This window comes from Notothenia rossii, assembly GCF_949606895.1.
Source record: "Notothenia rossii genome assembly, chromosome: 7".
Classification (NCBI taxonomy): domain Eukaryota; kingdom Metazoa; phylum Chordata; class Actinopteri; order Perciformes; family Nototheniidae; genus Notothenia; species Notothenia rossii.
The window spans coordinates 31,474,716-31,618,894 of NC_136905.1; the positions used below are offsets into that span (position 1 = coordinate 31,474,716).

The 144,179-nt window shown below is 40.2% G+C and overlaps 1 protein-coding gene across 2 annotated transcripts; it reads left to right on the forward strand.

Moving 5' to 3' along the window:
- Positions 1–909: 909 nt before the first annotated feature.
- me1 (malic enzyme 1, NADP(+)-dependent, cytosolic) lies at positions 910–98,770 on the forward strand. 2 transcript variants are annotated; one of them, XM_079693964.1, is made up of 15 exons: positions 1,038–1,174; positions 34,796–34,970; positions 36,096–36,229; positions 40,340–40,489; positions 66,750–66,825; positions 68,546–68,707; positions 84,376–84,479; positions 93,405–93,514; positions 94,045–94,142; positions 94,310–94,423; positions 95,484–95,589; positions 95,941–96,083; positions 96,735–96,908; positions 97,944–98,042; positions 98,162–98,770. In XM_079693964.1, exons 2-15 carry the CDS (start codon positions 34,941–34,943, stop codon positions 98,327–98,329), a joined length of 1,668 nt encoding a protein of 555 aa, XP_079550090.1. In that variant the 5' UTR covers positions 1,038–1,174; positions 34,796–34,940; the 3' UTR covers positions 98,330–98,770. The 2 variants fall into 2 exon arrangements, with proteins under 2 accessions (XP_079550089.1, XP_079550090.1); XM_079693963.1 differs by lacking the exon at positions 34,796–34,970 and having other exon boundaries at positions 910–1,174.
- Positions 98,771–144,179: the final 45,409 nt, after the last annotated feature.

Sequence of the window (144,179 nt, forward strand, 5' to 3'; positions counted from 1 at the left end):
CTTTATCTTAGTGCTGCAAATTAACAGGGAGTCCTTTGCAATGAAGACAACTATATAATAAAGAAAATAATTAGGAAAATATTAAACTAATATGTCTCCGTAGACGGCTGTGATTCTGCAAGGACAATCATTTGCAAATCAGCTGGTTTTCTAGAAAGACTGTAGTAAATGTAGAGGAGTAACCTCATTAACATCAGGTTTGTGGACTGATGGTTGAACTGACTGTCAAACACGCCCAATATTACGTAACTCTCCTCCTATAACAGTGTAAAGGCTGAAAGTTGACCTTGGCTTCAAATATCCTCCCTCCTGTCACAACCATCAGAAAAGATCTACATTCAATCATGACTCATCAGAAAAAACCTTTGGGAAAACCGGGGCACAATCTAAATATTGTGATACAATATGTAAAGTGTTTATTTAAGGCCTAACAAATGCAGCCTACTCTCATTTCTGGGAATGTTGCTATCTCAGTGAGAAACAGCAAAGTTACTGTAGTTGAAGGATTATATTATGATTTTTACAGCTACCTCTTGGTGCTACTATTACTTTTGGATCTAGCTGCTATAGTGTATCTATAATTTAGATCTGGTTAAAAAACATTGTTGTCAGTATAGATTCATAATCAAGAAATAATGTGAATGAACTGAAGTAAATATAATGGTATGTAAGGTTATTTAAACTCAGTTTAATAAGCAGTTTTTTTAAATAACTATGCTAAACAACTCCACTAAAATGAGTACTAATTTAAAAAAAGGGAGGTAAAGTCACGATAAATTGAGGTTTTACATTATTGACCAATAGCCCAATCAACGTGTATCTGTTTCTTTGCCCATGCACCTGTTGCATGTTCTACTGCTGATGCAGGGACTTTGCACAGACCTTGGGAGAATTATTGGAAACAATAAAACAAAGGCTCATTGATAAGGAGCTTGGGGTACTTCTTGTATGAAGTGTTGCACAGCAGAGCACCGCGGTCAGACCTGCACATCCACTTGTTGAGTTCACAACAGTTTACCGTCGCTCTATTTAAAGAGGCAACACAATGGCTCGCGGGCTGGTCAGACGGGAGTCTGTGGAAACGGAGATGCATAAGTCCGAGGACAGCACAAAAACCTTCGTTTACACCAAGAAGAAGGGCTACGATGTGACCCGGAACCCCCCATTGAACAAGGTCAGTGGAGACACTTGTGAGAGTTTTCAGCGTGTTTCTGTGACAAGGTTGACATTATGTTTGACATGCGAGCTGCTGCTTTCAAGCGCTGTAGGAAATATCATAACTCTTAACAGCGCAGACGACCTTAAGTGTCAATATGACTGCGAAAAGATGCTATGTTCTGTAATATCACAATTCAGTTAGTTTAAGTGACTTTTTATGGGGTGTAGATATTGAAGGAGTGATGGGTTATACGCCTACAGCAACGTGTTGTTAATAAGGAACTTCAATGCTAGGCTAATGTTAAAGTTTGAAACCTAGCTTACATACAGTATTTTTGGCCGCTGTTTTGGTGACATTCTTCCTTTTGTAACTTCAAGAGCAGCAACCATGAATCATATGTTAAGAATGGCATGTGTTCAATATTTTGTTGTATACATGTACACGTCTTCAGTGGACAGATGGTCGAAGCCCTCCAGAAGCAAGTGAACGCCACATTAGCCTGGAGGTTTAGTTATCAGCTTTAGCCGTGGTTATATTTAGATTTAAAGTGTTGTCACACAGAGGCTAATGTTGCACTGTCACCTATTGCTTTACAAAGACAGTAGCCCTTTGTTAGTTGGTAGGTTCATGCATTATGTACATAATTAATGGAGATTCTGGCCTGTTTCCCCAGCAAGGACTAAAGTAGTCAGTGTAGCTACGGTGGAACGTATACGGTGGAAGCTGATATCTTGTTAAATAATTAATTACTGCCCCAATACATGTAATATTAAAGCTTGTTTTCACATTCTCCTCTTATGAAATGAGGAACACAGTTGGAAGTTGCCTCCTCATGCAACAATTAATGCTGAGCAGTTTCCTAGTAAATCATGGGAAAGAGGAAGAGGTTCTTGTTTTAGGTGAACGCCTGTCATCGTCATCTATTGACATTTTAAATACAATTTAATTAGACTGACTCTTGCTGTTGAATAAGCCTGATGTATTTTTCCCATGCTTTAAACACACCCATCACAAAAGAAGAGTCTCTGGCAGCCCTTGGGCCTTTCCAGTGTTTTCTCTTGGTTTGTGTGGTGGGACGGGGCCCCAGGGGTCAAGCTGTGGTGACAGCCTGGTCTCTGTCCATGGTGCTGACTGACCATCCACAACTGGCTTAATCCACAGCCACTCTTATATGTCAAGTGTTTCCTACAAACAGTGCGTGGTCTAAATCAGCTCTTTGTCAAAGTCAAGCTAATTTTAGAGCTCTTGCAGGGTCTATTTCTTCCCTCTGAGCTGTATTCTCTCAGCACTCTCACTGGTGAAATATGTTCCCCTTATTAAAGCAATGGGAAAACATTAACAGCTGTAGGCCTGTCTATTATGGTTAGGGCGGCAGCTATAGGTTCATATCATTGTCAATTCATCTGCATCAACATTCTTTCAGTAATTGATGATATTTAGTCAATTAAACGTCAAAATATTGGTCAGAAGTGGTCGAAAAATTGCCATAAAAAAGTTTCAGAGCCAATTTTGACAAACATTTGACAAGCTACAATCAGAGTGTTGGAATTATTTTACTTTCTGCTTTAGAAAATAATGAACTTTTTTCTTTTTTTTCTTCTATTGATTGATTAATTGGCTTACTGTTAAGTTTATTTGACTACAAATTGGTACGCATTCACTAGTGTTTGGTTTAAAAGCTGTTTCACCCTGATAAAGCTTGCAGTCAGTTTAGCACAGCTGGCTTGTGTAAACAGTGATCTGATAAGTGGGACAGTGGAGTTCACACAGGCCAGTGTCAGAGCTGGTGGCTGCACAGAGAGCAGTCTGTGAGGCCAGTTAACGACTCCACTGCTGAGGCGGCCCTGTGTGTTTGTTTTCACATGTGTACGTTTGCATGGGGTGGCAGGTAGTGCACAGTTGCATTATGAGTATTAAGTACAAATGACAGCAGGAGGTGTGTTCAACTAGAGGCACACATGTCACTTTATGTGAGAGATTGCACAAAAGAACGAATCAGGTTGGTTGAATCCATCATAGGAACATGCTGTGTGTAGAAATGTTGCATTACAGATGTATGTATGTATACAAACATAGATATTCAGTTTTGGAATACATTTAACAAACCAGGCTGTGAATGATACATTAGGCTCTTTATGTGGTGTGACACTTTGAAGGATGGCTGTTTGATTCCATATCAGCAAAAAACCTAAGAGTCTTTGTTCGTAGCATAAATAGAGCGATGCCCTTTTTTGAGACAAACAAGGTTTATGCAGATAAGGATTTCACAATTTATTAAACAATCAAAAATGCTGAACCTGCACAACCTAGTGATGGATTAACTTTAGAAAGATTATGATATCCTCTAATACTGCCAGTATTACATAACATGGTTGTATTACCCATGACATTTACTTTCTGTCAAAGTAGACTCTTCAACTTGTATCTACTTTGTGAAGGTTTAACTGATCTTTATCTGCTTTGCAAAGCTCTTTTAGTGTATTTAAATGTTATACTGTACTAACCTTATTTACATAAGTGCAGACATATTTCATCTCGACAAAATGATCCGTCTATTTTCTAAAGAGGACATATGTTTATTTTCAAGTTTCATATTTGTATTTTGTGCCTCTACTGTGACTTGTTCACATGTTTTAATGTTAAACTGAAAAGAGAGAACCTCTTTCCACCCTCCGTCTGAAACCAGAGCCCAGTCTGCTCTGATTGGTTAGCTATGAATCTGTTGTAATTGGTCAACCGCGTAGAGATGTCCTGCCCCTTAGCCTATCACATACAATGTTTTGGAAGGCTAGCCAATAGAAGTGTAAGTCAATATGTTGCGGAAGTAAACAAAGAAGTTCAATGGAGGTGTTTCAGGCCGGGGGGGAGGGGATTTTAGGCTTTGCAGACTATTTACATGCATACAAACATATATAACACACTACAGGAAAGGGAAAACCCCAAAAAGCATAATAGGGCCCCTTTAATTATCATGTTCTGTCTCTCTCTGACATCCCAGGCATTTACTGTACATAGAGAAACAAAGTGGAGACTCATAAAAGCAGGTATTAGTCTTTAAAATGACTGATATACTCCTGAAGAGTAAACCATGTGACTTGAAAATGCTATATTTACGTCAGGAAACTCACAACAAAAGAGGGAAAGCCAAGTCCATTCCCTAAACTGTTTTTGTAATGATATGTTTTGTGAATGTCAAAGAAAATAGGCAGACATTTTCATATAATAAGGGCACTGTTTAACTTGTTGTGGCTTCAGGTCATCTTGGAAAGCCTCTTGGACTTTCTGTTACACACTTTGATTTTGTTCTCAGAGCATTATTTTTCTGCACCTGCTGATCTAATTTAAAATAGTTTATTTTAATAAATGTCTTCAAACTGATGTGATGGTTGTTTGTAATAAAGGTCAATCTGGGACCTACTGTATAGCTTCAGTGCTTAGACCTAAATTGTTTGTTTACGTCTCAATTTACACCTAGGGACCTTGAATGAGCCCAGTGTACAAGAGGGCTTTTAAAGAGGGCCAGATAGGTTGACCTGAATATATGTGAAACCATGACCAGTCTAGCACTTGGATGTTACACTATATTTTGTCCGTTGTAACAAAGGTCTCTTGAGAACCTGGCCTCAGAAATGTAAATCTTAAGCCTTTAATAGAAGTTATAGATACTTTTAAATGGCACAGAAAGATCACATGACTCACAGTTTTAAGACTTACACTCCCTCATGTATTTTGTCCCGTCTTGTTTCTTACTCTTCTTTTCCTGTCTCCATTGAGTAATGTTAAGAGTGATTATTATTATTAGAGCCTCACTTCTTTGTTCCACTCTTTACAAGAGTGCTTTTCTTATCTCTTTTAAAGTTGGCCATTCTCAGTAAGCTCACAATTTGTTTTGTAACATTGTTTTGGGGAAAAAAAGCGTCATTAAGAAGAAAACTGTATCTTAGGACTTTTGAGAGATTTTACCAAACTTTTGAGAGATCTGTGGCCGAAGAGTTTTTTTATTTAGATCAATTAAAAACAAAATTAGTCATATTAGGGTCAATTAACTTCTGTGTCAGTTAAATAATTAACATTCAACATGGGAGGGATTCACATAATAACATTTTCGGGTTGGCTTTCAAATAAGTTATCTAGCTTATTCACAAATTAGCTAGATAGTGTAACTCCCTCCCCCTCAGTTCAAGCTGCTATACATCTACTTTGCTGGACGGAGGATGGGCAAAAGCTTCGGAGACAAACCTTCTACTGTATAAGCAGGTACAGTACAGGAAATTGAAACAGCAGGAAAAAATAAAGAATGCTGATTTTGGTTGCTAACCCTTCAGGTTATCTAACTTTCTGTTCCTGTGTTTAAAGGGGGCTACACTTTAGGGTTTTGCTGAATGTTGGTCGGTTGTGTGTGTGTGTTGGGGTTGCACTAGCTTGCTAATATTTGTCAGATTTGTGGTCCGATTAACAGTTTAGTTATCAAATATGCTGCCCCATATTGCCTTTTTCCAGGCTACTGGGGGCTTATTTCACAAAAGATTGATAATATTATTTTGTTTTTATTTTATATCAACAAGCCTGCATACCATCCAATAAGCTTGATAGCCTTGGCCACTTTTTTACATGATTATAAACTGACTTATTCTTAGGTAGAGATACCAAAACACAAATATTGTATAGTTCTGCTTCAAAGGAGGCATTCAGCCAATCTCAGTTGTTGGTTGATCTGATCAATCTAAAGCCCCTCATCCCTTCTGCTAAAGTGAACCAAAACACAGGCTCCCTCAAACGCAAACAGGTTTGAGTCAGAGCAGAAAAAAAGGTTTCTTATGCAGCCAGGTGAACCCACCACTGTCAGCCCTGTGCATGAACTGAGGCGAGGAAATTGGAGGAGAAGGTAGGAAATGACTGCTAAAGAGTGTTAGTGGGCCGGCACAGGCAGGCTTCTGTGGCTCAGCCAGTGGCACATTGTTTCCCTCCTTCTGATTTCAGCAAGCCCTGGGGAAGAGGTATGTTTACCTCCCTCAGCTGGTCCACTTCACCTCTAACACGAGCCAGTCACAGCACAACATGCTAATTGATGCTGAGGGACGCTGCGCTGAAAGCAGCCTGTCCTCACATCAGCAGGCTTTGATTTCCTTTTAATCTCTCCCCTCTCACACTTATACCTGAGTGTTCACCTCTCTCTCTGGCTAACACTCCCTCCTCCCTCTGCAGAGGTGGAACCGGATATTATAGGTGTGTGCAATAAAGATATGAAGTGGGGTGCGAGGTGTAGAAAGGGTTCTCTGTGGGGAGGAAGAGAGCGCTGGCCACGCTCCACAGACGTCCTCTGTCTCTCCGCTTGATCACACATTAATGAGGCATCTGTGTGAATCCCGGCCCTCAGTACGTCTCTCTGACGCTTGTTCCGACTGCCGCGGCCTTGAAAAACAACAACAACAACATACTCCTTTTAAAAATGCTCTCACATGTAGCACCCAATCAGGGATGCTGTTTCACCTCAAACACTAAACTGAGCTGTCGGTGTGTCGGCGGCCAACAGATGCCCATTCACTGACTCTGTACAGTAGTAACAAGTGCAGTCAGTCATAAAGGCTGGAGAGAATAAGAAATGCAGGTCCTGTGGGATTATTCACCACTTTTTACAGTTTCAAAGCAACTGTCTGATATGTGTGGAAGCCCATTTCTGCCAGTAAAATAATAAATAAAATAAAAGCTTGTGATGGAAAAAAGATTCTGTCAGTCATGACACTGAGACACTTTCTCAAAATAGTGAGTTAGTATCTCAATATAACAACTCAATGTCTCAAAAGAATGACTTAGTATCTGAAATAATGACTTACCTTTGCAAAATATGTTGAAAAATACTGTATTTTTTTTTTATGACGAACATCTATTCCATAGAGAAAGCATATTCTAGTTCCACAAAATCATCAAACCTGTATATATAATAAATACAACAATGAATAGACTCATAATGTTAAACTCAAAAACGTAAAGCTCCCGAGTTAGAGATGGCGCTGTCATTCAAGCTTTTAGCACTAAAGCCCGCAAACTCTGTAAATCCCCTCAACTAAACAGTAATGTTTTGTTTATTGAGGTTTGTAAAATCGCTAACATTATGGGCCCTATGAGCCTGCGATTGCTGAGAAAATGGAGAGCCCATGCCCAGACAGCACTGCAATTGGATGCCCCATTTGTAACCACAGGCTCAACTTATGACATTGCAAGATAGCCCATCAGATGGAAGACTTAAAGTTTAAATCTCTATTCTTGGCGAGTGCTGAACAACTGTGTATCTGATCGGGCATTGGGGATGTGCTGGTATGCCAAATGGTGACGATCCTGATAACTTGATGTAGCAACTGGAAACAATTACGCTCTCATGTTAGATTTGCTCTGGTTTTGCTCCCAGATTTTCTTGCATCTTTTCTTTTAACCAAGACTGACATCAGTACATTTAGCAACAAACAAACAAATAGCGACAATTGTGCCTTGCTTTTAAAATGTTAACATAGAAGTATTTATGTATATGTGTGGCTCTTTGATCCTTTTTTTTTGTAATGTGTCTTGCTTTGTTGTTTGCCAGCAACTGATTTTCTGAGTTGTCCATGTGAAACATAATGCACTCCAGCCGGTATGTGTTTCTAGCAAAGCCTAATAAGGGCTTTTATAAGAGGGCATGCACTCTTAACAGAATTATGTCACAATTGGTAAAAGGTGCCAGTGAGAAAACAGCTGGATGACCTGGCGCTGACTTTAGTCGACCCAGTCTGGAGCTTTGATTCCCACTGAGTCACCGTGTCAGCATGACTCAACGATAGAGTTTGTTTTCCGCACAGTCAACCCTTATAAAAGCTTAGAGCTGACAGTTTGTGTTGGTGAGGAATCACAGCAATGCGTTGTTTGTGCTGCTAGCCAAAGTTCCCATGGACCTCAGTGATCTTTCTGCATTTATTAATTTCTCAGCTTTCTGGCCTCAATCCATCGTACAATCAACATAGGGGAAATCCTCTGATGGATATCTGTTATGATAAAGCAGTGCTTTTAAAGTTAATAGTGCCACTATTATTTATTGATTTCCAAAATATAAGGAGTAAACAAAGAGCCCCTAATTATTCAAAGCCTGACAAATGTCAAGTTAATTGCCATAAGACCCCACCAAGTCTCCAAAATTAGATGTGAAGCTAGAGCCAGTGTGTTATCAATCAATCAATGTTTATTTATATAGCCCAATATCACAAATGTTACATTTGTCTCAGTGGACTTCACAGTTTGTACAGAATATCAGTATGACAATACGACACCCTCTGTCCTTAGACCCTCACATCGTACAAGGAAAAACTTCCAGAGAAAACCCACAGTTTAAAGGGAAAAATGGGAGAAACCTCAGGGAGAGCAACAGAGGAGGGATCCCTCTCCCGGGACGGACAGACGTGCAATAGATGCCGTGTGTAAATTGAAAAGATAATACATTTGCAACATAGGTAGTCCAAATGTTTGGAAAAGCATGTGTGTATAATAGGAAGATGAATCCACGAGGATATCCATCCAGGACTTATGATCCAGGACCACAGCCAAGACTCAAGATCCAGGACTCGCGATCCATGACACAGGACCGCAGGATCATCCATGACTCCAGATCCCGGCGTATATAGACACCAAAAAGAAAGAAATTTGAGGAAGCTGGGTTAATCGGAACATGAGAGTATACAGGTATAGACAGAGAGAAGGAAGAAGTAAGATGTCCCCCGACAAACTAAGCCTATATCAGCAAAACTAGGGGCTGAATGTAATCAGCCCTAACTATAAGCTTTATCAAAAAGGAAGGTCTTAAGCGCACTCTTAAAAACGGATAGGGTGTCTGCCGCCCGAACACAAACTGGAAGCTGATTCCACAAAAGTGGAGCTTGATAAGAAAAGGCTCTGGCTCCCATTGTACTTTTAGAGACTCTAGGAACAACCAACAACCCTGCATTCTTGGAACGCAATGCCCTAGTAGGACAGTAGGGTATAATGAGTTCTTTAAGGTAAGATGGCGCCTGCCCATTAAGGGCTTTGTAGGCGAGAAGAAGAATTTTAAATTCTATCCTGTGTTCTATAGGGAGCCAGTGTAAGGCAGCCAGAACAGGAGTAATGTGGTCCCTTTTCCTAACTCTGGTTAGTACACGAGCTGCAGCATTTTTGAATCAACTGAAGCGACTTGACTGACTTTTTTGTACACCCTGATAATAAGGAGTTACAATAATCCAGCCTTGAAGTAACAAATGCATGGACTAGTTTCTCTGCATCGTTTTGAGGCAAGATATGCCTGATTTTTGCAATGTTACGTAGATGGAAGTAGGCGGTCCTTGACATTGATTTTATGTGGGTGTTAAAGGATAAATCCTGATCAAATATAACACCAAGATTCCTGACAGTCTCACTGGAGGCCAAATTAATGCCATCCATAGTTAGTATATCTTTAGATAATTTGTTTCGTAGATTCTTCGGGCCAAGTACAATAACTTCAGTTTTGGTCGTGTTTAACATCAAAAAATGTAAGGTCATCCAGGTTTTTAAGTCGTTGAGGCAGTCTTGAATTTTATTTCGATTATTAATTTCATCAGGCTTGATTGATAAATATAGTTGAGTATCATCCGCATAACAATAAAAGTTTACAGAATGATTCCTTATAATATTGCCTAACGGAAGCATATATAGTGTGAACAAAATAGGTCCAACCACTGAGCCCTGTGGCACTCCATGGCTAACTTTGGTTTGCATGGAAGATTCATCGTTGACACGAACAAACTGAGAGCGTTCAGATAGATAGGACCTAAACCAGCCTAAAGCAGTTCCCTGTATGCCAACTAAGTGCTCTAGTCTTTGCAATAGGATATCATGGTCGATAGTATCAAATGCAGCACTAAGATCGAGCAAGACAAGAATAGAGACAAGTCCCTTGTCTGAGGCTATTAGAATGTCATTTGTGACTTTAAGCAGAGCTGTCTCTCTGCTATGTTGTGTTCTAAAGCCAGACTGAAAATCTTCAAATAAATCATAGTTTTTTAAGTAATCACACAGCTGTTTTGCGACTGCTTTCTCAAGAATCTTTGAGAGGAACGGAAGATTAGAAATAGGTCTATAGTTGGCTAAAACCTCTGGATCGAGGTTGTGCTTTTTAAGAAGCGGTTTTATCACTGCTACTTTGAATGATTGTGGAACATAGCCTGATAATAAAGACATATTCATAATATTTAATAAAGAAGTGCTAATTAATGGAAAAACTTCTTTTAACAGCTTAGTTGGAATCGGGTCTAAGATACATGTTGATGGTTTAGAAGAGAGAATCATTGAATTTAATTGTTCAAGGTTTATGGCTGAAAAGCATTCTAGTTTACTATCTAGTGTAATATTAGAACTTATGTTTCCGGGAGCTGTTGATAACACTATACTGGTCATAGCTGTTATAGCTTATAAAGACTGAAACAACAACACCTGGAATATTATTGCCCATCACTCCCTCTTAGAGAGCCACTTAAAATGTATGGGATGGATATCTATTAAGGATTGTACAGATATGTATGACACTCAAAATATGTGTTCTGACTGACTTTGGTGATCTCTTGACTTTTCCTCATGCACCATCATAAAGTTGACATTATTAATTTGAGAGAAATCCCTTGACATCCGTCCAACAACCTGTCCAATAACCTACAGTATAACAACTTCGAAAATCCCCTGACTTTTCATCAAGCGGCATGATCGGGTAAAAAATGTCGAATACCTTTTTATGATAAAAGTTCTGCAGAACTAATGACATTCCCATCAGCTGTACTTTGTGTTAGAACTAATAACTTTTGTCAAGGAAGTTATATATTTTGATTTGATTCTCTGTAGTATTACGTTAAAAACAGCACTACTATCGTTATAGAAGTTGTTGAAGGTTGTAGCACGAAAGAACACATCCAATGTTGGAGTGGCTGCCAATCACGTTGCAGACACACACATCATTTGTTATACTTTTGTTAGAATTGCTCACTCCCAATGCCCTTCTAGTTATCAAATGTTAAGCTAAAATGGTTGACAGAGTAAAAACTACAGCCTCACAGAGCCTCTAGCAAGGAATTTGCGCTCAAAAACATCGACTATGCATTGCTACTAAGTTTTAGATTTTCATCATGTGAATTTGAGTGACTTTACAAAAGACCATTGAACAGTGTTTTAAAACATCACTGCACTGTCTCTAGGTGGGGCAGAAATTATGTGAAGATATCCTTGAATGTTCATATTACAGGTTGTTTAGAGGTGGATGGCGACCATGTTCGTTTAACTGAGCGGTAAAAATGGAACAAGCCTTTCTCTATCCGGACTTTATGCAGAGCAGCTGCACTTGTCAAACCCCCTCAATAGGTGGACTGCCGCGCTCAATAGGTGGACTGCGTGTGTGTGTGTGTGTGTGTGTGTGTGTGTGTGTGTGTGTGTGTGTGTGTGTGTGTGTGTGTGTGTGTGTGTGTGTGTGTGTGTGTGTGTGTGTGTGTGTGTGTGTGTGTGTGTGTGTGTGTGTGTGTGTGTGTGTGTGTGTGTGTGTGTGTGTGTGTGTGTGTGTGTGTGTGTGTGTGTGTGTGTGTGTGTGTGTGTGTGTGTGTGTGTGTGTGTGTGTGTGTGTGTGTGTGTGTGTGTGTGTGTGTGTGTGTGTGGTCCCAGGCGGACCGCAAGCATTGCTGGGGACCAGACATTCCTCTGATGGACTGGAGTGGATCGGCCAGACAGAACGAAAGTGCACCCTTGTTCCCCTCCAGTAACCAACCCCAACTTGAGACACACACACACACACTCAGGAACACAAGTTTTCATAATCCATTTAAGAAAGGTTTTAACCTGAAGCTCCATAAGTGCTTTCATCAGTCTTTAGAGCGTGCTCACATAAGTGTAACATGATCACACTAAATGTAACTGTCTCTTCACACACAATTGTGATGCTGTGTTTATTCACCACCAGGTCCTTCTAAATAGCCCCCTCCCATCTTTCTCAGCTCACTTTGTGTTTTTTGTAAGATGGTTCTCATTCATGTGAGGACAAGGGAGAATCCATTAGCTTGTTCCAGACAGATAGGGAGACAGTCGGAGTCTCATCACCTCCCTATGAAGCTCATCGCAAGCACCCCTCCTCTTTACTTCAATGCTGCTTTTGTGTTTTGTGCCAGAGCGGTGGAGGTCTTGCCATGTCTTCACAAAGATACAGCAGCAAGAATTTTAACATAGTGTTTTGTTTCAGCATTCTGAAACCTAGTGGTTATGTATGCAAATGGTTTTCAAAGTACACTGAGTTTGTTTGTAACCTTTATTTATCCAGATTGGTCTCATTGAGATCATAGATCTCTTTTTCAAGGGAGACCTGAGTTCATTGAAACTAATATTGTGTGGATTGACATATTTTGTGGGGGTGCAGAGACGTTTTTTATTGAGCATCAACCACACATTTACAAGCATATCGACGAAAGATAATAGTCTTTCAGGAGAGTTTCAGGCCACGCTTAAACCTGTGAGATGCAGCTGGGACGCAAGCCTGCATGAAGCCACTGCAGCAAAATGCATAGATTAGAATAGTGAATCTGTTGCCTAAAAGGTTCTGGACATGAGAGCAATCCATCTGGGTACTTTTCCTCTTATGGCCACACCCTTTTTCGGGAGAAAATATAGTTTGTCAATAAATACATATTCGGAGGTCTTTGCCAATCAGTAGGGAAAATGAACAATAACTTGCATTTTTTTATATACAAGGGCTCTAATACGATAACACTTAAATTGGGGTTTTCTTGGTTTGTCAGTGTTATATTTTAATGCAGTATCTAAATGTACTACTTTGACTTTTTACATTACAAGGGTTTACTTTGACGATTGATGTCAACCTCATTAGCATCATATTTTTTGCTGTGATGGAGTGTTTCCCACGAATGTACACTCATTGACTGACCGGGTCCCATTGTTTTATTTCTTCCTATCTGTCTGCAAAACACGACACAGCAGTTTTTAGGATAACACTTTTTTCCTTTGGCACAGATTCTTTGTTTTTAACAGAAATGGGGCGGGCCGTCATAATGCCAGGCAGTTAGAGATGGCTCTGCTCTCATCTATGACATATGTCAATAACATGAGCAGTCGGGTGTGGTTGCACTGTAGTCACTTAACTTATTAAGTCCTTACCGTGAGAAGAGTATTATAGTTATTTTGAGACATCCTCTACAATTGGATAAACCTCAGGATTTATTGGAGATATCCTATGCTAATGGTTTCAGTTCAGTCTGTGGACACTTCACTGCAAGTGAAGACAACTTGTTCTAGGTACTTGTAAAATTCACAAGGATTTTAATTCGAGTTATGTTATTGATAAACAAACTATTCCTTGGTTGTTCCTCCAGAAAAAGAGCACAAGTGTGATTTTCAGGAGAGACATACACATTTGTAAAGACACTGCTGATGAGGCTGATACTCTCACCTGAACATGGCCAGAAGTGAATTGGTCTGGAAGGCTTCAGCACTTTCCCGGCACCACTCAGGCTCCTGAGGGACCTGCATTGTGGAGCATGAAAAGGCTGCCTCAGGGGGATTGGCTGTGTTTGAAGAAGCCTACATGTCCGCTGCCTCCACCCACTGGGGCTGCCCTCCCTAAGTCAATAGAGGTTCGGTTTTCAAGGCTGTTTGACCAACAAGCATGTCTGTACATTCACAAGTTGACACCTCTTGATTTAAGGAGCCATGCGCTTTCATATTTGCTCAGGATGAGGAATTGAAGACGCTCGTTTTGGACGGTCTCAGAGTTCAGTGTTGCTAGGTGGGGATCATGACTCATGAAAGTGAGGAGTAATTAATTCGCTGTCTGCTTCTAATGGCAGACAAGAAAAGAGATGTGTGGCTCCTGAAAGATGTACATTAGATTGACGTAAAGCCAGGAGAATTGAAACACAACACTGTTTATTTCTACGAATTAATAAATAACATTATTTTAAAAATAAATAATAAAAATAATATTTAAAACATGTATTAATCTAAATCAAAACATGTATTAATATATTTTTACAAATATGTTACAATAAATATAACAACTATAAATGAATAAATATGTTTTTTTGTTGACATTTTCAATCTACTTATTTACTTTTATACTCCAATATTTGTATTTTCATACTTTTAATGTTTTCACAAATATGTATTTATTTGCCTACTTATTCTTTAAAGGTCACCTATCATACTATTTGTAGGCAATAGCATAGTTCTCAGATATATAAAAATATAAAAAACATGTCTATGAAGTGTTTTGGTCAAAATACCAAACAGATCACCCATTCTAGCCATGCCTCATATCCCTCTATTTCACTTCCTGTTATAAAAGTGCTGATTCTGGGTATAAAGCTTCTTTTTTTTTTTTTTTACTGAATAATAAATAAATAAGCAGCAGGGGGGGGGGGGGGGGGGAGCTTATGCTGGCTCATGCTAAAAATGAAATGAATAAAATGCTATACAGTAGATTGGCGAAGTCCCTCCCCTTCCGGTGGACCTCCATGGGACCTTATTTCGAAAAATTATGTATTGAAGTCAATGGAGAGAGAAAGATTATCTTTCGATCCCGTTTGAATTGTGCCACGAATTACACATATGATGTTTGTCAATTTAAAAGATAATTTTGCAAGTCAAAACAAAAAAAAATTGTCGTAAAACTGTGAAGTAACACATTTGTTTGTGTGAAACGCTCAATGAACTACATCTCTGGTCTCGCAGAACAACACACGTCACCAAGATGGCCGTCACTACTGTCTTGTCAACAAAACGATTGACTACCCTCACTATCACCACAATGAAACACGTCCAGAAGAATGTCATGCAAAGCTGCCTGCCTGCCTTCCTTTGATTCTCTCTGAACTGCCTGGTCTTTTTAATGTTTATTGTCAACCATTTGTGCAGATAGCATGAAGTAGAAAAGATCGGCGATGCTAGCGTTAGTGTTAACATTTCTCCCCCGGGCTTAAATTGTGTATTATAGAATGATCACACCGGTGACAGTTCACGAAATATGACTACCGTACTACTCTTACTGTTTAACATTGTGGGTTACTTAAAGTTACTTCATATTAAGGCTTATACAAATGACAAGGCTGTAATGCTAACTAACGTGCTAGCTACTAGCTAGGTAGCTAAATTGATCCAGCCACTCCTGGTCCTTTCATCAGACGGGAAGAGAAAGAACGAGCAAGACCCATTGCTGGTATGATAACAACCTGGTACTAAGCACACAGGCATCTTGTTAAAGTTATCTTAGCCAGCGCCATATAGATAGCTAAGATCAGCGCAATATAGATATAATCTATCTCTTAATGGAGGAAAAAAATTATGACATCACTTACGCGACTCTGGGATTTGTAGTCTTTCTAGTTGCGTATTTTTCATAGTCTTATATTTCAACAGTTTTACGACAAACTGACTTTTTTGACATGGAAATTATTTTGTAAGATTGACAAACATCTTATGTGTAATTCATGGCACAATTCAAACGGGATCGAAAGATACGTTTTCTCTTTCCATTGACTTCAATACATTAGTTTTCCGAAATAAGGTCCCATGGACCGGAAGTAGATGGGCGTGACTTTGCCACTCAGTATGGAGCTCAAAGGCTTTCTCTCTTGCGGGTTTACCACAAGGTGAGTTCCTTTTTTATATCCTGCTTCTTACACATGCTCTCTCTCCAGTACAGCTTAGCTCTGAGTGTTAGCCATGCTTGCTAATGTAAACAAAGACTATTATGTCCAAAACACGTCAGGAATTGTTTCTGATACAGCGACGTTTCTGATAGTGCCGTGGGTCCACCATCAGATATGACGTATCGGATGGCAAATATGGATCAACTCCGTTGTACCCCCATTTTAGAGATTTGCACACGGAGGAAGAGAGAGGGTTTTATTTTCTGACATGAGTTCCCTAACACACCGGGGACATAATACATTTATGTATAAAATACATCAAAAAGCGCATTTTGCATGATAGGTCCCCTTTAATGAAAGATTAACTCTCTTTATGGGACTCCCATGTTTTCACAAGGGGTCTATTCTTCCTGTTTTACCAATAAAACGTCTGTAGTCAAATTGCCTTGTTAAGTAAAACAAATATAAAATACAGCTTTTTATTGTCTAAATAAATCCCAAATTCCATGCTCAAAAGTCTAAAGCACAATAAATTACAAGAATACAAGAGAAAATAACATTGACAATGGCAAGGAAGCAAGCTTTAAGCCGATTCATTGCAGTTCTGGCCATATATGTTTTCATGCTGCACCAAAATAGACCTTTAGTCATTTTCTGTTGCTCCATGAGCTCTCAATAACCACATAGTAGTACTGCTGTAACATAAACCCATTTGTCTTTCCTGTTACTTGTTGTTTTTCACATGGTTATACTAGCTTAAGTGCAACTCATCATACAGTTAGGAATCCTACATTAGCCAAAAAGCTAACCTTCTTTACACAGAGACGTCATTGTAAGCATTTCTATTGAGTGCTGTGGCACACTGCATTGTTTCATTAAGACCTATAATCAAGAAAACTCAGATTATTCAAGCTCTTTTTCCAAAATTAACATGAAAATCGTTCTTGAAAAGCTGGCACAAAAGCTCTGTTTCTGCATTGATTGCTCCTTGTTTTGTTGTCACCACACTTTTTCTCAGTGCTCCTTTAACAGCATTATTAGCGCAGTTCAGAAATGTTGGTAGAGAAAACACTAGCTATCTTTCTGATTAATGCGTTTGGCCTCATGAACAAAGTTTGAGTGTTGTGCTCCTAATGACTGAAATTGTTGGGTGGACATGCACGCTTTACACGGCTCATTGGGAAAAGCTTAGTCAGGCAGCGAGATCCTGAGAAGAGACTCATCGGAGCTGATGTGTGCTCTTTCCCTTTCCTCCTGAGAGGAAGGGATGGATTGATAAGGCTTTATTTTGAAGCCATTTCTCTTCAAACCTGCTACGGCTGCCAATTTAGCAGGAGAGGGGGCATCTGACCTTTAGCTGAGAAAATCTACGGGAGTTGGACAAAATGGGCCAACATGTTACTCAGTAGCTTGAATACAAACGTATTCGGCAGAGTGCTTACATGGCCAAAAATGGACACTGATCAAACATTTTGCTTCATATCCAACAATGACTCCTAGTGAACTTTTGTTGAATCAACCCATACATTTTCTACAGTAGAATAGATTAGCCATTGTTAAATATCATGTGTATGAATGTGTTAACCTGGTCTTGATCTGAATTGGAGATAAATATTTTTTGAACTCATTGGCCCATTTTCAGCGGCATTGTACATAAAGCGTGGTTTCCGTTCTGTTCTACAAATGATTAACAGTCTCTTTGTGTGTTTCATGTAAGTGTGACATCTATGCCCCATACATTCTTGCACTTTTCCCTGTGCCTTTTAAAAAAGATGGACCGATTGCAAACGTAAAGATAAGACGTGGACTATAAATTCTAACATTTCCTGTATCAAACTGCTTCAGATCCAGCTAACATGCACTAATCGTAAATTGACTGTGGATGAAAAGGATGCTTTTGAACAGTCCCATGTTACAGACCTTTCAAACATGTGGCATACCGTATCATGCATTTATTTTTGTAAAATGTCTAACTAAATGTCATTTTATAGTTCATTATTTACTCTGTCTTCAATTGGGTTGTCTCTGGTGATGATCAGGCTCAGTGCTGTTGTAAGTAAGTAAAACTTTATTTATATAGCACCCTTCTCAACACGAATGTACAAAGTACTTTACAGTACAGTACACAATCCAAAGTACAACTATAAAATGTAGAATAAAAGGCATAAAACAACAGCAGGTAATACATAGGATAAAACATAGGATAAAACACCAATTAAAAAGACAGCTACTAACTCACCTCCTCCGGCGACCCAAAGGCCTGTCGGAAAAGGTGGGTCTTTAACTGCCCCTTTTTGTTTGTTCCAAAGCCTTGGGGCCACCGGCTCAAAGGCACGGTCACCCTTGGTCTTTAGCGTGGTTCGGGGCACCCTTAGGAGGCCTAGCTCAGAGGACCTCAGGGCCCGGGTTGTGCTATGAGGGTGGATCAGGTCATTAATGTAGGCTGGGGCTTGGCCATGGACAGCTCTATATGTGAAGACCAATACTTTGAATTGGGTTCTGAGATGGACATCAGGTTGTCTCCTGTGTTGCACTCAATGACCCATTTGTCTGGTTCTTCGTACAGGTGCTCTGGTGTTTCTCACTGTGGCAGGTTTATTGGGCTCAGTGTGCAGTCCTGTCGTTCACTGACACTGATGTCTTCTCGAGGGGGCAAGAGAAAAGGAGATAATGAGCTGTCTTTGGAAGCCTCAAAGCAACTACAGTATACGGGCCATCACAGTACGTCATTGTGGAAGAAATGGGAAAACTAGAACTGGATTTATACAGAAGGAATACTGCAGTAGGAGTAGAATATACCGGTACTTATTCCTTATCACAAAACATGTAATCCCAGTAAATCAAATTGATGTAAACAAGTCAAGTTTCATTAAATAGGGCTTGTAGGGATTTGAAACTTGGACCTCTTAAACCTGAAGCAAGAATCATCACCTAATTCACACTAACAAGTTCCCACTTAAAATGAAGTTGTGTGCTTTTTCATATAGAGGAAATGCTTCCAATGTTAGCATCCTGGCTCTCAATTATCTTCTTCTTCTTCTTCTTCTTCTTCTTCTTCTTCTTCTTCTTCTTCTTCTTCTTCTTCTTGTAACTCATAATGCATGTACACAATGTCACAAGTTTTAGGATCGTAAGCCTTTTCGGTTTCAGTAGTCCTACCAATCATATTTGAGTAGGCTTTCGTGATTCAAGGGGAGAGCAAAAGAGGCGGAATGAAATGCAATCCTTGATTATCTGACATTGATTTAAGTTTAAATATGCTTAGAATTTGCTTGTAAACTGGCTATATGTGAAATAATCCGGTTGTAGTTATGGCCTGTAGAGTACAAATCCATTCTTGTGTCTCAAGTTGGTAAAAAGCTTGTAAACAATAGGCATGCGCACATGTAAAGAAGTCTTGGCCTGGATATCCGCTGGCTACACTGGAACACCGGGAATATTGTGCCTTGTTCAAGATTGTCTTTCTTGTTGTAGTAGTTGTCAACTGAAATTGGTTAAAAATACTTGTCATGTGCTTATCGTGCGGCAAATTGAAACCAGGGGATAATAAGCCTTTTTCATGGAAGACCTTTTGACAAGTCATTGTAGCAATAGCACATTAATGCTGAAAGGATTACGATTGAATTCCATTAAGCTTCTCTAGTTTCAAGTTTTATTGTGCACACTGGCTCGCAATGATTATCAAGACAGTTGGTTAGAGCTATTTTTATTGTTTTAGTGCTTTTACTAATAAGACCATGCCACACTATAGAAAATGGCAGGATATGGGCATGACTCATACCGCTCGACCAATGAGTCCAACATTAGTGAGGAATTTGCACCCTTGCCATTCAAGAAATGCTGCTCTGGTTAGAAACACACCTCCCTAAAGGAAAGTGGTAAGCCCCATTATCATTGGTTTTTATTATGGAAAGATGTTGCTGCATTTTTTTTTAACCCTTGCTGAACGAGATGGGAATCACAACAGAGCAGGCCAGCTTACCAATCAGAGCGGACTGGGCTCTGGTTTCAGACAGAGGGTGAACAGAGGTGCTGCAGCACAGGCAGTATGAGAAATATAAAGATCTTTTTGAACATTAAGGCATGGAAACAGGTCACAGTAGAGACAACAAATACAAACCTGAAAATTAGCATCTTAGGGTCCCTTTTAAAGCAGCAGTTATTACAATTTCGTCTTGGGGAAGAAATGATTTGATACATGGAATTTCATGGCAATCTATCCAATGTTCTTTGATATAATTCAGTCAGAGCCACAAATGTCTGTAGGAAAATTAGGGGATTACCAAAGTCATTATGATTCTTCATCTGAGAACCGTGAATGTCAGTACCAAAGCTAATGCCAATCGTTAAGATGTTAAAGATATTTCACTGGATATGTGAAAACTTGTACAGGCTGCTGGCGCTTGAGAAATAGTCTTGGCTAAGGCATTAGGATACATCTAAACAATGAATGTTGGGGCCATCCAAACCAATATTTCAGTCTGGACCATTGAAAGACACTGAGAACCTAAAGCTCATTGTGAGCATTGTTAAACATTTGAATGTTGCCATTAAGTATACCTTTCATTGAGTCACTCATTGGTTTGTCCCTTTTTATGATCCTGTCCTCTTTGCTTCAATACAAGCTACATTACAGTAATGTAAAAATCAAATAATTGACCTCAGAGAGTTGCCAAAAATACCACAAGTTACATTAGTGTAATGATTTCCATATGCAAAAACATCAAACACACAGGCTACATATCTGAGCTTTCTTGTATGACCATACAAATAAGCTTTTGAACGTAGGATAAAGATGTTAAATGAATGGCGGAAACCAAAATGTCATCTCTCTCCCCATGTTGTGGTCTTTATTATACCACAAAGTCCTTACAGGAGATTCATTGTAGCCATTTGTAATGGAATTTCCACTGAAGAGGGAACTCATTTAGATCGACCTGACAGGGGCTCTTGAGTGTCTCAAGGTTCCCCTCAGGACAGCAAATGGACAAACTTTCTTTTTCTTAGTCTCGCCAAATACATACACGTGCAGTCATGCATACAGGCGTACACATACAAATTAATGTTCACCAGGCCGTGCTGGGTTTTCCATTCTTCAATGCTACACCTGGAGGCAGGGGCCATAAATAACCCCCTTGTTCACCCTCTGTGGACAATTAAGATCATTTAAGAAAAGCCTCACTCTTACTTTCCAATGACAGAAAAACTTAAAGGCCCCTCAAGTTGGCTTTTATGAAATGGTTCAAACCTCTTCATGGAGCTTGTTACAATAAAGATTGATTGGTTAGGTGCTTCATTGAGGTTTTTTAAGTGAAATGCTGTTACACCTGCCATGTGTTGAACAGAAAAAGCAGTCATATGCGTCAGAGGTCAGAGGCCAGCAAGCATATGATTCTCTGGCATGTGGAGCTCTGAAAACAAGGAGTGTGTCAGGAAGAAAAGGGTCATTTGAAGTTCTTTATTTTTTCTTTGATGGTGTATGTCAGCACTTCATCTCCATGGGAAATGAGCAAAGAAATCTCTGACCGGCTTCCGACTTTTTTAACTCCTTCGAGTATCGTTCAGATTTGCTTCGACTGGAATATATCCAACCAAATGTATTACCCAATTGAGTTGTCACAAACTTTGTACATTCTCTGGAATCAACAAGCATTTCCGTAACCATTTGTTTTGGACTTCCATTGAATATGTGCCGGTTTTGCCTGGGCCACTGAATAATTTCATGTGATTCCTTGGCTTTACTTCCAGAGGATCATTGAGTTATTTCCAAAGAAAAGATGATTCTATGTTTCATGCTTGCCTCAGTCTTGAGCATAAACAGATATATGAGCCAAGGACATTCATTTGTAGGTAAGTGGGTCAGAAGTGCTTCTGCATGAGGAGGGGGTACACACGGCTTTAAAGCTGTTGGACAACACTTTGATGTAAATAGTGTCAAGTACATTGGCAGTGGAATTGGTTAGTGAGGTCAGGTCGCAGCTGAAGGGCTTAGGTTACTGTTCCGCTGAAATAACCTCAGGAAATTACTTAACCTCTAGTCACTGCAGGGGCACTGCAACCTGAAGTAGAAGGCCAACAGTTTGAACATGTTGGATTATACTACCATCACTCATTATATGGAATGTAACCCATTCTCTGAGAGCTTCTTTTCCACATTTGTGGCAGTTGGTTACATTACATTCTTCCTTTAATTTGGAATGGTGTAATGAAAGGAAACATGTCTGAAAACAAGTCTAATTGCCTGGAAATTGTCACTTCAGTTTGTGACAATTGATTTGGGTACATCTCACATACATCATCATGGGGTTATGAATACTCACTTTGAATTTGTTGAGGACAGTTTTCTGAATTAATCCACATTTAGGGTCAGCAATGACAATGGAATTCCCAAATCGCCAGTTTTCCCAAGTCTGAATAAAATGTACTAAAAACTACAGTGGCCAGCCATCTTCGGCAATTAGTAAGCCTTTAATCTCTAATATGTAAGATATTAATATTTGGGAAACACATATCTAATACCACATGGCAGGGAGACCAGAAAGGATTGAAAGATGGACTTTTTTGACAGTGAACGGAATACAAATAATAGTTACAAAATATAGAAAAATTGCTTTTAAACATGACAAACTAATATTTTAGAATGACATGGTTTATACATCTTCTACAAAAGCCCTCAAATAGAGGTATTTGTGAATGCACTTAAAATTCAAAGCATGGTAGGAACGAGTATGCGGTTTGGTATTTGGACAGGGAAAGGTCAGATTTCTGTGAGGCCATATATGAGTCCCTCTGAAGCCACATCAGGATGACTGCTTCAGGATAGATGGCCTTCTTATGTTGCTACTGTCTCCACTTGATTGCCGATGCCTGTAGAATTGATATCGTGTAGGATGACTGCTATGGCTATTTGGAACAATGCGTGCAGTGATGCCATTAGACTTGCTTCCTCAAAATCAGGAAATACATTCCTATGAAGCGTAGGGCAAATATGTAGCCCTAAAAAGGACAGGGTTTAAGTTTACCTTGAAACTCGCAAAATGTGCCTTTTTGAAACCAGAGAACATCTGTGGGCCGACTCCATATTGGTTTACATATTGCATGATTGACACCAACACTGATCCCGAGACCTCCTATTGTAACTAAGATATCTCCTGATCCAGTGAAAAAATGATTGACTGCAAGCACACACACTCTTACCTCCTTAGCCGTCTTTCTGGGTGGTTCCAAGAAAATGAGTATAGCTGGCGGGGCGGGGGGGTGAAGAAGACAAAAATGTGTATTTAAGGAGACGGGTCAAAAGCTTTAGAATAAGGGTCAGTGTTTTTGTTAGACAAGAACCAGCGCAGTGCTCACTTCCATTCAGATTCATGGCAGTTGTAGGTGTTGCTGATAAAATGCAGAGTGAGCATGACAACACAAATACATGCACATACTGGCATGAATGAGTGCTTTCACTTTGCCCTTCCCCCCCCTTTACTCTGTCTTCCCTTTATCACTCCTCAGTGATCCCTTAATGCCTTGAAATGGCTTAGATGTTCCTCCAGTCTTGTGTGCATATCTAACATGGAAATCAGAGTTAAGCTGAATCTAAAACATACCAGTTGGCAACATGTAAGCAGGTACTCGATGTCAATCAATCAAACAATGTTTTTGGACAAATTACAGGAGGCTTTACAGTGTGTACAGCATACAACACTTTCTCATTAGACCCTCGCAAGGAAAAACTCCTAAAGAAACCCCACAAATCCCCAAGATAAATGTATGGAACAAGGCCATGCATCAATATATGTTTTGTGGGGAGACATCTGTTTTTGGGTAAACATTTCCAAACATTCCTCTGGAAAAAAGCTCCTGCAAAACCAAGTTTTCTTTAGAAGTTTGGCTGGGACATTATGGTTTTCTTCTCCTTTGATTTCCTCATTTCGCCAAAGCGTTATGCTAATGATAAAGAAAGCTCTACCTCCGTGAGCTGACGGATTGGTTCCTTAGGAATGTGAACTTTTGAAAGCCTGGCTGTTTCTTGAGATGGCTATTGGTACACTGCAGTTCCAGAATTAATCAACCATGGCATTGGCATCTTCTTTCCATTATTATGGTCTTGTCTTACGGACATGTTCAAGATTTTTCTTGAAGTGTTGTTTTAGTTGGAGATATCTGAACATCTTTAGTAGCCTTTTCATTTATGTTCATAAGTTACTGACACAAACCAGCAACTTTAAGAGAGAAGTACCCTCTTCTTGTTCAGAACCATTAATCAGGCTTTTATTGTTGTTATAGATCAACTCAGTCTCCCACCTACTGCTCCTCACCCCGACCCCTGTGGTGTCGTTCTGTTTAGGTGTCAGTCTTTGCCATTTCCCCCTTTGCTCCTATTTAAACGTAACCTACTATATTTCAGTTGTTCTCTGTCAATCAGACAACGCCATTGCCATTTTGTTTCAGTGTAATCATTCATTGTGCTCATGTATTCCAATTTCTTGTTGGGTTTCTTGGTTAGTTTAATTTTAATACACATCTTCGTCCGGCCAATATCACTTTTTAGATATGTTTTAAATATATATTTCGATAATGAGCTTTTATCACTCGCATGTACTGTACGTTTGTTGCATTTGTATGAATGTAGCTTGCTTGCTTTGTAGAAAGATGACAACCTCATGCTATGATCTCTTTGCTTATCAATTTCTCCAACTGATGGAAACAACTGTCAGTTGGATCCACAGCAGACCTGAATGAACAAACCACACAGCTTGACTCGGGTATCAGTGTTTCAGATGAAATGTGGCGCAGTGGGTTAGTGCGCTGACCTTTGAATCAGAGGATAGCAAGTTCGAGTCCCACTGCAGTCAGCATGTCGTTGTGTCCCTGGGCAAGACACTTCGCCCCAAATTGCTCCTGTGGGGATTACCCACAGTATTGAGTATGTAAGTCGCTTTGGATAAAAGCGTCTAACAAGTGACATGTGATATAATGTCAAATGTTCTTTGGAAACCTGAGGCTGTTGGAGCTGATTTGCAGTGTGCTATACTCTTGTTGTGTCTCAATTCAGATACTTCTGTGCTTACAATTGCTGTTTTGAGCGCATAAGTGCGTCCCAATCTATGGTCCCAATGCAAAGTACAAGGAGCTACGAATACCCTGTGGATACACTTTAAGTAAATAAGTTGTCAAAGTGTGGGAACCTAGAAACGTTGAACCACTCAACAACTTAAGGCTACTTTGCCTGGCTGTTCCGGTGAGCACTATACAAATAAAACTGTTATTATTATAAAATAAAGGTACCATTGTTAAAAAAGGCAACATTAATTATATTGGGTGAGTTGAGCAGTCTGCAATGTTTCGCTAGTGCTTACTATACAAGGTTGCTTGCTTAGCAACTTCCTGTCGTCACTTCCTGGAGGGCACAGCAGTCAGTGCAATTTGAGATAAAGTACCTGGTTGAATTTCAGATACTGTGCAAGTATTCAGTGTACAACATGGCAGTGTATAGGGGTGTATCCAAATTGAAACTCAGTAACACTTCTATTTATAACCATTAAAAGCAAGCAGGCAAACCATGATGTGTTGTTTCTGTCTTTTTGTCTGTTTATCGATCCCGACCAAATGATTCTGGGGGGTCGGACTTGAAAAGATTGAGAACCTCTGTCCTAAACTGCCAATCTCTGGATAGAGTGTTCAGAATGCTATCATTGCTTCTTCTGTTTTATTCTGTGGTGGATATTTACTTGGAATGTCCTGGCATGCTCTTTAATCTGTGAATCCTAGTTTTTGACTGGGACAACCAAAACGAGTGTAGCGAACAGGCTTGTCCAGTATAGCTTTAAATGGTTCCTCTGCTTACAGCTCAGCTCCAACCACGTCACTGCATCTCTCTCTCTACGTGGCAGCACCAGAGAAAGGCTGAGTGTTGTTGTGGTGGTGAGTGGTCTGGTGCTTTTCCTGTTATATAACAACCCTGGTCGGCTGAACACAGCCTAAAAAAGCTGTGAACACTCACCAAGTCTTAGTGGTCTGTTTCATCCAGTCAGCCCACCATCCAGAGACAGTTGGCCTGATCAGTTTGTCGTTGACCCTCAGAGAAAAGCCCCGCCTCTTTCATTCTTTCCTTCTTTCTTTCCCGCTCTTTTCTATGTTTTTGTCACCCTGCTGTTTCTCTTATTTTTGGATTCTAATCCCAACTATGATAACTATGGGATACATCTCTCATTCTACCGGGCTATCCCCTCTCTTACCCCCACTAGCTGTTTTTACAGTGTCTAGACACACACGCCGATATTGATAAAACAAGAGGAGGCCACGGTGTGCTCCTGGACAATGAGGACGTCGTGGAGTGTGGGTCTTATCCTACAGCAGGATTAAATAGACTCTCTGATCATTCGTTTGTGAAGCAGGGTTTAGGAAGTGTGTGTGTGTGTGTGTGTGTGTGTGTGTGTGTGTGTGTGTGTGTGTGTGTGTGTGTGTGTGTGTGTGTGTGTGTGTGTGTGTGTGTGTGTGTGTGTGTGTGTGTGTGTGTGTGTGTGTGTGTGTGTGTGTGTGTGTGTGTGTGTGTGTGTGTGTGTGTGTGTGTGTGTGTGTGTGTGTGTGTGTGTGTGAAGCATCAAAGTGTGTACCTACAGTACCTGGGGTACAGTGAATGTCTACATGCAGAAGCATTTCTTTTAAGACTTAAATCTGCGTTAACATCACATTGTTGCACTGCATGTACACGTGTTGCATTTATGTGTGTGTTTATAAACACACAGGGGGAGGGAGGCTCATGACTCAGTGTTTCCTCCAGCTGTTAGCCAGAGGTTTCCCAAGTACGGGTCACAGTCGGCCAGACCAGTGAACTCCTCATTCAGCTAATCTAATCTAATTTAGTTTCTGCTGACTCTCAAGATTAGTCCTGCATGAGGTTTGGATTCCAAATGAGCTTACCTTGCAAGTTGTGTAGCACATATGATGAAGAATAAAGATATTTACATAGGCAAGTCTGAACCTTCAAGGCAGAAAGCCTCTTTACTGTCAGGCTATGTCCTAATGTCCATCTTTCGCCCCTTACCAACCGGACAAACGAATCCACTGTCAGCACCTACTGTAACATCTGGCTTTTATCTTCAATGGAAAAGTAATAATTGCCTTTCATTCAGAGTACAGTCACAGGTTTACTTTATATCAGCTGCAGCTCAGACCGGCAGTAATAGAAACATGTCAAACGGGTGATTGTGCCCCTTTCTGTCTTTATTGCTTTTTTCGAGGCAGACACCATTGACATAAACAGGGATTTACCTCTCTGATCATCAGTGTACAACACATCAATCATACATGAGACAAAGAAGTATCACAAATCCGAGTCTGAATAGCTAACTGATATAAAAAAGTGTGGCCACAGTTTCAAACAATGCACTCCCTTTCCATGCTTGCTTAACTTGCTTTCGGACATGTACATTTGTGAAATGACACATCAAAAGCAGAAGAAACTGAAAGGCAAGCACACCAGCTAGCACTGGGAAAGGAGACTGTTGTCTTTCATGGTGGTATAAGTAAAAAACACCATAAATGCACATTTTTAGTTTCCTTGTCTTACTTGGATAACATTCCTTTCTGCTGATTGCATCACTTCATGAACTGAGATGCTACTGTATGCTGCACATGCAACTGAGACAAACTGACTCTAGAGTCCTGTAGCAGTGTGGGGAGAAAACGTGGCGGTAATAGTGGGTTAGAATAGATGTATCTGATGATGGTGGTGTTTATGGGAAACATCTCTCAGTCCTCTGCTCCCTGTTTGGTCAGCTGCAGCGAGGTCGGGGTAGGTCTGAGGAGCTCTGACATCACTGCTGAAGTGAATCCAGATACTCTGGTCTATGGTGTAACAACAGTGTGGCCCAACTGAACCACTGTAGATGACTTTCTCACAGTGCTGTTGAAAGTTACGCCAATGTCCCCCCCCCCATAGTTTCAGTTCAAAATCAACTTTAACTTGGCAAGCGCATAAGGGTTTCTACATTTTAATTCCAGCAAAAATGTTTTCCACTCTGTACTGTCCAAGTGGAACATTTAGTACCCTCACACTTTGACTTACTATATTGATAGTTAGGCTTGCAGCAGGTATATATACTTTTAGCAGAAGTCAACTTTGTTGTGTGTGGGTTTGGCAGTACAGACCTGAAGTAAAGAGCAACTATTTTAACTTGAGTTATAATTGCATTTGACTTTATTTAACTTAACCTCAACTTTACTAAGGACCCAGAATTTCCAGCTTGGCAGCTCTTATTTCCTGTGTTGAATATGAGGATTAAATACCCCTGTTAACACCTTTTAAACTCATTATTGCTTTTAGGTGCGACTGATGTGTTTCACCTGCTTTTACTGTAACGCTCTTGCATACTTTCCTTTTCTTTGTTCTGTTTTCACCTCATGAAACAGGGAACATTTTGTTTTTAAATGACCTATAAATATTGTTGACTTGACCTGAATCATTAAGTCTTTCAGAAACACATTATAAAACAAAGCGGTTGTGGCACAATGCAACATGAACGCAGGGCAGATAAACGAGGGGAAGCAGGGTTGAGATGGCTATCGGTATACATCACTTTCAGCAAGTGGTTTTACTGATAAACAAGTCATACAAGAAGGCCGTCTCTTGTCGTCTCTGCCTCTCGTGAACCGAAAGCCCTCCCTCTCCCACACAGCGCTGAATAGAGAAGAACTCTGTGGCCACACACATCTCTGCCAGGTCGTATCTCAGTGCCAAACATTTGAGCCCTCTCCCTGTCGAAGGCCTGTGGGCTTTTGTCTCTGTGTCTGATCGGCGACTGCGGTTGAGAGAGGCTCAATGGGGAGAAAGGCCACCCTATCGTGTTAGGCTCAGGTCTCTCTCAATGGGGGTTGCTTCTCCTGGAGCAGAGGCCATTTCCATTGAAGCCGCAGCTCAGACAACACACAGGAAAAAAAGGAGCGGCTTTTTATTTGGAAGTGGGTTTTGTGTGTTAAGGGGGGAGGACTGAGAGCTTGCTTTATCTGGGAATTCTACAAGCTGAATTAATCATGGCCTTTGTGTGAAATTACATCATTTTAAAGTTTACACAGAATGTAGGAAGGCTTTTATGGGTTTTAGTTTTTTGTGTAATTGTTTCTTTGTCAGCACATTGACACAATCGTCCATCTTATCAAATAAGATGACATGCTCTGCATCCGCGTAGTCCTAAGGCTCACCCATTGCAGTACAAAATTAGCTGTAAGTCTTCTGTAATGTTTTTGCATGGCAAAACTGTCCAGAATTGTGGCACATTTTAGAATGCTATCAAACTAATTTTCACTTTGACGCACTAATAAAAACATTTATCCAATGTTAAAGTTTTTTGGACACCGTTGATTTTTCTTTTTTTTTTCCACAAACATAACAAGTCTTACAGCAGGGGTGTCCACACTACGGCCCGGGGGCCAAATGCGGCCTGTGGACCACTTTGAATTGGCCCTCAGCAATTTAAAAAAGTATAATGGAATATGGCTCACAAATGAAACGTGTGCTTTTCTTATATTGTATTTCTTAAATGTAAATATACATTACACAGTAGTATTCATGAGTTAATAAGAACACTTTTCAAATAAATTCAGTCAATTAAAGTTGGATTTTTTTTTTAACATATCTTAGTTGATAAGAAAAAAGCCCAATGACTTATTTACATAACAATCTTGAAATACACCCTTCCTACTTCTCCTTATTATAATCAATTAGAGGCTTCTGTTTCAAGGGATGAGCTGCCAACATTCACAAGCATCATTTACCTACATTTGATTGATTTTGCTAACTTATAACTGAACTTATGAGGCAGTATACCTCTAGCGAGCGGCCCAGCCCTTCGTATATTTTTCTGCATGTGACCCTCGGGGAAAAAAGTTTGGACACCCCTGCTTTAGAGAGTTTTTTGCCCACTCAGAGCCACCAAACTTGAACATTTTATAATTAAAAATGTTTTTGAATGAGATGTTTAAAAAAGTAAAAAATACAGTAATGGGAAATGCATAGCTAAAATGCGGCAGTTGATGCATAACAGATGTCTGTGATGATCACCAAACATAGGTTGTTAGAAAGGATGGTGATTGTCCTCTAGGCAGCTAAGGGATAGCTTCTTGTTAATTTTATACAAACATTAGCTTCTTGTTGGACGAGCTCTATCCATTTTAGAATGGATAGCATGCAAGCCACTAATTTTTGTGTTAAATTACCAATTTTTGCAACAAATAGAATCGTAAAAAGTATGAGACTTAGTCTGGTTTGTGTGCTTTACAATCTTATCGAATGGTGGATTAACATAATGGCTAAAGAAAATATGGACTTGGTGAAAGATTAGATTCTAGAAATTGAAGTAACTTCAAAGAAGAAAAGTATGTGATAAAGTTTCAGATCTGTGTTAATGTTGTGATAAGGATCCTTCTCCTGTGGGTAAACTAACCCAAGCAGTGGCACTGAGGTCGGGCAAAGCCTCACTGTAATGAAGGGAGTGGCTCCGCAGTGGTTGTGGTGGATGGAAATGAAAAGGTTGAGGTGGCAGAGTGTTTGAATCTCAAAAACGTAACGCTTGAAAGTCGCGACGGACCCACCCTTTGAACTCCCAGGGAGCACTGAAATTCATTTAATCAGATCCAAAGAACCAGTACTTTAATCTTTCTTGTTTGTGCATCTGGTGAACTAATGATCTGTTTCCTCTCCGCTGAAGGCTTTGGGGTGGGCATGGCACCAGTCCGAGGTTAAGGTGGGGGCACTGGCCAGTGGCTAGATTGCACGTTTGGGTTGTTACCACGGCTTCTGGAACATGGGGCTGCGGGCACCACATGTGTTGGCACAGGGTGCGGGCACTTCAGATGTGGTCAGGGACATGTGGAAGCTCTCTAGGGTTTATCCTGCCCAGCCCTGTCAGGCTCCTGAGGGGACAGACAGCAGGCATTACAGCAGACAAGCTTCAAAACCTGCTTTCAGACAAACAAACATGGGAATACTTTGTGAGTTGTGTTTTAGATTTAAGTTTGTTGGGTGTGTATGTTTGACACAGTACTTTGGTTTAGAAGAATGTAAACCAATAAATACAGTGAAGGAAAATGTTGCTGTTTCATCATGATTGTTAATATCTGACTAATACGTTTTCATGTTTGGCTAATTTACGTTCACACTTCTTAGTTACACAAAAATGTATTCACTGTTCATGCACTGGTTTATTTTAAGAGTTTGGGCTATTATTCCAATTAATGTCTTCTTTCAGACCAGTGGAAAGAAAACATGCAAAATACACAACTTGGAATTTGTAATGCTGATACAGTATATCAGTTAAAGATATTAAACTTATTGCTGTTAATGTATAACATTTCACAATAAATGTAGTTAAAGGCCAAATATCTCTATTAAAACAACACTTACAAGCACTAACATTTCTAGCTTTATTTCTATCTATATTCTGATGAAAATTAGGGGGTTTGTTCATATACCATCCATATTCAGATGAATTGCTGATAACATTTCACATTTATTTAATGGCTGTTTATCGCTGAAAGTATTTTCTTAATTATGGACTGATACAATCAGTTATCCAATATTCCCTCACCTAAGGCTGAAATGTTAACATAATGATACAACAATTGGGAATCTAAGCCAGTGTTTCCCCTAGGTTTACTGCTTTGGGGGGGGGGGGGGGGGGGTTTCATTGGGATATATATATTTTTTAAATCCTCTGGAGCAGAGAGAGGAGCTGTGGATTATTGTTATTCATTAATACATCAGTGTTTATTAGGGTCAAAAAGACTAAACTCACAACTTAAAATGAAAGCGTTTAGTTTAGTTAATAAAAGAGCACATGTTCAATGTGAAAAGTGACAGTAGATATAAATTGACAGTAGTGACAGTAGATATAAATATATATATATATATATATAAAAACATTTTTAAAATCTTTTTAAATTTTTAAAACACCTTGAATTTCAGGGGGGGCGCGGGGCTCCGTTGGCGGGGCTCCGTTGGGCCTACTCTTAAATGCACTGCTTTAGATATTCTTGTTGTGTCTTAACATTTCAAGAATAAAATGAAAGTTCAGTCACTACTGATGTGTATTTACCCTGGCTTATGTTCAGAAAATGGCCTTTCTTCATGCCTTTTTAAGAAGGCCGCCTGACGGACACGTTTGATCGAAAGTGTCCAACAGGTAGGACCTTGAGATTAAAGAGATTGGCAGCTCTATTTACATGCTGAGGACAAGGCCGTCGCAAAGCCAACAATCAAGTCAAAAGTCAGAAAAACTGGCGTCGACAGTTCCCACGCTTTCCAAACCAAATTCTTCGAACCGTGCATGCTAATCTTTTTTGCCATGAAACCCCCGCCTCTGCTCTTTTCTCCCTCCGTCACCAGTGCCCGGCCCCGACCCAACCAGCCGTATCTTCAGTCATAAAGTCAGTCTATGGGCCAGGGTTTCCCCTCGGCACGGCCAACATGTCTGCCTCTTTGTGGGGGATGTTAATGGGTCATTTTGGGCCCAAGACTATGGATGGTATCTATTTCACATGTGACACTGGCAGCCTTTGAGATCTCACTGAGCTGTGAGGGTAATTATTCTTAATTAGGCGTAGCCACTTTCATGGGTCTTTTTATCCATGCTGACTGGCCGTTTTTTTCTTCTTCTTTAGACTGACATGAAGTTAATTTATTGATCAATTAATTTACCCTTTTCTGACAAACAAAAACATTTCTTTGGATTTTGATATATGACCATATTTGTTTTCAAGTAATTTCATTTTGAATATAAATTTGATTATAGTAACATTGCCAAGGACTACCTGATATATATTTTGATAACATAAAGTATATCATCTGTTTACATTTCCAATGGAAACTTACCTAAAATGTAAGTTTTATGGCTTATTTTAACAATGTGATCACATGATTCCTAACAATATTATTGCAGATCTGCTAGCTAGCTATCCTAGCTAGTCTAGTCATTTCAAATATACTGACAAAACACAATTATTGAACAAGCTTACTATGCCAACGGTGAAAATTGGCTAACTTTATAATCCCCAAATGTCAACACGTGTGTTCCCAGCTGTTCGCATCACTTTTTGGTTGGTTTTCGTTTATGAGGCGCTTTTTGTAAACCATGTGCATGTTTCATCAAGTTGGTGAATGTTTCCTAAAAGCTGCGAATGTGTTGTCAAGTTTTGTTTCTTCATTTGCATGTGTTTTGACACATTTTTGTATATACATTTGCTTCCGAAGCTGCAGCTCCTAATTAAAATTATTGAGGCCGTTGTAGTGTGTTTGCACCTGGTGGCCTCCGTAGTTGTTGGCACTAATACACACAGTACACCAGTAGTTTGTGCCAGTGCTGTTTTTTAATTGTTGAAAATTGAAAGTGCATTTTATTTGCAATGAAAAAGTTACAAATATATTTGTGGAATTCACCTTTTTGTAGCTGCAATATTTTCAATGTTTGATTTAATTAACTAAAAGTATTCCATACACTCTAAATACATTGTGTTGATCTGTGCAATCTCTTTCTACAATGATAAACTAGTGTATGGCTGTTTTATTGAGGCCCTTGTTTCAGTATTTAATTGTGAGTTGCGTCAGGAACAGCCACTTCTCTCACCAAAACACTAAAAGAAGGAGAATTGTAGTCCAGTACGTGCCACTCTGAGTGTATCTCAGCTAATGAAAGAGCAGCGAGAGGCTGTGTGAGGAACAAATCTTGTTTTACTGTATAGCCTCATATTAAGCTCAGTTTGCCTCGTGTATTTTAAGACTCCTTTCTCTTTCTCTCCCATGGTCAGCTGTGGCAGGCAGCAGAGCAGTGGTGCATCGTGGGCTGCTTTTCCCGAACGCACAAAGAGTATGAAGTAGGCAGCTGGATAATTGGGGAAGGTTGTAATTCAGAGCTGCTCCTGTCTATTTGAGGTCCTTTAAGTACAGACTGCATTGAGCCCAGGACACGTACTTCGGTGTCTGAAATAACCAATGGCCTGTTTTTTGTCATGCTCAGATGATTTAGTACTGACAACTAACATTGTTTGCGGGAACTGATGTGTGGATGTTCTGTTTTAACTTATGAAATGACATACATTATTTCCTGATAGCTTGTCGACATTATGTTAACACAATTTCTTTAGATGTTTTGCCAAAAAGGAAATACTGCACATTTGCTTGTTTCTTTTGCAATACTATCTACGTTTTTATGGGTCCAGAACCACTGAGATCCTATCTAAAACCAACAGTGAGAAAGCAGCATGCTTTTTAACAAAGTGTCAGAATAATAAGATTTGGCGTGTTTGTGGTCAGCTTCCTCTGACGTCAAATTAAATTCCAAATGCCGTATTCCATGCCGTATCCTCGTTTACTTCCCATAAACAGCCTGTTTCGTGTGATCAAGCACATTTTTTAAACCTCAGAGCTGCTGTAACACAACCAGATACACAGAAAGTGCTGGTGGCTTGGACAGGCTGTAAACTGTGGTGACCAGGGTAAGCATTCATGGATTAGATCCAAATCACAGACGCTAGAGCAGCTTTGTTTCGGTATTAGCAGTTAGCAACAATAGCTGGCAAGTTGAACCTAAGGTTTCTGGTCTTTTAAGGACTCCGGGGAAATCAAAATGCCTACTGTATCATGCCTCACTTGAGGAGAATAGTAGAGATTGCTGTTCCCATTTTAGAACTGTGCTTATTGTGGGTGATTTAGGGACAAATCTCCTCCTTTTACTGTTGGCTTAAGTACTTTAATCTCTTTCTGATCAACATATGACTTCTCTCCCGAGTGAGATAATTGTTTCCTCCACAAGTCAGAGGTCAGAATGTTGAGGGTTAAGGCCTCGACACTCAACGTGTGCATGTTTTTCAATGTTCCCGCTCAGATGTCAGGGGCAAGTAAGGATGAAAGCCAAAGTTAAGGTGGAGCAGGTGATTAACCTTGACCTTGTTGTGTGTTTTTGCGGATGTGTTTTGGTGAAAGTGGACATCGCAGCAGAGTGTGAGCCATCAGCGGTCCCTCTGAACACACACTGGTTGAGAGGGAGCCCATCTGAGAGCAAACACCCCCCACAGAGGACGAGATTGACACACCACCTGTCTCATCACTCGGGAATGTTTGAACAGAGATGATTGGGGAATGTTTTCCGTCAAAGAGGGTAAATACCAGGAGTGCAACCACCATCGATCATGATTAGGATTGCTTTACAAGCAGGAAGAAATGATGTCACTTTGTGAATTTTACTCTATTATGGTTGTAACAAACCAAAGTACAAGAAAATCAACGATGAATAGTCCAGGTGAGCCTTTTACTCAAAATCAGATTCAAGATTAAGTAAACTTGATGGTTATTACATAAGAGGACTGATACTCCTTTCTTATAATATTACATTGCATTTAGCTGATGCTTTTATACAAAGCGACTTACAATAAGTGCGTTCGACCAACAAGATAGAAACTTGAAGAAAAACAGAATCATATAACTTATAAGAGTCAAGGAAGTGCCAACACATTATCGGCTTTAGTTGTCAGGAAGCTGTTTTAATTTAAATGAATGTGCACCATTTTTAAATCTCTTTGGAGTCTTTTCTGGCAGCTTAAAGGTCCCATGAGATGCTTTTCCGGTTATTACCCGTCCCCTTGTGTTATGCAGCTTTTTCTGCATGTAAACGGTCTGCAAAGTCAAACGGGTGCTAGTGGAGCCTTGCAGATGGGGGTGCTGCAGCCCCCTCAGCACCCCCCCCCTTCCCGCATCCATGGTGCTCAGGTTGAGTTCAGGTTGAGTTCAGGATGAGTTTCGCGCTGTCTCGCCAAGGTCGGATTAACCATATGGGCAACCTGGGCAAGTGCCCTTGAGCAAAGAGGGCCCTCAGTGACAAGATAAAAACATATATATATATCTTTTTTTTTTTTTTTTCGGGCAAAACCTCACTCATCGTACATTGTTTTAAATGACACTCACTCTTCGCCATAAATAACACAGCTTTTCCATAGGGTCAAATTACTGTAGGTCTCACTATGTATGCGCTCAACTTTATTACTACGCGGCGGCGGTGTATAGCCGAATCATAGCCCCACCCTTGAGCAACCACACAATTTCAACGAGCCGCGCAACGTCCCGCCAACACGGCACCTAGACCCCACGCAGCATTCTCATCTGTTTGTCATTGCTGGTGTCATTTTCTGGTTGCTAACAAACGCCATTGTAACACATAATCACTGATGTTCCGGTGGTGGACTCATCAGAACAGAGTGGGCGAGCTGACCAATGTGTGTGTTTGCAGGACTTGGCCTTCTCCCTGGAGGAGCGTCACCAGCTGGGGATCCATGGCCTGCTGCCTCCGTGCTTCAACAGCCAGGACATCCAGCTGCTCCGGGTGCTCAAGAACTACGAAATGAAGAGGGACGACTTGGACAGGTGAGGCTTATTGACAGAGCGAAACCTATACGTAATACCATAACCTAGTACCTTTTTTTATCAGCTTCAAATCAGTAGGGTTGAATTTCAATGGACTCTTGAGAAGACTACCCTTGCCTTTGTGCACAGTGAGAGAGCCTATACATCTGGAAGCCTTCGTAACACGCGAGGAACATTAGCGATCAGCCCTCAGAGATCTCGTCCATCTCTTAAAATATTATATCTTACGGAACAAATCTCAACACTTTCCCCCCATTCCTCCGTCTCCTCCCTGTGTATTTATAACCTCCACAGCGACCAAAGGAAAACTTCAGTTTAGTTTTGCAGGCTTCATGAGACACGTAGGAGTAGTAGCTGTTAGCATTATGTCATGAATCTACTAGCTAACATTTCAGCCCAGACTCCTTGATCAAATTAGGCACCAAACTGAACTCATAGCCTGTTTGACTGTTTCCAATTATATGCAAAGTGCTGAATATTATCTGTGTGTGTAACTGCTTCTCATTCCAGTCAACCGTTCCTTCAGCTGTCACTCCTAATGTCAAGGTTGAGAGAGTTGCTTGAGAGAGGGGAGCTTGGGTCAACAGGAACTAGACAGCTTCATTTCCCACCATAGCAACGTCACAACATCAACATGCAATTTGAGCGCCATTCCCATGCCCTATCACTTTCACTGACTATCTGTCTCCAGTGTTCCACCTTCGGGCTTTTGTCCCGTGGATTAAGGATTGCTATTTGCCTGCTTTTGCTCAAGCCCGCTGTGTTTACTTACAGTCTGTTCCCCTTCTCCAAATATTTCTTTGGTATTTACTGCTGAATGCTGGGTTCTTTTTACAACCATGACCCTGTTCTATTTTAATCTGATAACTTTTCCAGTGGAATTTGCCGTGTTGTCTAATTATTGTGGGAAATTATCGCCTGGAATACAGCGCCGCACAAAGGTCTATGATCTTAGATGATGGAGTGACTTGAATACCTACTGTGACTGTATCGTCAACAGAGGAAATGTATGTTTAAAGACTTTGCCAACTGAAATACTGCAGTTTATTAAATACTACAGCAAAAGGAAACCATATCCAGTAATGTATTTGAAAGCAGGCTTAGAATGAGCGTTTGATCTCTCATGCTAAAATAGATGAAGAAAGAGATTGATTATGTCCTGGCTGCTCCAGTGGGTGGACTTTAAAGGAAACACTGCACTCAGTCAGCATGGATCCTTGTGTACTGTAAATATTCCTGTTTCCTGGGTGTGTGTAGCGCTCACGCCTATTAAGGTTAAAAAATCTTCCTTAATGTCTGCCAGCAAAACATCAAACAACAGCACACTGCAGTAATATGTTAGGATTATATGTGGGCATTTAATTATAGTTTGCTTTGCTGAGTCATAGTAGCTACATTGTCAGTAAGGAGCAATTGAAGCTGGTTATGGACTCAAACATTTTTTTTTCAAACAGGCTTTTTCTCTGCCTATAAAAAGCAGTAATACTTTTATTATTATGCATTTGAAGGGAGCTTTCCAAAATCTGAGAAAATTATTTTTAGTTGAGTCAATCCTGAAATTAAATACAGAGTTTGATCCCAGATCAAATGTACGTTAGAGGGTCTGGAGCGTGTTTCTCTTAAGGGATTGTGATGTTATGTTAATGTCTGTTTCCCTGTATCTTTTCTTAAATATTTGTCCTTGTTGATGTTGCAAATGGAGCTGCTGTGATGCAAGAAAAATGTCAGACTGGATCTGACAATTAAGTAATATAATATCCTAGTATACTAGGAACTAAACAATATCTCACCTAGGGCTGCAACAAACATTTAACACTTTCTCAAAAATGTATTAGGGTTAGTCAAAATGTCAAAAAAATATCCTTCACAATTTCTTTAAGTCTAACGGGCATTCACAATTCACAAGGTCAATTTGACCTTTCGCAAAGCCACGCCCCTAAATGCCCGTTGTCCAATCATATTCGATCACGTGCGCGGCTCCCTGTGGAAGTCCGACAAGCTTAGCGTTCAAATTCATTGCGAAAATGGTGAAGCGTTGTGCTTATGGTCTTTGCAAATCGGATAGCAGATATCCCATAAGCTTAGAGGGGGGGGGTGATATTTTACCCGTTTCCTAAACCCAAAACCCGAGAGGAGAGATGCCGCCAGTGGATAAAGAAATGCGGCAGGCCCCATGCCCAGCTGAATATGGCGAATATCAACAAACACAAATACGTTTGCTCCAAGGTAAATACGTGCTAACGTAGCTAGCTAGCTAGCAAAGATTACATTCACAAATTAACTAACTAATTTAATTAATAATTTAATTAACTAATTTCACTAACTAACGTTAGCTAAAGTCACACGACTACAGCTGTAAGCTGTGTGCTTATAGGTCGTTTTGACCATGTATATCACTTGATGCATAATAATGTCTGAACAGCTGAGCTCCGTTATTAGTCTACCTGTGGTCAAAGTACAAACAAGAAAGCCAACAGGCAATCATTCATTTATATTTTGCTTTAATCTTTGTAGCATTTTGTTAATGGCAAGCCTACTGTCGACTTCCCTAATCCTGCTGCACAAGTGGGCACCCCGACCCCCACAAAGGAACAACAAGGTGGATGCAGAAAGCCACCAAGGAAACGGTAGTTAACTTTAGACAAACTACAACATTTAATGCCTCTTGTGATTGTATTGTTTTATTCCAAAATAATAATAATAATTCCGTCAAATTTGACATACAGCTCATGTGGTTTTTCACTCTTGCACTGCGACCTGTATGCAAGTGCCTCTATTGATGTTGTGCGTCCCTCTTTTCTAATGTTTATACTGTGGATATAACCCTCCATAGCGTATTGTAGCCCCTTTTGTCGGGACCTGGAGGATATTGCTGCGTTATTGCTCCAAAATGAGTCTGTTAAGGCGACTCCGACGTTACGGAGACCCTCCATTATGGCTTTGTTTAACGCATCTGGCTCTCAGCTTGTCGGACTAGCAACAGTAACCAGGGGGGGGCGTGGCTTTGCGAAAGGTCAATTGACTTCTTTAAACCTTGAATAAATGAGTTTATTCTCATATAAGACAAGTTAAAATAGCAAATTCTCACATTTAAGAAGCTGTTGGCCTTTTTTTCTTGAAAAATGACCAAGACAATCCATTATCAAAATATTTCTCGACAATTTAATAAATTGATTTAAAAAAAGGTAGCCTGGCTTTGTTTCTTTGCCATTGTTTTTTAATGTGTTTCTCACAAGCGCCCCCCATTTTCTGAATTGCAGTAAATTGCCAACTCAGTGAACTCTATCAACCCAGGAGTTTGAAAAGCAGTTGAAACCTTTGGAAAAAGTTATCAAGCAGACCTTGAGTTAAGCTTATAAGTCAAAGAAATGTACCGTCTCAATTAAACTTTAGGAACAGGTACACTTGAACCCATGGCAAATAATCAATATATGGCTTCCTTTATTTCAACTCCAGTAAAACATACACAAACCTTCCATGTGATAAATTGCATTTAGCAGAAACTCATTCGGTCCGTTGATATGAAAACAGTACGGCTCAAGAGCAACTGTCACCACGGTGTATTGTGCAGCTGCTGTGTCCTAACGTAGAGCAGGGAGGGCCTTATCCACTCAACAAGAGGCACCTTGTGCTCCTGGCCTTATGGAAACTTGTGATTAGGAATAGAGCCCCTCAGACGAGCTCTGTTTAATTTGGGTTAAATGCAAACCCTCTGTTCCCGTTCAATCTACAGAACAAAGAGCATGTGTAGGATATCCGAAGGGCTATTCTTTGTATTTTTCCAAGCATTATGAACAAAAGCAAACACAGGCATTTTCAAGTAATTGTTTCATATGTGAGCAGTTTCTTTCTTCTTTTTGTTTATCTTTTGTAACTTCACTGCTTTTGCTGGGTTTTACGATGTATGGACATTCTCGATCTTAATCATTGCTTCTCATTCTTTGCTAAGATGAATTCTCTTTAAAGTATGTCTTGGCAGTTCCTTTAATCTCACACAAACAAGCAGGACTCAACATCTGACTTAGATAAACCCCTCTCCACAGTTCCGCAGGTTTGAGTCCTCAAGATGTTAAAGATAACACGCTGTGTTTTCCTCCCTGTCTCTTCCAGATATGTATTTCTGATGGGGCTCCAGGACCGTAACGAGAAACTCTTCTACCGGCTGCTCACGTCAGACATCGAGAGGTTCATGCCCGTCATCTACACCCCCACTGTGGGCCTGGCCTGCCAGCAATATGGCTTCATATTTAGAAGACCGAGGTAAGACGCTTACAACGTTAAATTGTAGTGAATTATTAAAGGAAATGTCCGACAAAGTGCAAAATCAATCATCTTATTCAAAAAGGAAACTGGAGATCTCTCTTTCAACCCAGTAAATCTTCCAGTACCAAGTAATAAGTGTTTTATGATGATGGTTATGTTTTTGGGTTAAGTTGGTCTGTTTCTTGTTCTGTCAGTCAGCACCATTACGTTACAAATGAGTGGCTCAATGTTCATGAAACAAGTGCAATCGTTTCTGTTAGGGTTGAGTGAAGCAGGCAGGACCCAAATGCAGATTTCACAGAAAAATACCTTTATTCCAAGGCCAAAATCGTCAAAAACAGAACACTACCCCTTGACACAGTCAAAGACAAACAAGGAACTAACAATGGAAGACAGAAAAACCAGAACTTAAATACACACAAGACTAATCAAAGAATCAAGAGACAGGTGAGGAGGGAGGAGAAAACTCAGGGGCACAAGGTGAACACAATCGGGTAATCAGGGAGGGAAAACAGACAGAAAGCAACAGGCAAGACAGGAGGTGAACACTTTTCAAAATAAAACAGGAAACCAAAGACAGAAAAAGACAAAACAAAACACAGACAGACAGATCGTGAAAGTTTCTCACTGATTTCTAGCTAGTTGGGTTGACCCAGAACTTTTACTGTACCTCCAGATTGGATGCAAAACTATTAGTTTCTTTCCCCAGTTGTCAAAACCAAAAGTAGTGTATTGAGTTTGAAATAAATTCACATTTACATGTATTACTTTAATTGGTTTAAGGTAGAATAATGCAAACCATGATGAAATCTACGTTAACTTATAAATCAAGTTGCAGATTTTGCTATAAAATAAACACATTGTTATGTAAACAGCAGACTTTTTGTGTCGAGTTTAATTTAATTGGCAAACCCAAAGCCTGTAGGTCTTAAGAATATATACTAAAGCTACACAAAGTTATTTTAATGATTTGATGTATTGCAATGAAACCAAAACTCAAGGCCCCTTAAAGTGTGTGTATTTTATTTTGGATTAGTTTTTTTCATGTTATCAAATCTGAACCACATTTGAAGGTTGCGGTAGCTCTTTCAGCTGGAGTTTGGTTAAACAGCTCCGCTCCAGGCAAACCGCTGTAAGCTGTAGAAATCAGTTTAGTGTTCACCTTGAGTGGGTTTGGCTCTGCTCCGAGCAGACGGGCGTGCTTTGGTTTCCTTTCCTCATCGACTGTAAACACACTTTCATTCTCCGCTTTACCCACACATGCAAGAACACCTTGTGCTAGTGCCTGTTTTCCCTCAAGTAGGTTTGTCAGGTCCAAGTCTCTCACTATCTGACAGCAACACTCCCTAAGCACCAACTAGATATTGAGTCGATGGAGCATTCATTCTCCGTGATGCATTCAGGGACGTGTTCTGATTTACTTGGCTCTGCATTTAACATTACTCACGTGGTTGAAATGGTTTGGTTTTAAGACTGACACAGGAGAGACCACCCTAGTCAAATGTCCATAACATGTTCTTACGCTCACTTACTTCTGTTAGCTTTCAACCCGAGTCTTTTAGGGACCTAAAACCAAAGATATAAGCCAGCAAACCCCAAAGCAACCTGCAGTGTTTAGCTTTTTGGGATTTTAAGCAGGGGCTGAATGGATGGATACTACATTTAAGAAACCTTCTAACAGTTCCAGTGGTGGTCTAAATAAAGCATTATGAAGAACATAACTTCTAAAAATGCCTACCATCAGGAAACCGACGTCACTGATAATTATTTAGAATGTGTCTAGAAATATCCAGTTACAGGCATATACTTTTTTAATTTTTTTATATTTGATACATTTAACGGGGTAATATTTTAAATACATAACTTTTACCTATAAATCCTAGTTTTGCACTGTAATATTACTTACTTTACTTACCTTTTTCACCCCTGAGAATGGCCTTTTTGTTAGCTTTCACCAGTAGGCCCTATAATGATCATTATCAGGTTCATAATTGTATTTAATGTCTCTACTGTGACACGTTTCCATGCGTTAATGTTCAAAAAATCTCTTTATTTTCCTCATACTGCCTGTGCTGCAGCACCTCTTTTCACCCTCTGACTGAAACCAGAGCCCAGTCTGATCTCACCTGAGCATATCACGCACCATGAGGGAGGGAACTTTGAGGATTTTGCGTTTCCAGACCATTTAAATGCACAATAACCTATATAACACACCATAGGAAAAGGAAACACCAAAAAAACCTAATGGAGCCCCAAAATTGTTTTGAAATGTGATCAAGACTGAAAGAAAACATTTCAAAAACAAAATAGATGCAGCTCGCTATTGTGGCTACCTATGATCATTATGACACTGCTTGAAATCAATGACAGGTCTATGAAATATCAAATTAGCGGGTATCTATAACTAATGTATTCAGAATCCATAAATGTCTCCAGTAAGATCTGACCATAGCCATTCCTTTACTTTCTGCTGCTCTGAGTCCTTATTATTTGTATCAAGCCGTATGTCATGGACATACTTCTACCATTTTTCACTACAAATGGCTAACATGGGTACATTTAAAATCAATGTGAACCCAAGTTCTTCCATGCACAACACTTTGTTTTCCAACAGCTCCCCATGTCCTCATCCCTGCAGAACGATGTGGAAAATATTCCTAGCATGTGTCCCTACCTCTCACTCAGAGCAGGCTGGAGGAATCATTTTATACTCTTCCTCAATCTCACAGCACAGTGTGCATCAGGGGGTAATTTAGTGGAGTACAGTGGATACACAGCTGACTCTCTTTGAAAGATGATGGTTTTCAGCCAGGCAGTTCCTCTCTGACCACCGTACAAGGGGACAAGCTGAGACCATGATAGTGAATGGCTCTATGGAAGGTATTGTCAGTTTGTCGGTCAACCTTTTTGTTCTAAACTGAAATATCATTACAACTTATTTACAAGATTGACATTTATATTGACAATTTACAGATATTCATGGCCCTCAGAGGATAAATCCTACACACTTTGGTGCTCCTTGACTATTCCTCTGGGCTACCATGATGTTGGATGCTGACGTTTTTCATTTAAATGCCTCACAACTTGGATGGATTATTTGATAATTACAGATATCTATGCTGCCATTGTGATAAGTCATTTCCTGACTTCAGCAAATCAACATTTGTATTGAATCTGTACATTTGTTGATAGCTCCTGCTAAATAGGGAGTTTTTTTATTTGAGAAGGGGTCTAATATGTTGAGATTATCCTACTGATCAAAATAAGTTAAGTCTCATAAAGGTGTTTTTGCCACAAAATACCGAAAGCCAATAGGGAAATCTCCTTGGCTTTTTGTCGAGTGAGCCCTTGCGATGCTAACTTCCAGGTTTACCTACAGAAACACTTCATCACTGTACCACTCCATTGGCACAAATGAAGTAACCATTTCATACTTCCCAAATGTTGCATCTTTACAATTAAGAAGTTGACACCTTTACTGTACTTGTGACATTAGCATTTAGCCAACAACTGTCTCTTAGTACACATTAACAGAGGCTCTGGCATGACTTGAGACATGTTATATAATCTTGAGGGATCAGGGTGTTAGATGTTTTTCTGAATGTAAAATATTATTCAGCTTCTATCTAAATCAAATGCACAGTGCATTAAACTCACTAGCATCCTCTAAAAGGGGCTTTAATATATATTGTGTGTGTGTGTGTGTGTGTGTGTGTGTGTGTGTGTGTGTGTGTGTGTGTGTGTGTGTGTGTGTGTGTGTGTGTGTGTGTGTGTGTGTGTGTGTGTGTGTGTGTGTGTGTGTGTGTGTGTGTGTGTGTGTGTGTGTGTGTGTGTGTGTGTGTGTGTGTGTGTGTGTGTGTGTGTGTGTGTGTGTGTGTGTGTGTGTGTGTGTGTGTGTGTGTGTGTGTGTGTGTTTTCCAGTTGGACCACCATAGCAGCAGATTAGCTCTCACTATAGCTAATCACCGGCTCTCAGGTATAAAGACTTTCTGTGTCGAAGCAGCAGCCTCTGCTAATCTGCTTCGTGAAGACTAAACACTCCGGCACCAGGCTCTTTACCAAAGGCCAAAGGTCAAGCTCTATTAAGTGTCAAAACACGGCTGATTCTCTGATCTTTGGACTGGGCATAGGCAGGAAGGAGAGCTAGAAAAAGGAACACATTCACATCATCAGAAGATTAGCGGACATGCTTACATTTATTGTTTTGTCAGCTCATGAGCGGACACAGTGTTTCGCAGAGAAAGTTGATCTGTCTGCATCACACAGCTGGTTTCTGTTTTCACCATAAACGTAGCTTGTGTACTTTGTTTGATGACTGAAAGTACTCAGTTGTGATGGATGATAATGTTTCGTAGCAGAAAAATGATACCAATTATCACAGGAAAGGAATTCGGTTTAGTTCAATCATGGCCAGTGTCACCATACCTCTGCTACAGTGTGTTTAAATGAACTGCTAATAGACCCTTTCAAAGTAAGAGTCCACTTGTTCAAGGAGCTCTTGCGGTAAGTGACACAAACCAATCCATCATGCTGATGGAGATGGATGATCATTCGGAGCCCATTAATGGAAAAAAAAAAAGTCAAGGGTCAGGTCTTCAGCTACTACAGCTGTCTGTCACGAGCTGAAGAGTAAGACAAGCATTCCTGAACTCCCTAGAGATAGGGTAGGGTCATAACCAGATGCTTTTTTTTCTTCTTATCTTATCGGCCACAAGTCTTACTGCTTGCATACTAAAGATAAAATCCATCTATTTGATAAAAAATGCTGATTCTTGTTGTGAATTAGCTGTAATTAAACTTATTAAGATTTGCTAACATTATATACAGTACTACATTTTATTAAATAAAAATAAAGTACATTATTGTGAGCCTCATTCATTAAAATTTGAATTCTAGGTCTAAAATTAAACACGACTTCCCAACTGCCAACTCAGATTTCTATGATTACTTAAGACCAGTGGATAAAATATCTGAAACTTGACATACAAGGATAGCTGTAATGTTATTATACTTCCGTGCCAAAAACGGCTATAGACAGAAACATTAAGTTTTAGGGTTTTCCATCCAAACATCCCATTCCCGTGATGGCAATATCTCAACAACACTTGGAGCAAATTATTTCAATTTTGGATCGAACGTCCACTTGGACTCAATCATGAACTGATTTCGATTAGAGTTGTCCAAGGTCTCATGTTTGACCTAACTCAACAATTTTGTAATGCTTACAAACACACTGAAGTTTACTTCCAAACTCAGAAAATGAGCAGCGCCTGCTTGCATCTTTGACATAGAACATATTTCATGCTAAACATTATAAGCATTATCGTTTTGACCATGTTAGCATTCAGCTCGCAACTTCATCTATATACGTCCCATTCTTTTAAACACAATGTGTCAATGGGAGGAAGTTTTGTCATTTGTATATTTGTTACAAATGCAACATTTTATTCAATAATGAACTGATTCGATTATAGTCCTCAAAGTTCAAGGTCACCTCACACCCTATTCCAGTTTCTGGAATGTACAAAAACGATGTACATAGCAACCTTGAATCTTGCGTTCTTTTCCACCCATTGCATCGTCAACTCCTGATCATGTGATGTCACTAATCCTCCAGTCAACTCTAGGAAATTGTGGCATTCATTTTAAACAAAGTGGAAAAGGAAATGACAGAACCAAATGAAAGGACCAAATGCTGGAATTGCTTCACAGTGATATAACCTTAATTTGGTTTTGTTAGGCTGAACTTAGATTAAATCAGAGCTTGAGCGGCAGGAGGTTATAGAGAGGCGAAGTCCCTCCCCTTCCGGGAGCCTCCATGGAACCCCGGAAGCGGAAAATTATACATTGAAGTCAATGGAGAGAGAAAAGTTATCTTTTGATCCCGTTTGAATTGTGCCACGAATGACACATATGATGTTTGTCAATCTTAAACAATCATTTCCATGTAAAAAAAGTCACAGTTTGTCGTAAAACTGTTGAAATATAAAGACTATGAAAAATACGCAACTAGAAAGACTACAAATCCTAAATGCATTCTGGGTCGCGTAAGTGATGTCATAGGTGATAATGCTCCAAGACTGGTTGCGACTCGCAAAGCAAAGAAGAAGAAGAAGAATATCTCTCAATTAAAGCAAAGAAGAAGAAGAAGAAGACTGATTTATTCCCTCCAATAAATATAAGAGATTGCTCCAATAAATTCACTTTTACAAGATGCATGTGTGCTTTGTACCAGGTTGTAATCACAAAAGTGATCATACCACTTGCTCGTTTTATCGCTTCCCGTCTTATGAAAGGACCAGGAGTCGTTGGACCAAACATATCAGGTAATATACATGTTTTGCATGGAACATAGTCAAGTTAGCTACCTAGCCAGTAGCGAGCATGTTAGTTAGCATTACATTACATTACTTAGCCTTGTCATTTGTATTAGCCTTAACATGAAGTAAACCAAAATGTTAAACAGTAAGAGTAGTCATGATGGTAAGTATTTTGTGAAACATTTGAAGAGTAGCCTATCGCCCCCTCCACCAGGTGCTAAGGCGGCGGGAGGTAGGCTAACGCCACATTAGCATCAGCGATCTTTTGTACTTAAGGCTATCTGCAAAAATGGTTAACATTGAACATTAAAAGATCAGTCGAAGGCAGGAAGGAAGGCAGGCAGCTTTGCATGACATTCTTCTGGACGTGTTTCATTGTGATGATAGTGAGAGTGAGTCAATCTGTTTGTTGGAAAGACAGTAGTTGAGTGATTACTGAGAGAAAATTATTAAAAGAGATAATTATTCAGTGTTGTTACTTTAAAGTGTTGTTACTGACCTTTTTCTCTTTTATTTTCTTTACCTCACCTGTAACTGCGGATACCCTGAGGAACATGCACACTGGACTGACCTGCTCTGGCAACCTGATTTCCACTGTACGTAATAGTATTTGGTTATGGTATATTATTTATATACATCAAAGGCACAATGCACCCCCCAGAGACACACATGTATTGAGTGTGATCAGGGCTCCCGCGGGGTCTTAAAAAGTCTTAAATTTGATAATCTGAATTTAAGGACTTAAAAAGGTCTTAAATATGACAAAAAAATAAGAAAGGTCTTAAATATGATTTAGAAGATCTTAAAAATGATCGGATTTGAAAGGTACTTCTGTGTTGCGATCGTGTCTAAATGTGTTTTGGGGAAAATGTCCGGGCTGCAAAGTAACCAGTACAGTAAGAGCCTTTCAGTTCCCCCCAACAATTTGTATTGAAATAAATCAACATGGAACCAGTAATCACTAACTTTGTTTCCCCCGGCACCTTATCGGAGAACACCCAGCTAGTAACCTAGCAACCAAGCTTCAGCTAGCGGCAGTCAGAAACTCTGAATATAGCTCTTTTTACTCTCACTCACACACACACACACACACACACACACACACACACACACACACACACACACACACACACACACACACACACACACACACACACACACTAGGGCTGCTCGATTATGGCAAAAATCATAATCACGATTATCTTTGGTCAATAATTGATATCACGATTATTAAATACGATTATTCATTGACTTTGAAAACATCCATTTATTGAACTTTAAAACAAATAATAATTCGAACATTATCTTTTTAACTGTTGATTACCCTGAACATATAATTAAACTGAAAAAAGCAATACAAAAATTAATTAAATAAATGAAATATTTAAATAAATAATATCAAAATAATAAATACCAATAAACAAGATCAACAAATATTTTGGAGCGCACTTCCACAAGCTACTAAACATATATAAATATGATAAATAAAAATAAATTAGACTCAAATTAATTAGATTAAATATGTTGTCAATGTCACAGCCTCGCAAAGCTAAATAATTGTTTTTTTCGATTATGTTGTTTTTGTAATTGTGGCAGGCCAAAATCGTAGTTGCGATTAAAATACGATTAATTGCACAGCCCGAACACAAGCACACAGAGACACACACACATACACACTTTTTGGCTAACACAGTTCTGTACTGTTATGCTTTTATGTTCAGTCATTGTTCTTATGTTGAACATGAATACAATTACAATTAAGTAATTATGGGACGTATTTCTTCGTTCATAGCAATTTTCATTCATACTTTCTTGCCGTGAAATAGGTCTTAAATTCTATTCAAAGTGGTCTTAAAAAGGTCTTAAGAAATCTTAAATTTGAACCTGCAGGAACGCTGGTGATATTTTGCATTGTTCATGTGAAATCATCTTTAAATACTAGAATACTGTAGGAGCGGCAACTTGTTTTGAAATTGAATTTTTGATATCCGATAATAAAGTTGATCTGTTTTCTTTATTCTTCTCTCTTCCCAGCTCCATCCATCACCATTTTCCGTTCCTGCAGGTCCTGCTTGTTAATCAATGCTCATATTTTTTTACACAATTACAAATAAAGTCAATGTATTGTATGACATGAAGTTGTGCTTCATTCTGAGTCAATACTAAATTCATTCTGCCTTCAACTGCAAAATTATTGTGGACTGCACCGACATCCATGTAGCTGCCCCCCAGTAAGATGAACCAAGCAAAGTTGACACTCAACATACAGCTGTGCTCTTAAGTTTACATTAATAATTTGTGAAATATTGGTAATAACAGGTTTAAATGATTATTAGTAATTAATTATATCATTTTCTCATTGTAGACGAGCAGACAGGGAGCCAGATGAGAAAAGCAGAATGTGCAGCTGCCATTTTCCACATGGAAAAGAGAAAGCGCCAAGTGTATTTGAGTGGACAAAAGAGAAATCCCAAATACGAAAAATAAAATTATACAATTTACAGATATGTATACAAATATATATATCCTATATACACCATGTATAATGATGGTGTATGATGTAGAAGCAAGTGTGGTAGATAACAAGTAAATATAGAGTTACATGCAGATCCATGTTACAGCAAAAAATGGAATAACTAAGAAGCACGCAGTATAATAATAATTACATGCAACAATTAAATAACTGCTCAGCATCTCCACCACAATTCCAATCTGCTGTGTCCTGTTTTCCTCCCCTCTACATAACACCCCATCACACATACGAAACAACGCAGAGTCCGAGGGTGTTAAGAGTATGTTTATTTAAATATCCTCCTGTCTACTGGCCAACACAGGGAGCATGTGCTGGGTGTAGAATTGTTCCAGGAGGAGGAGATTTCCATGCAATGCAGGGTCTTTGGGGATGGGGATGATCATCGCCTCCTTCGTGGTCCACAGTAGCAGAGACTCCGGTCTGTGATGTGCAGCTGTTATATAATATACAATACATTTTTGAAAAACATTTGATCAACAAAAAAGGATTTGGTCAGGATCTAGAGTCAGTGTGTAGTTTATTAATTAATCAATGCTCTCTACATTAGGAAAACAAATACCAGTGTACCAGAGGGAGTCACACACAGCTGTGCCTAGATAACCAAACAAATTGACAAGATAACCAAAATCCTTGAATCTACACACAGCAAATAAACTCAAATGACACAACGAGATGTAAAAAGGAGAGCACACATATAGTCGATATAAAACTGGCCGCTTCAATCTGAAGAGCAACTAAAACAAAACACGGGAGTGTATCTTGTTCTTGTGAACACTCTATTATCCACAGCATACACAGAGACCACAAAGTTCTTAAGGAGAAAACTAGTTGCTAAAACAAAACACGTTAGTGTACCTTGTTAGCTAATGTTAGCTAGCTGACATTAAAGTTAAACATTGCACTAATATTACTCACTGAAACCTTGTAAAGCCGGTCCTGCATGCTGGCTCTTACAGAACTGACTAACTCCCCTTTCGTGTATGTACAGCTCTCAACATGCCCAGACTTGTAGTCATTTTCACCTCATTTTATACTTTTTTGCCTCATTCTGAAAGAAACAGGTGAAATTTGCTAACGTGACGGCCATCTTTGTGATGGTGACACGTATTGTGCGAGACCAGAGACCTGTAGTTCACTGAGCGTTTTCACACAAAATGTTTTGTAACTTCACATTTTTACGACACATTTTAATTTTTTTGACTTGCAAAATGTTCTTTTAATTTGACAAACATCATATGTGTCATTCGTGGCACAATTCAAACGGGATTAAAAGATGACTTTTCTCTCTCCATTGACTTCAATGTATAATTTTCCGCTTCCGGGGTCCCATGGGTCGGAAGTAGATGGGCGGGACTTCGCCTCTCTATAAAGGCCTAATGAAAGGCATCAGCTGAAGTAGTCTTGGCCACCTCTGAAGTGGCACATGCTGGAAGATGAAGTGTTCCAACCTCGCAGATTAGGGGCTTCTGAACTGTGATATCACCCCATCAAGCCCACACACAGTGTTACACTAAAAAGTGTGTGGGTCATTTAGATTCATGAGAATCCAGAACAAGTACAATAATAGAATTCCCTTCTGCCCCGTAAATCTTCAGATGATTATTGAACCGTGATGACTTGCTCCAAACCATGATAAAGAAACAGCCACTTATTCAAGACTTTTGGTGATGTATTTGCTTACCGCATTTTTGCTCTTTGGTAGACCATGATAGAAGCTCAGAATAGTCTGTGTTGTGCAGCAGAGATATTGGAGAAATGGAAAGGAGAGAAATGGTTTGGAATTCTACTGACCTCATCAGGAACGTGGCAAACATTTGGGATTGATTTCAGCCTGGACTTTGAGGACACCATCTAGAGTTTATGTCGGAGGAAGTTTTAGAATAATAACGGTAGGGCTATTCAATTAGTTTGGAATGGGGGCCGGTTGATGAAAATGATCCAAAGCAAGGGGCCGGGAAAAAAATGGCTTGAAATATGAGCAATCATATTAAGAGCTTCAGATACAGTAAATACTACAGCAGGTCACCCTTGAAAAAGAGATCAATGATCTCAATGGGATTCACCTGCATAAATAAAGGTTTGAAATGAAATCACTACAACAGCATAGTGGAGTGCATATATTTTGTTTAATTAAATCAAACATAGCCCCAAGGCCTTTATAAATGGCAAGTTCAGAACTCAGTACATGTGAAGCTAATATAACCAACATCATTAGATTTAGATTAAATGATCTAATAATTTACACCAAATAGCAATTTAGGGCCATACACAAACAGTGCATATTCCAACTCCTCATGCAGTTGACTGTTACAGGTCTATACAGATTCATGGTACAATGCATAAACTTCAAATTGAGAGACTGAAACTGTATTTTCCTTTACCGTTTTGTTTTAATTTCACAATAAAGTTAATAGTCATATTATGTTTGATATTATTATGTTTTATTAACTACAGCACTGGTTTTTTAACCCGCACCGCCTAGTGGTTAAAGCACGTTATTGCATTTTGTTGTTTAAATATTAAGAGTAGCCTACATACAACATTGGGGGAAAGTAGAAGGCATGATAGAAATATAGAAGGTGCGCATACTTGTAGTGAGGGGCAGCGCGAGCCGCGAGGACGCGCGTAGAGACGCAATAAATGACAGGAGTTGCTAGTAGGTGGGTTCGAAACCCGAGCCCGCCAAAGTTCTCAGGCAATGTCTTCCCCTCTATCTCTCAATGTAACACCCTCTCAGGAATAAAGGCACTCTGGCCCAAAAAAAAAAAAAGTTAAATGAATTTTTTTTTTTCTTTTTAACATTATACTCAAAGGGCCAGTAAATATCACCCGGGGTCCGGATTTGGCCCGCGGGCCGCCAATTGAATAGCCCTGTTTAATGCAGCATCCCATTGTTAAATAAATAAATGTATCAGCTTTTACCCTACATAAATCCAAGTCGCCATTTACTGTGTGAAAATGGAAGGTATTTTAACTAAATATATGTTTTAAAAAGCTGTCTACCTGGATGGATTGCCTGTTACCGTTGCTTATTCAAACGTCAATTTCCATGATTTGGAGAGCTGTAGCATGGCTGGAGTGCAAGGTGGTTGGATTTGGCTCTTAAGAAGAAATTCAATTTATTTTAATTGTGTTTCTAAGAAACAACCATGAAATCATTGCAAACATATCCATGTAGGCTTTTAGTCATGCTCAGGACTGTCAGCCTTACGGCCCGTCTACACTACAGGCATGAAAAAATCTTGAAGCTGGGCGTGTCTGAAGCTTGGCGATTTTTTGCGAGCAACCAATCACATGAATCTCCCGCCCTCGACATACAAAGCAATAGCAATGTTAAAACGAAGTAAACTGAATATAAACTCTCCAAACAGGCGAAAAAACTATCAGTTTCACCCACTGTCTCTGCCACCTCCCTCCATGCCTGGTTCCTCCGATTTGTATCCCGGTAAATAGTTCCGGTCGTAAAGAACCGGGTGATTTGCTACCGTAATATCTCGTTTGGAATATGAGGAAATGAACTGCGGTCTGGCTCTCCCAGCTTGCACGCGGTTTGATTGGCTGCGCTTGCACTGGCGGGATTTGCATAAACGGGATTTGATTGGCTGATGCCAAGCATCGAGCCTCAAAAGTTGAACATTGTTCAACTTTTGATGCCGATAGATGCTCGTGATGCTTGCAAAGCCATGCCATGCTCCCCACAATGCAGTTCGGCGAAGATTCAAAATCTTCTACGCCACCCCATTCAAGTGAATGGGCGAAGCGTTGAAAGCATTTTTTGATGCCTGTAGTGTAGACGTACCGTTAAAGCCTGCCTGGCAGTCTCTGTCGCTCCCTCGCCTCAGAGATGTTAGTCTTCAGCCAGACTCTGGTTGTCAGGTCCCAGCTTCATCATCTGACCTGCTGTCTTGCAAGATCAGATTTTAAATGTTGGCTTCTGTTCATCAGCTTTACATAAACCCTTAAAATGGCTTACTAAAAATCACACATGCAGATGTTTATGTATGGTGGGAATGCAGAGTTGAGTTTTGGACTTCCTGTTCCCTCGCCTCAAAGTAAAAACATTTGTTAATGGGTTTTTGTTCAAATAATTTTCAAAAGCGACGGTTGGTCAAAAGTGGATTAATGGGACCACAATAGCTGTCGAGACATTAAACATTCTACAAGGAGTTGTGACGTTGAAGTCAGGCGATGGTGGTGTAGTTATTTTAAAGCCTTTCTTTAATTTTTGCGACTATGTCTAAGGACTCTTTTTACAAACACCCTTGCATTACCCAAATCCTATGCTCTTTCTCAAGGTTTACCTCCTACAGAAAAAAACATTGACAAGTCTTCAGAAAAATTTGCCTTCTTTCATGATCAGTTAGAGGACTATTGCTTTGAAGGACATGAAATCCTATTGTAGACTCCATTGAAATGTAGTCTCTGCCTTAGGAAAGTATTAGGTGTAGTGGAGGGCCTGCCTCAAGGGCACCATAAAGAGGTACCATACTTGTTCCATTCGAGAATTGAACCAGCAAACCTCTGTTTTTGGAGCCAAGTCAATACAGATTGCCGCCTTACTTCCAGTTGGTTAGTCTTCAACGCTGGCTTAGGCTGTGAGCTGTTCCTCAAACCAAACTCTGACAAAACGCTCAAAAGGATGACACGAAGTCGAACATTTCAAATAATTCCCCAAATGTGTTTTTTATTCAGGTAGTTTCAATTTGACTAATGTTGCAACAGCATAGGACTCTCCTTTTTTAAAGGATACAATTTTAGAGTACAGTTCTCTTTGGCTGCTATCCCCAGACCGTCTCTACTGGATACATTTTGCTGCACAATAGTAATATTTCACCAACCCACATGGAAAATACAACTTGCTGATTATCCCATGTAGCTTATCTGATACATTCAGTGAACCACACTCTGGATGGTGGTTTGTAAGCAAACCAGAAGAGCAGCATGCAGGAGAAAATTCATCCAGCATATGTCACACAAATTGGCAACAATGCTAGTTTTTCTTTAATGGCTTTAATGTGAATGTTACAGTGCATTTAAAATAAGAAGAACAATGATAAATTGACGAAAGTGTTGAGCAGAAATGTAAGAGCTGAAACAGAAAGTGAAACAAATGCCAAAGCTTCCTCTACAGTAATAACCTGAGTTAGAATGGATGTATCTTACATCTCCCTGCCTTGAAAAACTCTGGTAGAAGCATAAAACCTTGAAATGGGAGGGGTTGTTGGGTTAAATACTTTGCCTTATGAAATAACCTTGTGTTTGCAAATCTTGGCCACTTCCACCAATTTGTACGTAAAGGCTACGCTCCGTTTCATTTAACGATGTTATCTTTCCTTCACAATTACTGCAACAGGTACACCATAAATCCTCAAAGAGAAAGAAAACTGACATAAAAGTATATAATTTCTTTATTACACCTGTCAAGGCTGAAATGTCAAGGTGTAATTCTTGGGTGCCAAAGCACATGTTAGAGGTGGCTTTGCAAGAGCTGGTGTAGGAGGGTCGCCAACTCCTCAGCAGGGACGTTTCAAGCTGCTGGCCTCGTTCCTGTGACACATAACAGCCAGACGGGTGTGTGTGATGTAATGCCGTGCTTATATGTAATGCATATTTATGTTTGCGCAATAAACGGAGAATGACACATACTCTCGGAGGTTGGACCTTGACCGTAGACAGATGTGTGCCGAAAAGCTGAATATCGCCAACAATGACATTAGCGAGAGGAGAGCAGTGGTGCAACTGGACAAACTGCTTTCTTACCAAAACAATTACAAAATCCCCAACTGCTTAATGCTGATTTAACAATATTAAATTAACAACATTTTTGAGAAGATGTTGGCCATGTTTTTTTATTCAGCTAAGAAAGGAATAATTGGTTATGTCCGGACCAAGGCCAAATCCTTTATTGTGAATATTGTTTTGACAGGCAAATTATACAAGTGACGACTTAAAGCCGATAAAAGCAGACACAGGGCAAGCTAAATATCAGCACAAACAACTTGGATCATTAGTTTCTTGATGAGATCCATTTCTGCCTATTTTTTCCAGATGTTGGTTTTTAACCTAAACCTGACAACACTTTAATCAAAGTTTTAGGAGATAGAAATAGCTTACATGTGGGAATTTCCTAATTATGTGTTGTCTTTTATTTAGCAGGGAAGCCTGGTCTTCTTTCCAATAATTAAAGTCTAGCAGACCAGTGGAAGCTGTGTCTTAAAGTGGGTCAACTTCATGTTGACATGAGACACTCCACCCTGACTATAAGAGCTAAGTCAACAGTCACACATTCATCACTGTCCAACTGCAGCGCTTTCATATCAGCACTGAGATAAGACCATACATCTGACTATGGGATGATGCAGACACTATGGCTCTGCTTCCTATTTGTCTGTTCCAAACTTCTCTCTGCTTAGTTATAATGGATGAGGTGAGAAAGCGCTGAATGCTCGTGTATCTTTGTTTTGACAGCGCCATCAGTTCTCAGCTCAGCTCTGTGTGAACACTTGTAGAGCTGTCATGCATTCGACCCGAGGTTAGAAACGGAAAACGTGAAGATATCCATCTGCACAAGGGATGTGTGATCTGTGAAATCAATTAAAATGCTAAATCTTTTGCAAGGGAAGGGCTTAGATTACTAGGTGCCTGCGACTATGGAATAATACAGGTAAACTAGAAATCATTTCAAAGAGAAAAGCAAACACCCAAAGTATGTTTACACTGTAAATGTACTTCGTCAAATCATAAAAAACATTACCTTTATTACTATTATAATCATAATATGTAGCTTTGTGTGGACACATAATATCTGCCATCTACAGTACATCATTCCAGAGCTATGTATGACATACACAGTATAAACAAATTGTTACATAATTATCACAGCAAGGAAAGGAAAAATTATGTTAATTTTTTTGTTTCAACAGTTAAAGTTGCAGAATAATGATTGCTAATCAATTATAACTTCTGTATGCTTTGTAAGTGTGAAAATTATTAAATAAATCATTGTGAGAATTCAAATTCCACTGAATACTGAAAACGCACAATAGGATTAGTTGTCACAAGGTCAGAAGTTAAGATGCTTATTTCTTTTGTTGCCTTTTTATTTAACTGTTTAATACATAAAGGTTGTCCAGCTAATCTGTAAATCAATAAAGACTGAGTCAAAAATAATCTCACATATTTGAACAGTACAATAATACTCAAGAGTCCAGCCAATGTGTTGTAATACTATAATACATGAGTAGGACAAATGGTATTCATGTGGAACGTATTCTGGCAGAGTCCACTGTAATTTAGGCCAGGACCCTTAACCATCTTGCTGGATTATAGGAAGTATCATTTCCCTTGTATGAGGCACTGTCTGAGTTGAAATGGTGCACTTCTATGTTATGTAAAATGTTTTTTTTTTTTTAAATAGAGATCACTTGAGGTTGTCTGAACGTTAATTATATCTCTTAATTTCATAGGGAGTATGCATAGTTTCAGTGACCATTAACAACACAGTATTTATTCAGGTAAATTGACCCTCTGGTTATAATGCATGATCTCACTGCTAGATGATTGCTTTAGTTGGTGTTGTAGACACGACCGCTCTACAGGAATGTCCCCAGGTGACGTTCCTTCCTGACTCTCTTTCATCTGTTTTCATTACGTGAGACGTGACCTCTCCTCTGGCATCCTGAACCTTTGCTTTGATTTTGCCCTCAGCATTACATCAGCTCCGGCTCCAGAGAAGAAAATGTCCCCTATAGGGGGCGGTTGCATATTAACAGGGCACACATTCTTCCCATATGACAGGTGGTCGTCAGGTTTCCATCCTCTTCAAACAAATGAATAACTTGTGTTTATGAGATAGTCATACTTATAAACCTTACAATACTCACACTATATTTAACATAATTAAATTAATTAGTATGTAAAATTAGCATTTGTAAAATTCCGATGTTTGAGTATAGGCTGATCACTACCTAAGCTCCTGATTACTTGATTATTTTTCATTTACTTTCAAATTTAAAAAGGAATTGGTTTAATGTGTTGTCTTATTTGACTTGACTTACTCTCTGTTTAGGTTCTACAGCCATTCATTTAATGTAACATAAATGAATTGAAACATTGTGAAATAAGATTCTGAATAGGTTTTTATTGAGTCTGCCCTCCAAAAAAAGACCATTAGTTGCTCCATGGATATTCCTTAAAGCGACATACTGCATGTCCCCATTCAATTGGGAAACCCTTTAGTGGGCTTAGCATTATATATATTTAAAAATATGAGTATGATTATCTTATAACCTTAATCTCAAGGTTCTTATTGTAACCATGACAGTAATTCAGTTTTTCCAAAACATTATGTTTTACTAGGTTAATGGAGAGTCCAGATAATTGCCAAATATCAATACAGATGTACTTTTCTGCTGGATAACATACTTAAATTATCAAGAGAGCATAACATGCATGGTCAATTCTAATTGTATTGATATTTTGTTGTAAAATATGATGGGTTTGGACTCTCACTTAGTGTCATATAGAACATGAATTATTTCCTCATCTACAAGCTGTGAAGAATTGGAGACTCCTAAAGTATTTCTCCATATGTTTATTGGTCCACCGTAGCCGCTCGCATGCAACAAACCCAGACATGTCTGAAACTGAATACACATTTTTCTGTGAATGTCAAAGAGAATACAATGGGCCGTAAATCATTGTCATCCATACAATGCTCAACGACTTTACAATATTGCCTATCATGGAGGATCTTTGTGTCTGTTTTTCATGGAGGATGACCTATTGACATTTTAGGGGATATAAAGTTCTGCTAACACTAAGCAGCATTTGTAAATAAAAACGCTACAACTGCTCCGTAACTGGCCAAAACATATTGTGACTTTGCAACCCACACAACACGTCACTGGCATTCCCCAAATGTCAGGATGTGTATGAAGAGGGGAATGAATGGAAAACCTGGCTGCAGTGGGCTGCAACTCCTCTTATAGCCAGCTGAGTTCATCAGGTCTGCCTCTGATTCCTTTAGCAGGGCTTTACTGCTGGAATGGGCCTTTTCTTCCGTTCTTTGCCCCTTGACTCTCTGGCTTAGAGAGGAGCGTGATACCCAGAGCAATTGTCTGGACACTCGACTATCTCTGGACAGGCTTTGAAACCCTAGAATCCCACAGTCTGGTTGCTATTACCAACAGCTGCAGGTTAGCCCGTGTAAAATATTCCGTGCCTTGCCATGTTTCGCTTATTTACCCAAAGTGTTGAAAGGCCGATCATTTTGGCTAAACTGTGTTCATCTTGGCCGAATTTCCCATTCTTCTCCAAGTCTGGAAAAGCTTCATGAGGGGAAGATTAGTTGTTGTGAGGAAGCCCGAGCTGACTTCAGTGGGCTGCAGTGGAATTAGGAGGGGGCAGGTTACGGTTTTCCGAGGCAGAGAACTGGAACTAGATCTGGCTTGTGTGAAAAGAGAGGGTGGTTCAAGCGACGTGTTGAATACTTGTAATGTGATGGAATCCTTTCAAAGTCTGAGCGTGCCATGAATGGTGGGAGGAAGTAGAAGAAGAGTGCATTGTCTTTGGAAAGTCATACTGTATGGAGAGAGAAGGATGTGAAGGGACTGGAAAGAGAATTCCTTCCCGTCACATTTAGTTCTCGTGATAGCCGTGTGTTGGAACAAAACTGACTTGGTACTGTTGCTTCTTGTTGCTATGATGAATTCCTCTAAGAAATGTACAAAAAATGCACACCTCGGACACACTACAAAGATTGTGCAAACACAGGGAACTAAAGGCTTATGTGTGCTCAAACAGAGACGGAGGGATGGATTATTGGCTGGATGATTGTGTTTGTTGAGTGGATGCTAAATTATTCACCCACCATCCACAACCCTTTGTTGATTCTATTTATTTCTTCTTTACAGGGCCTTTATTTCCTTTCCCAGAGGTCTGTTGCGCATTTGGTTTCTTTGACGATCATCTTTTCCATTGCAATTAGCTATTTTTAAAGTGGCAGAGTTTGCGTCAACTCCTACTGCAACATTGAACATGGTTATTGATTGGCACTGCCAGACCTCAAGTTCTCACCAAGTGTTCTTCCTCTCTTCTATTGGTTCAGTCAGTTGCTTGGCTAATTAGTAAGCTGCAACACGAGTGGGTTATTCGTAATGCCAAAGGCTTCACTCCTTTTGCTTTACTCAACTACCTTGAGAATGATATGTATGGACAAAACCATAGCAAAGCATACTTAAAGTTACAGAAGACATACAAATATGTATGTGATATCTATTCACTAACCCTAACCCTAACAATTTACAGGGGAAAGAAAATGCATCTTCTCTTACCCATGGAAAGCCATTAACTTATTAAATACCACTAAGGAAGAGAGAAAGAAAGTTGATCCAGCGGTCTCATTGCTTAAATATGGTGCTGTCAGTCCTTTTCTAGAGCTTGTGGTCGGATACCACATCCAGTCATATAAATTATACTGTCTCCATATGACTGTACTGTAAGTCTGTGTGGGTATTGGTGTACTTGGCTTTCTTATTTCATGCTGTGTTGGTTTTCTGAAGATACTCTTCTCACCTGATATGATGACAGACGGACTTTCCAGTGTATTGACAAATTGGACTTTGGCATGCATTACATATTCAAACATGGAGCAAAACCAAATACAGTTTATCCTGAGAAGAAATGTTTGGTTTACCTTGACAAAGGTGTAACCAAGTCTAGGGCACAGTTTTGTGACTTTTGCTAGTTGTCGTGTTCTGTTTTAAATATGGGTTGTAAAACAAAAAGGTAAAAATTGTCATCAATCAATTTATTTTAAATAAAGGTATAAGCTCCCCACATCACATGACGAGTAAAATATGTTCTTTAGTCTTCACCAGATATTATGCAGTCTGTTTGTAGTTCCATTTTGACAAATTGTAGTCCTGGTCTTATGTTGATAAAAAAAAAATATTTTTAAACTCTTTGTTCCGTGACCATTTGAACCCTGACCAATTATTGTGCAGATTTATATTCTAAATATCAATATATTTCAATTGAAAATTTGTGTTTTGTTTCAGCTAAAGCCTTTTGAACTTCCTTGCGTTAATAATATGATATCTCACATTCCCAGCAGCTTGTCTGGCAGAGGGTTCCAGTGTGTTCATTTTGGATTGAATCTGCTGTTTGAAAGCCATGGATCTCCACTAGAGAGTTCTCCCACTGTGGGGACGTGTTGCTTTTTCTTGCAGGCAGATTGATCTTGGACAACGCTTTGCTTTCCTTTACTATAAATATCCTACTCCGTTACGGTTTTTACCTTTTTCAGTTTATGTCACGGAATCAGCTCATTTTTCAGATGCACACCACTTCATCTTGGGAGCTACTTTTAAAATGACCAAGCCCAATCTGTGTCAAGAGCGTGAGGGGGGGGGGGGGGGGGGGTGGGGTGCTAGTGGAATAAACGGCGGATAAACTGTGGCGCGCTTACACTAATTGCGCCGCATAAGCGCATAATAGTGCTCCGCATTTCAGATGACGAGGTGAGGCCCCCTCATAACTGCATGAACCTGTATGGCACAATACAACTTAGACTGGCTTACCTATCAAGTGGCAAATGCCATAGTAAGGATGGATGATAGGATAACTTTTTTTTAAAAAGAAGAAATTAATCTTTTGCCATTTTTTTCAATGCGATCGACCGGTTGATCTCGATCGACATAATGGGCACCCCTGCTGTAGAGGATCTCGCTATACTGCGTGTCATTGCTAGTTGAGTGTATAGTGTCTACTACAATCTGTGAGAGTGACAAGGGATTACGTCACTCACAGAGTTAAATGTGTCTCACTATCTCTCTTCCTGACAGACTGTCTGCACAGTTACTGTTATGTGATGAAGATGGGTATGGGTTGAGTAAACTATAAAGTATTGTGTTGGAAGATATATTAGGTTCTATGTAACACGTTATTTCGAACTGTGGCTTAACTTCTCAAAAATTACGTTTGCTGTCTGTCAGTGTGACATTTGAGATGCTTTTATTGATCTTAGACATCTCTATTGAGGTGAAAGAGTTTAAATTGCACACAGTTACAGTCCAAAATATTGTCTCTTTTTAGCTTCAATTATACCCTTTCAAACTAATTAAACAGATGAGAAAATCTAATTTTCTCAGCGGACAACAACCATTAAAACGTTCCTGTCAGGGTAGATTTGGAGACATCTCATAGACTTTGACCTTTGACACTATTTTCACAGTCTTTTCTCAAAGATTTGTGTGCACTGCGTCAGTTGAACCTCATGTGGTTTGCTGACTGAGGGCGTCCAGCACAGAGAAGAGCAAGGTCATGTGCTGGGGCTGAAGGATGGTGAACGGTAGTGTTTTGTACGGACACGGGTCACCGATCAGTGGCGGGCTGCCTCATGGGGCGCAGAATGTGTTTTGAGGTCATGGTGTGGAAAGCAGCTTTTCTTCCTGCCAGCTTCCGCAGCCGTTCCACAGTCCCCGGGGTTTGTTTTGTGTTGGGCTGCAGGTCAGCGATGGTGCTGTTTCAGACCATCAGGGTGTTTTCTTTACCCTCTCCGTTCTCCACACACTCTTACAGGAGGAGCCAGACATAGCAGCTCAACGCTTTGTGGCCCTCCTCTCAGCTAGAAAGTAAGGAGAATGCTATTCATTGTGGTTATTTCTGCAGCAGTCTTACACACATGCACTCACACATTTCAAAACTGCCCATCGGGATTTGTCCCGATGGCCAGTCCGCCACTGCGCCCAGCCCAGCCCACGTAAACTGTCAACTGGGAGCCTCGCTGCGGGGAAACGGTGGACCTAGTGTCCCGATCGGAGTGGGAATAATAATAATAATCCGTGCATTTTATCCATTCATTTCCCCAACATTGTGGTAAAAAAAACACACGTTTAATGTACTACAACTACAAAAAGCATCGGTTTGTTTTCTCATCAGGAAATGCAGAACGGCTCAAACAAACAATTTTTAAATCAACATCCTCAAGATCGTTTAATGTATCATATGTTCGCCGAATTGACATGAAAGCACTAATAAATGTAGTTTCATCCACTTGAGTTTACAACTACAAAAATAATCGATTTGTTTTCATATCACATCCGACGGGAAGAAATTCATCAGCTCTCACTACCGATTTGTGATCCTAATTTAATCATCATCTTCACCACGATCATTTATGTTTATGTTCGCCGAATTGACATGAAAGCACTGACAACTATGAATATACTGTATTCATTAAAACGTTACTAACGTGCCTAAACTCAGTAATTCACCATTTCTACGCATGACAACACACTTTGTCCGTGTTTGGCTCTCTCGCCGCACAGTGAAGCGTTCCCGCATTGACGTCACTTCTGACTTCCCCCAAAACTTCAAAATGAGTCGAAAGAATTTCCCCGCGATATTCGAAATTATTGATATTTATCGGAACGGTATCGCACCTTCTTTTTTAAACTACGGTTCGAGATGACTAGTAGCCCAATATTTCATTGCACAACCGTTGTTGGGAGGCTGTCACAGGCTCTTTAAATAAATCGATTGACGGTTCAAGTTAGATAAGAGTAACCGAACAACACTAACACACTAATAGCTAAATAGCTAAACATTTATAAATGGTGATGAAAGGAGAAATGTGTTAAGATAAACCACTAAGTGTGGATAAACTGTTAAATACACTTAAAGTAGCTAAATAGATGTAAAAAAGCGTAGCTTTAAGTAATGGATGCATTTCTGATAGCTAAAAGTAATGATTATGTCCATTTCTATAAAGGATTACCTGATACTTTTACATCTATCCAGGCTTCTTCTGTCAAAGGATGATCGGAATCACTGTTGTTGAAGTTGAAAGACAATAACAGATTCAGAATCTTTTTCATTGCTATGCAATGTTTCACATACAAATAATTTGCTTTGGGGTATTGGTGTATAACATAAACATAGTAGAAGAAAAGAGACAAATAGAAATGGAATAGAAGAAAAACAAATACAACAGCAATACTACAAATGTATAATATAACTGGGATGTTATTGGAAAGACCTATGCAGTTGTAAGAAGTGGTAGTTTCATACAGAAATGTGCAACACTTTCCAAGAAATTTGCAATAATTCACATTATCAAGCATATGAGCAGTGGTTTTATGTTAGCTTGACAACAGTAAAAGTACCAGAGGGAGGAATTTTACTATGACCCAAATGTGGACAGGCCAAAACGACTTAATTTCACAACAATATTCCCACACCAAATTCCAAATATGTGAAGCACATATTGTTTTCTTTTTTTATCAGTTATCATCTGTGTGCTGTCAATGAGCCATTAAGCAATTTCCCACCATTTCAAAAACCTGGCTTAAAGAAAGATCCTCATTATCCTAATGGACAGTGATGATGGATTTAAAACGGCATGAGCCCTGACATCGTGAGATAATGTAGATTAGCTCTTTGCTGCTCTGGATACTGTAGATACATGAGGATTTTTCTCTGAGGATTTGGCATTTGTGTGTGTTTTTCTGTCTGTTAAAAGGCATAACAGGCACTCCTACTTCATTGAACTTGTCAGGGTCCAAGATCATGAGGATGACAGCTCCTGTGCAAACACAGAATGGCAGAAAATGAGGATTGGAGGAAGGACAGGAATAATGGCCGGCTGAAATGTTTTTCATGACCTTCATGTTGACAGAGATTAGGCGTTACTGCCAGTCTGGCTGTCTGCTCTGATCCGTCTCATGAAGTTGTTTTCCAACTTAGTCAGATTGTGGGTCAACCTTTCAGCCCCAATTCTGCTTTTTCTCCATTATAGCCTCATTGTTCTGTTTTCTGGCAGTGACTCATGTCCTCCTGGCTTCAGGTAAACACACACAGCAGGCTGCACTTTTTTGTATTACTCCCACACACATCCAGTTTAAACGTGTCCAGGTCCTCACAGTCAGACATTACTGCTGTGCATACATTTGTTAGACTCTTCAAATGATTTTCCCAGTGTGCTTTTCAAGCACACGACTCCGTAAATGTGTAGCTATATGCAGATGTGTGTCATCGTATAGCCACAAAAGTGAAGACGTGTTTAACTGCTAGATGTTTTTGGCCTAGTGACCTCTATGTGACCTCAGAGCTCTTTTTAAGGGAGGAAAATATACTTGTAGAAAGAGTAATACAGGTATTTAAATAGGTTTATATCTATATAAATCAAGAATCCAATATATAAAGTTATTTATTTTCAAAACACTAAGTGGTAGTTAAAATAACACATTCATTAAGTATTATTATTTGTATTTTTTTTCTTCCTTTAAAACATCTATAAGCTGTTGACTAATCACAACAGAGCTGGCCAGCTAACCAATCAGAGAAGACTGGCCTCTGGTTTCAGACAGAGGGTGAAAAGAGGTGCTGCAGCACAGGCAGTATGAGAAAATGTTCTCAATATTGTGAGCATGCTGATGTTTCTATTTAGCTCAACAAAACCACTTGTGTCCAAGTACAGCTTCACGTAGCTGTTAGCTTGGCTGTACTTTTCTTCTACCATGGTTACTGATGTTAAGTTGAACCCAATGCTGACAGCAGTAGCGTGGCGTGGGGAAAAAATTAGGGGAAGCCAATAATACGTCCTTTCTTTTGGGGTGGGGGGGGGGGGGGGGGGTTTGGTGGTCAATGTAATAACGTAACCAGATGAGTGATTACAGCGCCCGGTATCATTTTACACACATTTGTATCATACAGATGCAGGACTTACACACGCCGGTTATCTGACCGACAGGTCCGCACGCACTCTCCAGCCGAAACTCTAATAAGCATTCATTCACAAACTAAATCAGGAGACCTTTAACGTTTTACGTCCGGTTCGCTCCTTTGTTCCTCACTGTACACAGCTCCAGTTTGGGCATTGGCCTGTCATCAGATTGTATTTGTTGTTGCTGCTGCAGCGGAAGTTTAGTACAATTATTTTTGATTAAATACTCCAAATCTCCACCCTCCATAATTGCACTTGCTTCAGTTGCTTGCTACTTTCTAACGGCGGTGAGAGTGGTGCAGTGACGCTATCTATCTTCTATCGATTAGATTTATGATTCGAAAATTATAAAAGTAGGGTAGACATGTGGATATTATCCGACTGAACAAAACGTGCATTTACCTAACAGGTTCGTTTTCCACTGACCTTTTTTCGAGCTATTTTCCAAAACCCTATGGAGAAATCCCATTGCTATTTTGTCGAGGGAAACCGAGCGCAGCTTACTTCCGCTTTTTGGGACGCGTCACTGCACCACTAAGTTGATGCGATTTGATTGGATTGTGAGGCAAGGGAAGCCAGCCGCCTCTGGCTTCCCTTGGCATGGCCCTGACCAAGGACCAGGGACATGACGTGTGCCTCATCTGATTGGTCAATCCCTCCATTTTTTTACACCAAGGGAAGCAAATTTCGGCTGGCCTCCTCTCGCAACAGAGAGTGCAATCTACTGTTTCACCATAAGATCTAGAGGGGCGCTGTTTCACTCTTTGTAAAATACTCAATGAGAATGGGGGAGAGACGGGCCGGCAGCAACACACAACAAAGAATTTCCGAAACTAAACGAAGTGTTTTTATTTATTTATTAAAATTATAACTACAATCCGAAAAAACAGGGGAAGCCTGGCTTCCCTTGGCCTCCAGGAGAAAACGCCACTGGCTGACAGTGAACCCTTTCTCATCCCTGACATATGAAAGCATTTTTATGTGACACCTTTATGTATTTATCTCACTAATATTTTAACAATATATCACACTGTTTCTTCCACAAGCAGTGACCTGGGTTGGCTTCTTACTTTACGAGCAGATTCTTACAAATAGTGATGTTTTTACTGTCACGGAGGAGGTGATGCCCCCCCATACTATAACCAGATGGGTGTGTAGGGTAGGAAAGACTCGGAGGACACTGATGCAAGGGAGCAAAGAAAGGAAGGATGAAGGGTTGGTGGGAGGGGTGATACAAAGATAAATGAATATTTGGGGAGCCTCAAGGGTCCAAAGTAAACTCCCTGCAGAGGCCCTGGGATCCGGGCTCAACATTAAAGTCCCAGGTGCCGTCAGTATTGAATAAAGTCTTGGTCAGAAGAAAGAAAGGCAGAATGGAAAAAGCAGCTATACTTCAAACGTCTCTTAGCTTCAAGCTGTTGTTCCCTCGAATCTCAGATAAGACGTTTATATAAGTACAAAGTGTTCACGTGTTATTTTAGTTCTTATGCCACCATTTTTATTGGAACGATTTAAGTGACATATTACTTGATAAAATCTAGCATGGTATAACACTTGGGGAGTTAGAAAGTAGAAGAACACTTTCTATTGCACACTGAGATGCCTTTTGAATATGCAATAGTTCTATGTTATTTTTCTTTTAACTTTCTTTTTTAAAAAATTTTTCCTATGTTCCAGGGGGCTCTTCATCACTATTCATGACAGAGGCCACATTTCAACAATACTCCAGAACTGGCCAGAAAAGGACGTCAGGGTAAATAACATCACTCAAAAATCTGCCATGAAGTCTTATAGCAGTATTTGATATTCATGTTGTTCACTCGTTACAAAACCCATGGCAAATGAATCATATTCTGTACAATTGCACCAAGAGTCATAATTCCTGTTACATACTATGATGTTAAAGAACAAAGATTAGCTCTATGGACTTCCAGAGAAGATAACCTTAACTGCCTTAAAGAATTATCTTCAGTGACGGATGGCCACTGTTAACATGATATCAGTTATAGACTGTTAAACTTAAAATAACATAATCCTTTACAACATGTTGTTCTCTGTGTACATGCTTGCTTTGTATTGTTTAGTTTTTTTAAATTGAAATTCAATGTACAATATGAGGACTACTTGCTTTGTACAATGCAAATCATCAATGTGAGGCTTCTCTCTGTTTTATTGTTCAGAGCTCACTGCTTAGTGGGGAGTTGTCCGGCTAGTGTAGCAAAATGCTTTATTTTGCGTCAACGGAGGGACTGTGAAGGATGCAAAATGCAGACTATTGCTGGCAGTTGAGCAGCGATGGTTACATGGAGAACAGCCGTCCATTGTGCATTTGCAAACATAAATCCCCAAATTCATTGCATTGATACAAAGCCTATTGAAAATAGGGAGGGAAAAGTGATTACTTAATAGTTTAAAGTTAGGAATCATATCCATTAGCTTTTTGGCTAATTTGTGATCAGTGTTTTCTTTATTTAAAGGTTAGTCATCTCATACTATCTCAAACAATAATGACGACAGTAAATCTAGTCCATTGTATACCTGTGGATGATTTCATTATTGGTTCTCTTGACCTGCTGCATTGGCCAATTTCCCAAAAGCCTGAATTATTCCCTTTATCTTCTGTATAGAGCAACTATGTGCAAGTCATAATCTCGTCATATTTATAATGACGAAACTAGTATGCATTCCTGGCATGTCAAATATACCTGCAGCCTCAGCCACCTGTTCACAGCTGTCAACAGCATGGCATTTAGCTGGGATCTCATTGTCAGGGTGGTCTCATCGTAAACTCACCCAATATGGCCTACTTTTACCTTATCCATAGAGAGAAGGAACATTGGAGCTGAGGTAGTCATCCATTAATAGGTTGAGCAGCCTCAGTCACATTAGTGAGAATAGGGTGATAAAAAGCTCTTAATGGTGTAAAGTATGGTCATTATAGTTTAAAAAAATTCAAATGGGAGCACTAATGACATTCTAGACTTTAAACCTGTCAGATTCTGGTAAAAACCAGGCTTTAAAGGCTGTGCCAGGGTATTCTGCATCACACATATGGTGGAAAAATAAAAACATTAAGAATTCGGAACATTTCAAATTAAACACTTCTGCTGGGGTTATTAAGTGTTGCACAATCGATTTGTTTCATGCTGTGGAATCAACCTACAGAAACGTTTTTCTTGCCTAATGATTAAAGTGAGTGGAAAGCCAGCAGAGTGTAGGAGGGCCTGGCTTACACTGAGGAAGAAAATGTGTTTCTGGGTAGCAGGGTGGATTTGTTTTGGTGAGGAAGGTTTGACTTCATGAGACATGGCGGCAGAACTGCTGCTTCATTTAGTTCCTCATTAAATTGTGTATAAAAGAGAAATTAAATCTAATTTAGGAATATGTAGCACAAGGATTTAAATTGACAAAATGGTTACTGTGGCTGCTGCAGTACTGTATTGTTTATGGCTGACAGTAATGTTGATTTGCAGGCGGTGTGTGTGACGGACGGAGAGAGGATCCTGGGGCTGGGGGACCTGGGCTGCTGTGGTATGGGGATCCCAGTGGGAAAGCTGGCCCTGTACACAGCCTGTGGAGGTGTGCCGCCCCAGCAGTGCCTGCCTATCATGCTGGATGTGGGCACAGACAATGAGGTAAGAGCTGAGGTCTAACGGATCATTCACAGAACAATAAGCAACGGATTTTACGATGTAGGTTGGTTGGGTGGATTGTTGGTTTGTTTGTCAGCAAGATTACTGAAATACTACTGAAAGGGTAAAGGGTGTAGCATGGGCCAAGAAAGAAACAATTAGTTGGAGCAGGCCCAAATCACAGGGTTAACACACACATTATTTTTCACTTACGGAAACCGCCTTGTTTGAGGTTGCACTTTCCGAATGTCCTTTTAATTATAACATTTTATTTTTACAATACATACATCAGTGGTAGAAAGTAGTATCTAATAATTTACTCAACCCAAGTATATGTAAAATATTGTTATTTTTGACACCTTGTATTTATATACTTCTTCACAGCCTTTCAATAAACACATGATGAGATATGATCTACTCATTATAATCTGTTTCAAGAGAAATAACTAGTCATACATCACGCAGTGCTGTAAGGCTGTAGTTAGGCAGACAACTGCTTTAAGCTTACGTCTCCACGCGAACATGCTAATCACGACAATGCTAACATAATGATATTTAACCGGGTTTAATGTATACTGTAGAGCCGATGAAAGGGAGTCAGAGGCGGTGTATTCAGTACGGACTTCCACACTTTATTATCCGTTAATCAAGACACGATAAGTACATGTGCTGCTCTGTATGACAAGCCAGCATGAATGACAACAAACCCAGGTACCCTCACTAACGGGTGAATTATATCACACGGTGAATTATATACCAATAATGTGTCACCACACAAGCCCCCCCAGAATTCACCCGTAAACAAAGTCAGCGTGGCGGGAAGGAACGACAGATCGACCCCCACGTGCCTTCATGGAGCGATGGAAACGTTCACAGAGGCCGATAAGCGGTTGTCCTGTGAAGCTTAACCCCCAGACCATACGCCACGGCGTTCAAGAGCTCAGACGTGAGCTGTGAACCCCGGTCAGAGGAAATGTCCGACGGGGCGCCAAACCGACACACCCACGTTGCAATGAAAGCCCGGGCTATGTCAGCCGCTGACGTCGACACGAGAGGAACCGCCTCTGGCCAACGGGTCGTCCTGTCCACCATGGTGAGGAGGTAGGAAAAACCCTGAGAGGAGGGCAATGGAACCACTAGGTCGATGTTGATGTGGTCAAACCTCCTCTCCGGCACCATGAAACGTTCCAAAGGGGCTTTCGTGTGGCGATGCACATTAGCGCGTTGACAAGCCACGCACTCACAAGCCCAAGTCCTCACATCCTTTTTTAGTCCCCGCCAGACGAACTTCGCGGCCACCAAGCGCACTGAAGGTTTACCGCCGGGGTGAGACAGGTCGTGCACCACCTCGAAAACGGAGCGCCTCCAACTGGCGGGAACGACCGGCCGCGGCAGGCCTATGCAGACGTCGCACAGGAGAGTAACGCCTGCGTCACCAAAAACCACGTCTTCCAAGCGCAGCCCCAAACTGTCCTCCTTCAGGGCCTGTACACCGGGGTCCGTGACCTGGTCCGTCGCCATGCAGGTATAGTCCAGGCCCAACTGGACAGCCCCAAAGACGACCCTGGAGAGGCAATCTGCGACCAGGTTCGATTTGCCATCTACGTGCTTAATGTCTGTGGTGAGCTCTGAGATGTAAGACAGCTGCCGCTGCTGACGTGCAGACCAAGGGTCTGCCACTTTTGACATGGCGAACGTGAGCGGCTTGTGGTCGACAAACGCCGTAAATTCACGGCCTTCCAGCAAAAAAAAGTGGCTGCCAAGCGCCCTCCACCCACTGCTCGTGCTTGTGCAACAGCGTAGTCCGATAGGTCTGTGGCAATGTAGATGGGAGCCGTGGATGACGGGTGCGCCAACAGGGCCGATGCATGGGCACCTGGTGGTATCCGCGCACCAGGTCCACTTTAGAAAACACCAACGTACCGGCCAGATGTGTTGAAAAATCTTGAATGTGCGGCACCGGGTAGCGGTCAGGTGTCGTGGCGTCATTGAGGCGGTGGTAATCCCTGCACGGGCGCCAACCGCCATTCGGCTTGGGAACAACATGCAGAGGAGAGGCCCAAGGACTGTCAGACCGGCGGACGATACCCAGGCGCTCCATGGTTGAAAACTCCGCCCTCGCTACTGCAAGCTTAGAAGGATTCAACCGCCGGGCCCTGGCGTAGACTGGGGGACTTTCGGTGGTGACGTGGTGCTCCACCCCATGCTTGGCCAATGGCTGAATTTCCAGACCTGACGCTACCCACCTTCAGCCTGAGAAAAATGTCCGCCCCCGACAGCGAGCCCGACAGCCCGTCATATATCGCCTTGCCAAGTGTAAAAACGAGGGAGGAAAACGTCAAGGCATCAACCAAGCGTTTATTTTTAACGTCCACCAGGAGTCCGTGAGCAAATAGAAAGTCTGCCCCGAGTAGGGGAAAATAAATGTCTGCCTTCACAAAATCCCAGTTGAACCGCTGTCCTCCAATACACAAACACATTGGCCTTGCGCCGTACGTGCGATTGGGGCTGCCATTAGCCGTCTTCAACCGCGGTCCGTGTCCCCCACGAGTGACGTCTTCCCTCAACGCAGGAACCACACTCCGTTGAGCGCCTGTGTCACACAGCAACAAGCTTCCTGAGACTTTGTCGCTGACGAAGAGGAGCCTACTCATGCCGCCAACGCCCAGGGCCACTACTGAGCGCTGGCTCCTCCGTTTCCCGGAGGTTTGTAACTGCAGGGAGCGACACGCTTCTTCGCCCGGGCCCTAAACCGCGCGTGGTAAAGACACACTCCTGTGTCCCAACGCCGGCTTGGTACCGTCGCGTCCAGCCTCCCCAAGCCTTCTTAACTGTTGAGGGGGCGCTGAGCGTCACAGCTAGCGCCTCTGCACCGGACTGCTGGGTAGCCAGGAAAAAAAGGTCGGCCTCTTCAGCCAAGGCACGGGGCTCCGTAATGGACATGTTGGCTAGCGCCGTCTGAACCCGGGAAGGCAAGTGGCGCAGGAACGTCTCCATGAACAAAATCCGGGGGTCTTCCCCCCCCTAGCAGATTTAGCATTTTCTCCATGAGCTGAGATGGCTTGCTGTCTCCTAAGCCTTGAATGTCAAGAATCTGGTGGGCCCTCTCCTTAGCAGATAAGCTAAATGTCTTAAGGAGAAGGGCCTTAATCGCCTCATATTTGCCATGGTGTGGGGGGTCTGCGATATATCCCACCAACCTGGATGATATGGAGCTTCCCAGCGCAGCTACCACATGGAAATATTTCAAGTTCACGGACTTGTCGGCAGGCAAAGTGTGCCTCCACATGAGCGAACCACGCCGCAGCAACATGTTCCCAAAACTCCGGCAGTTTAACAAAAACATCGCGATCAGCCATGTTCATTAAGTCTTCGGAAACTTTCACGAAAACGTCAGGGCCACCAGTGTAGAGCCGATGAAAGGGAGTCAGAGGCGGTGTATTCAGAATGGACTTCCACACTTATCCGTTAATTAAGACACGGTAAATACATGTGCTGCTCTGTATGACAAGCTAGCATGAATGACAACAAACCCAGGTACCCTCACTAACGGGTCAGGGTTGCAACCATGGATGTATAATAAGAACTGGATACAGCGTGGGAGGCGGGGCCTCATTAATTCCTATGAGAGTTGCTCATTGGCGCATGATGATAAAATGGCCCAACTTTTGAGAGAGCGAAACGCCACAGATTACCCGGCATGCCTGAGAAGTACCCGTATGTGCGCTCATAGCGCATGCGCAACTTTAACCAAAATGCTCGTTCACATCAAGCACTTCAATTTGCGTACACGTAACAGCACCGCACGTTCATGACAGCATGGTAATGGCTTGTTTTTATGATGGATTTGATATTAACGAGGCGGCAGTTAGCAGCTAGCGGCTAGCTAGTAATTATGCTAATGTGCACATCAATCGTTATGTACTTATATTACGCTGTAACAGGATCTAGTGATATTGCTAGTTGCACTGTCGCGGACATTCATTTCGTCAAATGTCTGTCTTTCTCACATGCCTGCCACAATGGTCCTTCAGAATTGTTTTTTGAACTCTAATCTCACTTTTGCGAAGTTTGCTGGTGACTCTAGAACAGCTGAAAATGTATGTGTGTTGATTAAGAGGAAAAGGTGCTTGGTATTTTTATTGTTGTTACTATCAGGAAATGTACAGCCAAATCCGGGTCCACCTGGTAGTTTTAGTCAAATAGCTACTCCTGCTGATTTTAGTTCTAGATCGGGGTTAGGTTTAATTCATTTAAATGTGCGCAGTCTGTTACCTAAATTAGATTTTGTCCGTATTTGGGCGAGTTCAACTGATGCTGATGTCATTGTCTTATCAGAAACGTGGCTAGACAAATCGATCTTGGCCTCTGACATTTACATAAATGGTTACAATGTATATCGCACTGACCGTCCTAAAAAAGGTGGTGGCGTTGCCATTTATGTCAAAAATAAGTTTTGTGTAACAAAAATGGTTTCCAAATCTGTTAGTAAACAACTAGAATTTTTAGCTGTGAATGTCGAAGTAACAAAGGGTCAACAGGTCATGGTGGTGGGTTGCTACAGGGCCCCCTCGGCTGTCAAGGACTCCTTATCTTCATTGGCAAAACTGTTATCTCAACTTTCCTACAAGGAAATAGTGCTGCTTGGTGATTTTAATTGGGATTGGTTAACTTCTGTGTCAGAGGATTTTAAAAACCTGTGTACCTCTTTGAACATTACTCAGATTATAGACAGTCCTACTCGCCCAAATATTAAGTCCCCAAATAAATCCTCCTTAATTGATCTAATTTTAACAAATGTTCCATATAAATACTCATCTGTGGGAGTATTTGCTAATGATGTGAGTGACCACTGTGTTGTAGCCACAATTAGGGACACTAAGGTCCAAAAAGTTAAACCACGCATCATCACAAAGAGAGATAAAAAACACTTAGTGGAGCAGGGTTTTTTACATGATCTGTTTGATTTTGATTGGGGAAAAATCGATCTGTGTGCTGATGTAGAAACTGCATGGTCTTATTTTTATCTTGGTTTTATAAAAATTATAGATAAACATGCACCTCTGCGTAAATTTAGAGTGAAGGGACGAAACAATCCCTGGTTTTCTGCTGAAATGTCCAGTCTCCTTCATGAGAGAAACAATGCCTGGGCAAAGGCTAGGAAATCAGGCTCAGAGGTAGAATGGCTACGCTTTAGGCAGCTAAGGAATAGCTTTACTTCAAATGTCAAAAGTGCTAAGTCAAAGTACTATTTGTCAGTTACCACAGAAAACCTGAATAATCCTAGTAAATTTTGGAAAGCCATAAAATCGATTTCCACTGGTGATATCCCAAATGAGCTACCTCCGTACCTCACCACAGCATCTGGCATTATATCAGACAGGGCCACCATGCTAAATTGCTTTAATAAGCATTTTGTCTCTTGTGGCTCTCTGTTTGATTCTGTCACTGACTGTGCTTCTGCTTCTGTGAACGCTCCAGTCCTTGACTCTGAACAATGTGGTCTGGAAAACCCTTTCAGTTTTACTCCTTTAACTGTTGGTATTGTCCATGAAGCTTTATCCAAGTTAGATCCTAAGAAACCGGCTGGCCCGGACAACGTAGAACCTTTCTTTTTAAAGATAGCTGCAGATTTTATTGCTCCACCTCTTACTTCTCTTTTTAACCTCTCCCTCAGCACAAATACAATTCCTAAAGTATGGAAGTCTGCTTATGTCCTGCCTCTACTGAAAGGAGGGGAGGCAACTATTTTAAATAACTATAGGCCGATCTCTAAATTGTCAGTTCTGGCTAAGGTGCTCGAACGACTTGTGAGTGAACAAGTAAAGGAGTTTTTATGTATAAATGATATCCTGTCTAAACATCAGTCAGGCTTCAGGAAGAAACATAGCACCATCACTGCAACAATGAAAGTGGTAAATGATATTACTAGTATGCTAGATAATAAACAGAGTTGTGCAGCTCTGTTTATTGACCTTTCCAAAGCGTTTGACACCGTTGATCATCGTGTCTTAAAACAGAGGCTACTCAGTACTGGCATATCCAGCCATGCAGTGGGGTGGTTTGTGAACTACCTCTCTGAAAGGTCCCAATGTGTTCACTTTGATGGGCTGTCTTCTGAGTGGTTAAACATTGCTAATGGTGTTCCTCAAGGTTCTGTTTTAGGTCCACTTTTATTCTCCATATATATCAACAGTTTAGGTGAAAATGTGGATGAAGCTACTTTACATTTTTATGCGGACGATACCGTGATGTATTGTGCAGGTCCCTCCATTCAGGAGGCGGTTGTTAAATTACAGGCTGTTTTTAACATTATTCAGACTCAGCTCTCTGAACTAAAGCTTCTTTTAAATGTGGATAAAACCAAGATAATGCTCTTTTCAAAAGCTAAAAAGTCACCAGAGCCTGTTTTAGATATTGTATCAACGCAAGGAACAAAACTTGAAGTTGTTGCCTGTTACAAATACCTTGGTATCTTGCTTGATGACTGTCTCTCTTTTAAACTTCATGTCAATAACCTGCTTAAAAAACTGAGGGTTAGGCTAGGTTTCTTTTTCAGGAATAAGTCCTGTTTCTCGCTTGAGGCCAGGAAAAGGCTAGTCACTGTGACCTTTTTACCTGTGCTGGACTATGGTGATCTGCTGTATATGAATGCACCTGCCAACTACCTAAGCAAACTAGATGCTGCGTATCATAGTGCTCTGAGATTTGTCACTAACTGTAAAGCACTTACTCATCACTGTACATTGTATACCAAGGCAGGTTTACCATCACTCACTGTACGGAGGCTCAGTCACTGGTACACTTTTATCTATAAAGCTATGTTGGGCAAACTCCCGTATTATATCTGTTCATTGATAAAGCAGAAAGTTGCAAGCAGCTATTGTCTGCGATCACAGGATATAGTCTTGTTAGATGTGCCAAGAGTAAGGACTGTCTTAGGTAAGACAGCTTTTATGTGCGCAGCTCCACTTGCTTGGAACAGTCTACAGGCAAAATTGAAATTGAGCATTTTTATTTCTTTGAATGTATTTAAGGCATGTCTAAATGAAATGCTTTCTGACACTCTGGGTATTTGTAAATGTTGAATATGTAAATATGATATCCTCTGTTGTTTGTATGTTGTTTTTATGTTTCATGTGGAACTAAATGATGCAGGTCTCCCTTGTAAATGAGATCGATGATCTCAAGGGACTAATCTGTCTAAATAAAGGTTTGAAATGAAATGAAATGAATATCCAAGCAACAGAGCTTCATTTAGCATGAAATAATTATTGCACTGTATATATTAATATATATATATGCAATAAGCTTCTTAGTGCAATAAGAAGCTACAGGGACGTCGGTTATATTAACTTTATTTAATACAACATTTACGGTACAAGATTTAATCATAGCCTACAGCCCATATAGTATAATATTTTACAAATGATGAATTACAGCAAACATGTGCAATATATCCATCATTACAGCTCCGTGGGATGGCAGTGAGACGATATGGGTCCGTTGTTATTGTGCATCCATGGGTAAAGATAAACGCATGTAGTGCTGAACCTGCTGAACACGTAACATGAACGTGCCGGGCTGCGCGGTGCCGTGGGTTAGATGCGCGTTCATAATGCAGAGGGATACAACTCTCAGAATAACGTTATTAGCACATTTTTACAACTTGAGGAACCAATGTTTTTAATAAGGGCTATACAAGTGTTCATACTGGGTGGTTTATTTAGTTTAAAAAAAATTATCCAACGATTTACAGACCATTCTTTCCCCATGTAAGTCAATGGGAAAAAGTGTTTCTGGGACCAGCAACCAAACGGAAGTGTAGTACCACCGTTTGGCCAGCACGAATATTCTCATCAGACTCCGGCGCACTTCCTGGGGGCTTGGTTGCAACACACACTAATCACACGGTGAATTATATACCAATAATGTGTCACCACAATACATTGTTTATTATCGGAGGTGAGCATGTAAGCATGGTAACATTTGTCAAATCTTACAACTTAAGTAACAAGAGGTAACAGGTAAAAAACGGTTGTCCTTAAGCATTACACCTCCCAGGATTTGCAACAAATAACTATAAGTTACCAACAACCTGCTAACTTAATTCACACACTGCTGGCCACGCCATTGGGAGTAACTTGAGGTTAAGTATCTTGCCAAATGATACATCGACATGTTGACTGCAAGGGCTTGGATCGCACCCACAACATTCGGATTGAAAGACGACCACACTCCCAGATCATTCCTAAACATTAGTCATAGAGTGAAACTAAGACTGCAATGGAAACATGTTTTATTATTCTTCACTACCCACATATAGGCCAGAGATAAAGTGGCCTCTGGAGCAGCAGGGGCTAGTAAAGTGTCTTTCTCAACTCAAGGTGGATTACATTGATTAGAATAAATCAAATAAACTCTAGTCATCCCTGTGGATAAATTAAGTCATTATAGCCCCAAGGAGTAAGGATAAAGTGTGCTTAGTCTTCCTGCTCACCTCTTAACTCAACTGCCCCAGACCCTTACACTCAGAATATTGCTGCCAGAGTACATGATGATGTATGCCAGTAGGGAAATTCAACGTAGCCAGGTAGGTCTAACCTCAGAAATCAGCCAAGAAAAAGAAAACAAATCTCACACTTTACCACAGGAAAACACCCTTTATATTAGTGATGTGAGCAGCTCCGTTGATGGATGCCAGCAGGGAAAATACCTCTCCCCTCTCCCAGCAAGAGTAGCAGCCAAAAGAGAGTTACCCACCTATGCTCCCTGTTCGCTATTGCAGAGTCTCTGAAAGATGATTAATACTCTGGGCAGGGCAGCATTTGTGTCTGAAGCCTGAAACAGACTAAGAATAGTCTGTGTGCACATCTATATATACAAAACTCTCAGCGTCAGCCAAGGGTGTGGCAGACTTACAGTAGTCGCTGCACAGCCTGTCAGTTTCTGTCCTTTATCTTCCAAGACTGTCCTCACATGACTCAGTCCCAAGAGTTTGGTTTCAATCCAAGAAGATTTCTCACAAAGATTAGGGATGACATATGTTGCTGGGAATAGAGGAGTGCAAATACAATTAGAAAAACAAAAAAGTAATATTTGTTGGATTGAAGAGGGACCAAGAAAGGGAGAAACCCACTGATTGCATAGCAGTGCAACCCTAACCCTCCATGGCCTTATGTCCCTCAGCTCTTTCCAGACAGCTCATCAAAGTTTTCCCAGCCGAACTTCTTTTGAATTATAACAACAGTAACACTGTAGATTTACCAGAAACCCTATAAAGTATATTACATTGCTGCATTAATCCTTTTGGTGCCATTGTAACTGGAGAGCAAAATGGCCTCTCATTCTGCCAATTCCTCCACCTCAGCCCTTTATCTTTATAGATTTACAGTATGTAGCTCTGCCGTTTGACCTCTTCCTGTACTGTCACCTCTATGCATTCCCACTTTGAGTTCATAACTGTTTGAATTATTCTGGTTTAAGGTCATAATATCATCCGCAGCTGAGATTTGTTGGGTCCACGACAGCAGTTTTGGAAAATTATGAGCATAACAGCACAACTTTAACAAGCTGTCTCATGGCTTGAATTGGTCCTATGGCCTCAATCTGCCTCAAATCTGATGCCAAAACAGGAAATAGATTGTGTGTGTGTGTGTGTGTGTGTGTGTGTGTGTGTGTGTGTGTGTGTGTGTGTGTGTGTGTGTGTGTGTGTGTGTGTGTGTGTGTGTGTCATTGTCATTGTCATTGTCATTGTCATTGTCATTGAACATTGATGCATAGCTTGTGGAGTCTGATGCGGTGAGTTTGCACTATTGTACTTCACAACTTAAAAAACAGTTAGTCATCGGAATATTTCAGCATACATTGATTAATTGAGTAGAGATTAGCCTAGCATAGCAGGAAAATCCGCTTGCGTGGTTCTGTCCGAAGCTCAAATTTTGGTTCTTAACTCAACCTACAAATGAACACATTGTAAATCGTTTAATCATCGGCAGAACCGTATAACTCACAAACTAGCCAAAGTTGACTGATTAAGTGTTCTGTTTCAAGAAAACTCTCCTTCTATCCCTGTGCTTAATGCGACTTGTTTCCAGTAACAAGTCGCTACATGTATGCTTGGTGCAGGCAGGGCTTTGTGTGTGTGTGTGTGCCCCTATTATAGGAAAATCCAACCTTGACCATTCTGAGCGTGCTTGCTCATGTTTGCCAATGATAGGCCTATTAAGATATTTTTGCCAGTTTGTTGTTAGCTAATGAAAGCAAAATCATCGTCAAGCACTAGCTAAGGGTTCTGAGATTGCGCTTCGGCCAATGTGTTCCACCTCTCATCGGTTCACCTTCAAGCAGCCAAAGCCCATCGAAATGTGATTGGTTGATACTACTCAAAATACAAAAGGAAACCAGAACCCTTTGAATACCAAAACCTTGTCCCATTGACTACAGACTCTTCATCCATTCCATATCTTCGTTTAGAGTTTACTGGACTTGAGACCTTTTGTGTATGGAGCTTCTAAACTCTTGGAAAGAAGGAGATATGTTTCCCATTTACTAGACGTCGATCAGTCCTTGACAGAAATCATATACACAGTGACAAATTTGCCGAAAGCGATGACACACACATGCAGTTGAATTGCTGCCTTTATATTTTTTTTAAGGAAATAATTTAAAAGAGATTTAATTGTAAAATTGCTTGACTCTAGCCAACTTTTCCATTATTATAAAGAGATGACAGGCTCAATTATTTGTAATGGGGCAAATAGACTGTGTGTGTTTATTATGTGAGGTTCTTCTGAATTCATATGGGAGGAATTCTAGCCTGCTGCCCCTCGGTACCTCGCCTCACTTTGACTTGAAGGCATGGTGGGAGCATTGAGAGGTTATGTGGTAGTGGTAGCCCAAGCTAATTATTAAAATGACCGTTATTATGGGATTATATTTGTCCTTGAGTTGATATGGGGGTAGACAGAGGCCGGCAGGCTGACGTCCAAACAGTGGAGCATGCAGACCCCTCTCACTTTGTTTTGTTTTTCCTTATAAATAGTTTAACATTTTTAGAAATACATTTATTTGCTTTTCCCATATAACTCTTTGCAGGAAAATGAATTAGCATATTTCACACATTGTCAAGCTACTCCTTGTTGTGTTGTGTTTTGTCCGATCATGAGTAGCTCTGTTTTAGCTACGTATATAGAAAGTGATCCACCATGTGATTGTCTGTTATTTTTTGGCAAAGGAATGTGGAAACTGTTATCTTGTGTGAGAACCAGCAATAACATATCACTACCTGGACAGCTATCCTGCACAAATCACACAATATATACCGACAAATCAGCAGTAGAAGAGTCTCTAAGACTCAGGGAGTTCAGTTTTCACGTCATGTAATCTTCCTGTACAGTATCTGTCAGTGTATCCCTGGACTTGATATCACCTGGCATAACCTCAACAAACACTCTCTTGTTGAAATGTGATTCAATGATGTCATACTGGACAATTTGCTGTTTGTACATCTGTCGTGGGTGGGCTTTCACATGTCCAATGCACGGTGTCCTTTAACTCAGACGGGTTCACACTGTTCTAGATCCCTGGTCTTTCAAAATTTCTTCATAAATGTACTGTAACAGTCCCCGTTTTAATACTGACGCTGCATGCTATACTAATTAAACATAGCACAACAAAGGAGTCAAATATAACTTTATATTATTTTCTGCAGTCCGACATTCATCAGTTTGGAGACAGTTGCAACAGTGAATACAGAGCTTCTGTGTCTGTAGAGCCATACACAAGTGCTAATCCCTTTTGAGAGAAAAGGGCTGTACAACACAAAGGACAGTTTAACCAATCAACAGAGGGTAATCTGGGACAGAGAGACAACTTGTGTCAACAGTTCAGCACAATGTCACTGAGACTACCTATGATGCAGTTTCTTCCATTTCACCTATGAACCCCAGTTTCAGGGTGCTTTTTGCTCCGGTCACATTTTGATGGCCTTGTTAGCTCTGCAATATGTAAGTCCTGTATCTCTATAGCAGGGGTTTCAATCTCAAGGCCCGGGGGCCAAATCCGGCCCTCTACTTCATTTTATGTATGATATAAGAGCTTGCAAATAATATAATACGTTTAATATACGGTTACATGCTACTTTACAGAATCACATTGCCCATAAACTACATGTCCCACAATGCATTTCCTTTTGTGACATGCGCACTGAAGAGACTTGCAATTATTTGCCCTGGACTTCTGCTTTCAGACGTAGTTAATTACGAAGTTATTACCCTACCCGATAATAATCCAATGCAGAGGCAATAATGTAATATAATACATTATTTGATATATATTATATATTTATATAGTTACAAGTAACCGGCCCTTTGAGTGCAGACATAAAGCTAATGTGGTCCACGATGAAATTGAGTTTGACACCCCTGCTATATAGGAACAGCACAATCATGGCAAGAAGTCAAAATAAATTAAATATGATTTTTTGCAGTTTAAATTGATAAAGTGTCAAAAATCTGGAAAAAAATAAAGCATTGAGTTGGAATGCTTACAAAGTAAATATACTTACAAAACATCTTTACAAATGTTGCTAATATTGAACAAAATGGGATTTCCAAATGGGGTTTTCATTGCAGGAAGTAGCCTGCAGTTCAATCGAAATGTCACTAAGTTATGGTCTAAGTCGAGTCAGTCATGGCATCCCAGTTGTACAAAGAAGCGTAGAATTTTCTTTCAAGAACTGTCAGCACATACAAGGATACACTTGTGTGTTTTACAGTTTCTGGCTATAATAAATAATGTAATATTGGCCTTTTTTTTTGTTAACATGCCTTTCAAATCTGCCAGTGGGTTGTTGGGTCAAAGTTTCAAAGGCAGTTTTGTCAGTATGTACCTCAACTGAATAATGGCACATAAAGTCACCATCGAACTTAATAGACACATGAGTCGAAACTCCAAATGAGAAATTAAACTATTTTTTTAATTTTATGTCTATTTTTATCATATAATTTTTATCATTCCCCTGATATCATTCCATGCTCTTGCATCATCTTGAGAAATGACCACCAGAAGCGCTCCCTGATATCACCCCACCTCTCAACGGGATCACATGAAAATGTTTTGCTTGTTTTGGTTACTGTTGAACTTGGCCACCCCGAGCCTATTACTGTCCATTTGGAACTTGCCAGGAAATGAGTTGTCAACTTCAAATAAATATTGCCTTATATAAACGTTCTGAGCTGTTCTTGGATATGGCGAGTCTTGACCCTGCCATGGAAAGGAGGCTGCAGCGCTCATCTTAGTGGCACCCTCTAATTATCCATCTCCAGAAGTAAAGGTCGCCTGTCCCAATGGGGCATGGCAACGCACTGGAGCAGTTCCCAACGTCTTGGAATTGAAAAACCCTGGAAGGCAAAGTTGAGATTTAAAAGACTGTCTAGGGTGGGAACCTACAGCTTGTTCTGGAAGGTGCATCATTTTAAAGATCTGATTAAATATGTGCTGATTGACGAAAGCAAAGTCAGCAAGCAATTGATCACTGTAAGGTGCCGTCTACTTCCATGTAATTCATCCCATTCTCACTCTTTCATTTTCCATGTGTCTTTGTCACACACATGGCTTCCCATCAACCTCTGTTCTTCATGTTCTCCTGCCCCCGCTGAATCGCTCTCATTCTTCCAAATATGAAGTTGCAAAAGGTCAAAGTTCACTACTGCTGCTCTTTCATCTCCTTCACAATCTTCATTTGGATATATGTAAAGCCTGGTTCCCTCTGGCTTCTATACACACACATGTCCCGTATTTACATTCTTCACTCTAATGTATTCTACTCCAGGAGCTTTTTGAACATTGGCTAATTCTTTCTTCTGTTCTCACATCAGTGCAGTTAGCAATACGTTTTGCATAAGCCAAACTATTACCTTGAGTTGTTAAAAATAAAGAAATTCTAACAAAAAACTTAAAATCATTTCGGAGAAAGACCAGAGAATGACTACTTTCGTACAGATGGAAATATCTCAACAAGTAATGGATGGATTTTCATAAATATTATTCCAACGTTCATTGTTCTCAGAGGATGAACCTTACTTTAGCTATCATCTGACCTTCTCCTAAACATCCACCAGGAAGTTTAAGTTGTAATTAATTTAAGTGTCTAAACATTGACAGTACTTTATGGATTGCCACACAAGTTTGTAAAGACATTCATCATCCACTGTAAATAATCCTTAAATGTAAGTGATAACCACTCACTTTTCCTCTAGCACTATGATGAAGCATCTCAACTACCATTTAATGCACTACCATGGTATTTATTATAACAAATCATGTCTGGCTATAATGGTATTTACTTGAAAATGTCCAAAATGTTAATTATTTTAGCTTGGTTAGAACTCCGTGGGCATGGAGATGTATCTGCAGATGTGTGTGTGAACTGACGTGACAGGAGGTGTCTCTCAGCGCTGTAGTACACACACACACATGGCAGACGTCTGAGGTCTACACATGTGTCTGTGTGTGTGAGGGTGTGCTCACACACTGTAATATCTCTCCTCTCTATTTTATTTTCACACACAGGCACAGCACATGTCAGCACTGGGCATAATTCACATACATAGTCTCACATATTCCCTGACTTTATACTTCAGATTTTTATATACTCTATTTTTGGAAATACTGCACTCAATATTACCTTATCATTTTTTTATTCCCCTGATGTTTCATCCTATAAAATGTTTTTACACTCACTAAAACTGCACATTTGCATTTTGGGAAGTATAGGATCCTGTGTTTTGGTTCTTGGCACATACAGTACTAGGTCAGGATATTTTCACTTCTGCTATAAAGATTTACTAGTCTCTTTAAAGCCCCCCAACTTTATGGAAATTCATCTTAAATGGTTGGAGTACAGTGTAGCCTACAGACCTTTTGGAAACACTTTAATTTACAGTTCTTCAATCTCCTACTCATATGTTAGTTATTTTCCAGAATAGAAGTATTTTTATTAAATAACACAAAGGTTCTTATTAAAGTCTTAATTCATGTAAGGGCTCACAGTTTTACAAAGAGTGTGCTGTTTATAGTTGACTTCACATTACAGACCTACTACGAGTCAATGTTTTATAAGGGGAACTCCTTTAAAACCAAAAAACTCTAAGAGTCAGGGCCAAAAAGGAAAAATAAAAGCATTTAATTGTGTGCATTGATAATAAATTCAAATTTTGAAAATAAAATAAAACTTCTCGCGCTTAAGGCAGCCTTTAAGAAAATGCCTTGTGTAAAGGAGAAACTGTACTTAAGGATCTCTTTTAATAAAAAATGAAGTCATTTATTTGTTTGGAATAGACACAGTGTGGTTTTAATTGCTTCTATTCACAAGGACTGACCACACAAATTGAAGGATTTACACTCAACAGGGCGCGTTGCTCCCCTCACTTGATTTAAAGGACCAACGGAATTTAATTTATTATCGACATTTCAACTTTATTATTCAAATGGTATTTCAATTTCAAACTTAATAATGCAACTTTCTTCTAGAAAATCTAAAAAAGGTCCTCCTTATTTTCCCCTTTATGCTTGGCCCTTCCGTACTTGGGGTGTACTGTATGTAAAAAGAAAAATATTAAAGCTTAGATGTCTCATATTCTCTCCTTCACCTCCATGTGTGTCTGCAGGTGCTGCTGAAGGACCCTCTCTACATTGGCCTGAGACATAAGAGAGTGCGAGGCCGGGCGTATGATGACCTGCTGGATGAATTTATGAAGGCTGTGTCAGAAAGGTATGATAATAATAGCCGTCAGTGAACCATCTGCCCTCTTCCTTTTTGCAGTCTGCTATTGTCATTTTCATGCAAACAGCACATGGAGCTGTTAAAATAAATATTTCAAGCAGTTTAGCAGAGTTGCTGCATGCAGTGATCTTGAAGGATTCAGGCGTCTGGAGCTTCAGTCGTGGCGGATGAGTCAGTTTTACCTTCTTTGAACCAAGTTCTGGTTGCTAAGCAATGTCAATCAAAACTCTGCCTACTGGACGAATGGAAACTTAAGCTTATTGAAAAGTGCTTTTGATTATAGTGGCACTGAGAGTACAGCTACCCAACCACTGGGTCCGCAACTGGAATGGACAATCCTATGTTTTTGAGTCTTAGTTACATAACAATATCCATGTTTAAACTGTCCCCAGTGATCTGAATTGCTTGCTTGTCCACAGAAACTCAGCTAATTGAGTAGTTACGTAATCCAATTAGCTTCTTGGTTTTCATATTTAATGTAATACATGATTGCTACCACCGCCATGACGTTATGTTTTCGGAATTGGTTACAGAAAAACAACCCGCCTGAACTTCTTTGTTTCATCCTTGTTGTTTCCACATTACGACTTACAGTAAAGCTAATGAACACATTGAAGTCAAAACAAACGACTTCCTAACTCGGTAAGTGGGACCATCCGAGGAACATGTCAATGCAACACAGGCTTTGACGGTGGGTGGTCTCTCTCCAAGTGACATTCTTGTTCTGAATGCAATATGATTGATCATTTAAGCACAGAAGCTTCCTTGGATAGTAGGATATATCTGGTTTAAAGGGGCCCTGTTGTGCTATGCCCTATCCTGGAGTGCGTTATATACATTTGTGTGCATGGTCTGTAAAGGCTAACTTGAAAGGTCTCTATTGGATTCCATTGTTAACTTATGTAACATAGTGACATCACTATGTAAAAATTGTGCTTCTTTTGGCAAGCGTTCCAAAACATTGTACGCATCTCTAGGCAGTTGACCAGTCAGAACAGAGCCAGCCAGCTAACCAATCTGAGCAGACTGGACTCTGGTGTCAGACAGAGGGTGAAAAGAGGTGCTGCAGCACAGGCAGTATGAGAACAATAAAGAGCTTTTTGAACATTTAAGCATATAAACATGTCACAGTAGAGACACTAAATACTAATATGAACCTGAAAATGAGCATAGGGCCCCTTTAATAAAGAAGCTGTGACTCCATTTGTCCCAGTCCATCGAACGTATTTCACCATACAGTATATTCCCCAAGGGGATTTATACTCAGACTAGTAGACATGCTATTAGAGTGAGGGGTTAGTTTTGGCTTGTCGGGGGCACAGTACGTGTTTAATATTCCATATTGCCATTTGTTTGGTTTTAAATCACTGATCTTATCTGTTCCTCCTCTCTGAGCTGCAGTTAATGAGTCATACTGCTTCCCTTCGGGGCTCCTTGTGTTTATTGCAGTCTTGTCCTTAATGAGACTTTTGTATACCCTAGCCTTGCATGCGTGCGGGCATATCTCTATATCTGTGGGTCCCTGTGTGCCATGAAGCCACACACACATGGGCCTGTTTAAGACCCATCCTAACCCAGAGAGCCAGAGTCCAGCAGCAGGAGCCTGGGTCTGGGCCCCCTCCAGCTGGCAGCAGGAAGCCATGACTCTAATAACCGGGTGGCTTCTCAACTACAGGGAACAGCGAAGCTTTTTCCCCAAAGGAGCCAGATTGGTGGAAAATAAGTAATTATGGGCTCAGAGATTGAATGAATGATTACAGCTCTGCAGCCTTTCAAGTAATATTCTTGTTTAGTTTTCTAAGAAACTAAACTATAAGAGTCCAGATTGATTCATCATAAATAAACAGAAGAAGTACAGAGGGATTCTTTTATCCGGCATTTAAAAATAGTGAAGGAGAATGGTACGTGTTCCTCCAGCCGCTGCTCTTGTTGAATAATCAGCAGGTGTTGCCTGCTGCTTTGTTCTCCAGGCAGAATGAATCATCCCTTAATCTCATTGTGTCTACACACACCCTCATCACAAAGCTCAGCAAAGGTTTCAACACTTTGAACTCAATCTTTTCTGTCATAGAAACACTAACCTTTGTTATCACCCTTAATCCCTATGTTTTTGTTTTAGCTTGTCCAGATTTCTTTGTTACAGTCCCATTTCATAAGGCTCAGCAGAGCTTTCTGAAAGAGAAGGAATGTGCTGGAAGTGAAAATTACACACAAGTAGAAATTACCAGAAAAACTGTGCTGTACTGTAAGGCCCCGTCAACACGGAGATGAAACGGTTTGTATCCGCTACAGTTCTTTATCAAATCAAATCCAATCAAGTTTTATTTATACAGCACATTTAAAAACGATTTTTGGTGGAGCCAAAGTGCTGTACATTTAATAAAAACAATATAATATAAAAAACAAAAACACAGGGAATAGTTAGGTATCATACTCCGCTCTGACTAGTGTGTGTGTGTGTGTGTGTGTGTGTGTGTGTGTGTGTGTGTGTGTGTGTGTGTGTGTGTGTGTGTGTGTGTGTGTGTGTGTGTGTGTGTGTGTGTGTGTGTGTGTGTGTGTGTGTGTGTGTGTGTGTGTGTGTGTGTGTGTGTGTGTGTGTGTGTGTGTGTGTGTGTGTGTGTGTGTGTGTGTGTGTGTGTGTGTGTGTGTGTGCGCGTGCGCACACCTGCATACATGCACACGAGTTGAACAGCTGTGTTTGGACAAAGCACCCTTGTATGTGACCTTCTTTATAGACATCCTCCTGACTCCGACTAAAGGAATCACTCTTCCTCTGTTCTCCTAGCCCCCACCCCACCATATAAGTATGCATGACATCCACCTACGTCCTATTAGCTGGAGATTCAGATTTCATCAGGTCTCAGCTGAATCCCTATTGTGTTACATGAAGGAGCTGGGGCACAAGTTAACTCCCCTGTCCCCCAGTTTGACCCAGACATAACACCAAATTCTGATTGATACGTCACCTGGGAGAGCAGCTCATGTATCGTATTCTTATTCATTCTATCTTACATTAATAAAAATTACAGGCATTTATTCCCAATATATTATATGCAGTAAGTTGAAAAAAATACCTGAAAGTTTTACTCCAGAAAACAATACGTCTAGGTGTGTTTTGTTCATTCTGCTACCCGTCTAACAGTGGCCAACATATATCATAGCATAATAAAATATTTGAAGCACAAAGCAGCTATGTGTGGTGCTGCTAGCATGACTCCAGATAGCTTAAACAGCGCCATGGCAGGAACGGTTAGCGTCTCCTCTGCAAGTGTCTAGTCTGCCACTTACAGTAGGAGCTGATATACTGTAAATGTAATTTACTTTTGAAGTTTTCAAGGTTAAATCATTCAATAACCTTTAGATATAAATCGTTCCATGGCTATAGGCAAACAAGAATGTTTGGGAAGATCTACATTTTTAGGTCAAGTTAAACTGTTCACAAATTGGCTGTACAACGTGATTAGTACATTTATGTTGTTACATGTAGTACCTTTTTAGATTTAAAAAAGATGCATACTATTTGAAAAAAAAGTGAATCAAGGCTTAGAGGGGCCCTAATATCCTTTTAGGGGCTTTTACCTTTCCTGTAGTGTGTTATTTAGGGTTTTGTGCATTTGTAAATGTAAAAAACATTAGCTTATTAAAATATTCATAAAGTTCTCTGCCTGCCATAATCCATATCAAACCGTTCTTTTGGATATGTTTTTTCCTTCTTTAAAAATATGAAGGTGTTAACATGCTAAAGCCTCCACTATGTTCTATAGTTGTTATTTTGCATGTCAGCTGTTTTGTGCAGAGCAGGTTGAGCACAATGTGTTTATAGAGCTGTTTTTATTGCGAACAGCTACAGTTAAAACTACCTTATGCGACACACAAGACTGTTTTAAAAGAAGTCATGTGATGCACTGTTGCTATTGATTATAGCCACTTGTTATGGAGAAACATTCCATCCCTCAAAACTACTGCATGCAGTCGTAAAGGACACACTAACCACAAGCTGTGTGAGAAACATTTGGTTAGATTCACTGTCAAGGGAAGAACCAAGGACTTTTGTGTTATACCTGCACACACTGGGAGTCATCTGAGCAGGAACAAAGTTTTTACTCAGTTGTACACGCTTAAGCAGGAGTGGACAGGTTCATCCTAGTGACAGATGCAAACTCTTTCCCACCAGGCCCCTTTTGGTCTCAGAAAGTCACTGAACAGACTCTGCTGTTGACAACGTGCTGGCAAAAGAGACGGAAAGTCATCTCATTTCCAAATCTAAATAGCAGGAATACACCTTTTTTTCAGAACAGTCATAAGAGTTGGAACGAAGTCCCTGTTTTGGGATTGGAGTTCAACAAGTCGTGATCTCTGCTTTGAGTTCAAAGTTATAACAACAGCAGTACCTTTCTTATTTTCTATCAATATTAGTTACATATTAAAAATAAGTCAAAACCTACTATGGGCACACCTAGAGATAAATAATAATAGATAATAGAATAAATAGAATATTTGATGGATCCATTGATCACAACCTAGATTACTATTTGCCAGTATTTTTAACATCATTTTAAAAACATAGGCAACGCATAGTTATTTTATAGCCACAAAGTTACAACACTCCTCAAAATGCCAAATGTGTGGTTTGCCAGCTAAATTGTTAATGCGCACCATAATAATAAGTCATTCATATTTAAATATTTTTTACAATGTTATCAACTGAAGTAATGATTTGGCACCCTTCTACATGTTTTTCCGTCTTCCTGTGCTGTTACTTAGTAACAATTATTCCCATTATTTAGCAGGCAAAAAGGTGCATTGTCAGATGTTGGCGTTTCATTTAGAGGGTCGCCAAGGAAAGACAAAAGACTGTCGGGCAGAACAGGGACAACAACGACACAAATGGCCTCCAAGACGAGCTTTGTTTAAAGGTCCCATGTCATGCTTTTCCGGTTATTACCCGTCCCCTTGTGTGTTATGAAGCTTTTTCTGCATGTAAACGGTCTGCAGTCACAAACCCTCAGAGTACACCCTAGCGAGTAAAACTCTAACACAGAAAAGACCTGTCTAGGCTTCCCCAGAACGCCTCGTTGGAGATTTCTCTTTTTCCATTGTTTTCTTCCTGGGTACAGTGACGTGCCCATACCCAATCCGTGGAGATCCTCACACACACACACACACTCTCTCAGCGGCCAAACTTTGACGCACTGTAGGGGGGGTTGCTAGTGGCGCGCTTACACTGTAGGTGCGCTTCGTTTGGGGGTGCTAATGGAGCCTCGCAGATGGGGGTGCTGCAGCCCCTTCAGAATCCCCCCCTTCCCGCGTCCATTTGCGATGTCTCGCTGTCTCACAGACCCCACGCAGAAAGCAGGAAATGAACCCAGCTCACACTGTCCGCTCCTCACAGCATCGAGCCGTGCAACGTCCCGCCAACACGGCACCCAGACCCCACGCAGCATTCTCATCTGTTTGTCATTACTGGTGTCATTTTCTGGTTGCTAACGCCATTGTAACACATAATCACTGATGTTCAGCTGTAACGGTGGTTGACTCATCAGAACAGAGTGGGCGAGCTGACCAATCAGAGCACAGTGGGCTCACAGGGAGGGAGGGGGGGGGCAGGAGCTCCAACAAGCCGTTTAGGACAGAGAGTGAATACACATACTATACAGAGATGCTGTATGAGAAACCAATGTGAGTTTGGAAAATTGCACAATATAAATCTGTTCTAGTATACCTCAAAAATGGAATTATGATCAGTAGAAATGGCCATGACATGGGATCTTTAAGGGAAAGCACACAAAAACACACACACACATTGTCAAAAGCTCACCCCCTATCTTTATGGCTCTTATGGATCTAAAGAGCTTTCTGCATTGGGAAGATGCTCCTTTCTTTCTGCACGGTACCACAACCACAGATCTGTAGTTTATGGTCAGTGGGTGCCCATAAATATGCCTGTGTTCACAGCTCAGCCTTTTCTCAGCAGCATCTGGCCTTTCTGGGCTATGATTTTAAAGTAATACATAGAATTAAATGTCTAAAAGACCACTTTTTCAGAATAAGAAATCGTTTATTTGTCCCGCACCGGGGAAATTATTCGAAACATTACAACACAGTTCTTTGACTTTAGTCAGAATACTTGCATTGTGTGAGTACGTCTCAACATCTACTGAGAACTTAACTTCCAGAACTCTTCCTACAGTATAGGCAGCTTGATTTTTTGTGAACTGGTGTGACCTCTCCAGTAGTCATTGCATCAAAACCATGCCAGAGGGCGCTGCACTGGCAGAGGCTACATCTATGTCGCCTGTCTCTGACTCCAAAAGCCTCAACACAATGAAAGTTTATAGCTCCCTACTTGGCCTCATTATTCCTCCTCTTCGCACAAGCTCTCCCTGCTTTAGTAATACTCTCTGCTTGATAGGAAACACATTTCTCTATTCAGCACTACTGCCGTGTTGGCAGTTAGTCAGCTGGGCTATCAATCTCTGCATGAGGAACCAGTGTCTTGCAGAGTGGCAGAGGGAAGGAAACATTGACCCAGCGATGGACAGTTTTATTGCATTTGAACACAGCTCTAGTCGCTTCTCATCCTGCATTTCTTTCTTGTCCCGCTTCCGCTCAATTTCATCCCCCTGCTGAAAGTTTAAGCAGTTTAGCAGCAACTGTAGCAAGTGGGAAAAAGCTTTAGTGAATTTTACGACATCAGTGCAAACGAGGATCCTTGGCCTTATGAGGTATGAGGCAGGGTTTTATGAAAAGACAAAGACAATTAAAATACAGAATGGAGAAATAGAGTAAAACAGAGTTAAGGAAGAACTTCAAACCTCCCCCCTGTTGACAGGGCTGCAGGTGTTGGGAGGTTTCGTGCCGCCTCGGCCTGTTTGCTTGGCCCGTCCTCAATTTCTTTCACTCACTGAAATATGGTCCCTGTACTGTAGTTTTTAATACAGACAGACAGACAGACAGACAGACAGACAGACAGACCTCACCCTTTCCTCCCATTGTTTCTAATCTATACGGTCACATCCTTGAGACAGCTATAATGTAGTTATTGTACTGTAAAGTCCTCAGTTGCAAGGGTTTTCCTCAAACAGAACATCTTAAAACCAATCCTTTCAACTCACATTTGAGGAACCCCTCCCCAAACAGTGATTGTCCAATCGCCGCTTAGCTAATTTAACTAGGGAGAGCAGGTGTGTCAAGTTTGTGCGCTGAAAGGTTGTTCATGTTCGTTCATTGTTTGCCACAGATGTTATTTTCTGCAGTAATCAAAACCATATGGAAAAGTACAATTAACAAGAGAACTAGGGCTATGCTAGCTTCCATGTTAGCTTCAAAAACCTGTCATCCCTGCAGCGCTCTGTAGGAGCAATGCACAGTATTGCACAACCTGATCTCACCAGAATGCGTGACTCCACCACGACTCCTTTTAACACCGCATTGCGTGGTGGAGTCACGACATTTGTTACATTTACGTGTCGGCCAAGGAGTCGTGGTGGAGTCACGCATTCTGGTGAGATCAGGTTGGTATTGCAAGAGCTTTGTGGATGGTGTTTTTATTTTAATCTTTGGAAGCGAATATCAGGAGCAAAAGTGTTAGCAATGGATAATACAGAATAGTTATCTGCTCTAACATTAACCGCAAAATGTAGCAAGTCCAACCTGAATCAGCATTATTTCCAATTAGCATTTCATGAGCTAACTACATTTGGTGAAGTTTTGGGTAATATGAAAAGATTAACATTTAACACAGCACATCCACTGTTGTAGTGTTTCCCCACTCGGAAGCCAGTTCTACCACCAGAATTTAACTTTTGTGGATTTGCAAAAGATATAACTTCAGCAGCAACTTGCTATCTTAGATATTGTTACCTTAGCTAACATGCTAATCAATCCTTCGAGTAAAAGCCTTTTCTAAGATCATAAAACTAACGTTGCTAACTTAGCTAGGTAGCTAGAGCTGAGGCTGCGAAAGTTTAAAATATTGGCAAATTGGTATTTAATGCTGACTTTAACAAAAATAATTAAGACTATATTTTTACTGTAGTAATAGCCACTCTAAATGTATCTTTTTAAATAATGAAATTACATATTTTAGATCTATCTGCTATTAGCTTAAAGACATATGTATGTCCTGTACACCTACACTAGGTAGTACTTTGCTTTTCCTGCAGCTGAACCCCTGTCTCTCATGTTGGAAAGCAGCAGCAGTCCCTTTGAAAACATCCAGTAAATTCCTGAACTAAAGTCCCATATGTTGACAGGCATGGGAACTCTGGATTCCTCTCTGCTGCGGCTAAATCTAATTTAAAGACCCATAATGCTGACCTTAAAGCTTATTTTTGTTGCACGATGTTTTTGTAGGAGCTTATTGGCACAGTATTGACTGTGATAGGTGGTCTCAGCAGCATCTTGTTAAATTGAGCATGGCTGCTTTACTGGGTGGGCACTGCAGTCTTTTCTTTTCTCATGTTATTCTACTCCTTTATGTAGGTTTATCCTCCCTTTGTAAATGTGGGGGAAACAGGTGTCAGCTTGTCAAATGCCCATTTAACAAGAACAAGTTATGTGACTTTAAATTAAGCATGAAGTCTCACTCAAGAGTTTTCCTCTCAATATCTTGAAATATTTAAATTCAACTTCAAGAAATCTGAATAAAATACATTGTTAAAAATGTTTTCCACTGAGAAGCCAGCATCACATTTCTTAATTTCTCACCCTGTGATGTGTTATGTGGTTAGAGAGCGCCTCCCTCAGGACTGCAATACAGTTTTTTTTTTTAAAGTGGAGACAGCTCTCTTTCTACATGTGTTTATGTGTGTGTTTGAGTGTCCAGAAAACTATCAAAAGTCCAATCACTTTGAAAAATTAAGAAAATAGCTCACTTATATCCTTTATTTCTTTGTTTCTGTCTTCTTACAGGTATGGAATGGACTGTTTGATTCAATTTGAGGACTTTGCAAATGTTAATGCCTTCCGTCTGCTGAGCAAGTACCGCAACAAGTACTGCACGTTCAACGATGACATTCAAGGTAACAAAACGACACAGACTCACACTCACACACGCACAGATGGCCATTAATGGCCATTGTCTCATATCCTTATATACATATATGGATATCATACTGTTATGATAAATGGGGGATTCAGCTTTTTATTTTTCTCAAAACATTTCTACAAGGCATATATTCCTGATTGATTGTGTATGTTATTTAGGCATTTTTTACATAATGCTTAAAAGATTAACAAAAAAACAAATATAATAAATACATAAGTTTGCCATGGTGTTATGAGGTTAATATGCAATTATTCAAATGTGTGCCATACTATGTAGATGAAGTTGCTTTATGTTTTATTTGTTAATTTATTTTGTATTATTTGCCATACAGCAAGGAAACATCAGATTTTTACTCTAACTGGTCTTTCTTCGATCTTACTTATTTAGTTTCATTAATCACTGTTGTCTATCACTCTTGAACATACAGCAGTAACATGTGTGTCACAGAACTTATGAAGAATGTCAGTAAGAGTATATTAAGTGTGTGTCTGTAATACTCCTCAGGTACTGCTGCTGTGGCAGTAGCTGGACTCCTGGCCGCTCTCCGCATCACTAAGAGCAAAATGTGTGACCATACCATTGTGTTCCAAGGAGCAGGGGAGGTATGTACAGCACACTTATAGCAAGACTGACAACAAGAGTTCATCTTTAGATATTTGCAAATCTCAATTCTAAAAGAATGAGTCACTCCTAACACCATGCGCACAGGTGATCTAATAAAAACCCTCCTGATGCATTTCCTCTTGTATCCCTCCCTTTGTCTTCCCAGGCAGCGATGGGGATTGCAGAGCTGATCACAATGGCCATGGAGAAGGAGGGACTCGCTAAGGAAGAGTGTCTGAAAAAGATCTGGATGGTGGATTCCAAGGGTCTCATTGTCAAGGTGTCAGGATAAAATACTTCACATTGCATAACTAAACTTATCCAATGTAATCTGACCAATATGTTAGCAGAATCAATAGTTCAATAGGAAGTTAGTAAATTAATCCCAAAGTCCTGAATATCACTAACACCTGTAACAGGTTCTGGATCTCTAAAGGAGGATTTTCCCAAGCCGTTGGAAGTCAGTTACCTCCACAAACAGGAAAAAACATTTACCATGTTAATTAGTGTGAATGCTGATATTATATACATCTGATATTTAACTCCTTCAGCCTACTTTCAGCTACAGAAACCATTCAACTTTTAACTTATTCAGCTATTTCAGGACATTGAGGCTATACATTTTGTTGTTTATGCCTTTTTAAAACATTTTCTTTTAAGTATTAAGCTTCTTCACTATTTTTCCTACTCTTCCAGTTTAATATTTCAATTTCAAGTTTTCAACAAAGTCATTGCAATGCATTTGAGCTGTAACAATTTGATTCAAATCATTTCACTTTTCTGCATTTCTCCGCTAAGTTCAGCAACACACTTACTTGGTTATTGTAGCTAAAAGCAGCTACAGACCATTCAACTAATAACATATTCAACTTTTTCTGCATTTTCAGCTAAATTCAGCAACAAATGTACACAGTTTACAGCATCCACACGCATTTTTAGCAGGAAATGCATTTTCTATTTTATAACACAGGTTTTTTCCTTGGAATCACAGCAAAAGGCTCCTACACTAACATCTGCTAAACATCTGTTTTTTCTACCATATCCACATTATTCATCCCACTTTCCTCCTTCTCATCCTCTGTACTTAATTCCAATCTTTATCACTGCCCCCTCAACTCCACCAATACCACTCTCTGTCCTTTTCCTCCTTTCTCTGTACTTCATATTCATTACATTTGACCTTCTGTTTTCTCACTGATTTCCAACTCGGGATCCTTTTGCTCAGAGGAACACTTTGAAGAATATTTAATTCCTTCAGCAATTAAAGTGTCAATGATTTTCCACATATGGTTTCATGCCTTTAATGTCCTCCTCTTCAAACTTCCTCTCCAAATCCGCAGGGCCGGGACAGCCTGACTCATGAGAAGGAGAGGTTTGCTCATGAGCACCCACAGATGAGGAAACTGGAGGATGTTGTTCATGAAATGAAACCCACAGCCATCATTGGTAAAAAAAAAAAAAAATTTAAACCAATAACAAGCATTAGATGTTTTCAAAAGACAGACAGATCGCAAGTTTGAAGCTATATGTTGAGCATATTGTCAGAATGGTTTTTGATAGATGATATTGATGGATTGGATGCAAGAAAGGACAGTTAGCAGCATTTTAGGTGGCTTAAGGAGTCTGTTTCTCCTAAATTGGGGGCGTGCTAACTGCCTTCTACTGTAGCTAATACACTTACTATGGATAGGTATCTCATACAACCAACTTTTAAAACATTCCAAAATAAGGGAAAGCTCTGAGAGAAGCAGACTGAATTAGAATGCATTGCTCATGTCTAACTGCTTCCTGTCTCAGGTGTGGCAGCTATTGCTGGAGCCTTCACTGAGCAGATCATCGCAGACATGGCTTCCTTCAATGAGCGGCCAATTATCTTCGCCCTCAGCAACCCGACCAGCAAAGCTGAATGCACTGCTGAGCAGTGTTACACCATCACACAGGTACTCCCTCAAGACTTTCTTCATGGCAGTAATAGTAGTCAATTTATCGCCTACTTATTAATAATCCATTAAGCAATAAAGTCAAAGTTATTTTCTTGCAATAATGGCTGAAAGTGTTGTAGATTTCCCGCTTTTCTCTGTTTTATTTTATATTGAAATGGAAATCATTGAGTTTTGGACAAACAAAACACCTAAAGACTTCACCGTGGATTTTAAGAAACTGGGATGGTCATTTTAGCTATTTTCTGACATTTTACAGACCAAACGATTAATCTATTAATCTAGATAATATTCTGAAATTGTATTGATATTGAAAACAATTGCTAGTTGCGACCCTGAATACATACTGTAGCTATAAATGGTTTCATTGCTAGTGAATATGTGAAACAAGCTATTAATATTACCCAGAGGGGCCAAGGCTTTTCCTTTTCCCATTAGTGAAAGTAATTAATGGCTCCATAATTAAACGGGTTCCCCTTTGCCCATTTTACAGTTCTCCACTTGGTTTCATGACAATTGGTTCAGTATTTTTGTTCTGTAATCCTGCTAACAAACAGATAACAAACCCAACTGAAAACATTATCAATGGTTATAATATTAAAATGTATTTTAAAATAAATACATACATTGCCATCACTCACTTTCCTGTAGGGGCGGGGCATCTTTGCCAGTGGCAGCCCATTTGACCCCATCACCCTGTCCGATGGGAGGACGTTCTACCCTGGTCAGGGAAACAACGCCTACATCTTCCCCGGTGTGGGCCTGGGGGTCATCGCCTGCGCCGTCCGACATATTACTGAGGAGATCTTCCTCACTTCAGCAGAGGTAACGCACTGACATAAACAGTTCATTTAAACCTTTTCAAATCTTTGATATCCTTTTTAAATAAATGCATGTATTTGTATAATCAATTGTGTAATATAATTACTCATGATGTCACCAGACCTATACTTTGCACTCCACTGGTATTTAATGAATGCCTGGAGCCTTTCATGGTATATGGTATTATTGACAGTGACTGAAATATTTAGAATTTGTACAAAGGTAGCAATACCAGACTGTAAAATAATAACTTTACAAAAAAAGTCCTGCATTTAATGTAGGTATTGATTTCAATAGTTTGTTGTAGAAGGATAGGAATGGATAGTATACAGGCAGGCTGGGTTTGTACTACTGATTTTAATAATGTAGTTGGTCATGGTGAATCTATTTTTAGGGTGGGGGTTAGGGTTAAGATATAACAGTGGTGCATATTATATAAGCTCATCAGGTTTGATATAAAACTTGTAACTGTAGCTGTATATAAATGAAAGTGTAATATTTGTCTCTGAAATTGAGTTGGTTGAAAGTTATTTCAGTCCGATGGCACATTTGTTTGACTTTTATGGATATGAATAAGGGCTCAAGTATTTTAACACTGAGTTAACTGCATGACATTGAAAACTGAAACTATAAAGAATAGGCGTTTATCAGGAAAACGGGCCATTAGACAAATCGGCTTTTGGTCCAATGGGTCTTCTTTTTTTTTTTTTTGCTTTTGGGCATTGGAATAAAGACGTGACTACTTTAAGACTTAGTTAACTGTATAACATATACAAAGAGAGAGACAGAGATTGGTGGTGTAAACTGGATGGGCGTTTGTCAGAAAAATGGGCCATTTACATTTTTAATATCATATACACAACGACAGTGTAGTTTTGCTGTATAATATACGTATATCCAGAGAGAGAAAGAGATTGGTGGTGTCAACTGTGAAAAATGGGCCATAATAGACTTTCGGTCCTTTGGGACATTTTCCTGATTATTTGGGTTTGGAAGAATTCTACTGTAAACCTGAGCTGTGTGTTTACCATTAAACAGGCTCTGGCTGACCTGGTGACAGAGAAGGACCTGGCAGAGGGACGGTTGTATCCTCCTCTCAGCTCCATCAGGGAGGTCTCTCTCAAACTAGCTGTCAAGGTGAGAGCTCAGTGCACACACAACAAAGACCAGATGTACCTCACAAGCTGTAAGAGTCTAATTGTATAGTGACTTGTGAAACAGATAATACTTAAATCCTCAAAATGTTTGCATTACAGATCATCGAGTATGCCTATAAGCACAACATGGCGACACTTTACCCGGAGCCGTCCGACAAGAAAGCATACGTGCACTCACTCACCTACAGCACTGATTATGATGAGTTTGCTGTGGCCTCGTACAGCTGGCCGGAGGACAGTATGGCTATGCAGTCATGCAAACTGTAATGCACTGGACAACAGAATGAGGCCAGGGGGTGTAGGGTAACTACTGAATGCAACATAATCACAAGACATGATGTTGGGATAGGAGCAAGGGTGTGCGTAGAATTTTTCTCAATGATATATTTCTGTGAAATGAATGGTGGCAACACATAGAGGTAGCCTATGCTTTATGTCTGTGATGTCTGCCTATGGTAGTTTGAAAATACATTTGAACAGTTAATTCAAAAATTGCTGAAATTAAGAAAGCTTATAAAATGTGAAATGAAAGCCGTTTGCCGAACTTGTGAAATATTGCGCTTGTGGCTGTTATCACAATACATTCTATGATAATATATCTGGGGAAAGACCTAGTTAGTTAGTTTTACTGTAAAAAGCAGTGACTTCATGATTGTCAGCTATAATCCAAAAACGTTTTATCAAATTAAAATGGTTTTGATTAATGTTTCACTTGTCTGGTCACTTCATTTCTGCTAATAAGACAATGATGCGTTTGAGCATAAGGCTTGGATATAAATGGGTACTTCTAATTGAGTTTCTCACAGAAATACTGTGAATAAAAGTTTTTATAACGACAGACACACTAGTATTTTCATCAGTGCAAGACAGAATGTTTAAACTGTCCATTTACTCTCATGGTGACATCAACTCCCTTGGTAAATGGCAAACATTGGAAGTTTCTCAATGTCGAGTATGCTGCAGAGCCACTATTTCAAGTATACTACGTCATCGAGTGGTGCCGAAGGACTTTTTAAATGCATGTTAAATAACCAGCATTCAGCTACTACTTGAAATAGTGGCTCTGCAGAAAGTATACTCGACATTGAGAAACGGCCATTGTCTCTTGGTTTGTTATTAAAAAAACATCAAAACGCTCTGCAGGGTGGTTGTGAAATGCAGCTTGTGGTACTCTGGCTGCCTCTAGTGGCCAATGTCAGTGAATAAGAATCCTATTATCACACTCAGAAGTATCAGAAGTACTTTCTCTCCAGAGGGATTAGATTTATTTTGGACTGGTATTCGTTATTTAAATAAAAAAAATCTTGCATTAATTACGAATATTCAAATAAACAGAGAAGTTGAAGTGCAAATGTGTACATTATACAAAAAGATATAACAAGATACAAATCTGTATATCACATTTTATGCAGTTGTGTAATAGTATAATTTTTTGAAATATAATTAGATCATTGCTGTAAACTTGATCCTGTTTTATCTTACAGCTTCATTATAACTCTATGTGCAAATGTTTGTTGGTTTTTTAAACATCATACTCTAACAGGGACTAAATCTACATTAGCACATACTAAATAATTAAGTACCATATTTGCTATCAATCTTTATTATTTTCATGCACTCATATATTCAAACTAATTCACAGGTGCTCTACGTGAACCACAGAACAAGTGATGTGTGCATGCAAGCCACACAGAAAGCAGCGGCTAAATCAAACTGCTTCCTGATCCAATAGTATATTTTGTCTGTCCGCTGTCTGTTTTTAAACTGAGGATGATTTTTCATTACTCAATCGATCAGAGGCCAGACAGTCATACCCGAGGCCTTTGGCTGGCCCGCAGCCCAGCCCAGTCTGAAATCAATAGAGAAGCAAGCAGACCAGTCAGCGTTGAGCGCTCAGCGTCCCGCCCCAGGCAGGGTTTGGAGAGACAAACATTTGTTTTGCTTCTTGCTTCACTCTCCCTTTTAATTCAGCCCTGGGCAACAGCCACTCTGACATGATGATCAATATGTCTCATTGTCAGCACCATGCAGTCGGCAGCCTATAGGCCATCAATAGTGTATCAGTACTCAAATACATACAAGGACTTATATTAAAATATAAAGAATGGATTGTGTACCAGGTATCATTGGTTATTGTTTTTTTTAAAGATATACACTCTCACAGCCCTGTCAAATGAACTTGAGTATACAATCAACAACATCACCAGTCATGATCCAAATGTATTTCTTTGAGCCAACTGTTTTAATAGGATGATATTTAATACTTTTAGTGGTATCCTTCTATGTAATTGAACTGTTAAGATGGTTTGCATTAGTGTCAGATGTTATATTCTAACAAAATATATGACTTGAGCTAGGTAGCTTAGCCATGTATCAGTTACTTTTAGACAGCTGTATGAACTGCTAATTTAGTCATCTTTTTCTACCAATAATGCTAAAATGTCACTATTTTTATCTGTTTCTCAAGTCTTATTTTACCATTCATCCTATACTTATAGCTAGCATTTCACCATTTATCCTGTACAGCTGACTAAATAGAAGATTTTTCCTTTCCTTTTAACTGAACAAGTTAATTTCTTTAGCTATCTGTTTTAGCTTAATATCGTACACTTTGGAATCTCTGCTTTCTAGCTTTTTCACACTCGCATTCACAATATGTGACATCAGGTGATATACATGTAGCTGACTCAATATGTTGATATTTTTCTTTAATTTGAGTACTATTAATTTATTTTCAAATTAGTTGAGCTACTTATTTCCCGAGGCACATGTATCTGGTTGGGAATAAGTATTTATGCTACTTTGCTAAAGCTAACTTTCAGTAAATCTGTAATACGGGTGAAAATAGGTTTCCCTTTAAACCTAATTGAGGATTCAGTTTGGAACCGTATGTTGTAGGAGACAGGGCTGTTATCTTATCCCCTATCTCTCTCTCTCTCGCCCTTCGGCCCTCCAAGGCACCTTGCTGGTCGCAGCCAAGCCGGTGACTGGCAGCTGTAACCCGACATCACTTTGACCTTGTTTACAGTCTCACATGTAATGGCACCTTGCTGAGACCTTGTGATCAGTGCCAATCAGTAAACCCCCCGAGGGACTATCGCCTGTCTACCCATCCTCCCTGTCGCCTGTCTGGCATTAAGCCCAAAAAACACTTTCCCATCTGCCCCGGCAGGCGGCCACCATCACACTCTTAGCATGTCCTGCTTGCATTTCTGTGTCACGTCAGCATAGTTCAGACAGCATCATTTAATTTCCTCTCAGGACCCATCCTTTGATCATTTTATTTATGTCCTTTAACAATATATTTCATTTGTATTTCACTTAGAATAAATATTGCAGATATACTGATTTAAGTACTCTGCTGACTATTATTTGTAATTCCTTCTTCTTTAATGAATATCTGTCACTTGTAGTGGCTGTAATGTGCAGGTTTGTGAAGAAGAGCAACATCCTAAAGGACCAGCAGAGGATGCTCTAACATATAGTTTAAGCAGACATCAGTGAAATGCACTATATGGTAACATTTGTGAAAAATAATGATTTGAATGCACACATTTGTCTATTATTATCCCTCCACGCAATTGGCTCCTTCTGTAGTTCTGCCGCTACCTTCATCGCTAATGTATTGATATAATGACACAAGATAATTACTCTAAAAGCAAAAATACGCCCAACTATAAATCAATGCATTTACTCAAATTAAATACATCTCCATATACATATAATAGTTCAGACTCTTGTATTATTCCTGGTCTTTGAATTACTAGGTCATTATATCCTGCATATAGCCCGAGATGATGATGGGTAAATTGGACAAAACGTATGTGATATTATAGTGTTCTATAATCGGCTAATGGGTTAAATTATGCTACAGTATGGTAACATTACTTTCTTGTAATTTTGAATATCTGTTGCATAGAGAATCAGACTTAAAGGCAAGAATAAATATCTGATCAAGTGAAGGATAAAGCTTTAGTAACATTGGATACTCATGAATTTAAAGATCTTCTTGGAAAAACAAGACATTTTAGACTAAAAACAACAATGTTGTGCGTAACATTTACAGAGGCTTTGTCATATCTTATTCTTGAATATAGGTTTCCAAATTTTAAACCAAGACACTGTTTATACTGCGACTTCACTTATTAGGACTACAACTATGTAATGTATTTTATCTTTGATATTTTGAGATGGTTGAAAAAAGGACAAGGCATCTTTGTCCCAGGCTTGGATTCAAACCTGGGACTCTACGGTCACCTTGAACAGCCACTCTGCTTTACAGGTGCTTTTAGTTCTGCTATTATTTTATACTTAATGTTAATATTCTACTCGCCACTGTGTGCATGTGTCTCCTGCAGTTGCGTCATTCACACTTCAGCTGCCTTGAGAACCTGCAACGGTAATTAACCTTGATCCGTGTCGCCAACTATGTCATGTTAGTCTTTAAATTTGAAGAAGTCTGGCCTTGAAAGTTATTGTTCCTGATTTATTTTTATTTGTTTACAACTATTAGAAAACGTGCCATTTAGAGTAGCAGGGTGTGGCACATCTTTAAAGCATTGAATTGTGCTTGAGCCTATTATGAGCTTCTGCCATGACCTTTGCTTTGACATTCTTTGGAGACAACACAGTGCCAAAAATGCAGGATCGGTAACCCAACAAATATAATTAATTGAACTTTTTCCTTAATTTTTTTCAACATATTTGTCTATTATGAAGACTAAACCTTCTCTGCTGTACATACACAAGTTTTGGTTCTATTCATGGTGTGAGACAACACAAGTTGCTACACCAAGTTACCTTTATTTCTCAGCGAATGCAGTGCCCTGCCTGGCTGGTGGTGGACTGAATGAGGACAATTATCAAGAAAGCACCTCAGCCTCATAGCGTTCTGCTGTTGCCATGAATGATTCTGTGAGTAATTCAAGGAGACGCCTCCGTTTCGCAGACAGTTTGTGAGGCCTGCACGTCGCACAGGTTTTAGCCTGAGAGGCCGTGGTGGGCGCAGGTTTAAGACAGCCTGTTGTTTCTCGGGCGGGTACCATGCGCAGATACCAAGCAGGAGCGCCAATGCCTTGACAACTTTTCCATAATTAGATGAAGCCTTGCACTCAGCGTGGGGATCCTTGCGTTAAAATCTAACGTGACATGTGTGATCACGACCCAAAGTCTTGTTTAATTAATTTGTCTTGCAACACAGGGCGCAAAGACATAATTCCCTGCAGCGATCATCACTGAAAAACACGATGTTGTACCAAATTAGGCCACTTTGTAACATGTGTAAGCAAGTGTGTGTACATTTGCTGAATTGAACCTTTATTTCAGGCACGATTCAACAAGTGACGTGTCCAACTATTTGTGTTTTAAGACAAGGATGTTCCGATATCTATTAATTTAAGAATAAAGACATTTGATATAATTAAGCCTATTTTAGTTACATCACAATGCCTTTAGCTGTTGAGCATGTCTTTGCCGCCTTTTGAATGTCGGCACATGCTAGCCAGGCTTGTGCTTATTATTCTGCTGCGAGCTCCAGATGGATCAACACATGCTGAAAATATTACAAACAAGACATTTGCATGTGACCTAAATCGCTCATTCGTCATTCCTGCTCCACCATGCAAAAACAAGTCAGTCCAAAGACATTATTTAAATACCCTGGATCAGAACAGTTGCACTCAACAAAAAATGTTCCCACATTAAGATTAGTAGATTTGTGTTTATCAGTGCAAATTGCATGTCAACTCAATACTAGTAGCCTACACTGAGTTCCAATGTTTCCCACCTTCTATATTTTGGGATATGTTGGTTCGCATTTGAAAATGAAAGCCACTGATAATGGGGATGGAAAATTAGTATAGCTTTCAGTTTATTGTGGGACATTATTATTCTACTTTTTAAAAGTTGGACTCATTGTTCATCAGCCTAAATGTACCCACATGTCAGGTAGCATTAAGACATACACAAAGTAAAAAGCCTTTAATTAAGGCATGGTTCAAGTGTGATTTTTTTATATGATGTGTGTTTACAGTATATTTACTTGTATTGTGTGTGATAATTGGATGATCTTAAAGTATAATCCAAAAAAAATAGAATTAGATTGAGGGACAAAGAAAGGTAGTGAGCCTGAGAACACTGAGGCGTGCCATTGTTTGAAATCACATTTAACATGCATGCATTTGAACATATTAACATGCATGTATCTGTGACAAAGGCAGTGGCTATTGTCTATGGATCTTTATTAATTCTGTAATTGCTTGCTGCCAGTGTGTTTTTTTCTGCCAAGTTTTGGGAACATCAAAGCCTTTTCCATCTCTTTTTTTAAACCAGATAACCTATTAAGTTAGCATGCATATTGCATGTGGAGCTCAATAAGTTGCCTAATTAATTGTGAGAGGCAACAACAGCTTCTGGTTGTGCGTATGGAAAGTATTTTGTCCCTCTTAGCTTGTGGGGTTATGGTGCGTGTTCGTCCTGCCGTGTTCAGTGTGTGTGTTGCTGATTATAAATGAGGACAGAGGGATGTGTGTGATGGTAATGCAGCCTGCAGTGCTCTCCTGCCCATTAATAACCGGGTTCCCTTTGATGTGGCCACGATGAGCAAGGTGGCCCCTTTTTTATGCATCAGTTGCGGCATGTAAATCTGCCTTCTGTGTTATCTCCTTAACTGCTCAAGGGTCCACCTGAGTTTGTCCACCTGACAGATAAATGAAAGAACCTGTATTTCATCTTTTTGATCAATATGTCACAGTGCCCTTCACAGCATCACACACTGTTCTGACAATCTGCCGCAAAGGTTGAACAGAATGAATACCGCAAACATCGTGTCTCCATCGTGACGGGAAGTTTGAGGTCAGTTCCTCTTGTTTGGAAAATAGAAAGTGTTGATTGTTATAGGTGTACTTGAGTGATTTGGTATGTGCTGCCATAAAGTTGTGGCACTTACAAGAGATAGATTAAAAAAAAGAAGGATTTTCACATTTGAAGCAGCAGAGACCAAGATATTCAAAATTGTAGTGGCAGGCGTAAAGCACCAAGGAATCCTACATTTCCCATAATGCAGCTTGGTGGGGACTATGCCTGGTAGATCTCACCATAACATTTGTTTTAATCTCAACCCCAAACTAGCTCTAGTGAGTTTACTGCATTCGGAACTCTTTTCTATCGTCCACCAAAAATGTGTCTTTAGACAATGACAATGAAGTTCCACATAACACATGTGTTACTTGTACGTGTCAAGTAACTAAACTCTTTTTTTCTTTTAACACTTATTTTCCTTTATTTATTTAACCAGGTAAAGACTCATTGAGATTAAAGTCTCTTTTCCAAGAGTGACCTGGCCAAGAAGGGCAGCATGAACAAAGTTACAACAGATAAAACACAGACAATACAGGTAGACAAATACAGCTGTAAAGCACAAATAAAATGGCACATTAGCCAGTCAATATGTAAATATGCAACTTCTATGGTCAACATCATTATAAATATAATGGAATCAAATGACTGTTGTTTAATGTGAATGCAGCAGGCAGACTTTAAGGAAACTATAAATGTGCCATAAGCTATCCTGGTCAGCAACAACCTGCAGAGAAAAATGAGCAACTAGCTAGTTATCGTAGAGAGGATTTGGCTTTAAAAGACCAGACATTTGCTTTGACAAAACCAGGCAAAGAATTACGAAAGGATTAAATGATGGCCACAAACATAACTCCAAATAAATTCAAAAATTAATATGGGCTTGATCTGTACATTAGCAATTGTTTGCTAACATGTTAAATGTACATGGCTGCACCCAACCGGCAATTTTTTTTATAAACATTTAATTTGAAATGTCAACAATTATTTATTTTAGACCACAGCGAAACAATCCAAAACAACAGATAGATAGGCCTACACTCCAGTGGAAGATACAGGATAGCTTTGATGTTTGTTTGGAATTCTAATTATCGCAACAACAAAAAAGTACAATACCTCGCAAACACACAACCCTTGCTTGGAAACAACTTTTATACCTGAAAGGTTGTTTTAAAATAGTAATCTGTTGTGCTGGTCATTGGATGTCTCACAGGCCTGTATGGAGAGCACCTGATCAGGCTCTTGACCTTGTGTTGAATGCTCCCTGTGCTTTCCTCCACTCCAAACCAAATTCTCCCCGCAAACATTCAGTAGTTCAGGTCAGATTATTCCATAAAAAATGTGATGTGATGTGAAAGGATCCTCCAACGGAGGACAACACTGGCTGATTGTTTGTGGCTCTGTCTTAATAAAATCATACGCTGTGCGTGTACAAGTGTATCCGTCTTATGCTGGCTGCATAGATAGCTCATTATCTATTGTCGGCAGGCACAATAGCCTGGAGGCCAGGCCACGATGGCCCAACAGCCTCGAGCACAATACCTGTAAACAGTGAGTAACGTAATTGAAAACAGCCATCACCATGTTGTCTCACAATAACAACGCTGATGAATAGGCTTTAAAAAAAGCTTTCTATGTTGAAAGGTGGGAGTGTATTCCAAATGGAAGGTTGCATAATTGAAAAAACAAAATGTAACCTTACTCATGTTTTTTTGATGGGTTCTCAAACTGCAGGTGCTCTTATCAGTACTATTTTCACAGTGGAGGTGGTTTTGATGGACTAAAATTAGAAAATATTGACCCAATTCAATTTGGATAACTGTACATTCATGATAAGACATGTTGCCAACATAAACTACAGAAATAGATGGCCAACAGCATTGATTTTCTAGCTTTTAAAATGTTATGCTTGGGCTCACTAATGCATTTAACCCTCATGATGATTGGTACCAATGTGCCCCTCATATGTGCCTCCAGGCACTGAAATCAGAGATATAATCGTCCTGTATGTTCTAAATGAGGGCTATACGTCCTTTAAATGACATATACGAGTGTGGAAACATCCTTCATGTAGGTCAGGAAGTCTACATCCATCCATCACCTCCACCCACCAGGATCTTCCACAAAACAAGAGAGATGTAGGAAATCTAAAAAAAGAGCTTTGTGTTGCTCATGCTTGACTGCATGTGGTCTAAGTAACAGTAATCCAATCAGATAAAAGACTAGTCAACATACAAGTTTTGCCGGATATCTCAGCCGCTGCATGCCCACCACAAATTCACTAGTTCCCTGTCAACTTGTTGGCTTCCATTATGCTGAACTCTGACGTTGTGGACCTAATTCTTTTGACACTGTTCTTTAAGTGGGTTTTACGATTAGGCTCAGATATTTGCCTCTGTTTCCTCTCATGCGCAATAAAGTGCCTCAGCCATATCACTCTCCCCCTTTCTGTATCCACATATCTTTGGTTTCTTTTTAGTCAAGTAGCTGTTTTGCTTGTTCACATTTGTCATTGTCTGTACACTTACAAGGGAATCCAAAAGGAGTGGATTGCATCTTCTGATAGCACAAACTTTTCACCAAACAAATGCATATTCCGTGATTATAAATATATGAAAATCGCAGAGGATTCCAAAGTGGTTTTGGTCTTGGCAGCACAGTTGGGGTGCATTTCACCCTTTGCAGGTGCTTTGAGAATTATACAGATTGTTTTAATTTTATTTTATATGTTGCTACTATACAGTTGTAAAATGAAGGTTAGTATATCTCTTTCTCTGCTACCTACATTTTGAAATGCAAAACTAAACCCCTTAGAATCATCCCTTTTAATGAAGATATTCTCTGTTCTATTTGTCTTTTCCTTTATGTCACATGCTAAACATGTCACCGGCATACATCACACTCCCTTTTTTAAAAGAGATATTGGCAAGAAAGCAGCATAAAACATAAAAGTCATGGTTCAATGAGATAATTGATAAATGTATTCCGAGAAGTTATGCAGCAGTCGTTAGTCTTTTTAGCCAACCTACTTACTACCTTGTAATGCTTATGTGTTTTATTCTCCTTAAGCCAAGAAAGATATTATCAGTTGTATTGCATTTATTTTAAATGATAAAAGACCTCTTCAGAACTCGAACATTACTTGTCAGGTTTTTACTCACTGTGAGAGATGGTTCTGGAAGCTAATGAATCAGTCTGACGTTAGTGGATATGTCCTTTTTGGGGAAATGTATGTTCCACAAATCAAGAGAAATTCCTCTCAGATACTGTATATAGATAATGGTAATTACTAGCTAGCTAGTTGTGATTCAATCTCATAGGACAGTTTTTTTTAAGTCCTACGTGCCTGCACTATTACACACTCTGCCCGAACACTCATTGCGCGTCACTGGAGTCGTCCGCAATAGCAATAGCTAGCTTGAAAGCTACGAGTACTCACAGAAGCCATGTTAATTGTTAACTTTATGTCGACGATATTTTTGCAGTTAAAATAGTATGTTTTGGGGAGTAGGTTTGGTTCTGAAATGATGGGCAGCTGTCCGTGATGCCAACTTGGCTACATTTCTAACCCTAACCCTAGATACTACCGTACTCTTGTTAGCTTCCAACCCTTGCTTTGACCAAACAAAAGTGTTTATTTACCAAATCTCATTTCAAATTGAGGTAATTTGAAATCCCCTGCAACACAGCCAGGTCCTTGATACGTTTCTCTGTCTCTCTATTCTGTCCCTCTTTGTCTATTTCTGTCTTACTCTCTAAATCATTTACCCTTCCTATGCTGACCAGCCTCGCTTCAGCCAAAGATCCGCTTTTGGAAGCCTACAGCGATACTCTCCAGATGTTCTTTAGTTCAAATCTGTGTCCACAGTAAACGGGGAGGCGCCACAATGTGACCAACCTGTCTCTGACCCTGCTGGTCTTTCTGGGTCGGTCAGCCTCTCTCTCGCTGCTGTTTCAGTTCCCTGAGGGCACCGAGGCTGGTCAGTGAAGCCACATGACCGCAGGCTATGGGTAAACTCTGGCAGGTCTGGGCCCAGAGGTGCCGCCTCAGATTTGCAGTTAGTTGGTCTGAAGGGCCTCTGTGATGGGCCTGGATGTGATTGAATCCGAGTAGCACTAATCCACTGGGCTGGTTTGGGCGGGTTGGGACTCTGGTGTCCCATTAAGTTTGGCCTGGAGGATCATAAGGTTAAGTTTTTAAGAGTCTGGACTAGCCTTGGGTAATATGATCTGAAGGTCCATGGCGAAGATACTCGTAAGATTACAAGGGAAGAGAAGAGCTATTAGGCTATCAAAGTGACAGCGGGGGGGGGGGGTCTTAAGCGATTAAAGGACTCTTAAGACCTGTAAATACTAGAAACATCATTTAAACAAACCTCCACCTTTTGGACTGATAATTAATTTAAACAGTGAGGTGTTAACAGAAAGACCCTTAGCCCACCCTAGGGTAATAAAACACTATGTATAGCATTATGTAAACTTGCACAATAACAAGGTCCTGTATACACAAGTTATTGAGCCGTTTCCGCTCTACATCCTGAACTCCTCCCTTCGATGCAATGCACTTCCGTTTTGGCGGACTGGGTTTGTTTTGCTAGCTAGCTCCGTTGTGCCGACAAAGCACTGATATCGCAGAGACAAAGAGGATATAACAATTACAACATGAAGAAAAGTGGTTCGGGAACTACGTGTGCGGTAGTTGGTTGCAATCACTCGAGAAAGCACCTGAACGAGTGGTTAGATAGAGAGTGCTACGACCACAAACCAGCACCCAGCACCCAGCCATGTTGTTCATTAAATACAGATAAACACAACAAATACTGCATGCATTGTATTTTTTAATATTATATATGAATATTTTCATAGTGATGTAATTGTGTGGGCTGCTTTTATATTTTAATTTGTAATACCTGTTAGGATTAAACATGTGATCTTTCTTGTTGAAGCCATTTCTTTAGTTTCCTCAACAATTAATTAATTCAGTGTTATTTATGTACAGTATGAGCTTAATATGAATGATGAACTGTGTTAAAAGAAATTGTAGCACTCTAAGGAACATATGAAATGCAATAATGCAATAACAGTGCAATAATGAAATTAAATTACATCAAACTTTATTTTCACTCAAACAGTACAGGCACATATGATATATTGCACAGCATAAAGAGATCATGTAAATTGTGCATTATGTAAACAACAGACAACTGTTGGCTCCTGTGGGCATGACCTAAATAAGGCAGTTTATTTTGGTTTTATGCTGGGCCACGTCGTCATGTTATCCTCCCAGTTTTGCACTGAATTCGGGTGGGGGAGAGTAACGCCATTTCCAGTCAAAGAAGTAGAATCGTGTTCCCAAGCTAGCATCACTGTTAGCATCGAAATCGCTGTGTTTACACCAGTGCCCGTCTGACTGTTTACATCGGTTTACACCGACAGACGCTGTGCAAAAGACTTCCGGCGGAAATGAAGTGCATTTGTGTAGTGTCATGGCGCTACCCGTGTTTTGGCGCGTAAACTTGTCTATTAGAGAATTGGCCTTTTGTCCAATGTGGTGTGTGTATGTTCTCCTTGTTATAGGGTAATACCCTAGTGTGTACATGCTCAGCAAAAGGTACCAGTCCTTCTTTGAAATTGTTACTAATTATTGTTAATGAGTATAAAAGCTACATGTACTAAAAAATATATTTGAAAAAAAAGGGCTATTCTTTGTCTTAATTATTATATTGTTGTATTGTACATTAGTGTTGCAGTTTACTGGTCTTCTAAGGCCTATACTGCACACATACTTTCTCTGGGTTTTGGTATTTTGTCTTCAAGCAAACCACATTTTAGTTAACTGAAAACTCACCTTTTGTTATACTCCATTATATGATTTTCTAAAACTTTATTTTCAAAGTTTACATGTAGAATTTGAATACAGAGCTTTTTGATTATAACTTTATCTCTTTTGTGAGGCGACACATAGGGAGGTCACTGCCTATTCTCGAACGCTCTCCCTACACACGCTCTGCCACCAACGTACCGGTGTGTGTGTGCGAAGCCCAACCTGCTCACTGGCCTTGACAGCGCTTCAATTGTGATTTTGCCTTTTCATTTGGACAAAGACTTTTTTTTAAAACAGGGCTCCATAGACCATAGAATGTTTATGTCGAGGACAGGATTCTTTTGAGAAAAAGCCAGTGTACATGTAGAATAGGTTGGTCATTGTGAAGGTTAGAGGCCCTATTATGCTTTTGGGGGTTTTCTCTATCCTGTAGTGTAGTGTTATATATGTTATAGGGGTTTTTGTGCATGTAAATGGTCTAAAATCCCAAAGTTTCCTCCAGACGGAGTTTCTCTCCCACACACTCCCCCCCTGCCTGAAATGCCTCCATTGGACTCCTTTGTTTACTACAAAGTGACATCATGTAACATTTGTGCTGCTATTGGCTAGAGCTCCAACACATTGTACGTGACATTTTGGACACATCTCTAAGCTGTTGACCTATCACAACACAGCCGACCAGCTAACCAATCAGAGCAGACGGGGCTCTGGTTTCAGACAGAGGGTGAAATGAGGCAGAACATTAAAGCATGTCAACGTAAAATGCTTTTTTTCTGAATTTACACCAATGCATGATTAGAAGATCTGTAACTCTTTTGATAAGATACGATAGTCGTTTATTATTCCCAGTTCAGAAATGCAGGTGTCAAGGCAGCAACTGCGATAAGAGGGAAGAACAGGATAGGACAGATAAAGTTCACAAAAGGATAAAAAGAATTAAATAAGCAATTGTAAACGAAATTACAACTAATTGTAGCCAGCAAATATGGAAAGTGAATGAAAAAACAAAACCGTATTTTAGCAGTTAACCTTTTATTTGATAATTGACTTTGGATCTTATTTAAAAAAAATTATTAGCAAATAACAATTTGCCCAAAGTACTTGTGTAGTGTATATTTTAAGCAAAGTAACATTAAGATAAGAGGTCGTTAAGAGGTACTCTATTGATCCCAAATTGGGAAATGTTTGAGATCAATAAAGGTTTTGGATAGTAACACTTCTTCTTACACTCGAGTACTATTGAGAAATGTTGTATCAAAATAAAAAAAGATATACATTATTACAGAAATCAAGACTGGATATCCCAAAACACATTAACCATGTACAGTATATCAGATGTCCTGCCTAGATACATATTATGGTAAGTAAGCAGATACATTTATTTTTGTTAAATAAACTGGCCCTATTTAATACAAACTGTCCTTGGTTCAAACAACATAGGTCATAATGGGGTCAAACACATTTTAAATGCAATTTCTTGCAACTCGTCTTTCCACAAGGACATTTACAGGTGAGTAAGTTGCCATCAGAGGATGTTTAGCAATGTAAGACTTTAACATGCATACTTTCAAGACAAATTCATACCCTGCAGGCAGTATTGCCCAAATTAAAGCTGATGTAATCATATTCAATTATGTCCTGAGGAAATGTCCCCAATAGGTTCCATTTTTCCTCCTTTGTACGAGGCTTCAGCTCATGATATTAATTGGGTCCCATCCCATCTCACTTTATTGAACATGACACTCCAAGCAGGCCATGGCTTTATATCTAACAATATAGAGGAAAGTGAAAGAGTGGGAGGGGAAAAGAAACCCTGAATAATTAAAATGGAATCACTGACCAGTTAATGAGGCAATTACGGTCAATTAGCGAGCACGTGGGGAAGTGTGAACATTTTAGCAGGCCCCTGATCCTCAAATGAGCATTTTGACACTGTGACCTGTTTTAGCCTTCAGGGGGCGAAGGGATATTTAGGAGCAGTGCTTCTCACAATAGACACCATTTCCTAAGTATTTTCAACTGTCTTTAATGTGTTTCAAGAAGCCTATAACAAAAGATCTTTATTATAGCATTTTTTTGTATTTATTTTACAACTCTTAGTCTCAAATCCTTGGTAAACGTATGATGCCAGGGTTACATAAGATATTCAGTTGAGTGGTGTAAAGGATGTAGACCAAACTATAGACCAAATAAACAACATTTTGTTGAAGCTGGGTTGAACTTTCGACATTATGTTGCATGTTCACTTGAAGCAATTGCATTTCTGTGAAAATGTAGCATATATATCTAATTTGCCAACAAATGTTCTCGGCTGCCAGTGATCGCCTAGCTATGGATGGTAAAACATTGTGAGAGGGGGAATAGTTATTTTTCTCCAACTTCTACTTGTTATCCAACTGACAGAAACTGCTTAGTGGCAAGACCTGGGCAGCACATTCCCAAATATCAATACTGTTTAAAATAACACTGCAGCCAGGAAACAGAAAATTATAAATGATATCAAATATGTCATCTTATTGATATTTCTTTGTCTTTATTGGTTTTCAGGTGCTCTAAATGCAACATAAATAATATATTTATGTTACATTAATATTGTCACACTTGGATTAGGTTACAGAAATCATTTTTTAACAGGTTATTAGTAAATGTAACAGAATACATTTTTAAAGTTACACTCTCAACCCTTCTGCACCTGTATATACTCTTGTTACAGTTTCTCATTAATTTAAGTTTTACGAAGTACATTCAAAAATATAATGTAATTTAAACTAACTACGATATGAAAACGGAAGACCCCTGATTTTATGGCTGCATAATAGCATAACGTGGAAATATTGTAGATGTTTTTAGCAACATATTATACGCGTTTCCCAAACTACACTGAACTAGCCAGTACTAGCAAGTAAAAGCTAATTGTTAGTGTTAAAACAAGAACCCTAACCATTCTCAACAAGAAATAGCGTTGAGCTTCAAAACAAAGGTCTAACGCAGTCTTAGTGTTATCTGTTATCTGGTGAGAGTAAAACAACCTGCCGTGAGAGAGCAGAGTGGCACTCGTGCTGTGCTCTATTCCAAGCCTAATATCCTTCGTATGGCTCAGAGGTTATTGAAGGGATGAACGTTAAATGCTTCACTTCCCCTCGGTAATAAGCAACGCTAAGTAGTCACAGACAAGCCGATGATCCAAATGAAAGTCTGTGTCAAAAAAAGACAGCGTATTAATTCCTGCTGGTGATTTTGGTCCTCTGATCTGAGTTTATTTTCACTTGTCAAATGCACAAGCAAGACAGAAAAAGTGCTCCTTTGAATATATTCGTCTTCCGCCTTGATTGAGGACCTGAAAAGAATGAAGTCAACCATAACTGTTCGCCTTCTTAGGGCACAGCCAGCTTTATCTCCTCAGATCTGAGGAAACAGGGACATTCAGCGTGACAACGCAGAGGAGAAGATAAATCCTTCTTCCTGTGCTGTGGCCTTTTGTTCTTCTATTTACACCAGGTTCCTCCTTACTCCAAATTCAAAGGTTTTGGGATGCACATATCAATTGTATCAAGATCTAGGAGTTCACGTCTGACTATTTTCAAAGAGGGAGGATTTGTGCTGGAAGAGAGGCCATTCACAGGGCAAAATGGCCAAGAAGAATCCCAGTGGCTATAACAGCTTACACGTTTACACACCTTTATGGTACCTAAACTAAAGTGCTCAAACCAATGCCTGTTTTCAAAAGTATGTATGTGCCATTGTTGTAGTCTTCTCCTCTGAACGTTTTGTTGTGTTGTGAAAATTGAAGCGGTGGTGAGCTGTACTTGTTAGTAGATAAACTTGTATTCCAACACCACAGTACAACCTCCGTCATAGCACATTAATTGATTTTGTTCAGAAGTGGAGAATAAGCGAGGCCAGTTTCAATTGTTGCAAAAGTTATTTGAGAGAGCTGACAAATAATCAAAATCGCAAATTTGTCAAGCCAACTTTTCAATTCTAAAGGTCAATTTGTCAGTATGCAATTCCCCTGCTGTATGCCACGCTTCAATAGGGATGAGTGTGTTTACATGGTTCTGACTGCTCCTGGGGTCATTTGCATTACTTGGAGCCAATCCTTTCTGTTTCCAGTTCAGCAGGATTCTGTATTTCTTTTGACAAGTCATTTGATATCCCTGCAGTGGAGTGATTCCTAATGCTGAGCCGTCAGGTTCTTCCTGATATGAGGTGTGAAGGAGGTGGGGGGGGGGGGGTGTGACTCGTTAGAGTGAGCAACTCTTTGCGGCCTCGATATCCTGACCTTTGTGACCCCCAGCTGCACCACGCTATTCATTGAAGCCCCCGAGGGCAAAATACAAACTAACACTAAGTGTTGACAAAAAAAAACACTTCATTAATGGGTGGATTACATTATTCAAATACGGTTATGCATTTTTGAGGTGACTCACGGTTATTTTTTAACAATAATAAGATATGTGTTAATGTAATTGATAAACATTTTTATTTTTATATTATATTTATTCAAAAGGTTCACTGTTGAACAGGTGCATATAATGTAACAGTGTGGCAAATAAAGAATATATATTTCTAATTCAAAGTTTATTGTTGATGAAAGAAAATTACTATTTGTATTATTTATTATTATTTATTATTATTACTGATGTTGTTTTTTATTATTATATACATATTAAACATTTTCTAAGTATATTAAATTATTATTGGTAATATATATATTTAAATATCACTTTTTAAGATTTTTTGAATGTGCATAATAGCTTTTTATTTAGAAAGATTGATATATATTTATTTTTCGCAGTGATGTAAACATAATTGGTTTGACTAAAATACACCTAATTGATGTATTCTTCTGTAATTTTTCTCTATATAAATATTTCACTCACCAAAGACTTTTATTTTCTTTCTGTAAAACTTTATCAAGGCTGATGGAAAGCAAATTACGTAAGAATTTCATTCAATTAATTAAAAACCTGCCCATGACAGTATTTACAATCTGCCATTTTTCGTAGGGACGTCTCTGTCATCCAATCAGATCAACTAGAGCCATTCATGGTGATGAGACACTGGTTGCAAGGCTGGTTAAAGTAAGTTTGAACCGTGAAGCATTGTCGTTTGGAAAACTCCTGCAAGGGAAAAGACAGAGGAACCAATTATGATAACGAGAATACTTCCTCAGGAGGGCAAAGGGACATAATGAAACAGAGGCTTTCCATAGGTTTATTCTGCTTGATTTGGTTGGTTCTGAGGCCAAGACATTCAAAAACAGTTCTTACAGCCTTAAGCAGCATTATTGATTCATAATAAAAGAGAAAGAGAGGACAGGATGCAGAGCAATTGATGTTTCCTTGAACATGCACTTGAATCCAGTCCGATGCGCTTTTGCCCAGCGCGGTATGCTTGTCTGAGTTCACAAGCCAATCCTCCCTCCAGGTTTGAAAACTGCACTGGCCTCCCTCAGAGCCCAGGGCAAGGCATTCATATGGCGGGCGAGCCGTATATTAGACACATATGGTGCCGAAACAGATTTAAGAAATAATCTGTCATCAAATAATCAAATCATTCATGTTTCAGAGAGCAATAATGGAGGTATGTGAGCAGATATGTCCGGGGACCTCTCCTAGTGGGATGCCTTTGTGTGTGCTTGGTGTGCCTGTGCACAAAGGCTTGTTACTGTCTCCTCTCCTCTCTTCTTCATTGTCACGAACATGCTAACCTTCATAACATTGCAGCAAACAAGCTTGATTCTGGAAAGGATCCCAATTGGCTGGTTGAAATATATCAGATCAATTTAGATTGGTTTCTAAATACAGCTGATCAGGGACATTTCCAGTACAATATCAGAATCACAGTAGGCGCATAAATTGTTAAATAAATAATATGAGTGAAGTATTGTGTTCCGACTTACACTTTGGATGCATCAAACTTGAGAAAAATACCTCTTTTGTTACAGATCTTTGGAAAAAAATGGATTGTAATATGAGACAGCAATTATGTGAACAATTATAATTCCCTCCAATGAAGTGAATCATTTCGCAGTCGTCATATCTGTCAAGATAATTTAAATTGCAAACGTTTTCAAATGGTTTTAGCATAGCATTTAGATTAAAGAAGTTATTTTATCTCCAGTTTTTTTATTTACTTTATATGTCTATCCTTTGTATTACTTTTGTTATTGTGTCTGTATTTAATGTGTTGCTCCTGTCCTTTTATTCAGAAGCACTTGTCTTCTGGTCTAGAAAGGTACGATATAAATCAATTTAATTTACATTACTACAGTGGAAACTAAAATACGCAGCATGTCCTTGATTCGAGCCAATGTTTGCAAATTATTGAAGAGAGTATACTTATTTAACTTAATATACATATTCTCATTCAAATACATGTGCAGTAGCTAAAGTCACTCCCTGATACTGCTTATATTCTTTTCTCTAGCATTGACTGGATATCATGCTTAGCTGAACAGTTTTTCTTCCAGTTAATAGTAGAAGCCAACACTTTCCTCTCTGATAAGACGACTGCTGATCAATTCCCACTGGTCCAGATAGGCAGTGAAATTAATTCATTAGAACCTTATCCGAGCAGTGGCTGGATATGATGCACACTATGCAAACACTGGAAAAGACAAGCCAGTGCTTCCTGTGCCCTGTCTGCACGCATCCCATCAACGTCAGCAGATCGCAGAGTCCTCGCTGAGAAACAAGCCGGCGTAGAGTGGAATGGGGGAAAGAACATGCACCACTCCGCCCACCAAACCCGAGGCTCTGCTTTTTTAAACCCGTGCCTCGCCCGCCTGCTGCCCCCCCTTCCCTCGTCCACCCAGCCTCCACTTGCAACCCTAGGCCATGCGTCCAGGCTGTGCATGACAGCTCGCAACATCCCCTGCCACAAAATGTTTTCCCAAAGCATCTACTTCCGTGGCCCTATCAGCAGATGAAACCTCCCCACAACCTCCTGATGGAGCTCACCTCTCACTTTTTTTGAATGTGTCAACGGTTTCTGGCTGGCTGACCAGACAAGGCGTCCTAGCGATGTCTGCGTGAGCAACTATGTGGAGCCATGTATATGTGTATGCTTGGATATATTTACGTCTTTGTGTTTTTCTACATAAAGCAGGCAAAAAAGGGCCATGTCATTCTTCCACAACTTAATCAGGAGCTACACACAGGAGAGGGCTGCAGCAGCATGGACCTCCCTGATCATGTTAATGAGGTCCCCTGGCTATGCAGTCATTGAAGTATAATTGACTTGTTCGTCTCTTATCTTCCTAATAGACACTCTGACCCAGAGCACGTTTATTTCGCTATGAGAAATGTCAAGAAGGATTGGAAGTTTCCTCAGTGTGCCCATTAAAACTGAAGGCATGCCACCCTGTGTCCGGCCAGCCAGGGCTGCCATTGGCTCCTTGCCTCATTATGCAGATGCCAAACGTAAATAAATGATTTGCAGATCACTGCTGCCCCCACCATTCTGCCCCCGCTGGCCTCGCTTTCTTCCCAAACCATAGTCTTCCCTCCTCTCCTGGAAAGGAGGACAGGAAGGAGGGAGGATGGGGAAAACCCATGGCTGTCCAAGGAGCATCGTGACGATTTGTTTCTCTGGAGCTAAATAAAAAATACATAGGTAGTAATTATAATAAGACATGTCCCTGACTTGAAAACCTGGCGAAGCGCATTGATGTTGTTACAGCCACGTATGTCTCCTGGCCTTCAGGACCCATCACACTCAAACAGGGCGCCCGTGTAATGTGGAAGGACCAAGAGGCAAGCTGCGTAAGCGGGCGCCAGGCGAGGGCGAACCAGTGACTCGGTCACACGCTTGTGGATATGAGGGAGAACATCTGTGCAGATCAGCATGTCCACCATGTCTTCTCGGGCCAGTCGCAAAGTTGCAAAGAGATTGCTTTTGGTCACAAAGCAGTGTTTGATAGGGAAGACTAGTTTCCGCACGTTAAATCTTTCGTAGTTCCTCTGTCCCCAAATCCTTTTTCCTACACTCTGTGTTTTTTTAAAGAGGCTGCGGGAAATTACGGAAATATTATTTGAAGGTTCTCCTATATTATAAAGAAAGTTCATATTCAATGTAGTAGTTCTAATAATATGGCAGACCTTCACCAAAGTTGAAATACGTATCTGCTCCAAAATTGTAATGAGGGTTTAAATTAAATGCCTTGAGGGTTTTTTCTTTGGCCCATGCCATACCTTTCCTATACATTAAGGATCCTCGGGCCAGTAGCAGACAATAATCTTGCTGACAAACAAACCCGCGGAACCAAAAACATAACCTCCTTGGTCGAGGTTATAATAATGAAGATTTTATTTTATTACAGAAAGGACTAAAGTAATGCAAATAACTTGTAATCCTAAAAGAGCAACAGCATTTTTGTAACTGAAGCCAATTTCACAGATAGGCTACAGTTAATAAAAAAACAACCTCAATTCATTCTAACCTCTGACCTATACAGTTTATAGCTTAACATAGCCAGCCAGGTTTCTGTTTGTTATAATTTAAGGAATTAACGTTGGTAAAATAAGGAATAAACAACGTAGCATCCAGCTCCTAGCTAATGTTAGCTTGCATTAGCGTTAGCCAAATGAGACTGTTGAAATTGATTTGGAATTTTTAACTGCCACCTTTTATTTATTCATTAAAATTGCAACTATACTTTCTGTTACATTCTTTCTTCTAATATTGAAATCTCAAATGCTGTGTCAATCCCTTGTCGACTCTGGTTGGTTTCTGATATTGGTAGAGAACAAGAATCAAGAATATGTGGAACCTCAATGTCTTCACTGGAGCGACTGTGTACACATATAATTATTCTTGCTATACCAGTCACTCAAGTGAATGTATGTGTAGAAGGCATGAAAAGAGATAATCATTTCCATATACAAACATCAATACCATTTACAAGAACACAATTAAAACATAGCTGTTAACTCACCTCGCATTTGTCAGAGGCCCAGAAGGTCCTGTCATTTCTCCTTATTAAGCATGCATTAATGAGATGGCCTTGTGTGCCCCCTGAAATTTGTATTTTTTGATCAGCTTCTATGTGATCATGGCACTGACTGTGCCTTGACTTGGAGACATCATTATAGTAATTACCACAAGCTCTAGTAGTTGCAGGCAAATAATTCTGCCGGGTTCATTTCCCCCCCCTTTGCTGCAGCTCCACAGCGGAGGGGAAATTACATTTTTCACCAAGCCTTTCTGTTGTCTGTATTGTGACAGCGGTCATACTCCATCACGTTGCCTCTCTCTCAGCTAGGAATAAACCACAATCGGAGTAATGGTTAAAGAAAAAAAATCAGAGTGGAGGAAACAGTGTGCTTACAACTTGTTTCGTACCACCTTTCGCTTGTGAGTAGAATAATAGGGTATTTAATGCCATGGTTAAATGTCCATCCCTCATTTGCATTTAGCACAGTGATGTTTCAAAGATAACTTTTGATAAATCTGGATTGAGGAATTCTATTTTATCTTTACCTACAGTAAGTGCTGCCACAAGGTAATATCTCGTTCTCGATTCATCCCACCTCAAGACACATTTTGAATCTTTTGTCTCCTTCTAACTAAGGGAAGTCCTTCAGGAACAATATTTGAACTTATATGACAAGAATCCTTTAAATGTTTTTTTCTAATAACAAAGGTCACTTTGTTGTCATGTGCTCGGCTCAGCGAAGCATCTCCATAGATACAGTCCCTCAGAGATGTTGTGCTGGAGAAATGCATGAATTGTTTTTTTTCTGTCTTGTCTTGACCCTACAACCCCATGTGTCACGGACATCTGTTCTTCTTCTAACTGTCTCTTGTACAACATTACGTTTCGTAAACTGCATTCTCAATTACTTGAAAAGGGAATGTATTTTTTTCCCCAAAGCGGTCGCAACTTTGAACATGTGGTTAACATAAGTAATTTGTATTAAAGGCAATAATCTTATATACTGAAGTAAAGTGTCATTGTTTGGCTTAAAATTATGTTAAAATAAGTAAAGGTTCTTGGGAAAAGTCCCCTACTTGTTTTTCCCATCCATGATCCCGGACTTATTCCATACAAGGATTTCCACGGACTATGATTAGAATACGTACGTATTATTATTTGTGCTATTTTTAAAGATATTTCTCAGGATTCTGTCTTGAAAACCTTTCTCTCTTTGATAACATACAGCACACTGCAAATGGATTTGAAGAGGTAAGTTACTTCGGCAACATAAACCCATTTGTAATTGTCACATATAAAATAAGTTTACTTTGAAACAAATGTAACAATACAGTTTACTTGTATGGAAGAGTAATTCTTAAGAGACAAGGTTTCTTCTTCACAATCTCAAAGGACCTTAGTGTTTTCTGGAAAAGTAAGCAGCCATCACTTTATCCATCTTTACAGAATTGAAATGTCTTATTTTACTCCTTTTTCTTGTTCTATTTCAGATTTACTCTCACTTACTTATCTTCCCCTTTTCACTGAACGGCAAGTCTGTAGCAATTGTTAAGCGTGTAATAACAAACATAATTAGCATGTCTTTTATATTTTAAATGATTTTTGATTAAGCACTAAAAGCTTTACTTTGTTACCGCCCTCCTGAAGTGTACTAGAGTGTTAGCTTGTGTGCAACAGCTCTAAAGTGCCATTGTCGTTCCTCACTTGTCGTACGCCATGCTAACTCTCCATCTGACAGATAAACAATTAGGAGATATGCAATTAATGCAAAATAGATAAAGGAGAACTGGTGAAAAGAAAGGTATAAAGAAAACAAACAATAGTTGAATAATATTGGCGGAAAAACAAATGATATGGACTTGAATATCAGAGACCACTTCAGACACAAACACACACCTACATGAGGGAGTGAAGTGTATGCTTTATATCAAAATCTAAAATATACAAATTGAGAGTCCGTCCCCTCACATGGTCAGGGTCAGAGTCTGTTTGTTAAACCTGACTGTAATTTTAGACAGCGAGCTGGATAATTTTTCCACTCTATAATTGGGTATTCAAGCCAAGGCCGAGCTGGTGAGTGTCTACGTTTTTCTGTTCTAATTAGCCCAAATTGAACAATTTGTTTCTTCTTTTATACCCCAAATCATCCCCTGATTTAATAGCCATTTACATTCAGAGGAGTGACATATAGTGACACTGAAAGACCTCATACTGAAGCTCTTCACAATACAAGCACATCAGAATTGTGCCACTGACTATTACCAACACCAATTTAAAGTTAGAGGTACTATGTTTGGCAGTCAGCTTTTCAATGGATAACTACATTTCCCATATGAACAGTTGCTGTATGTTGCATTCTGGCTTAACTGCAGCCTTGCCTCAATTCAACACTTCATACTGACACTGTAAACTGTACACTGTGTAATAATTATAACCCTTAGTAAACAAAAATGTGGTTGTATGATACTAACAGGAACAAGGTGAATGCTAACGGCTACAAATATTACATTCGGAAAGCAAAAAAAAGGACTAAACGCTTTTACAGGGATTCTTTTAAATGTTATTTTGAAGTTGAATATATGGTTTTGTATTTATGGGAGTTAGTGCTGGATATTGTTTTAAAATGGTCCAGCTATGACTTTAGTCATACTGACATCCGGATGTTTCCAATGTAAAAGTGCTTGTATAGTAGGGAATTGGGACAAAGGCTTACTAATTTCTAAAGGTATTTTAGGATGAAGATCTTTACATTAAAATACAATAATGCTTGATTTACATTTATTGTTAACAATAGGAAAAAGGTTGTTTAGTCATGTCATTATTGCAATATTTCTGTTTTGTGTCGAAAGAAATCCCACTTTTGGAAAATGATGATGAATAAAGCTTCTTATGCCAGACTGCTAAAGATCGCAAAAATGTGTAGAAGGTTTATATTGTTTTTACTCATTTAAGAACTGCTCCATGACTCCTCACTGCATAAAAAAAATGTAACTTAAGAAGAATTCTTGCACAAAATTGATTATAAAAAATGAACTTTCTTGAAAACTTTCTTTTTTTTATCATACTAAAACTGAATTATCTGTGCTCTAAATTGATAATTTGTTCTGACCTTGGATGAGTCAAGGTGTCCCCCTTTGAGAAGTACAGTTATAAAGCTGTTGGAAAGCAAACATGGCTTCCCTTTGTGTGCCTCGCTGGTCGTGCCTGAGAGCACAAGGCAAAGACATGTGGGGGCAATGGCAAACAGAAATGAAGAGTAACCTCTCATTCTCCTTTCCATAAGTGGTTTTATTGCGTTTATTTTGTTCCTTTTTTAAGTTTAAGGACTTCACATTTGCAAGGTTTTTCACTCAAAAAAGTAAAAAAAACAAATTCCACAGTTGGGATTCTGTTTACTTTTTCTAACCTTAGCATTAAAGGTTACATTTGAGGCTTTTTTTATCAAATTTTAAATCAGCCTGAAGTAATATTGTGGATTATTGTCAACATGTTGCATGTACTGAAAACCCTTAGCCACTGGTTGGTCTTATTGTTCTAATCAAGTCCCAGATTACCCCAGATAACCTACCACTTTCTTTTAGATCAAAAGCAAAAAGATTAACTCTAATGCTGAAAATTGATAAGGAATAACAGACACACACTTTATGACATGACATTCAACCCCATTTCAATCTAGAGTCACTTTCAGATGGGAATTAAATATTCACTGTGTTCTTTGGTAGATCCAGATAACGTGAAATACATAATAGACAATGATCAATGTTTATAACTAGATACATAAACCATAGAGGAAAGATCCTTCAAAAAAAAAATTCTTTATCTGTACATCCATAGCTAATTTGGCATACTTTCTATTGGTTCCAGTTTGTCAAAAATAGTGGGGTAGAAAACAAAACATAAGTATTACCTATAGCTGACATTGAAGTAGCACATTTGATTCACTCTTGCCAAATAGAGAGCCTGTGTTGATGTATGAAAACTATGTTAGAACTGGTTTATAAATGGTTCTTAATGATTAATAAAGCGTTTACAACCTAATTCATAACCTAATTATAAACCCTTTATTAATCCTTTATAAGGGTAGTCTTATGTTAAAGTGGCACCATCATTTCCTAAATAAACCTAAATGTTGGTGCAAAAACATATTAGAATACCTAATTTGTCACACAAAAGTCAAATGTTTTACTGAAAAAAGGTAGAAAAAGGACGAGAAGCTCCTCTCTTGAAAGACTTCATAGAGCCTCTTTAAAATATAACTATACCGCCAAACTATGGAAAAACTGTTTCCCATAATACCTAAACGGAATGATATTCATTGACCAGCACAGACCCTATCAAGATCACTCCCCCGTCCTTAAGACATACATTCAGTCTGAATGGGGCCTAAGCTTGAGCTTGTGGAAGCAGTGAAAGAAAATCAGTAAACAGGTTATTCTGATCCAAGCCTTCACAGCAAATTCTTAACATAATAAGCCATTGTATTTCTTGGGATTTTTCCAAAACAAAAACACGTTGACCTTTGCCCTTTCATTGATAACAACAGAAGATTAACACTGGTGTTAATAATCACTGCCCGAACCCTCTGCAAGTGTTTCTATTTAAAGTGTGTATTTGTTTCTTTCTGCGCATCTGTGTTAGTGTGTTTTCATTTGTGTATGAATAGATTATGACTGTGGGGGTGCACGTGTCCTTGAGTGTGTGTGTGAGCGGCAGCGTGTGTTGAACATGTGCTGGCGTTCTCAGAGGAACAGCAGGGCTCTAATAAGGACTAGTCCTGGATGGCAGCTGGTAAACTCTGTCCTCAGAATAGGTGTCCTTTATTCGTACACAAAGGAATGCAAATTAGTCCCAGTGCCGAGTGGTCACTGAGAACGGATCCACATGGCACACACTCTCAGTCTCAAACGTGCATTGAGAGTTCACCGCAATGCAACTTGCCTTAATCAAAGGGAAAACAAGCAAGACTAATGACAAGGCCCACCCGCACAGCTGTTTTGTTTGTGTGTGTGAGTGTGTGAGCCCAAGCACGTGCGGTCACCAGGATCATTTTACGCTATGACAACAAAAATTATTATTATAATGCCTCTTATGCTTTTTCACCACAGCAGCGCTAAGATGGCAGATACATATATTTTACCGCTTCAAGAGGTATAGGACTTCAGCTATTCACAAGTTCATATAAATATCAAGTGTGTGACTTCTTAAATTGGTCAAAATATGCCTCTCTTCACATGGCATTCATAATATTCCGCACATCTTATTTGAAGTTGGCTCTTCATGGATAATAATGGTGAATAATGGTTTTCATAGTCTATGCTAAGAACTGTAGGCCTTGAAAATGACTTGATGGGCTTAGGGAGAAAGTGTATCCATCACATGAGATGAGGAGATGAGCTCTTGAAAACATATACACTATGCTGTGCATCCACACAAGTGCTCATTATGAAAGGAAGTATTTGCTTTCTGACGACTATTCAATTAATATTTCCTTTGAATTCATGACATCTAGTATCCAGTGACATGAGAGAGATAACCCTGTATGTAACTGGAGTGTTCTTATTCACCTGGAAAGATAGAGATGGTGTCTCCTAGCAGCACAGGAAACACAACTAGTCAGAAGATCAGATAAACATACTGACATGTTAGCCAAACTTTGTCAAATGTCCTTGTTAGTTTTCTTGGTCAGGTTTTACATGAAAACTTTTAGTATTTTAGTTTAGTTGAACTGAATGATAACAGTTGATATTTTAGTCCCAACCTCTTCATAACCCGACCGGACAAAAAGACGTGGTGCAGGCACGAAACATACTACCAATAGAAATATATTGCTTTTAAAATCATTCTGTGGACATGGAAAAAATGGGAAAATCGTGTTGGTGAACACGAATCAATAGATTAAATTAATTTTGTGACTATTACATGAAATGCCATGACACTGGGTTGGTTTATAAGCTGTTGGTTAGAAAGAAAACTGGTTTCATTGATCTGGTTAAATAAATAGCTTGTGTAAAAACCTGTTTCTTTCCACGTAGAGTTTTGAAAGTTATGTTATTGATGACCAAAGCTTCCAAACAAAATTTCATGTGCTCATAAAATGGGATTATGCTAAAGCAATTGGAAAACAATTTTCACATGGAGCCGCAGAGATGATTTTGGTGGATTTTTTTGTATTCCTAAAAGCAATCTGTCTGTGGATATAGGAAGGAGTACTAAATGGACCAAACAGCTAAAGCATTTTCTGCACTTTTGGTCTCTAGGTGAGAGCTTTCAATTTAAAGGTGTCAGGAAGCAGCTCAGGAAGCCCCCGATAGATATTTGTAGCATGGTGCCATATAGAAAATGATTTCACTGTCCTGAGAATAGCATGAATAGATACCCTGTCAGATGCAGTAGTGGAGGTGACCCAGTGCAAGGCCAGTCAGACATCAAAGGGTGCCAGCTGTTTTCTCAAACTGAGGGGGTCTTGGAGGAGAAGAACGAGTACGGCTGAAGAGGAAGATTGAGATGACACGTCGGATCTCCAGGAGTGTCACTTTGTGTAATAGGCAAGTGGCGGGTATTCATCTGCCTCGAGAAGCGGGAGAGAGAGGGAGAATACTCTACATGGACTTCAATGAGACTTCAGTAATTACTTATTACTGCACATATGGATGAGATGGGCGATGAGAGGACTTGAGGCGTGCACGGCTTTTCGTCCATCTGAAAACCACCTCCGGGGTGACTTCAAGAACATCCATATAATTCTCCAAGACAAAAGTCTCATTACAGGTAATTATGGACTGCCTATATCGCCCCTCCACCCTTCCCTCTGCTTCACCCTTACTACTTTTATCCTCTCATTCAACAGGAGGAACCAACTGGGAGAGGGATGCGGGGATTGAGCAGGGGGGAAGGGATGGGGCTATTACCTGGGAGCAGACACTGATCATGGTCGCTGACGCTTTACTGCACTTCCATTCATGTGGAGTGGCTCACTTGTGGGCAGCAATTACCGACCAAATGATCCAAACTGGGCCTTTTGATGAAGTAGCCGGACTGACTAAGTGACTAGCTGCACTATTCACCTCTGCTTGTGTGGACAGTATTGTCCTATATGCTTTTAAACAGAGTAGAGCAGCTGGGTGAGTGTATGCATATGCACTGGATTTATGTGTGTGCATACTTTGCATGGAAAAGGAATAGTCAAAGAAGCGATTGGGGTGTATTTTTGTGTTCTTGGTTTTATTCAGTCATTCCACATGATCTTTACCAGCAGATGGACTTTGCTAGTTGTAATTGATTTGTTGATGTTTAAAAAATCAATATTTTTGCTTAGCGCTTTAAGGACATTTTTGCTCTTGGGCTGCAGTCAAATATATATATATTTTTCTTTTTACAAAGTAAGGTTCTTAACAAATGACCCGAAAGTATCTTAGTGACATCCTTAAGAGCTTTTCAAATTCTATAAATGTTGAAAATAGGTCCCTCAATGCTTACTTTATTATCTCCACTAGCATAGGGTTCAGAGGACCTTTGTGAAAGGAAAGGACATAATGACGTCCAACATTTCCTTGTGGCAGCACCAGGACACGCCCACGTCATTAAGATCCGGCGTTACAAAATTACATAGCATAGTGTAAGTGCTCAGGGATCCTCAAGACAATGCCATTTTCTTCGTCTCTATAGATTAACCTTCATATCTTTCCTTGACCCATGAGGTTTTTCATCAAGGTCCATACAAATTGTTATGAAAGACATAGTAAATAATTATTTTTGGAATTTTCCATTGCGTCCTCAAAGATTAGTTCATACCCATTAATGGGGGTAAAGGTTTAAAATAAAATAAAGGGTAAAGGTTAGGTTCAAACCCTTTTCTTGTTGAACAAACTGCTGCTGAGCCTATCAATATTTAGCTTGAGAGTTATAGTATACCTTGATTCTGTTTCTGAATCAAACTCACAATGATCAAATACAGCAGGTTATCACTGAAATGTTATAAATTAATATGGTCCCAAAAACATTGGTAATTATCAGACTCATACCTAATATCCTGGTATTGGTATATCATTTCAAAAGACCATTTCGGAACCACCCTGAATTGTAATGTACACGTCCCTGCACGCACGCCCTCTCCCCATGAGCTCGCCAGTGTGGAGCTGGTGCAACAGGCAGGGCTGTCATCCACAGATCAGAGGCAACAATGGCGCCTTCCCCGGCCGCCTTTGAATATGTCACTGTGGGAACAGCATAATCAACCCTGTGTCACCACCAGCTGCTCCATCCGGACCACATTAGAATAAACAACAGGCGAGGAAGAAGCAGAGGTATAAAGAGAGGAGACGAGTGGTTATAGGAAAGAAAGCAACACACTTGTGTTATCCACCACCAATGGAAAGATGATATTGTTCTGGGTTGTTTGGCCCAGTGTCAACCCTGTGCTCCATCTGCGGCCGCTGGTGAATGAGGAGGAGGCAGGAAGCACAACTTGAGCCAATAACTGAAGGGCGGAGAACCTCGTCCGTACATCTGTGTGGTGCAGGACAGCTTTTAATATAATAAGCTGCTTATGCTATGTACAGGGACACACGTACCTCATTTAATAGTTTGAACAGATCTCACTGTTTGGTTAACGCAGTTTTAATAGTATCTCATGTGATTGATGATGATGGTGAAAGCAGAATAGCGAAGGATGGAAACAGAAGTAGTCCAAGCACTAGGACCATAAGGGCTGCTTTCTTTTTGAAAGATCTCAGGCAGGGACATGTTAACAACAACAGGGTGTCCTTGGAAAACTCCAACAGAATATGAATGGAGGTTTTGTCATCATCTTTGACAAAGGACCAGTACTACCTGTACAGAGGATGTTATGCTTCCAATTTATCCAAGGTCAAACACAGGTCACCCTGAGACAGGCCAAAATGTAACATTTTTAGGATAGCATAGCTCCAAAAAGCTTCACCAAAAGTTTAAATGTGTTTAAGTCATCTGGAATAAACATTGGAGGAGTAAAAATGTCTTTCCATTACCCATATCCAGTAAATTATAATAAATATAGGTTGTGTAATGCGTATACCTCTTTCTATTCATCCTGTTTCTAGTGCCCTCTCACTAGCCAAGAACTCTTCTCATCTCCAGTACCTGTGAATTATACAAAATGATGCGTTCGCCATTGATTTTATCAGTCCACCGTAGTCGCTAGTAATCCCATTATAGCATCTCTGTTAGTACAATAGCCAGATATGGCTTGAATAAAGGGAACCTTTCTTTGCCTTGTCAAAGGTAGGCTGTCTCAAATTACTTCTTCAGAAGTTAAAAGGCCCGCTGCCTAATCAGTCTATTATAGCAGACTAATAGATGACCAGTAATTGCAACTAATAACTTATTACTCATCTACACAAATATTCTAATAGCTTGTATTTAGAAGCCAATTTTTTCAATGGATAGAGTAAGGAGGGGGGGGGTCCTATTCACAAGCCAGACAGACAGCATCACAAAGAAATACTCCCACAAAGGAAACTGAGAAAGCAACCTGTAGCATGTTTTTTCTTCTCTTAGCTGGATTAATATCTAACCTTATTCATGGGGACGTGAAACCTCAGTTTCATCTTCATCTCCAGAGCTGCCTAGCAGCAGGGCTTTGTTTGGTTCCCGGGCTTCCTTTGAGAGAGACGGCACAGGGAATTATAGATAATGTCCTCTATCCTCTCCCCCTGCTATCCTGCTAGGCCTCAGACACAGAACTCAGTGGAGACCAGAGAGATGGACACACTGTACATGCTTTTCAGCTACAGCAGCCATTGTAGTACCGACAGGGCTCACAGGTGGAAATGCATTCAGTCACAGTCAGGCGGGCGATGAATTACCTATGAGACAAAATGATAAAGAACTAGACGACAGTACATGGTGCTGCTATTTGTTTTGTTATGGTATCTGTTCTGGTGTTCATTTTTTATGATCTATAAAATAACATACTATATTTAGATAATGTTACATTTGTATACACAAACTGAGCATCAGCAGTGTGGGGCATGTGAAACATTTATCTAATTATTCATTGAATATCACATTACTAATTGCTCTATAAAAGGGTTATTCAGTGCAGAACCTGTTTAAGCAACAAAACTACTTGATTATGGTTAAGTCAATAAAAAGTAGGTTCCTGACAAAAGTTACTGTCAAGGGGAGAACACTGAGGCATGAACTCAATTGCACGACTCAAAACTCAGACTCAGATAGCGTTTCAAAATAAAGACTTTACTGGAATTTGCACAGTAATAAAACAAGGAAAACAAAACCACTCTTTCGAGGAAAACTATAATGCGATCTATAGCATAGGTCCGTGAAAGGTCCGTGAAAAGATCCGTGAGGTAAGCCGATACGTGGTCTTCGAGAGACAACGAACTGACAATTAACAGGAGGGAGCTAACACAATATATACACAGGTAAAGGGGACACAGTTGGAAACAATCAGGGCGGGGAAAATAATCAAGGACGCAGGAGACAGAAAAGGGGCGGGGAGTGTGGAGGCCTGAAATGAGAGGAAGAAATAATTAAGGGTATAGACATAAAGCACAAGACAAAGGGACATGACAACTCTAACATAAAGAATAAACTTTCACAATAAGTTTCTTGGACATGACAGTACCCCCCCTTCTAGGGACGGCTCCTGACGGCCCAGGCTCCTCTGAGTTGAGGCGGTCAAAATCCTCAATGAGGCTTTTGTCCACGATGAAGCGGGAAGGAATCCATTGCCGCTCCTCAGGACCATAACCCTTCCAGTCAACCAGTAACTGCCGCCCTCTACCCCTTTTCCGACTAGCCAATAGTGACTTGACCGTGTAAACCGGACCTCCATCGATCATCCGGGGGGGCGGGGGGGGTTTGACGGTGGGAACCATAGCGCTCTCCTTCAATGGTTTTAATTTCCCTACATGGAAGGTGGGATGTACCTTCATGGCCCTGGGAAGCCGTAGTCTCACTGAGACTGGGTTTATGACCTTGGTGATGGGAAAAGGACCCACAAACCGGGGAGCCAGTTTTCGGGAGAGTACGTGGAGGGGAAGGTCTCGTGTAGAGAGCCAGACTTTTTGGCCTGGCTGGTATACAGGGGCTGGTCGGCGTTTTCGGTCTGCTGCTCTTTTAACCAGTTGTGAATTCCTGCAGAGTATCTTCCTAGCCGCAGCCCACACGCGCCGACAACGCCTGACCAGAGCGTGGGCAGACGGGACCGTGACCTCCCTCTCCGTGGCTGGGAACAGTGGCGGCTGGTAGCCATAAACACAGTGAAACGGGGACAGGCCCGTGGCAGAAGTAGGGAGGATGTTGTGTGCATACTCAACCCAGGTGAGGTGCTCGCTCCAGGAGGATGGATTCTGGGACACCAGGCAGCGCAGGCAGGTCTCCAGTTCTTGATTTAGGCGCTCTGTCTGGCCGTTAGACTCCGGATGATATCCAGACGAGAGACTGACCGTGGCACCGATGAGGCTGCAGAACTCCTTCCAGAAGCGTGACACAAACTGGGGGCCCCGGTCGGAGACAATATCCTTAGGGAAACCATGAAGCCGAAACACATTCTGCATCATGACCTCCGCCGTTTCCTTAGCTGAGGGCATCTTTGGCAGAGCAATGAAATGTGTCATTTTGGAAAATCTGTCCACTACCGTGAGAACTGTGGTTTTACCTCTAGAGAGGGGCAGGCCAGTGACGAAGTCCATGGAGATCTCTGACCAGGGCCTGTTGGGAATAGGGAGTGGTTGTAATAACCCTATTCGCGACCTGGAAGAGGTCTTGTTTCGAGCGCAGATAGGGCACGCCTCCACATACTCCTTCACCTCCTTCTCCATGGATGTCCACCAGAAACGTTGTTAAACAATGAACATAGTTCTCTTGACTCCGGGGTGACAGGTGAGCAGCGAAGTGTGAGCCCAGTGGATCACCTGTGGTCGCTCGGCCTCCTGAACAAAAATCCGGTTAGGCGGGCAACCCCTTGGTGCAGGAGCTCCAGCATTGGCACGTATTACCTCCTTCTCTACTGGCCAAGTCAGCGCTCCTACCACCCGGTTCAATGGGATGATGGGTTCCGGCTCCTTGGCTGCAGGCACAGGGTCAAACAGACGGGACAGAGCGTCAGGCTTGACATTCTGAGACCCCGGCCTGTAGGAAAGAACAAAGTCAAAACGGTTGAAAAACAAGGTCCACCTAGCCTGGCGGGAGTTCAGTCTTTTGGCCTTTCTGATGTACTCCAGGTTCTTGTGATCGGTCCAGACCACAAAAGGATGCTCGGCTCCCTCCAACCAATGCCTCCACTCTTCCAACGCTAACTTCACGGCCAGCAACTCACGGTTTCCCACGTCATAATTTCTCTCTGCCGGGGAGAGCTTCCTGGACAGGAAGGCGCAGGGGTGAAGTTTGTTGTCCTTCTGTTGTTGCTGGGAGAGGACCGCTCCCACCCCCTCGTTGGAGGCATCCACTTCCACCACGAACTGGCGAGTGGGATCCGGCATGGTAAGTATGGGGGCAGTGGTGAACATCTTTTTCAGCCGAGAAAAAGCCTCCTCAGCCTGAGGAGACCACACAAAAGGCACCTGAGGGGACGTGAGGACATGAAGAGGGGCTGCAATAGCGCTGAAGCTCCGCACAAAACGTCTGTAAAAATTAGCAAAGCCTAAAAACTGCTGCACTTTTTTGCGAGAGTCAGGGGTAGGCCAACAGGCTACTGCGCTAACCTTCTCTGGGTCCATCATAACCTGACCTGGGGAAATGATGAAGCCCAAAAAAGTGACTGTTTCCACATGAAATTCACACTTTTCAGCTTTGACAAACAACTTATTTTGGAGCAGTTTCTGTAGAACCAGGCGGACATGTTGTTTGTGGGTGTGAAGGTCAGGGGAGTAGATCAGAATGTCGTCCAGATAAACAAAAACGAAACGGTTCAGAAACTCCCTCAACACGTCGTTGATCATAGCCTGGAAGACTGCAGGAGCGTTTGACAATCCAAACGGCATGACCAGGTATTCATAATGTCCTGAAGGGGTGTTAAAACCCGTCTTCCATTCATCGCCCTCCCTGATCCTGACCAAATGATAGGCGTTCCGCAGGTCTAATTTGGTGAAAACCTTGGCTTCCTGAAGCTGCTCGAAAGCGGACGAGATGAGGGAGGGGGTACCGGTTTTTAACCGTAATGTCATTGAGAGGTGAGTAGTCAATACAGGGCCTAAGAGACCCATCCTTTTTGCCCACGAAAAAAAAACCTGCCCCTGCTGGGGATGAGGAATGACGAATAAGCCCTGTCTTGAGGGAGGCATCAATACAGTCCTTCATGGCCTCTTTCTCAGGTCCTGAAATTGCATAAAGTCGACCCTTAGGAATGGGAGACCCGGCAATCAAGTCAATAGCACAGTCATAGGAGCGGTGAGGAGGAAGAGCCAGAGCTTTGGACTTACTAAAAACTTCACTAAGGTCGTGGTAGCAGGAAGGAACTGAAAGTACATCCGGAAAATATATTTTTGGGACTGTATCCTGCCTAACACTCCCAGTGTTACATCCCCTGTCAATCTCTGCTACCTGCTTAAAACAGAGATCAATGCAATTCTTTCCCCACCCCTCCACCCTCCCAGATTGCCAATCTATGTGAGGGTTATGAAGTTTCAACCAGGGAAAACCCAAAATGAGTGGATGTTGGGCTGAGTTAAATAAGTGAAAAGACATTGTCTCATGGTGGTTATCATTACATCTTACTTCTAAAGGCTCCGTTTGGTGAGTCACTTTAAACAACAGCCGCCCATCGAGAGCACTCGCTTCAAGAGGCTGGGGTAGAGGTTTAGTTTTTATGTCCCATTTCTTAACTAAACCCCAATCCATAAGACTTTCGTCCGCCCCTGAGTCAATGAGAACACCATGAGTAACTACATTGTCTCTGATTTTTACCTGGATCCGGGTCAGGGTGCGAGGAGGAAAGTCAGAGGAAGAGATCCGGCTCACCAACGTACTCCTCTTCATTGGTGAGCCTCCTCTTTTACCGGACAAGCCGCTTGTGGGTGTCCGCGCTGCCCGCAGTAGAAACACAGACCTTCCTTGAATCGACGCTGACGTTCTGCCAGCGACAGCTTGGCGCGGCCCAACTGCATTGGCTCCTCCACGGAGCCAGGGGGCGCTGTTGTCCGGAACGCAGGTGGTGAGGGGTGACGGGGCCTCCAAGAAGAAGTAATATCCAGCGGCGAGCGTCTCCTCTGGAGAGGTGGATCAACCGCATCCTTGGATTTATTCCTTCTCCTCTCCGTCAAACGATTGTCTATACGTAAGGCCATGGATATGACAGAGTCCAAATCAGCGGGCAGATCGAGAGGCGCCAGCTGGTCTTGTAAAGAATCCGAGAGACCGCTGACGAAAGCGTCAAACAATGCAGCGGAGTTCCAGCCGCTGTCGGCTGCCTTAGTCCGGAACTCGATGGCGTAGTCAGCCACACTCCGCTGATGTTGTCGCAGCTTGATCAGAGCCCGAGCTGCTTCCCTGCCCGGCGTGGTTTGATCGAAGGTCTTCCTCATAGTGTCTATGAAGTTTTCCAGAGACCCGCAGATAGGCGAGCCTCGGGACCATTCTGCCGTGGCCCACGCTGCTGCTCGGCCGGAGAGATGAGAGATCATAAAAGCCACTTTGGAAATGTCCGTGGGAAAAGCAGCCGGTTGGTGGTGATAGTGTAACTCACACTGCACGATGAACGGCCGGCAGCCTTCTGAGTCCCCGGAGTACCTTTCGGGTGGAGCCAGACGCATGGAAGCACTGTGCGGCTCAGTAACCCGGTTGGGATCGAATCCGGTCACCGCTGGAACCGGAGGAGTCGTAGGAGGAGAAACAGCCTGCAGGTGAGTGAGCACACGCTGAACCTCTGCTGCCAGTAGATTAACTTGGGTCGTCAACGATGTTTGTAGTTCCCCCTGGCTGCTGGTTAGATCCTGCACTCCCTGCTGCATGGTGGCCATACGCTCCTCTTGTTGCCCAAGACGTTGGCCCTGAGAACGGATAGCGTTCTTAATCTGATCTGAGTCGGCTGAGTTCATTTTGATGGTCAGTTCGTACTGTCAAGGGGAGAACACTGAGGCATGAACTCAATTGCACGACTCAAAACTCAGACTCAGATAGCGTTTCAAAATAAAGACTTTACTGGAATTTGCACAGTAATAAAACAAGGAAAACAAAACCACTCTTTCGAGGAAAACTATAATGCGATCTATAGCATAGGTCCGTGAAAAGATCCGTGAGGTAAGCCGATACGTGGTCTTCGAGAGACAACGAACTGACAATTAACAGGAGGGAGCTAACACAATATATACACAGGTAAAGGGGACACAGTTGGAAACAATCAGGGCGGGGAAAATAATCAAGGACGCAGGAGACAGAAAAGGGGCGGGGAGTGTGGAGGCCTGAAATGAGAGGAAGAAATAATTAAGGGTATAGACATAAAGCACAAGACAAAGGGACATGACAACTCTAACATAAAGAATAAACTTTCACAATAAGTTTCTTGGACATGACAGTTACCTAGCAACCAAAGACTCCTTCATCCACCCACCTTCATTCAAAGCGACCACGCCCCCTTATACCAGTAATTTAAAGACGTAATATTAATTAAAAGGTGGGTATAATAAAAAACTGAAAGTACCACCATATTAACTTGAGAGCCATGAAGTGAGTGCACAAACTATTATTACAATAACAATATTACTAGCTAGCTTGTCAGCTATACAAGCTAGCTGGTTATAGCAAACTAGCAATGCTACAAAAAAGTTTGATTACCGATATCTTTGTCTGTTTCTGAGTTTCACATTAACCAATTGCCCAAGAGGTCGCCATGGTCCATCAAAGTTCTACCCCTAGTAGCCATCCCATACCTCCCATCCCTGCGCCAAGCTAACAGGTACTCTGTCAGCTAAACAAAAAGAGACCAAACGTATATCAACTTTACATCCAACTCCATTTAAAACAGCAAAAATCTACCCAGTGCTACATCTGCGTCCGCACGTGAATGAGGAGGCATGAAGCACAAATTGAGCAAGTAACTGAAGGATGAAGAGCATGGAGAACCTTATCTGTACAATATAACTTCCTAGCTTGTCACTTGTACAGTTTTTACAGTCTCTTTGTCTCTACGTGTCCCAATTGCATAAAAGGTTATCATTGTCCATCAAAAGTCTACTCTTAGTAGCCACCTCACACCTCCAGTCCATGCACTAAGCTAACAGGTACCAGCCCACCCTGTCAACTAAACAAGATGACATCAACTTTTCATTAAAATCCATGTAAAACAGCAACAAAGCTGACCTCTAGACTGTTGGAGTAACAAGGCTTTTTGGGATTAGTAGTTTAAATTGCTGGATTTTCATTCTAAATATTTGTACTTGTTGCTAAACAAATACATCATAACTGTGACATGTTACTATGCTATGTAAAGTATTACCAAGCTGAGCATTGGTTCCTATCAAAGGTTTCATGTATTACAAACATCATAAAAATACCTTGTCCTGAATCTACTTTAAGGAAGAAGCTTCATTAACAAATATGTTTATTGACCACAGTGCATTGACAATTGAAAGGCCAAAATACAATAGCAGTAGTTAAAGGGGCAGGACACACAAAAACCCACTGGGAGTATACAGCCCCCGCTGATCAATGACCTCATCCAGAGTCAGTTTCTCTTTCAAAGGCGGCGAGACCAAAGAGCATTGAGGCCTTTTCAGCCCTGTAGATAACAAACCAACACCAGACACCCAATAAAGAGACTTCCACTTCATTTAAAAGCAATTAATATTCTTGGCCGTCCGGCGTGATCCCTTTGGTGTGGCAGGTCTGTACACGCCCCCTGCACTGTAATGGAGTTGACTGGTTAACTTTGAGTCTGCGGCCACAGTGTTGGCTGCCTGGGTGAGAGCACTGATGCACAGTGGGACACAGTGTTTAGATCAGAGTGAAAGGACCTGTCTCACAGCCCACTGCACCCCAAAAGAGCCTCCTCTTCACCATCTTTCTCTATACGTGTCTAACTCTTTCCAACTCTCTCTCTGTCTTTCCCGTCCTTATTTTTTCCTCCACGTTCTCTCAGAGTCTATCTTGGCTTTTGTTTGTTTTTTTCCTCCTGTTCTTTCTTTTTTAAATTCTCTTCTCCAGTCTGTATGGATTGGCTTTCAATAGGAGCAAGGGTTTAAATAGTTAGCCTTTGTAATGTTTGGTAATGATTGTCCCCTGAGGATGTGAAAGAGCAAAGGGAAAAGCTATTTTGTTCCTTTAAGCACACACACATACACACCCTTGCTTTAAAAAAAGGTTATTATAGATAAAGAGTTGGATAAGAGGTTTCACGTAATTGAATATATATACTGTGTGCCTATACATTTACACAGAGTGTACAGCCATGTTGCCAGCCAAGTGAGGCAGTGAAGCAGTGAAACTGTAATCTGATGATGGCTTTAGAAGCGAAAGTCAGGGAATCACCAAAATGATTTCAATACAACTTGATGGAAAACCAAATGTGTCTACCAATTTTTATTTAAATTGCCTGTTGCCAAATAGGATTCATCCTTTGGGGGCAATAAATGTCTACCGAATTCTATGCAAATATATATAATTTTAAAGAAGTGTCAGAAAAACGAATTGAATGTCCTAGCTAGAAACTTGCCAATTTTTTTGCCAAATACTTTATTAAGTAATGTGTTGCAAGGAAGTGTGTATGGCTCAATTAAAGGCAATCAAATATGAACAAAAGGAAATCACCGAAGCATCACAAGCTGAGGTTTAACTTCCAAAAATTACAGTTTTATGGGGGCGAAGGATATACAAAATGAACCAAACCTTATATATGAAAAATTATGAGTATCTTAGTAAGAGGTTTAATAAAGTAATCAGGTTATGCTAACCCAGTAGACATTAGGTAATTTAGTTTCCAAAATGTTTGAATTTCAAGTATGTTGGTTTAATTTCCAATAATGTAATTTAAAATCTTCCCAATATACAAAATTATAAAGAAAATATCCAATTATTTTGTTGTTTAACTCAAATGAGTTTGAATTTACGAGAAGTTGCTGTGACAAGCTACTGATAAGTAGTTAAAGAAACTTCAAGCTAACCTATTAGAAATATTTCTGATTTTGTGATGTAATGCAAGCTCTACCCAAACACAGGATTAAAGTTGTACAATATGAAAAACAACATCTGAAATAATTGTTCGACCTAAAACATTTTCCAATTGAAATAAGATATCTTTGTTGAATAGATTTTTTCCGTTGAGTTCTATAGTTTTCAATTAGACGAAACACAAAACAAAGACTCACTGTTGGAGTGTTTGCATTGAATGAAGGTGACATTTTGATGACTTCTCTCCTTAAAGGTAAACAGAGCAAACATCCTACGCACAATAACACAGCAACACATGTCCTTGGTGATTATTATTGCCTACAGAAAGTCCAGCAAGTTGAAAAGTAATGACCAGTGCATTAGCATTCGCCTGGTTGTTTACTAGGCTGAGGGTAATGAGTAAATCAATCGGCCACATTCAACACATCTTTAGCCATCAACACAAAAGATCCAGCAGTACAGCGCATTCATCAACAGTACACACGACACAAAATAAGTCAGGTTTGAATGCCTCGGCTAAGTGAAACCTCAGCTACATCAACAACGATGATGAGTTGAGCATTTAAATGTTACTCTGTTATAGACCGGCGTAAGCAGGGCGTCGATAATAGCTCGTAGCAGCCTGTGGGCTTCAATTAAATCCAACTTTAAACCCGCCAGTGAGTCGATGAGAAATAAACCTGCTACTTTTACTGCCTAGCACTATTTCCTCTTACTTTGCTACAAATCCATACTTCACTCCATGTTTATACTGAACAACGTTTCTGTAATTGTACAGCTTGTCCTCACAAATGTACATATTTTTGCGACATTGAGCTGTGTTACAAAGATTCAATACCAACATATTTCCTTTCAAAATAGATAAATGAGATGATTGATATTTGTCAGAGAAAAGAAGATTACTGAAGCTTTTTCTATTTAAGATTACAGTCGATTAGCCTAGCTTTACTTACTCATGTTTCTCATATTCCGCTGAAGCTCAACAGGAAATTCGGGATAATGATGATTTGAACAAACACATGGCTTTCACACAGGAGACTGCTGTTCCAGCCCTGTGTTAAAACAAAAGTTGCCATTGACTTACATTAATTTAAGTCTTCGAAAGCCAAATCATTATGTTTTTTCTAAACAAAAGTTGTATTATTTGTGTTGCTTATCCAAGACTTGTTGTGTATTTGTTTTGTTTCAATTTTCAAATACATCATAAGCAAATGTTTTTTTACAATTGAAAAAGGTTTTGGTACCGGCCCACCGGGAAAACTCCCGGTATTCCCAATGGCCAATCCGCCCCTGCCCCTTATTCCTGTGTGTTGTTGTTTTTTTCTTTATATGTTTGTTGATGTGTTTGTTGCTGTTCTTTCTTATTTTACCTTTATACCATATGGTCAATAGGACAATGAGGCAGAAAACATTGGTGAATGGAATGTGGATTGATTTGAGACAAATATCGTACATTTGGGTTATACTCTATGTATGACATGTTTGCTCCATCATTCAGATTCAACACATTCTGAATATGAATCTGGTTTATATTTGTGTAGTTTTGTGAGCTTCGTGTTTGTCTAGTATGTCTGCCAGCAGGCAAGGCTCCACTTCACATCCACTCTGTCAGATGTCCATCATGGCCAGGAGGACTACATGTCTACCTCAGATGAATGCTTCACATACTGAGATAACGAATGTGCCAATCCTCAGAAGGTCAATGTTTCTTGGACTCAGTAGTGGTGTGCTGTGTATTCATTTTATAAAATCTGTCTGTTAATGTGTGGGATTTAATTGTATGTGTTTGTAACTTGGACATGAATAGACCTCAGATCTCACAGACCTGACTGCTTGATGTGAGGGACATGAACAATAGGGGTTATAGCTTTCAGAAACATGCGTAAATGAAAATTCATCCTCATTATTCATGACATCAAACAGGGCTGGGGCCCAAAGCGGGCTCATTTGCAGCTGAATGTGGGAGGCAGTGGAGACAGTGGCCTGTTTAGCATGTGTTTGTGTTGCAGAGGTGGTGGAGGGACGGAGGAGGAGAGGGTACCAGTGAGCCACAGCTGGTGTGACACGGTCTCAACCTTCTACCTGCTATCACTATCACAACTGACAGGCTGGGCCACAACCAGGGACTAATAGTCTCTCTGACTGAGGGGAGGCTGTGGACTGAACACACACACCAGCCTTCATGTCAGCTTGTTTCTTCTGCTGCTGTCTTTCAAGCCTGTCTGCTCACATGTCTGCCTGCATTGAGCCTCTTTCACATAGTTCCCGGTAAATTACTGGGATAACCCTTCACCACAAGAGATTTTCACTTTTCACATTTTCCACATTGGCAGCCGCTATTAAACTCAACAGAAGAAGAAGATGGGGCAACGTGTGGAAGACGTTTATTTATTATTTTCATGAACATGAGTTTATTTTCTGTGGCACAAATGTCCTTGATATGTGTTTAATAGCCTACCTAAAACCCACAAAAGCACTGGCGTAAATGCTAAACTGGGAACATAGTGGGTCTAAGGAAGGAAACGGACCCTAGTGAGAAGAACTACAAATTCCAGAACAACGTTTATAAAATAAAGGGTAGGATCCTTCTAATTTTCCCCTGATATAAAGCTAGTTCCTCATACATTTAGGCTATAGGCAGTGAAAGGCAGAAGTCCAGCTGTCTATCATTCTGATTACAGCTTCTGTCCTTCCCTCTCTGTATTACTCCCTACAGGTGTGTGTATGCATGTCAACATGTATGTATCACAGTGTATTTTCCTGTTCCTCCATGCTTCTGTGTCTCTGCAGCTCAGTGAAACCAGCTGTGTGTGTTTACTCTACCTGGTTCACCTGCTCCAGGAGAGCAGGCTGCCAGCAGCAGCCCTGTCACTTCACATTCACTCTGTTGGACCCCAACCGCTGCCAGGAGGTCTGCACGTCTACCATCAGATGTACGGACACTGGGAGTACAGCTGGGTCATCCTCGGTTGAAGGTGGTGCGTGTTGATTTTGGTGCATGTGGTGCATGTGTAACAATTTGTTCCATCAGTTTCAAGCTCTCTGACCAGTTGTGCGTGTTGACTCTACCTGCGTTCATCTTCTGGTCTACCTGCTCCAGGAGAGGAGGCTACAGACGAAGGGGCAGTCACTCTACATCAGGACTATAACAGGCGGAGAAACCGAGACAAGCTCTCCCTGCCTCTCCGTCAAACATGTTTCTGTTTTGCCAACCACACTTTATCAGATAACTGAGTCCACTAAAGCATTCAGCTTATTTCCAGTTGAGTCAATATAGGACCTAACGGTGGCCTTTAAACATGTTAACATAACATTATGTTTCCTCACTATTTCCTTCTCCTTTGTCTGTGCTCCATTGCGGCAAAAGCATGTGCTAGATTCTAGTCGATGCATTTCAAAGAAATGTCTGTTATGTTATTCTACACTAACCAGTGGCAAAAGCAACAAACAACATTACTAATGATAAATAGATCCCTTAACTGTTAAATATAACCTATAACTTACGGTTTATCATAAATTGCTTTGTTAAAGGCATATAATTTCTTAAAATGCAAAAGAAAACATGTTTCAGTATTAAAATGGGCACATATTGTTTTAAAGCAACCATTTCATTTTAAATTACGTTGTTGTTTTTACCAGATATTCCCTGTACCTTAACAGTAAACATATATACGTTTAGCACTTACGTGTACTGGAGATGTTCCTGCATGTCCTTGCACAATCACCAGTGCGCCAAGTTTCAAGGCGAAGATCCCAGTTTCAATGAATATAGGCCTACAGTAGTAAGGTTTTCTGCTTCATGAGAAGTGTGTAAGCTGAGGCCGGTCTGGCCATGGCCCCTATTGGGAAAGAACATGGTTAAATTAAAGTGTGCATCTCTGTAGGACTGTGACATTTACTGATCGATGGCTGCCCTAGAAACGTGATGTCGTAATATAAAAGGAAAGGCAATGCTGTTGGCTTTACACTATTTAAGATGCTTAAATAGATCGGGCCTACCAACCTAACTTTTTGATATTCTCTGGCATTAAGCTCCTTTTTATCACATCAGAAGCATTTGAATAGTAACAACCACACACAACCCACAACTTATTCACTGGAAAAGGCTTCATGACTTAATCTGATTTTTGCAGCAAATTGTATAGCACAAATGAGAGTTTCCTTTGTGTTGTCCTTCTTTCTTTACCAGACTCATTCAGCCATTTAAACCAGCTAAATGTGGTATTAACACAGATAATGAAAACACTATGGAAGATAGTCTGTCAGTCTGTCAACTTTTTTTTTTCTTTCAATGTGTCTTTGAAAATTGATGAGCACAAGCCCAATCTAAAAAGGCATCCCTCATTATTAAAGCTATATTCTGCATAGTTCCCAATTTCCAAATGGGATTTGTTGGATAATGTGTCAAGAGATTTAGTTCTGAGCTTCACCTCCACAGGACTCCTCTGAATACTGAACAATTATTGAATTAAATGTTTCCTATCCAGCTTGTGAAGGCATGACAATAGTATATTCAGTACTTTTATACCCAAACATGACTCTACAATATCTGTTTTTATCTTTATCATGACGCCATTGCTTGGTCAGTTCATGCAAGCGGACTGAAAAGGATTCCTGTGATCAAGGTTACCCACATCAGGTTTTGGGAGAGACTGAATCGTAGCCTGGAAACAAGCGGGCCCTCGGTGTGGTGCTTGGCCTGCCGGAGAAGTCTGTTTTTGGATCAAATTCTAGGCTGGGAGTCAAACTCTCTCAATCAAACTCTTTTTTTCCAATGTTCCCACTAATGAACGGCACTAATTGATTGAAAACGCTGGTGGGAGGGGATGAGCGGGGAGGGTGTTAAAGTGTGAGAGAGTGAACACAAACAGAGCCTGGACTGGATCCAGACTGATGCAGGGGCCCACAGCGGAGGGCCCTGGATATAATGCAGAGTACAGTGGAAGCAGGGGAGCAGACACATAAAGGGACCGACAGCTCCGACCCTGTGAAGCCGCTCCCCTGCTGGAAGTGAAAACACTTTGGAGTTAATGACAATAAATCCTTTGGGTTGAATCATTGTGCACATTTGTGGCCAATCATAATGGGAATACATGTTTTCGTATACATGGGGAAAGATTTTACATGCTGTTCTTCTTTTTCTATTTAGCTGACAATATGCAAGGGGATACATAAATAAACTGCATCATTCAAGTGCCAGACACCTCTTTTTTTCATGGATAATTCCCTTTAACCAAGCTAGCTTTGGTAAGCAATAACTGAGCTTTTCTTGTGGGAAGAGTGAGGTCACCAGCCCTGTGGGAAAATCTAATTTGATCGCTTGGATCTGCAATTTCTTTCTTTCAAATTCTATCCAATGCTTGTGACCAGTAGGTGATCAAAGATCAACCAGCAAGTCAAAGCTTTGTTGTTCATTTCTTAACCATCACAGGTAGCCTACCTGACTCACACTCAACCCCAACATCCACCCTCCCTAATGGAAAAACCTCAGAATACTTGGACTGCTCCACTTTGGGCAGTTGTTAAGGAAGGAAAGGAAAGGGAAGGAAAATGTTTTTCCTTTCCGACGGCCTCAAAGCTTGCACTTAAGGTTGTTTGAGGTAACGCAAGGTGTCCCAGCACATTAGATTTCTGTCCAACTATAGTTGCTTACAATGCATGACTATATTAAAACATTACATTTAATTTAGCTGACACTTTTATCCAAAGCTACTTACAATAAGTGCATGACGAAACAAACTCAAAGGAAGCATCCGGGAGGTACATTTCAGCCCAACCAGAATCCAAACACAGTAACAGAGTTAGAGCAGTATCTCAAACTTAAATGCATTACCATCGATGTGTTCTTATCAGATTTTATTTCATTATCGTCTGCCCGCTTCTTCACTTGTTACTCTAATTTACTAATCTTATTTTTTACCTTTTGTCTGCACTGTCCCAAAGCCAATGCTATAGTATTGTACATTATAATCACTTTAATCAGGGGCAGGCCTACTGAGATTTTAACTAACAATAAAATATTAAGTTGTCTTAACGAGTAATTCTTTATTTCATATGGATCATTGTGAATACATTTTAATGAACAGAGACGCAGTGTCTGACGTCACCTACGTTGTGACGTTGAGGTCATGACCGACGTTGCCATAAAAAAATCGATCCATCATGGTGGCCATCGGCGGCCCTCGCGAGCGACGTGAGTTTATTCATTCATGGAGCTACACATTGACACCTGTAAGCACTAATACACTTGTCAACATGTTTTTTCTTATAATAATACTGTAAGAACATCATAATAAAGGAAACATTCGATTGTTAGACGCTGCTGTTTTTAAGCACCGCAGTTACCCAGTGCCTCGCGCTTTTTATTCAAATTTCAGAATGCGTGTTATCAGCAG

Coding starts and splice junctions, on each gene's coding strand:
- me1 (XM_079693963.1), top strand. CDS start 1,046: ATGGCTCGCGGGCTGGTCAGACGGGAGTCTGTGGAAACGGAGATGCAT. Junction 96,084..96,734: donor AGTGTTACACCATCACACAG/GTACTCCCTCAA, acceptor ACTTTCCTGTAG/GGGCGGGGCATCTTTGCCAG. Junction 98,043..98,161: donor CTCTCAAACTAGCTGTCAAG/GTGAGAGCTCAG, acceptor TTTGCATTACAG/ATCATCGAGTATGCCTATAA.